This window comes from Protopterus annectens, chromosome 17.part0 (assembly GCF_019279795.1).
Source record: "Protopterus annectens isolate FY-2018-M chromosome 17.part0, PAN1.0, whole genome shotgun sequence".
Lineage (NCBI taxonomy): Eukaryota > Metazoa > Chordata > Ceratodontiformes > Protopteridae > Protopterus > Protopterus annectens.
Window position 1 is genome coordinate 428,871,372 of NC_056751.1, and position 144,179 is coordinate 429,015,550.

The window sequence follows — 144,179 nt, forward strand, 5'->3', positions numbered from 1 at the left end:
ATAGTTAAAATTGAAGTTAAGACCTAAACCATATTCAAATGTTATAAAACACAGATGGCAACAGAATATAAAGTCTTGTTAACATTAAAATGTTAATAAAAAAAATATAAAAAGTGAAGAAATGAAACAATGAAAAAAAATATGTGTATATATAAAATTAAATATAAATATATTTATCTATCATAAACATTTATATTATTTACATCAACAACCAATCTCAGAACACTAAAAGAACATGTATATATATATATAATATAAATATATACATGTTCTTTTAGCTATTAGGATCACTATTAGTATGTTATATTCATTTATCTAGATCCATTTAGGAGTACTTCATTTCAAACTCCTCTTTTTAAGTGTTGCTCTAATACTAATATATTGATTCAAGCCCGGGGCATAATGTGCTTTAAAGCGAATAATCCATTCTAATTCTATATTCTCAAGTTCATTGAATGTATCTCCCTTCCTTTTATTCAAATGGACTAGTTGTAGCATTCTGAATTTAAAACTGTGTCCTGGATAATTATTAATGTGTTTAGCTAGAGCATTCTTTTGGTCATTCTTCCTGATATCATATATATGATTATAGATCCTTTCTTTCAAGGATCTAGTCGTCATTCCTATGTAGAATGCTTCACAGTCCTGACAATTTGCTAAATATACCAGATTAGAACTAGTGCAACTAGAAGTAAAGTTCGGTTTAAAGGTAATATTCATCCTGGGATGTGTGAAATCAATCTCTTTTGTAATATGACTCCACATATTACATGTATTGCAGGGATATGTCCCTAGCTTGTTATGTACAGTCACTCTATCCATGGAATCTACTTTCGCCATATTCCTTTCATTGTCATTAATGCCATTATTCTTTTCAATACATAGCAATCTCTTTAAATTCTTGCTATTACTATATATGAATGTCGGCTTTTCTCCCACTAACTTCTTAATCTCTTCATCAGTCAGGAGAATGTGCCAATTTTTGTGTATAATGTTGGTAATAAACCTGTTATCACTGGTGTATCTAGTTTGAAAGTTTATTGGCTGTTTGCTGGGAAAATAATTCCCCTGCATTTTCTGTGTTCTAGTTCTATGTATAGCTGAAGTTTGAGATGACTGGAGAGACTGTTTCACTGAATGAATCAAATTCAGATCATATCCTCTCTCTAAAAACATTTGTTCTAGTTTAGAAATTTGCATTATTCGATCTTCACTGTCCTTACATAATTTGTTAATTCTAATGTATTGACTTTTTATAATATTGCGAAATATATGTCTGGGGTGCATGCTATTGTATTCCAAAAGTGTGTTTTTCCAACAAGGTTTTCTAAAGATAGTGTGATGTAAGAAACCATCTTCATCCTTTGTAATGGTGATGTCTAAAAAATCTATTTTAACTGTGGAATGTTCAACTGTAAACTTAAAGAAAGAGGTAGTAGATTCTAAATATTCTACAAAGTCTAAAAATTCATCTAATGTACCATTCCAGAAAATAATGACATCATCTACAAAGCGTTTATACAGTAGCATCTTTTTAAAACATTCATTGTTGAATAAGTGCATGCATTCCCAGTAGTAAACCACTAGGTTCGCGTACATATTCACACAAGGAGTGCCCATGGCTACTCCCCATTGTTGTAAGAACAGATTATTGTCATACATAAAAACATTGTTATTTAGCATAAGTTCTAAGATTGCATTAAGTAAAATCTGTTCATTATTGTTGAATCTATTGCTATCTTTAATAATATGTCTAATGGCTTCTGTGCCATAACTATTTGGTATGGATGTAAATAAATTCTTCATATCCATACTTATTAAAAGGCAGTTAATAGGAATGCCTTCATCAAAATTCTCTAGTACATCCAACAGTTGATATGTGTCTCTTAGTATAGATGTAATATCATTGACAATAGGTCTTAATTTTCTTTCTATATAGACTGACATTGTTCCTGTAACCCACCCATCTCCAACAACTATCGGACGTAAAGGTGGTGGTAATGTGCCTTTATGAATTTTTGGCAGTCCCTTTATATATGGGATTTTGGGCTGTTCTATTAAAAAATATAAGTAGAGGTCATGGTCAATCTGTCTGCACATTAAGAAGTCATATAATTCGTGATGTACTGTATAAATTAATTTGGTTAGGTCAGTATGGTCTATTTTAATATAGGTATCTGTATCTTTAAGCATAGTATGCATGGTGGTGTTGTATGCTAGGCTATCTAGAACAACTATCCCACCACCTTTGTCTGCAGGTTTAATTGTTATATTACAATTGCGTTGTAAAGAATATAATGATTCCCATTCTAAATGAGACATATAGGTATATAACCCTTTCCTTTTGTTATTAAAATAACTATAGAAGTCTTTTTCACATGCTTTCATGAAACATTCAGTCACTGCTGTTAAAGTCGGCGTAAATATACTTTTCCTTTTGAAACTGTAGCCGTTATGAATATCATTATTTACAGATTTAGTTCCATTTTTATCAAAGAAACATTTCAAAGTAATATTGTGAGTAAATAGCCTCAGGTCAATTAAAATTTCACTTATATTACTAACCTGGGCTGGTATAAATGAAAGACCTTTGTTCAGCAATGAAATATCAGTTTCTGTAAGAGTCCGTTTTGACAAGTTGAATACTAAACTCGTTATTCTCTTCTCCGGTTCCTGTTGCCGTAATTCATCTGTTCGCCAGAAAGCTTTCTCTTTGTCCTCCCTCTGCTCCTGGATCTGCTCTGAAAAGTCTTTCGGAACTTCATTGGTAAGGGTAAAAAACCCTCTAAGTTACCTTGTTTTATCTTCGGTTTCGCTCCCTGTATATTAGAGTTCTGTTGTACTAGCGCTTGTTGGTTAGGAGGGGGAGTGTCTCTAATATCCTGATTCATTGTATTCGCAGGTGTTGAAAGTGACGTTGATGCGTAAATGGTGGGAACAAGATTTCTTAAGGTGGAACTATCACTTTGTGAATAATGAATATTCACTTCATTATCAGAACGTTCTTCTGGTTGGTTAATGTTAGTATTAGGCACAGATTCAGTTGTCATTTCTCGATGCCTGGGCCAGGCAAAAACTTGGTTGTTAAGAAAATCTGTATGATCTCTATGGAGTTTACGTATTTTGGTTTGTTGTAATTTATCTCCATAGGCAGACAGTTGGCAATAGATGTTATCTAGTTTCTGTTGGAAAGGTTCTCCTTTAAAGTTGGATGTAATTTAATGTAATGTTGATATAGATGGTTTTAGATAGATACTGTTTGTTTTATTCACAATTGTGACATACAATTTGGAGAGATATATAGTTGTTTTATTTCGATAAGCAGTGTCTCTATTATTTAGCTTTGTGTTCATAGAGTGATATATATACACAATGTAGGTAGAACTTTGTAGAATGATGTTATTAACCGCGTCTGATTAAGTTGCTTTATTATGAATTTTCTATATAGAATAATGTTTTAATTTTTGTCAGAACAGTAACTTGAAAATATCTAATTTCAACAGTAATATAAACACATATATTTTTAGGGACATATGTCTCCTGAAATATGTTATGAGAGTTCCTACGTTTTTTGACTGCTACATCATTTTAAACTGTTTTTTATATCTCACAGTTACATCAGGAGCTTTGTGACTTGTGTTTTATTAATTAATTGAATAATTGATAGTAATAATCACTACTTAGATCTGATATATAAGGATGAAGGTTTTCACAATTTGTTAGATCTGAAGAAGCGTACAGTCCGTACGCGAAAGCGCTCATCCTCTCTTTTGTTTTTTTGTTTTTGTTTCAAATAAAGAAAAGATTTTGCTGCATCATCGTGGTGGTCTTCACTCTCATTTTATCTACTAATATGCAAGTCTACATATGTATAACTGTTACAAATGAATACTAAATGTGTATATATATATATATATATATATATATATATATATATATATATATATATATATATATATTATATATATATATATATATATATATATATATATGTCAGTGATGTCTGCGCATAGAAATATATATATATATATATATATATATATATATATATATATATATATATATATATATATATATATATATATATATATGTATATATATATATATATATATATATATATATATATATATATATCTATATATATATATATATATATATATATATATATATATACATATATACAGTTACATCTATAGCCATATATATAAACATCTATGAACACACTTTATGACAAAGAAGCAATCCAAAGGAATTGAAGTGTACACAAAACACATGCAGCTCTGCTATTATAACTCTTAATATTAACTTAATTCACCATAGAAGGGATGGTTGTGGAGAATGTGGAGATTGGGGTGGGGGGAGGAATGATGGGCAATGAAATCATGCATCAAGGAGAGCCTAGGTTGGATGTTCAATAAGTGAACTGGAGGGGAATACATGGAGTATGGGGGACAATATAAAAAAGAAACAAAACAAGAACCATTCTCATCCATAATACTCCCTGTCATTTACATTGCAACACTTAATTCCACAAACATATGAACATTAACATGTATCATACATATTTACACCGACTGTCACATTTGTTTTCAGTAATGAGGAATGCCCATAGTAAAATGTATATTCTAAACACCATAACATTTTTAGATATCGCAGATGCCTTAGTAGTAAAGTCAGTGACTGTGGTGTTCATGACCTGCAAGGGCTGTTAATTTATTTTGAGGGCCAGAATAAGGGCAGTCGGATGCAGGTTGATTAAAGCACTTTTAAGCAGTTGTAAGTGGTTTTGCGTGGGTTTGCGCGATGGAAAAGTGGCGCTTAAACACAGTTAAACTGATAAGCGTTTAACAGGTTTAACCTTTACTTAACATCGTGCAGACCACAGACAAACCCGATTACAACTGCTTAAATGTGCGTAATCACACTTTCCCTATGTGTGCCTGTTCTGAGAGGTAAAATAATAACCACTCCCAGGATTAGAACCCACAACCATGTACACCATCCTCAGAGTAACCTACTACTAAGCTGCCTGAGATGTACATATGCCAGTTATGTATTCAGACCAGTTAAAGCACAAAAGGGAGGACTGTGTGGAAATAGGACAAACCGCCATGAAAGGTGTATGCTAAATATATATATATATATATATATATATATATATATATATATATATATATATATATAGAGAGAGAGAGAGAGATAGATACATGTCGATATATAGAGATATACATCTATATGTAGATATATAGATAGGTTAAAAACATGTACACATCTATGGAGGTACATATAAACGTATGCAATAATATATATTATATATCTATATCTCTATACACACACACACACACACACACACACAAACATATATATATATATGTGTATATATATATATATATATATATATATATATATATATATATATATATATATATATATATATATATATATATATATATATATATATATATATATATATATATATGTATACACACACATACATACATATATGTGTGTATGTATGTATATATATATATATATATATATATATATATATATATATATATATATATATATATATATAGATATATATATATGTATACACACACATACATACATACATGTGTATATATATGTATACAACATCTGAAGTGTTCAAATCTGAGTATAACATGGACCATAGCAATCACACATTCTGCTAACCCAAACAATATGAACATAACATATGTAGAGTATATGGCAATACACTATTACAAATATGTTCTATGGACATGAGCCAAATAGGGTTAGTCATCAACACAACTACAATGACTTCAAATATCCATGACAGAAATACACAGACATCTTTCATGTAGCCAAACTTTATTACATTCCGATGTATTGCCAAAAGGATTCAAGGACTAACAATACCTGCATGCTATACAGGAAGCATTTAACAGTGCCTTAATGAATCAACCTGCAATTACCATAGTATTAGTCCACTAAGGGATAGGTGTTCACATAGGGAAAGACCCCCCCCCCACGCACATCTAGAATATGTATAAAAGCAGTTCCTACACACCTGCATCTGCTATGTACATCCACCAACATCTCCCCCACACCCAAACTAATTACAACAATACATACTGTCATACCATAACCAATTATTCACCCACTGTACGGCATCTGCTGAAACGTTAACATACCTGGACAGAGACACACTAACATGGCCCTATGTGAAACAGTTGCTGTTATACAATGGAACAGCTGCTGATGTTACAGGGTTTGTTTGAACTAATCCTGTTTCAGGGGGTTGAAAAGAAATTACACCAGGAAGTGTTACCAATTACTGATTATCAGCGCAGTGTGATACACATTTACACCAAACTAAAGATGCCTGGTGAGCACATTGTAAACCCCCTAACATTATACGCATAGTCATACAGCCGTGAGCTGGTCAAACATCCTGGCCAGACTGAAACATATGCAGAAGTATTAGGTACAGACAAACCCTGCACAAGTAGCAATGTTCAGAAATATAACAGCAGTACTCACATGTAGACCAAATCATCTTGGCATTACACACAATATATTTCTGTTTGTCTCCATACAGCTGTTGCAATAGATTTCAAACAACACTTCCAGGCTGTCTTCCTCACAAGTAAGGCAAAGGGACAATGCCCAAGTGGAGTACTCAACTATACTCCACTGTTGCATGGTAATGGCTACGGGAGTAGCTGCACAGCTGATGTGCATGTAATTAACTACTGTTGAACACCAACTGGTGTTTAGGGTAGCACATGTTACGGATCTCTAACTATAAAAGGATGCCTTGTCATACATCCAAACCATCTGTATCTACATGCAGAATAGTACAAAATACCCAACAGAAGATCAAAACACAAACCGAAAACAATTAATATACCAGTCAATAACACCTCCAATTGCTAAGAAGGTATGTATAACATTTAGTATGTCTGTGTATGTAGTACCTGTTCTGTAATAATTACAGTGTAATCAATGCATATAGTGGAAATAGCTATCTTGTGGTGATGTATTGTTGAGCAGTAGTAATGCTTGTAGTATTCTATGTGTGTACTGCTGTAGGTCACAAGGCAAACTCCTCATACACCACAAGAGAAGATATATGGGTTTGGAATTCGCCAGTTCTTTTCCAGCCACTGTCAGTGTCAGGGTTGGTCCAACAAGTATGTGCTATAACAGGGGATAGTATATGCTGATATATTGTAACAGTAGACATATGTATGGGTGTATTAGTGAGATGAACATGTCAAAGGTTGTCTTACTGTGCAAATATGATTTGCATTGTGGGATATTGTGCCAGTAACTGTAATGTACAGTATTTTAGGCAGATCTGTATTCCATTTTACATAGCATTTCTGTTATGTTATGCAAACATTAGTTATGTCTAATGGCAATTACAATACTCAGTAACAGGATACATATGACTTGTATTCATCTGACAGTATAGCAGCTTGATAGCAAAGAAAATTGGAAGAGCTAGGTAACTATCCATGCACATAAGATCATTTGCAAGCAATTACAGCTGTGCATGTGTACATGTTATGCAGATGTGTAGTGACCCTTGTTACAGGGCTGGCCCAAATGGATATGTGCACACCTACATAGAGTGGATATAGAGAGCAGAGACACACTGGTTGAACTTTCAGGTTTGTGTAGCCTAACCTCTCATTGCCAACCTAACAGCCACTTGCAAATGTTGTATGTAAGGTTGTGTACAGTACTGGTAATGAAACAGGTTGCATATCATCTGTAACTCCAGTGTAACATCTGCAGTAGGAGTGTAAGTTGTAGGAGACAGCTGCCCATGTGTAATAGCTGCTTCATAGGTGATGGCTTACACTATCTGATTATATTCTGATCATGCTGATAGTGGCAGCATAATTTAGTGATACTTGACTCTGGGGAGTGGATGTCCGTGCCCAACAGAGATCATGGTTCTGGTGGATATCTGAGTATCTACCGAGAAAAGGATACAGACCTGTTGACACTTGCATCATCTGTAATCAACTCTCAGTATGGGATGTGCTCCTCAGAGGAGGATTGCTGCTAAAGGTAGCGACTATGTTTCTATAATAGCCATGTTGTCACATCCATAACACAAATATTTACTTGTAAGCATCACTGTCTAAAACATCTTCATAAACAATAAGTAAACTAAATACAGTACTTGGTACTTGTAGTACTGAATGCACATACAGGCATGCCCACTAGTCAGCTACTGGTGTTTACTAATGTCAACTTTGTGTATGTGGCCATCCTGGGGGAATGTAATCTCTATGCCATGTACACTGCCAAACCCACCTAACACCACACCCCACATATTGTCTAGGATACAGTTACAGAGGTGAGCTGGAAGGCAGTCCAGTCTACAGCCATGACTGGACTGGATAGTCATGAGGTGTAGGTTAACACATGCATTTCATCACCACAGCCAACACATACCCTTACCAGAACACAGTAAGGGCACCCACACATACCACCAGAAATCACATACATTCACAGAAGCTTCTAAGTATCTGGCCAATCATGACACCTCCCAAGCTGGACTAGGCAGACAACAAAATACAAAACCTGTATGACATAGTTTGCATAATTGTGCCACACCTCAGAAAACGTGGCCATATGCATGCCCAACAGTACTCATTTGTGAATGCAAACTCTAGCACTATGTTACACACCAAGCTATATGAGGGCAAACATACTGTCAGCTGCCTGTCTGCCATGATTAGCCACATACTCACACACTCACATCACCTTTTGAACTATACTCATAGCTCTGGCATATTCCATGTTGCTGTGCAGGACCTGTGATGCAGTAGCCTGGACTGCATGGAAACACACATGTTGGAACTGTCAGGCCTTGTAGCCCATGCAGGTATGTCCCAAGGCCTGGGTAGCATTCTGCCATTGGCCAGAATGATACTGCAGTACAGGGACAAAAGGATTGTATTCCACAATTGTTTAATGTACTGGTGTAATTCAAAGGGTATCCAGTATCTCTTTGCCTGGGATAACATGGTTGACAGACCATGATACTTTGCCAGACAGGGCCTGCACCTGTCACCCCTGGGAATCTGGATACTGGCTAGGGCTCATGTTTCCCCTATAGTGCCTTCATCATGCAAAGTTCCAGTGAAAGTCCACTGCTGTAACAGGGACAGCCAAGCAATAAACTGTGGGTCTCGCTACTCAATGATACATTTCAGAAACTCAGTATGGACTCACTTACATCAATCCTTAACATGGAGAACATATCTGGACAGTGACTGAGATATGGTTCAACGCTCCGGAGAGCACCCCTGCATAACCATGTTATAACACATACCTCACCTCTTGTCCATGATCCTTTACTGGAACACACAGGCCACAGGTGTGTCCATATTCCTGAAGGATATGTACACCTCCACGCTAGTTGCACTTGCATAACTTCAGATGCAATATGCTGAGCAACTACCTTTGTGCCAAAGTGGAATCCAAATTGCACCTTGCAACAAATAACCCACCATGCCTCAGAATTTCCAACTGTCATATTGTGCTGTAATGGGGAAGATTAGGTTTGAGACAGAAAACCATAATAATGGCTACTCTCAACTACCCATTATGAACTGGGAAGACTCACGTACCAACACCTGTGCTCATTGCGTGTTGGCTTTCATCAACCCCAATGACCTGGATCACTATAGTCACACAAACAGGGCTAACAGTATGCTACCCATAGTCAGTCTCCAAAACCATTGTTATGCTTCTTAAGAGTGAAGTGGTGACTGTCATGGCACCCATGCAGATGGACAATGCATGTGCAAATGCTGAATCCTACACAAATGCACTTTAAACACTCACATAAGTGCAGTGATTGTGCCTTTGAAACAGAACCAAGATTCAACCAAACACAAACAGGAAGGCAAACTGGTGGTACCCTGCCTTAAACTGTACCACATAAGGTAGTAACTGTTGCAAGAGTGAACACACATGAGTGGAGGTGATCTCTGGTCAGCCTCAGTAAGATGCAGATATACCATATAAAGCCACACAAAACTACTGTGAAACTAATCAGCCACATATTATGTGGCCAGCCACAGAGCATTCTATAGCTGTGTCATGAATCGTAATGGCAACAAGACCAGACGTGCTTCACAGCACTATGGCATGAGAGGTACTGCACCTACAGAAATAGCACCTGTTCATCCAGATAGGGTCTTGGATAACCTAAACCCACACTCACCTCCCCCCTAACAGGTACACATATTTATATATCCATGAACACTACAAAGCCCCTGTAATAACAACTATGCAGGTACAAGCTGCACTCTCTAAAGCCATACATACAGCTTGCATGGGACCTGTCAACATCCCAGGGTGTATCCTACACAAATGTCAGAACAATTTGCTCTCCACATACACATCATGTTCAGTCATAGCTTCACGTCAGGCTGTGTACACACTGAATGTTGCACAGCAACAGCTATCACACTCCACAAAGAGGGAGACCCCACTGATAATGGGAAATAGTGCACTACTACCCTGCTGAGTCTGGTCTGTAAGTACAAATGTAGATGCCAGTAAGATTGATTCACACAGCATATCATGACCTTGCCAGGTCTTAGAACATCATCACCCATACTGTGTTCCAGCTACCCTCAGTAAACTAGGTGTATATTCTTATGTCACAGGAGTGGTTGGCAACTGGACTGCTGGCAGAACCAGCACTACAGAAGGTGTCTGACTAATACACGCACATCAAACCAGTGCCAGCCACAGTAATACAGGGTTCATTCATGGTACTCCCCCTCTTTGCTATCTATACCAAACAGACTAACACAGAAGATATCAGCCTACTGAAGTTTGAAAATGACTATGAACAATAGTTGACTCAATGAGTGTTGCGGGCAACATACAGAAGGGCCTTTGTGGGTCAGATGTGTGGTATGTGACATATGGCCACAATCTGATAGCTAAGTATTGCATTGTTATCCCCTATGTTAAAAACCCTGTACCCATGAACCACCACCTAGGCAGCGGTCAACATAATGGAAACTGTGTGTGTATGGGATGCAGCTGGACAGTAGTCTTTCCTTTGATAGTTACTTCACCACACCAGTCAGGTATTCATAAGTGGCACCCCTAATCATGACAGGGTGCCATCCATGAATATAGAGATAATTGTTCAGCCATACTCAACACTCAAGTGACCCATAATAGATCACATATTTACTTTAAGGGTTATTGACCATGTGCAGATGGCCTACACTGGCCTTCCCAATTCCTAGCTCCACTATGTAGCATGATGCCTACCCTGAATAAAGCCATGTCCAACACAGAGATGTTGGACATACTACACTTACACATCCTGATTCCAAATAAACACATACTTCATGGTCATTCACCTTTCTAGTGCAAGGATCACAACATGCCTGACAGATCCCTGTCCCATACACTTTACATACTCCTGCCATACTATGCATCCTTGTCCAGCAAAGCTGCACATTGCCCCTCTTTGAGACATGGTGTGATGACCACATGGCAAATATATCAGTAACCCTGTGGATCAGTTCTGTGGCACTGCTTGAACTGGCCACTGTAACTTAACTGTCTGTTGGCTACAGCTAGGTAACATTTCAGCCTAGGTTCATAAATGGCCCAGGGCATATAGCCTACTAGTTCACTATGACCATACATGGTATAGTTGATATCCAACCCTGCAAATATCATTAAGCTAGCAATTGTCCCATGTGTTTCACATGTGCAACACAGGTAATACATGGCAGGATGCTAAACTGCTGTACAGTACCATGTAGATGTATATGGCAAAACACATACATGTAAACATTTCCATGAGCAAGTCTGCAGGGTCACAGGTCATGTCTCTTAAGGCTGTGTATGACTATATATGTAAAATATGCACAGCATTAAGGTCTATTGCATTAATGTGAACACATCCAGGCATGTGCTGATAGGTAAAGACACCAGTACAGGCAAACAGACATGCCCACATCAAGACATCCACATGGAGTATGAGCAATATCACCACTTGACACACACATATATGGTGATAACATCAAATCACCAGTACGTGTCAAATGTGTGTGCTTTAAACATGTCAGTGGTGTTAGTGTCATGTAGATTTGCAAAGACATATTGGTAATATTAATAAATGTGATACACATGTATGTTTAGATGTACGTCTGTACTTCTCTGTGAGTTACTGTGACCTGTCTCCATCATTATGTCTTCCAGGTATGCTGCGTGCCAGGCTGTCACCATACACCCGCTTGGAGGATGAGGTCCTCATTCCATACCTCCTTGACAACCATGTAACACTCTTCAGCCATGTGCCACAGGATGCACAGCAGCAGGATACCCAGTGGGTGGAACTGCGCAAGAGGGTAAATTATGTTGGCGGCCACAATTGCACCTATCAGCAGGTGCGCTGACACTGTACCAACATCATTAGATGGGTGAAACAGTGTGCAAATGCAATCACCAGGGATCAAGGTGCAACAGGTGGGGGGCCACGCACCCAGCCCCCACTCACACATACCGAGGAGATATTGGCCAACCTGGGGACAACTGCAGAACTCCATCCACAAGCTTTAGCTGGTATTGTGGAGGTGGGTGTCTCACAATAACTGAGCCTGGAATTGCCTGGTAAGGCACTACTGCACATATAACACAACTATATTTCATATAGTTGCATGTGTTACTGTACAATATGCAATGTAACATCATATGCAAGGCATGTATGCACACATGCCACATACCATAGTTTGCTACTCTATGTATGCACAGATGTGCATACTCCATAGTATAGTCTATTTTACTGGCTTATGTGCTAACATGCATATTGAACCCTGTAGCTATCACACAAGTGTGGATAATGATCTTACTGCTGTGACACTCCTATTTAGGCACCTCTGGTGTTTTGCAGTGACAGCAGCCTGTTGCAGATGAGATTGTTATTATTTATCAGGCTCAATAATGAACAGATTGTATTAATTGCATGCTATCTGCCATGTGGCCATTTAACACACGTGCACATAATGTATGGTGGCCCTGTTAATATATACAGATCAGACCTGCAATGCATCACAGTAATTACCCATGCAGAATAATTGAGGACTATATAAAACATTTACACTAAACCTTACAAACTGTCATTGCCAGATGTGTGGACAGCTGTGAAAACAATGGTGGAGGTGTGGCTCACTGTAGGGACATATACTACAGATCAGCATTACACATGTGGGGAATACAAACAGTACTATACAGAGAGCATATGTGTGCACTCACTCTAAACGTTTTGGAGCTGGAGTATGACCAGCCAACAGGGTTCACCCTTGTGGATTATACCCTTGCTACGAATGTCACACAATGTCATGTGCTATCTGACATGTCCATGACATTTAGTGGGCTGACTGCAGCACTGCTTAACTATCCTACAAAACATGATAACACACATCCCAAACATACCACCCTTTGTCTGCATAACCCTGTCCTCAGTGGAGCATATGACATCTATGGGTGTATGGCATATGGGACAACACTGATATGTGAAATAGATGCCCATCACAACCATTGGACAAAACATGTTCACACATGGCCATGGAGGATGGCCAGAGACATGAAGCAACAGACACAGTAGAAGTGATGTACATTTGTGTACACCCTGTTGTACATTGGCTTGACACAATACAACTATGGCCTTTGTGTAATGGTGATATTGCAGATGTGAAACACTAAACATCATTCTTTATCATTCTTTTAAGAAAAGCGCAGTCCGGGTCTGAACTGTCTGCAAAGAACTAAAGTTAACTTTGAACCTAACACCACTCTTAAGTATTCAACTGCGGTACCACCTTTATCATTCTTATAAGAAAAGCGCTGTCCGGGTCTGAACTGTCTGCAAACAACTAAAGTTAACTTTGAGTATGTGTCTACCTGTTTGTGCCAATATTCATTTTCCCCTGGATAGCACTCTGCTTTGGCCTGTAAGCAGCCCCCCCCCCCCCACGCACACACACACACACTCATCTTCCACTTTCTCTCTTATTCCCTTGTGTTAGCAGATAGTATCCATAATCTGATCAATACTGTGTGTTTGTTAATTTAAACTGAGACCACAGTGGCCTACTGATACAAGGTTATCCTGTTTCTCCACCTGAAAATGGTTAAGAAATTACTTACAGTTTCAGAGCAGTCCTTGGTCAATTGTGATTGTTTCTCAAACACTAACTTGTCTTTGCTTTGGCTCATTAGCAGCAGTGCAAAGAACTGCCTGCTCACACCCTTGTTCTCCCCTCCCCCTTTCCTATACCAAGCTAAACCTGTCGTCTACTGTCAGATACGTAAAAAAATAAACTTTAACCCACTCACATTCATCTCATCCCTCAAAGAATGTAACTGGCATCCTCTAAAGTACCTCAGTCTTGATGATGCAGTTGAATTTTTTAGTACTACCTTCCTGAGAATTCTTAATTACCATGCCTCCATAAGACTTTCCAGAATCAAAGCACAACCCTCCCCATGGCTACAGAAAACCACTAAGTCAGAAATGAAAAACAGGGATAAAGCCTGGGAGCACTGGCACAAAACCAAGACCTCCTCAACTAGACAGAAATTCCTAGAACTACGCAATAGAGTCAAAAAGTTAATAAAACAGGACAAATTCCAATACTACCATTCTGCCCTAGACTCCTCCGAACACAGCCCAAAACAATTCTGGTCCTCCATAAACTCCATCCTCCACCCAGGTAAAGTCAGTACCCCTCCTCCTAACATCCCTCACTCCTCAGAAAATATTGCTACCTCATTCAACACACACTTCACACAAACCATACTATCACTAGCTAAACAACACAACCCCCCTCCCCTCCAACCCACACCTTCAACTACTAATCTCCCCACTGCCTTCTCTTTTTCTCCTGTACCTATCTCCAACATAAAAAACTCTTAACTAAACTTAAACCCACCAAATTAGCAGCAGACAACCTCCCAAGTGAATACCTACAAATTGCAGCTGATGCTCTGGCCTGTCCAGTATCTATCTTGATTAACCGATCTCTGTCAGAAAGTTATGTTCCCACACTGTGGAAATAATTACATATAATTCCCCTCCACAAAGGCGGACCATCCACAGAACTAACCAGTTACCACCCCATAGCTATTCTCTCTTCACTCTCCAAAATACTAGAGAGATGCATACACTCTCAGGTCTCAGACTACCTCCTTACTAACAACCTCCTTTCCAATACTCAGCATGGTTTCCGACCAAACCATAGCACCCCCACTGCCTTACTCTCCTTTACTAATGATATCCTTCAGCATAAAAACAATGGCTATCTCTACTCTGCTACTTTCCTAGACCCATCTAAAGCATTTGTCATGGTCCCACACAAACAACTTATCTCTCTCCTCAATAACCTATCCTTCTCACAATCAGTCACCAACTGGTTCAGAGTTACCTGTCTGACTGCCAACAATCCGTTGTATGGCAGAATGACATATCTCCCCAACTACCTGTCTCCATAAGGGTTTCCCAAGGATCCATCATTGGACCCCTACTCTTCTCTGTTTTCACAAATAATCTAGCCTCTGCCACCACACATGGCACACTCAAACAATACTCAGATGACTCGACCATCATCTACTCAGCCCAGTCCCTACCCAAACTGCAAAAAGTCACACAGGAAGCCTTTTCCTCTGTTGAAACTTAGTTATCCGATGCCCAATTAATACTCAACCCAAACAAAACTAAACTACTCATCTTCCCACCCACCAAACATACTCTAAATAACTCTCACTTTAACATCACAGCGAAAGACAACACCACTATATACCCAACTGAACACACCAAATTGCTAGGAGTGGAAATAGACTATAAACTAAAATTTGACATTCACATATCCATGACCATAAAAAAAGTCCACAAAAAACTAGGAGCGTTATACAGAAATAAGCATCTTCTCACCAAAGCAGCAAAGATTTCAATAGCAAATTCCCACCGTATCTCCACCCTACTTTATGCCTCTTCAGTATATATACCAACCTAAGGCAATGTGATCTAAACAAGCTAGAGACCTGATACAACAAAATTGCCACATTCGCCACAGGGGCATCCTACCGTATTCACCACTGTCTCTCACTTGCTGAAATGGGCTGGCTTGAACTCCCTCACCTCCTTCAATGGTATCAACTCTCACTCACCCACAAACTAGTAAACCATCCACTAAATGTCCCATCCCTCCAGAATCTACTCCAACCCTATCGCACCACCAGACCACTAATATCCAGCAACAAAAATCGCTTGCAGATCACTAAAGCCAATAACTTTGCTGGTGAAGCACTATTCTCTTGCACCATAGCCAAATTACAGAACTCCCTTCCACCCACAATTACCTCCGTACCATCATGCACCCACTTCAAAACTTTACTAAAAGCGCACCTAAAAACATGCTGGCTATTCCCTTGCAACTCTCACTCTAATATCACCCACCCCATCCAACCACTACCTTTCTTGCCACTCCATTAATTACCATGATTATAGAAAGCTCAGATGCTCATAAGCCTAGTACTTATACAGAAGGAACTTCTTTTTTAACATTTGTTGATGTCTATTATGTACTTCACAGATGAAGATTCTAGTTGTCTACTGATGTACTATGTTCTTCATCTGTAAATATGTTGTAAGTAATTGCTATGTAAATTGTTAATCGCTATTTAATCCAATGTAACTACTGTCTGTTTATTTTAACTGTGGAGCTTTTCTACCCGGGCCTCCGCTGAAAATGGACCTACATCCAGTCGGACACTCCCGGTCAACAAATATAAATAGATAAATAAATAAATAAATAAATAAATAAATAAATAAATAAATAAATAAAATCATACAGGCATGTGCACAGCTTCTGTAGGCATGACATCAAACCACCACATAACATGTCTTGAACATCATGAGTGAGTCACGACATGAAAGCATTCACCTATACAGTATCTAAATACATACATGTGTTGCACAACATACACATGCAACCACATCAGGCCACAGATACAGTACATTCACCTTGCTGGTGTCAGACATCACTATCATGCTTGCTCCTCGTGTGTGAGGTACACAGATGGCATGTGGAACATGGAGTACTGTTAAGTTAGCCATGACTGGGCATAGTTGCCAGGCATCAGCAATATGGTTGCAGATGTGCAAGGGTGTCATCTATATACCCTTCAGTAACCTGCATCACGCATTCCACAGTAGGGTTTAGTGTGCATACACCTCAGTAACGTGGGTCACATTCCACATTAGATATGTATTGTATCTGAACACAGTCATGGCTATGAACTGTGTCTGTAACTCACACTGTATAGCAATTGTGAAGCCACATGATGCCCTGCAATGGCTATGCACATCGGCTCAATGTGCAGTATGTCACTGTAGTGGTGTGATTTTATTTTCCTTATTAAAGAACCTGATTTCTAAGTAGAACCTGATTTCTCAAGCAGTTTATTCAGCAGTGGATCGCTCATTCTGGTTTGGTTTTCCACCTTGGATTATTTTTTATCAGTATGTCACTGTATATCTGTAGGGCAGACTGACAACATTGCGTCAGCTGAAAGTCCATGTTAGTATAACACGTCCCTGCATTGGGACACCATTACCTCACTGTACATTTGAAAGGACACCATTGTACTAAACATGTATGCATGTCATTCAACACGTCAGCAGAAGACATGTCATACTACATGTGATTGGCAAGGACATATGTCACACATTAGGCTGGTGTACAGTTAACCAGTGCTGGTCTGTGGCACCACTGCAAAGTAGGGACAGCCATGTCAAACATGTATGTACAGCCACATGCACGTTGTCTGTAGACTTGGCTCAGGGGTAAGCAGAATAATGTTGAACAGACATGCACTGCTTTGGGGGAGATATGCAAGCTAGGGCTCAGGCAAACATATTATTCACTCAACATACCCTTCTGCTCATGTCCTCCTCACACATAGGGGCAGTGGCCAACACAAAGCATCTGTGGCAGATGTACAAAGGTCAGCGATAGTCTGTTGACATGAGGGGTATGTTAAACAAAATATGGCAGTGTGGTGCAACAGTGCATAGTGCATGCATTGTGTTACAGGTTTGAGGCATAACCTACTAACACAAATGGTGCAACACAAGGATGTATTCTAACTACTACTATAATTGTGTAAGGTGCATGCCTTCTGCTATAACGCATGCATGCTATTGTGTGCTACTCAGGGATGTATGATAACTACCACTATAAATGTCTAAGCTGAATGCCTTCTGCCATATCACATGCATGTTGCATGCCGTTGGGTGTCATAGCATGTGTCTGTGTCTGTGTCTCTATGTCTGTGTCTCTGTGTGTGTGTGTGTGTGTGTGTGTGTGTGTGTGTGTGTGTGTGTGTGTGTGTGTGTGTGTGTGTGTGTGTGTGTGTGTGTGTGTGTGCATGTGTGTGTGTATGTGTGTGTTTGTGTGTGTGTACTGTGGTGTATAACTTGTAATGTACAGTTCTTGTCTGCTCCTCACAGGTGTTGATGTAGGTGCATTGCTTTCCTGTGGTCCACCTGATGTAAGTGTCCCCACAGACTCTAGCAGTGATAACAAAAGTATGATTGAGGCACAGGCAGGGTTGTCAGGGGCTGAAACTGTGCCATTGGTTGCCATTCCACCTGCATCCCTCTCATCCTCGAACACAGATCTCATGACTTCACATAGCCCATCACCAGTGGCCAAAGATGAAGGACAGTTGGCGGATGGTAGCATGGAACAGGAAAGTGTGGAGACTATGGAAGGTGTGCTTGCACACCATGATCCCAGCCAACTGACTGGTGATGCCCACACAGGCATGTGTCCAGTGCTGCTCGTAAGAGGACCTCTGGCCAACATGCTCCTGCAAGACATAGCACATCAGCTGGTGTCACCAGATGTATGTTTCAGGCTGTAATGGAGGCACAGGCATGTGCTAAATGGCACAACAGAGAAAGTCAGAGGCTTCAGAGATCTACTGTCCATTTTTTAACTGACAACATCTAGGCAATTGCAAATGCTCACCATCATCTTGCAGATGTTTTAGCTTGATAATTGGGTGACATGGTGGGAGTCCTTGACTGTGGCATGTCAGTCCTCAGGCATAGAATGTCTGTGCTTGAACATCTGGTGGGAGTGAGGCGTCGGACACATGGACGTAGGCCAGCTACATCACCTGTTGAAGGTCTATGTGAACATGTTACTTCACATGCCGGCTCCCATAGTGGTGGTAGCAGCAACAGTGCAGCTGGTGCTGTGCTGTCCACACCAGGACACAGCAGACAATGTGCATGTGGTCCTGGATGGTCCCAACAGGGACACGGTTCCAGTGAACATGTGTCATCAGACAGTACCCAATCTGGACCTCTGCCTGGTAGTACCCGTGTAACCCCTGGCAGGCGCAGGTCATGTGGTCATGCCCGGACACCATGAATTGTGAATCCTGCCCTGTACAGTCTGCAGCTGTCAATAATACCCCTGTGTAGGCCAGCCACATGCCAGACCTGTGTGCATACATATACACACACACCAGAAACAAATGTAGGGCACCTCAACAAACACACGCATAACATCCACACACACCCAATGAGATCAAAGGCCCTAACCCACACACATGATGTCATCCATTGGTGCAGACTAGGCCTCTGGCAAACATTATCACCCTGTGCATATGATGATGCCTGTGCCGCATCCCTGTCATCCACACCACCGGTGCAGGGACATGCTCATATGGTCTGATGCACAGGGTGAACATACTAGGAAAACAATTGTAGATTACAATTGTTGAGTGGTGTTGACAGGCAGCAGACATACCATGTACTACAGTTTTAGAATGCATTTTGTACTTTCGACAGTATGTATCGTGTAACAACAGTAACTGCATGTTGATCATGATGTTCTGCCTTCCTCTTTCAGGTGTAATTGTATGCGCCGGGGGATGTCAGTGTTTGTGGTTAGTGTCCCATATGTAAATATAGACTACAACACACAGGTCTGTATGACAATACCTGCATGCTCTGTGTAGCTTTCACATCACAGTTATAATCTCCCAAGTTTCAAACATGTTTACTGATCTAATGATCCAAGAGCATGATAGCTATGTAGTAAGCTACTGTGGCCAGAGCCGTCACATCCATAGTGGGTGACATCACAGATATAGTCACCTGAAGCGGGAGGAGGTAAAAGAGTGGTTTAGCAGATGACAAGGGTAAAGGTGGCTTCTCATTGGGAAGCAGTAATACCCGCTCTCATGACAGGATGAATACACATACACACACTGAGGGATTCACAGACACAGTAACACACCCACACACGCAGGGATTCACAGACCCAGTAACACACACTCTGACACACACACGCATACACACACACTCACACACACAAACACACACACACACACACACACACACACACACACACACACACACACACACACACACACTTGCCAGTGTTGGGATGAAAACCCTTGCCCATGTGCAAATAATCATTATAGTACTACGCAATTACAAGATGCACCACAGAGATTACACCTGTGCAGGTAGTCTGAATGGCCTATGATCGAGGACATCAACAGGGATACTAGATTGTGGTGAGTGTATGTGGGGAGGAGGGTTCATCAGTAGGCTATGTAACAACAAGCCTCACTCCAGGCCGTACATGTTTACAGGTGGTTAGAATGCCTTTCTAAGATTGATGACATCAACAGGGATACTAGATTGCATTGAGTGGATAGGTGGAGGGGGTCTTATCATTTCACTATGGTAAAATACAGCCTCACTCCAGGAACCAGACAGCCATACATACACACACAAACATACAATGTGGCAATCACAAAGATATACACCTATGTCACACACATACAGACACTTGACATGAGTGTGATTCAAACACCTGCCTATGTCTTGCTTTCTACACTTCACTTTGTACAGATGTCTACAACAGTGTACAGAAGAGTGAAAAACATGTGAGATGTATTCCCCACCATACGTGACATATTTGGATACACACACCCACACGTGCCAGTACTGTGAATCAAACACCTGCCTATCTCATGCCAGGTATTACAGAGCGACAACACTATCGCACATGCTACAAAGTGTACTGACTTTTTCCTTTGTCAACTGTGATGATATATGCACAATATATGCATAGGGGAGGTGTTACTGTTCCAGGTGTCAAGAGGTTTGCTTTCAGTGTCACCCTTACTGCATTCTACGTTGTGTGTCCACCCCTTCATTTAACAAAACCATAGCTTAGCAGTTACACAGGTTATTGTAGGAATGGTTGTAACACACCTGTGAGCTGTCCACAGTAATCATTCATCTGCAAAGTAGCCCCACCACTTAGTAGTTATGTCCAAACATTTGTCCATACCTAAAGTGCAGCTTACTGTACTTTGAGCATATTACCATATACAGTTGGTAATGTTGAGGCTGCATTGCAACTGCATGATGTACTAAGACAGCAGTCACCTTCAAACATCAGACACTGCACACGCATGGAATCTAAACACACATGTACACATATGCAGTCTCCATCAGTAAGTGGACTAGCAGGTCAAAAGGATGCATTCCACACCTTCCCCACACCATGTGTGAAACCTAGCTGAGCATTACACCATAATGGATGTTGTATTCATGTGCTGGAAGGAGACACAACCACCTTCACTGAGTAGCCAAGTGTACATTTATGCCAACAGCACATCAGCAAGACAGACACACAGCAATATTCCATATCATGATCCCACAAACTGTTAGTTGACAGTTCCACTCTTAAGCCAGAGCACTGTAAAGGTCAACAGAGAGCACATCATATTTGCCACATACACATCATATTTGACACACACACCTCATGATTACTTGAAGAGTGCCAGCAATATGCTCTGTTTGAGCTAGGCATTACATGTATTCAAGCATGTGCGAGGTTTGTGGCTTGTAAACATCTCACCCCAGCATGTTTTGGCTATTGTGGTGATAAGGTTAATGTCCAGACAGCACACAGCATGCATGGCTTGCAATTGTTGACATGGGGTATATGTAGGAGCTGTGGGCACACATGGCTGTACATGTCATGGACATATCACCTGTAACTACTCAGGAACATACAGAGCATAGCTGTATTCCCCTGAGTCTGTCAATACAGGCTATGTGTGTAGGTCATATGATCCTGTTATTTGGGTATGTTTGTAGGCATTGCATTAGGTGGACATGTCTAATGACATACATGCCACAAGGGTTATTGTATGATATGATAGGTGTCATGGGTGACCAGTAGAGAGGAAATATTATCTCTGTCAACATAGATATCAAACCATATGTACTGTTAGCATTCAGCAGCCATGGACCTATCTTCCATGTGCATGTGTGTAATGAATGTAGCCACCTGTATGTACAAAGGACAACAACAACAATGATATTCTCATTTATGTTGTATGAGTGTGGGATGTACATATCCAGGGCAGGTAAATCTAGGTCATATCCATCCATGAGGGTGTTGTCTACTGGTGTACAGCAACAGTCAACTGTGTTAATGCTGACAACATCCGAGGGACCATGGTATGTGTACAACTGACCTGGTTACAAACAGTGGTATTATTGCATTGCATAACACATTATGCAGCTGTGTCAGTACATGGGTACTTTTCACAGTTGATGTAGGGCTAGGTACAGTTCACCAGTCAAAGGTTATTTGGTGTTCTACCATACTATTTCATACCACATGTATGGATGTGTGCTGGTAGTCTGAGGACATGGTGGTGGATGTATATGAGGATACTACATAGAATGCAGCTTTTACCACTGTCACCTGTACCTGACACATCTGTGATGAATTATGTCAGAGTAGTGGTCTTTACTTGTGAGTAGCCTTTATGAATATGTGGACACCACCACCTGGAGTGGTCCATACCAATGTCATGGCCCACATATCTGGATTTGAATTATACGGTGGTAGTGCTATTGTGCACTACAGTGCCTTCAGCCAGGTGTTCCTCACTGCACAGATGTTAGTATTCCCTATTGTAGGGCCTACATTGAGCAAATGGATTATGAAAGTCACACATCTAGCACTGGTTAGCACAAGCATCCAGTGCAATTATCTTGTAGGTGTCAGGGTGTTACCTCTGTGTTTAGGACTTGTGCATTGGAAAGCAAGTATATGGGTAAATGCGACCTAGGTATTATCCACACTCCCTTGAATCATAGATGCATGTGCTGTGTGACAAAGGCATGTCTTCTTTCAGTCATGACATCCCGGAATGACAGACACTGGACAACATCAAAATTACAGCAGGACATTGGCTCATTGTTTTGGACAAGCAGTTGCCACTTGTACCATGACATCATTGCGAGTGGCAGCATTGTGCTTGGTATCAAATGCTACATCTAAGGTGATGGACAGCAGCAGATGTTGTGTAGATGACCAATGCCAGATATGCTTAGTGGGGTGCTCCTGCTAATAATATCAACTACTAATACAGCCGGGAGAGGTGATCCTGACACTGGCACCTCAGTACCATTAGACAATGGGGCTCACATATTATGCTTGCACATGCCACTGTTCCAAATATAATGCCACTGTCCACAACCTGATATCAGTGTATGCCTGTCAGGGCAGCAATGTGTGTGACACATGCTGTAGTTAGCATCCACCTGTGTGTCCCAGTTAACCTATTGTCTGTCACTTCCACACATGCATGATTGTGTATACTTCATATATATATAGCAGTACTTCATGTTCATGTATGCATGTGCATCACACAGCACAGACGCAGATATATCATTTACGGGCCAGATACAGGTATCTGGTAGTAAACCTGTATGATGTGCATATATGCTGACAGTTAAGATGTACATAGCTGTAAACCTGTGTGTTTACAATAGGAGTCCATAACAATGTGTTCTGTACATCTAAGTGTATGAGCATGCACACTGTGGCCTTCTGTGGTTAGAATTGGAGTACATCGCAAACAGCCCTGTGCTACTAAGTGTATGAGTGTACCCACTGCCACCTTGTGTAATTTGAGTCAGTGCATCCAAACAAGCCCTTTGTTTCTAAGTGTATGAGCATGCCCAGTATAACCTTGTGTAGTTGTAGTCATAGTGCATCCCAAACGGCCCTGTGCTACTAAGTGTATGAGCATGCTAACTGTGACCTTGTGTAATTGGAGTCAATGCATCCAAACAAGAACTGTGATTCTATGTGTATGTGCATTACCACTGTAACTTTGTATAGTGAAAGTAGTTGTCCATTCCACAGATGGACATACTCCAGTTCAGGGCTTGTTGTGCTACAAGTATACCTCTCAGGCTTACCTATGTCTTACCTGAAGATGATGTGTCTTTTTTGTGCATACGGGATGTAATGGACTCCTACTTTAAACACACAGGTCTACAGCTATGTACATCTTAACTGTCAGTATCCCTGTTGATGTCCTCACTCTTAGAAGGGCATTCTGACTGCCTTGAAATGTGTAATCTCTGTGTTGCATCTCGTAGCCGCATAGTACTGTAATAGTGATCTGTAGATAGGCAGGAGTTCTGATCACATCACTGGCATCTGTGTGTGTGTATTTGTATCTGCATCTTGTCATGACAGTGGGTTTTACTGCTTTCCAAAGAGAAACCACCTTTTGCACTGGCCTTTATCCTTGTCATCTGCTAAACCACCTTTTTCCCCCCTCCTCACTGCAAGTAATCATTCCTGTGATGTCACCCAGCTCAGAAGCAGAATCAGAGTAAGTGCAATTGTATTGGTTCTGTGGAACATACCCCAACTGCATACCACTCTACTAGTTACTTTTACATAGGCAAGACTTGTAAGCACAATACAGGCAAGTGTGTGTCTGTGTGCATGTGTGACTACCCTGTAGCCAGACATACACATGTGTTATGTCTTTTAACATGCTGCACACCATGGTAGTCATCTGTGGTGAGTGGAGTCTACAAATTATTACATAGTTAGGAATAGAAAAGAATAGACAGTCAAGAACGACTACTGTTGGGTATGTTATTTTCCTGTGCCACTGTCGAGCAGTGACACAGATGTGGTCCCCGGGGTGTATGTCCATACCCATCATTCCCTCACCAAACTCCACAATCCCCAGGGTACATTTCCTTAGCCATCATTCCCAACCCCAAACTCCATGTGCACAACAGCCATCCCTTCTCTGGTGAACTGATTAAGATTTAAATGTTATAAAACAAGAGTTGCCTCTGTTTTGTTTACACATCAATTCCTTTGAAACTCTTCTGTGTCACAAAGGGTGTTCAGACATGTTTATATATATGGCTATAGCTGTGTCTGTGTATATGTGTGTGTATATATATATATATATATATATATATATATATATATATATATATATATATATATATATATATATATATATATCTGTGTGTACACATCCCGTGCATATATGTATTTAGTATTTAGTTATAACAGTTGTACATATGTAGACTTGTCTATGTTGTTTCACAGAGTACAGTGCATTCAAGGGTACTGTACATATGTACACAAAGTGATGGTCCCATTTGTTTTCAGTACTGTGGAATACCTGCAGTAAAATGTGTATTATAAAAAACATGAAACATGTATACAACCCACATGGCTTAGTTATAAGTCCAGTGACCTTGGTGTGTATGCTCCAGGGTTCAAGACCTGCAAGGGTTGTTGATAATGTCATTTAGGATTGAATAAGACACTTTTCGGCAGTAGTAAGTGGGTCTAAATGTGTTTTTGTGATAATAAGCAGCGGGCACACACTGGTAAAAGACTTGTACAACTCACAGTACACTTGTAATGTCCTTCTTTGGCAATCCTGCTGATGTCACCCACCTAGACATACACCTCTGGGACTGCTGTAACCCAGTAATCACTGTAACTGCGTAATGCTGTAGTGTGATAAACTAGTTTGGTAGGTGTTCTAATCCCAAACTTGCCAACTGTGTGTGTGTGTGTGTGTGTGTGTGTGTGTGTGTGTGTGTGTGTGTGTGTGTGTGTGTGTGTGTGTGTGTGTGGCTGTCTGTCTGAGAAGGGAACAATGCTTTTTAGAGTATGAACACTCCTTACAATTCACCTACTCAATTTTGGCAAGGGTGCTGAAGTCACCCACCTAGAAATACACCTCTGGGACTGCCGTAACCCAGTAATTTCTGTAGTGTGTCGGGTAACTGGGTAATGCGGTAGTGTGATAAACTAGTTTGGTAGGTGTTCTAATCCCAAACTTGCTAACTGTGTGTGCCTGAGAAGGGAACAATGCTTTTTAGAGTATGCACACTCCTTACAACTTACATACTCAACTTTGGCAAAGGTGCTGATGTCACCCACCTAGAAATACACCTCTGGGACTGCTGTAACCCAGTAATCTCTGTAGCATGTTGGGTAACTGCCTACTGCTAGATTGTGATTTAGAACTGTGGTAGGGTTCCATCTACAGCCATGGCAATTATGTGTTTTCTGTGTGTTTCAATGTCTGTGTAGGGAGCAATGCATTATAGTCTACTCACTCACAGGACATTTACAATGCCCTACGCTGATGATCCTGCTGATGGTATTCCTTATCAAATACACCTCTGGGGAACAAGTTCCCTAGTAATACTTGTGGTGCGTCCTATACCATCTCCATGCAGTACTGTGATATAGATCTTGGTCATGGGTTCTATACCCACACATGTCAGTTGTGGATGTGTTGTGTGTGTCTCACTATCTGTTTTGTGAGCAATGCATTTTGGGCTACTCACTTGCAGGAAATTTGAATTGTCCTACTTTGGTAACCCTGCTGATGTCATTCCTTGTGAAATACACCTTTGGGGATGGGAGAGCCCAATAATCTCCATAGTGCATGCTACAATTGCGTAATGCTGTAGTATGATATACTAGTTAGGTAGAAGTTCTATTCCAATATATGGCAGGTGTGTGTGTTTGACAGTCAGAGCCTGTGTGGAGGTGGCTGTGAGTGTCTAACCACTGGACATGTGGAGGAGTGTTTTTTTGTAGTTTTACTATATGGTGGCCACATTATATGTCACAATGTCCACCTCACAAGGATTACAGAGTTCAATCAGCCAAGAGACTGTGTTGGCAAGTCATTCCCCTATGTCTGGCAAAAGGCCTGGTGAACAAACTAAGCACCCCTACTATTACCTAGAATACGGTATGAACCCATGTGTAATACACAAACACACTTGCCTAGAAAATCCCGCTATGTTGCTATTATCCTGCACATTCTTGACAGATAGCAGGCATGGTGTGAATGCAGTGGGCTGCAGAGGGCATGGCACCCTATCCACCAGTACAACAGGCACATAATTGTGGACACTGCACCTTTGATATGTTCCCCACTGGATGCCTGCAACATATGTGGTGCCATCGAATGTGATCCACAAAGGACATAGAATGCCTTACACACATGCCCTGTATGGACAGATGCCACTGACACCAGGAAATACCTGTATCATGCTAGCAATGCAGGTGCAGGGTCAACCTGCTGTCTATTAGCAGGTCCTGCCACACCAGGACAGGATTGGTACATCTGATGATAACAGTCTGTGTACACAACATGTGCCAGGCAAACCAGGTACACCTAAACATGTCACTGTACATTAATGTGGGACATGCACATCCCAGTCAATGTCCATGTCACTGACTATCAAACACAGACATGGCATGCATTGCAAAGCAATGGCCACACACAATGGTAACCAGGATGACAGGACAGTTAATACAATACCCATCCGTGTGGGGCACTGCAGACACTACACCCCAGAACCACACTGCAGACCATTGTCAGGTGGCCTGATACCAAGGATTACCCCTCACCCAGCCTTGTACAGCCATCTTGAACAGCCAACCACTACACACCCATGAAGCAATGCACACATGCATGTCAGTACTGGCACCTTGTGTCTGCATGTGGGATATGATGTTCCCAACCACAGTCACACCCAGTATAACTCCCATAGGCATACTGAATGATGTCAGACACGTTCACATGCACTAGCCCATAGAACCTCAGGATAACCCCTGTGGTGCATGTAATACCTGTGAATTACTGTAGTGTGGCAAACTAAGTAGTTAGGAAGTGTATATGTGAGCATGCCAAAGTGTGCCAATGTGTCTGAGTCCCTTAGAGAGTGTGGCTGTGTTGACAATGACATCTGTTCATGCGGACAGCCATGTGTGCTACACCTAATGTATGTCTACTATATCTCGGTTGCAGATGTCGCTCACCAGCACACATATATGTTCTTACAGCACACCAACATGTCAGCTATGTGGCACATGGATTAACTGCATGCACTTGTAATAGTAATGGCTAGTCAGTCAGGGTGTTGAACCCCTGTACTGGTAGGTGTGTGACAGACGATGCTTAGGTTTTAGTCTCCCAGCCCTTCTCTGATGTACTTTGCCTCTGTCTATCCCTCCCACATACTCTCTGGTGGATGTGGAGATGTACACCTGCTCAGCAGCAGCTTGTGTTTTGCAAGTGATGGTCATGATCAGGTGATGGCCTCTGCACCTGTTGCAGGCCTCCTCTAGTTGCTTGCATGTGGAAACACTGTGGTGACATTCCCATAGCCAATTGCATGGAAACAAAGTACAATATATAGGAACATCATGTTGGTGTTTGCTCATGACAGTCGCTGTGAGTGGAACCTGGATCTGGTGTTTAGTAAACAGCATCACAGATGAAATCTGGATATTCCTCAAATGACATACACAGTGGAAAATAGCCTAAAGACAGGAGGGTGATGTGCCAGACATGACTACAGCATGTGCTTCATTCAGACTACTGCCAATTTAATAAGTTGTATGTGGTAATGGCTAGTCTGCATGTTTTAATAACTGACAAGACAGTGCTCTGTTTGTGAGGGAACCCCCATCTGTAGGGTCATCTGTGGGCTGGTCAATGTGTGGATCCATTTGTTTCTTGTGTTACTTACAGAACACACATCTGTGAACTGCAGAAGCATAGTGTGAGGACTGCAGTCAGTATATTGTGACAGTGATGAGAGTTACTGCCATCGCATCCCTGATTGGACATACGTCACATGAAGCAGTGGTATGACAGTCACTGTCTGAGGTTATCACAGTGACATGCCAATAGTGGGCCACTGTTCGTAGCTGCAGTCATAGGTTCATAGGTTCATAGGTTCATACTAGGCTATCTGCCCTAGGGCATTTATAAGCCTAGCCAGAGTGTGTGTGGCTTTCACCACCCCTTAGGATGAGAATACTATACCCATTAGTTTGCTGTGCCTCTGTCCAGCAGTGATACAGAGATGATTCCCGGGGTAAACCTACGATCTCCCATCCACTCGTCAAGATTTCTCTTGAACAGAGTCAGTGAGGGGCTCTGCCTCACATGGACTGGGATTCTGTTCCATAGTGTAGGGAGTCTCTGGGTGATGAATCTGTCCCTCCAGCATGTCCTATTTATATCCGTGTTGAGGTTTAAGTCTCTTGCTCTCATGGCTCTGGTGGATTTGGATTTTTTGAGGTGGAGCATGTCCATTAATTCCGGGTTGGACATGGCCTTGTATGTCAGGCACAGATCACCTCTGAGCAGACGGTATGCGACTGAATAGAGCTGGAGTTTCTTCAGTCGGGCATCGTATGACATATGTTTGAGCCCCTTTATCCTTTTGGTGAGGAACTTTTGGGGTCTTTCCAACTGCTGCAGGTGTCGGGTAAGGTACATTCGAATGGGGCTGTACTCAATCATTGGTCTGATAAGTGAAGAGTACAGGGGTACAATGACCTCTCCTGATCTGGATGTGAATCCCTTCATGATCAGGTGGGCAATGTAGAAAGTCTTCCTAACCACTTTGGCAATGTGAGTGTCAAAAGAGAGGTTACTGTCAACTTGGGTCCCCAGGTCCCTGATAACTTCTTCCGTGTTTAATGGATTACCACCTATGTGGTAATTAGGGGTTACCTTGTTTTTCCCAAAGGGTATGACTATACATTTTTTGGCATTTAGCTTAAGGCCATGGCTCTGGCACCAGTTATCCATTTCTATGAGACCTTTCTGGAGGATGTCTGTGTCTGATGGAGTGTCAATTATGGTGCCCAGTTTGCAGCCATCTGCAAATTTTGTCAGCCACAATCCCCCTATGTTTGCTTGCACTTCAGAAAAATAAATGCCGAACAAGAGGGGGCCCAGGACTGAGCCCTGTGGGACATCACTCATGACCGGCTTAGAGTATGACATGGCACCAGCAACTCTAACCCTGTGTGTTCTGTCCTTGAGCCAGTTTGCAACCCATCTTGTGACATATGGGTTTACATCTAAGCTGGTGAGCTTTTCTATGATGCCCGAGTGGGGTACTGTGTCGAACGCTTTTGCTAGGTCAAGGTAGCCTGTGTGAACTGCCTTACCCTCATCAATGGCCTTAGTGACTGTTTCGAAAAAGTCGACCAAGTTCAAGAGGCAGGATCTGCCCTTGACAAAGCCAAATTGGGTAGGATCCAGTGTCTGTAGGTCCCCAGTGTCTTTATTTATGAGTTCCATTATGATCCTCTCCATAGCTTTGCAGACAAGGCTCGTCAAGCTTATGGGGCGGTAATTTCCAGGGTCCGTAGAAGCACCGCCTTTGTGGAGTGGGACCACAGTTGCCGTACGCCATTCTTTGGGTACGTATCCTGTAGTAAGGCTAAGATTAAACAGCAGCCTTATGTGTGGGTTTAGTTCCTCATTGAGTTCGTGTAGCACAGAAGTCATCTACGCTTTGGACAGATGTCATGCAGTATATATGCATGTGTTGTGCTCCCTCTGCAAATGTAAGACATCTGTTGTCTTCAGGGTGGCCCGTGCTATTGGACTGCCGGACTGCAGCCCCCTCAACTGTAAAATAAAGAAAAAGTAATAAAATAAAAAGATAAAAAAAAGGACTTTAGCGCATGCGCACTAGTCCGGACTGCTGCTGAGACAGTCTGGAGCATGCGCAGAGTGTCTCAGCAGTAGTCCTGAATGGGAAACATGAAGAACGGAGCTCCCAGAAGTCTATGCAGTTTTAAACTACATAGACTGTCCTGGCACATGCTGGGAAAATGCATCGGGGTCAGACTGCGACATCAGTGAGGAAGATCTTGCGACGGGCGGGGTCTGTATTTGCGCAGGTTTTCGTAGCTTAGGGATTTGGATTTATTGTGGTGTGTGTGTGTGTGTGTGTGTGTGTGTGTGTGTGTGTGTGTGTGTGTGTGTGTGTGCGTGTGTGAGAAAATGCCTCAGGTGCAATATACTGGTGGTTAGACTCATGGTGGTGTGGTAGGGAATACCTCAGGCTTGAACCCTGTACCTTGTATGCAGGTGTTAAAGACCTGAATTCCCTACCCACCACAATTTGTAAAATAATTGCAGATTTTTGCCTCATATTTGATCTGATCTGTTCCTCATAATATCTGTGGTTTGTAAATGTTGCAATACTTGATATTTGATGGTGCAATGATAGCATTGTTGCCTCACAGCTGCAGGTTCTCAGGTTTGATTCTTGGCTGGGGTGTCTTCTTTGTGGGGTCTGTATCTTCTCCCTGTGTTTGTGTGGGTTTGCTTTTGTGTCCTCCCATGTTACAAAGACATGTCTGCATTATTTCTTCCTGGGCCTCTGCTGAAAATTGTTTTTTTTGTTCCAAGTCAGACTGCCCTGATTAACAAATGTTAAATAACATTGACAGGCATTTGAATTTCAGACTTCAGGTTTCAGAATGTTTAATTCCTTACATATTTGATGGTGCAGTCATGCATTGGCAGTATTGTTGCCTCACAGCTATAGGTTTTCTGGTTTGATTCTTGGCTGGGGTGCCTTCTGTGTGGAGTCTGCATCTTATCCCTGTGTTTGTGTGGATTTGCTCTGGTGTCCTGCAATTTTACAAAGATATGTGTTGACAGTATTTCTCCCTGGGCCTCTGCTGAAAATTGTTTTTGTTCAGTCAGAAGTAAAATTGACAGGCATTTGAATTTCAGACTTCATATTCTTCAGAAAATACATAATAAAACAACTTTTTATTCTAGCAATAAATATATAGTAACACGACCTTTTATTATAGCAATTTTCTAAGTTTATAAGAAGACTATTTGAAATTTGTCCTTATTTTTGGGACTGTATTACCCTGTTATTGGCTTTGTCCAGGTTGTTTGTGCTATGGTTGACAGCTATGGCAAGAACTGAATTCACTGAATATGTTTGAGGGTTGTATTCCCTCATTACTGGGTTTGTCCAGGTGTTTTGTGCTAAGAGCTTGACAGCTATGGTGAGAACTGAATTCACTAAATGATAGCCATTTAAGTTTCAGTCTTCCTCTCTTTCACAAAGCAGATGATTTGGCATAGTGGTATGTTGCTCTGACTGCTTTGCACAGGGACCTTGGCAGTAAAATGTATGGTGGTAACACAGCATTTTTCTTTCACAAAGCAGGTGATTTGGCATAGTGGTATGTTGTTCTGACTCTTTTGCACAGGGACCTTGGCAGTAAAATGTATGGTGGTAACACAGCATTTTATTCTAGCAGCTTTCCAAGATTATACAAGCAATGTTTAATGTGTCCCTGGTTTTTGCCCTTTTGACCCACCCCAATAAATTTGACTTTTTCCAGATTTCTTGTGCTGTGAAGTTGAGATGCAGTTGAGTATTGAGTAGATTTTACAAGGAGCTGAGAGCTGCAGGGGAAGAGAAGTTTAGTGCTGATTATGCTAAGTCAGCTCACGTTGCTAATAGCACAACAGGTTGTGTACATGCTTTTGATGCAGAAGGTTGCTGGTTCCACTCCCATAAGGGGTGAATGCTGCCGTACTGAAAGTTAAGATACTAACTATGAGCCTGTTATCAGTTTGCCATCCATTTCCTATTGCAATATTACTAGCTTATTTTTAATGTAATTTAGGCAATTTATTCCTCAGGGGCGTCAGGCACTTTATTTTTCGATGAAACCATGAAATATAAAGGTGATTACTAGCAGCAACCTCTTCATTACAGATTTATTTAACGTGGAATTATTTAGATGACTGTTTTACTACTTCGGAGATTGTGCATATTTACTGATAATGGTGGACTGTTGAATTTTGCATATTTACTGATAATAGTGGACTGTAGAAGTTTGAGTAGACTTTTATGATGGAAATGTTCTGAATTGGGCAGTTTTGTCATTGGTGCATGCGTTTTGTTTCATTGTTTACTGGAAAAATGTTCAAAGCAATAGGAAGGTGTATCAAAGAACACATGTATGTGTCATATGCAAGGGGCCTATGATTTGAAAACAGCCCAGAATTAATCTTTATCTGCCACTGGTAAAACGTATTTTCTTTGAATGTGGGTTTCAATGTTGTTTCAATGAATGTGAGTTTCAATGGCAGAGACATTTTAATGCCAAGTTTGTTTAGCAGATTTCTTAGTGTTTGTGCTGTAAAATGCAAAATAAAACTTTCAAATGAAGTTCAAATCATCATAGAAGTAAATCAGTATGCACATTAGTGTTTATGGTAAATGTAGTGAAATAGCCAAGTAATGGATCACTGGAATGGTTGCAGGGGAGGCTCCATTTGACCATGGTTTTGTGAGGGGGAAGGGCGGCAAACTTAGGCAGTCCCAGCTGAACCATGCCTCCCAACTGCCCAGATTTTCAAAGAATGAATAGATTTTTTGCTTCTTATTTTTGGTTTGTTCCTCATAAAATTTGTGGTTTTCTGGCAAATCATTTAGGAATTAAGTCACTAAATAATGACACACTGAGTTTCAGACTTCATAACCTTCAGAAAAATGCATGCTAAAGTAAGACCTGTTCTATCAACTGTCTCAGTTTATACAAGAGCAATTTTTAGTACTGTTTATATGTTCCCCCAATATATTTGGCCTTGCCCAGATTTATTACATTAACAGGTTGAGAGGTACATGCAAATAAATTGCTTTATAGAATTAGGCATAGCCAAACTTCTCAACTGTCCCTGATTTTGGCTCAAAATGTTGCTCTTCCCCTAATGATCCCTCCGCAAAATAGCAATTTTGGAAGAAAACATGGAGGGTTTATAATTAAGAAATAACTGTAATAATCAGTTAGATTACTTTTATTTCAGAAATGCATGTAGATTCTTTTATTTTGTCAGCTGCTCAAGTTAGCAGTACTAATATTAAAGTGTCTCTTCTTTGACAGGTTCCCAGCTGCATTGTGTTGCTATTTTATATTTTTACATCACATTTTTGGTCCATTTTTCATAAAATTGTGTTTTTTGGCAAATTAGTGAAAAAATCAGTAAAGACTGAAGTTAGAAAATAATGACAGACATTTGAGTTTCAGATTTCATACCATTCAGAAAATTCATACTAATGCAATACCTCTATTATCTTTTTAAGTTTATAAGAGCAATATTTTAAAAATTGTCCTTATTTTTGGGCCTTTGTCCCATTTCTTTGCATGGCTTTGTCCAGATTTCTTGCTCTGAGGTTGAGAGGTATGACAAATGTGTCAGGGCCATCACAAGTCAGCCAAAGACATTTCAAACTGTGACATACTTGTTGCACCCCACTCCCCCATGTAGTGACTCTGGATTTGTCGAAGCAAGGCAAGGAGTAGTTATGCAGTGTAAATGTGCAGGGTATCCCCCCATCCAAGGTAGACACAAGTACTAGAGTGGCTTTTCATCTGTCTTTGATTTTTACAGAATGGTCTGGTTTCTGTCATATTTTTTGTACTGTCGATTTATGCTTATTACTCAAAGTGCCTGTTGCTCTGTGTTTAAGTAGCAATACTTTAATGACCATCAGGTAAGCTTGGCTGAGATTGCAAGATGCAAGTAAGCTTTAATAAGCATACCGTTAAAGAAATGCCAACACTGAAAGCCTTTCTGTTGCCATGTAGAGAATACTTAACTAGATAATGTATAAGCCTTGGGTATTGAAATGCATATGCCAGTATGTGTAATAAAGGACAGGATTACATTATTTTAAGAGTCTCGTTACACTTGGAGACTTCCAGTCATCTCCGCAGGCTTTACCCGTAAACAGAATGCCAATCGTGTGGTCCATAACCTGTACAGTAATCCTTTTAAGCAATGTATCTTGAGCTTATTTCTTGTTTGCTTTTCATTTTTTACTTTGATCATGTTTTCCCCATGAAACAAGTAGATGTCAGGCAGCAGGTCTTTTTTTGGATAAGGAACATTTTTACAAGTGGGGGCATCAAAGATTTCTACTTTCAGCATGTTACTTGGTACTTTAATAAAGCTGAATATAAATTATAATTAGAACTGCAGTGCAAGAAGTGGTTTGAGTTGAGTGCTGCTTGTTTTTCTTATACTTGATTTTGACTGGCATTCCATTAATGTATTTAAAAAAGTAATTTATTTTTTCATGCCTCACAACCTTTTTTGTTTCCATCTAGATATTAAGCTGTCATGCAGTCAATGCATTGAAATATTTTTTATTCTTCTACACTTCATTTTGTCTTGATTGTCCATAAAGGTCAAAAGTTACCATAAAGGCGTTTAAAATGGATTTTCTCTATTAAGGGGTCAATCAAAGAAGTAGGGTAACCACATTTTTGGAACAAAGTACTAAGAAAATGACATTCAGCAAGAAAGTCCCCTTCCGAAGAAGTCATCCTAGCAGCCCTAATAAGTTGACTCTTCACTATAGATCTTTTTTGCGTGCATGGGTGGGCGCTAGTAAAATGTGAAAATGAATTACAGTATGTAATTTTCCTGAAAATTTTTGAAATTAACCTTTTGTTAACCAGGTCCTTAGATAACTTGATGTCTAAGTAGTCAATAGTATCCTTACTGAAGTTAAATGTGAATTTAAAGAAGCCAGTAGTAGAATTCAGAAAGTCAACAAATGCATAAGCTTGTGTCTCATTCCCTCTAAATAAAATTAAAATATCATCCAGGAATCGAGTGCAATAAATTAAGTTCCCTTTGTATTTAGGTGAGTTGAAAATGAATGTTCTCTCCCAGTAGGCCATAAATAAATTGGCCAAACTGGCCCCACAGGGCAAGCCCATTGCTACGCCCTGCTTTTGGAGGTAAAAATCCCCATCAAGTATAAAGAAATTGTTGATAAGAATAATATCAATAAGTTCTTCATTCAAACCAATTTCTATAGATGAGGCATTCTTATTTTTAAGCATAAGGCTAATCCATTCTACAGCCTCCAGGTGTGGAATAGAAGTGTACAAGTCAACCACATCGATAGTTAAAAAGTTGTTTTCCTAGTTGAATTCAAGGTCATTAAGGTTTTGTAAAAAAGACCAAGAATCTTTACATACTTGGGTCTCAGTTTTTAAATATTTTTGTAGAATAGTATCCACTACTTTTGCACAAGGATAGGTTAAGGAAGCCCTGCCATCTATGAAGGGTCTCATAGGTGGATTAAACCTATCCTTGTGTACTTTAGGGATTCCAACATTATTGGTGTTTTAGGAAATGGAATAGACATATAATTGTAAGTTTCCTGATCAATTTTAGCCTCAATGAAAAGATCATTGAGATACCCCCTAATACGACTATGTGTGATGCTCATCTCATTTAACGATGACCTTGAGTAAGCATTACTGTCTAAAACTGACCTCATTTTGTTGTTATAATCAATAATATGAAAGACAGCAAGCCCACCCCCTTTATCAAGTTTAACTACTCTCACCCGTTGGGAACTTAAAAGTTGTAGTGCTTGGGCTTGTACATAGTTGACATTACTTTTCTTAGAAGATTCACCCCTAGAGAGTGTAAACATCTGTGCCAAATACCTAAAATCAAGTCCACACACATTTTCAAAAACACTCAGTACTGGATGAAATGGAGGGTTGAAAGCACTCGCTATTTTAAATGGCCTGTCTTTATACAGAGAGTTCCTTAAATGAAGGGATAGGTTTAACTTCCTTACAAAGTACTTTAAATCAATGATTGTTTTGGCTAAATTCATATTCTTGCTGGGGACAAAAGTGTTACCTTTGGCTAATAAATCAATCAAAGTTGGATCAATAATAACCACTAAAAAGTTATTGTATTTAAAAAATAACATTTAATGATTCAGCAAGCAGTATTTGTATGAGATGTTTAATGTAAAGCAGACTGTCATTTTTTTAAGGAGATGTAGCATATAAACTTGCATTAAAAGACTGACAGTTATATGTCATCCAGGTTTAACTTGTAAAAGTGTGAATGTTTCTCTAATTATTTGATATCATTCCAATAATAACCTTTATATATTTAAAAGCTATGCCGCGGTAGTGGTGCTGCGGTAGCGTTGTTGCCTCACAGCAAGACATTGTCCCATTCGATTCTCAGCTAGAGCGTCTTCTGTGTGGAGGCATGAGTGAATGGGCGTGCCTTCATTGAAGGTTGTGCGTCAGGCCTGGTAACTCATGACAACATACATACATATATACATATATTTTTTTAGTGTAGACATCATGTATTACATATAGAAAAATTGTTTTTAATATTCACTTATGGTTTTAGATTGAAAATATTGATTTCAAATAAATCATTTATGATAACGTGTTACAAATTCAAAAACAACGTTTTGTATTTAACAAATATTAACATAATCAAGTTTTGAATTAATTGATTGTATTACATCATTTCCTGTTTTTGTATAAAACGGGAACAAGGGAGAGTTCCCGTTTTTCTGATGAAGTTCACGTTTTACAATAAAAGTGAAAGAAAGTGCTAAGTCAGTATTCGCTTTGTGGAATCTATTTGTAGCAGCTTTGCCAACTGTTCTTCCTTTGGTGGTTTCAAGTGATCTATGTGCCCTTTCACTGCCAAGGGAAAAAGCTTCAGGCAGGTTCAAAGTTTAGGCCACCAGGTATTAAGGAATTGAATCATACTCTCTCCCTCTTCTTTTTCAGGAATCCCATAAATGCGGATGTTATTCCTTCTAGATCTGTTCTCTAATCTTGTATTTTTTTTTTTAAATAAGTTGCTTTGTTTCAGAAGAAATTCAGTGTTATTTTTATTTTCAAGCAATATTTCATCAAAATCAGACATTGCCTCTTCTATACTTGAGATTTGTGATTATCGATGTTTAAGAGATTCCCTCAGCACTTGAACTTGTTTTTATATGTCTATTTTGCTTTCTAATTTATCTGTCTTTACAGATAACTCATTAATGTTACTTAGTATAGCATGTAGGTCTTTTTTCATTGTATAGTTCTGTACACTGGCTTAGAGTGGCTCATTCTGAGCCAATTAGTTCTTTCTAGTTTTATTGACAGGAAAAAGCAATTAAAAGAGTTTCAAATGTGTTATTTTTCATAATAAATCATTCAGCAGATGTTCAATTATTAATCAGGTAGGAATATTGGAGTCATTTTACTGCCTGCTCTCTGTTTGTAATATATCTATGGCACCATGACAGGGCTGAGTGGGGGAGATGTTGAGATATGAAAGTTCTTTGAGTAGATTTTGGTGACAGTGCAGAATCTCTTGACAGGTCAAGGAAAACAAATTATACCAAATTGTCAGAATTTCACATGTGTTTTATGTTTGTGAAACTCTAAAGGGTGGTTGTGGTTGTGGTTCTACATTTGGGATAAAAATCATGTTGAGTGTTGGAGAGGATATTATTTAGATGAGGCATTTTAAGATTTGTGAATGGATATATTTTCCAGGAGTTTTGATAAGGCTGTTAAGATAGCTATAGGTATAAAGTTGGTGAATGCTGTGGATGCGCTCTCTTTGTGCAGGGGTATAACAAGAGACTTTTTCCAGATGGTTAGGACATAGATTTCTGAGACAGAATGATTATATGGATAGAGATAGGATAGGGGCGAATGTCAGCTGCTATTTTTAGATACTTAGCAGATAAACTGTATGTTGCTGAGGTGGTTAATTTCAATGTGCACACATATTTCTTTTTATATTTGCTGGTGGGATAGGTTGGAAACTAAGCTAACCTGTTTGAGTTTCAGGTTTTGTCAGATTACAGGTGGAGAGGAGGGTTATACTTGAGTAAGGAGAGAATAGTTTGTAAAAAATGGGATTTAAATTGGCAAGTAATGATGTCTTTGTTGCTGTTTTCCATGTGTGAGGGTGTGTTAGAGTAGCTAGGATAAAGGAGTTTATTAATGGAGGCCAGGAGCACTTTGGATTGCTTTGATATTTGTGCTGGATCAATTGGTATTAGGATTGCTTGTCCATCTTAATCTTTGGTTTAGTAAGGTTTACAATGTATCTGAAATTTTGATAGGAACTCTGTGTTTCATTTTTGAGCAAGTTTGTCCATGCTTTATCCATAAGCCATGAGGTTTTGATTTCTTTAATTAACCATGGGACTTTGTTTAATTTAACTCTTCTAATTGAAAGTGGTGCATGGTGATTGAGTATACTAAAAATATTGTATTGAAATTAGATATAGCATCATCAAGAGGAAAAGTCTTTAGGAATGACTAGTTACAATACCTTAGGCTATTGTTGAAAGCTTCTTAATTTAATTCTGGAAGACTGAGTATTAGTATGTAGATGACTTTTTTTTATTATTTAGCTGTCTTGATGTGAATTTGGGGAGATGATAATTGATTGTATCAGGTAAACATCTAAAGAAGCTTATATTGAGAGGCTTGAAGGTAAAAATCAATTTAATTATGGATTGTCTATTTGTAGTTTTGTTGAAGCTTGTAGATGAATTGATTAGTTGGGTGAAGTTATAAGTGGCTCCCTATTGAAATGTCAGTACTCAAAATGCTGAGTACCTACAGACTGAGGAAAAAAGGAATGAAAATCCAGAAGAGTGAAATGAAAATATCATTCTTCAAGTTTAAGCTTTTTTTTCTCATTTTTTTCCAGAGGGCAATGACCCCCGATGTGGGAGGCAGGCCACCATCAGCAGGAAAATGGCCATCACTAATGTGGTGTATATAAATCCATTCTTTCAGCCATTTAGTCTATATGTGTTTCAGGACTCACTCTAGCAGGTCCCAACATTTCAAATGGTTACTGCTATAGAGATTTATTTTGCAGTTGTGGGTTGAGTTGTATATGTGAACTGCTAATCTTTGTTAATATAACCAGGTGTTATGGTCTCAAGGTGTATGTTATGAGATTTCCAGCATAGGATATCTCTAGCTGTACTGGTATTATCTCTTGATGACATATACAGTCACAGAAATAGGTATGTTTTTATAATTATTAATTTATAGTACTGAGATGATAAGTTCTGCAATGTTAAAATTGGGGATGTTTTGAAGGTGTGCAGGAAGTAATCATTCTGGCTGTGCTCATTGCTGAAGAAAACAGAAGCTGTGAGTTAATCCACAGGTATCCGCATTAGAGATTACATCAGCCTTTAAAATGTATTTAAACAGAGAATGACACTCCTTCACAAAAATACTGTTAAAATAGTGTAGCACCACTACACTGTGTAAGTGAAATAGCCCAGTCTTTTTGTCCTGTTTATACTGCTGTGGAAATAAATTCTCCAGAGTGGAGAAAGATGTAAGAGCAAACAGTATAAGGTGCTCAGACAAGACATAACAGTTAATATGTTTACAGATTCACAGAGGTATTTAATGGCAATACTGAGCTACTGTGCCAGAATAACATCTGATAATCCAGATCTACAAAATGGAATAGAAGAGAGAAGGATGGGTGGGTACAGTGTACTTTTAACAAGATGATCAGGGCTATTACTGTTTTAGACATAAATGTCCTTTAGGGGCTTTAAGATCTTATAAAAAATGGAATAGTAACAAGCCAGAGTATAATCAGTTCTGGGGGACTTCAAGAGACATCTGACCATCTGTGTAAATTCCTGGATTACACAATTAATAGTTAAACCTGTACTGGTGTATTACATACATTTACAGTTTATATTTGGAAAGAATATGTTGCTAGGATGACTGATATACTTCTGGGCCACAAACTGTAGTTTCATATGTGATTCACAGCTTGTAGTATGAATAATTGCAGGTTAAGTATTTTGTTTTTTGAGGGATATATTCTACAAAAAGAATAGATAAATAAATAAATAACATACAGGAGAAGGGTTATAATTGCATAGTATAGTACAGAGTGATGGAGGAGAAGAATACTGTAAAAATCACATAGATAAGAAGCGGGAAGAAATGAAGTTTACTGCATAGCTCATCATGCCCACTGAAGCGCCATTGGTGTCTGTTAACAATTATACCAGGAAAACTACTTTTGGGAAGAATTGGCAAGTTTATCTACTAACTCCCATATGTTGCTCACAGAGTTGCTAGTTTAGCTTTGTATGAGCAGATTTTACCTACAAATATGTCTACACATCCATAACACAGTGTAAATATTTAAATTCTCTGACAAAGTATTCTATACACACACAACATATAGTGATATCCTAAAATCTCATTAGTTCACTAAAAGTGTTTAAAGCCTGTAATACAGTCAGCGCTGGGATTTTTATCTTCACAGCACTACAATACTGCAAAGTTATTCTGAACTTCAACCACGACTGTGGGGCACTGAAATTCTACAATTCAGCCACAACTTTCTTCTTTCTTCAATTTTTTTACCTTAGAAATCCTGTAGTAGCACTTTCCTTTCATCTTATAAACTTTGATAATGAGTTTTCTAGCTCTTGCACACTTTTCTTTTTCCTAAATAGGTTACTTACACTTCAGATGTGGCTGGAGAAGATGAAGGTCCCTTAAGATTCCTTTCCTGTTGCAAGATGCCTTGAGAGTTGAGAAATAATCTTTGAAATTAGACAAGAAAGGGAAATGACTAGGTAAGTGAAAGAACCTACTTTCTTTTGCCTTGTTTATGTTGCTAGAGGAAATAAGCTCCGCAGAGGGGAGAAAGACATAATAACACCCTGTATAAGGTGCTCAGATAAAACGTTAAACAGTTAATATTTTTTTAATTTAAAGAAGGTGATAATAGTGTAGCATGTACACTGAGCTACTATGAGAGAATAACCTTGGGCAGCCTTGATCCCTAATATGTAACACACCAGGGAGGGTCTAGAAAGTGCAGTATTTTAAACGAGATGGTCAGAAATATTAGCATTTTGGACACAAATTTCCTTCAGGGTCTTCTAGATGTTACAAAAAAGTGGGGCAGGGAAAAGACCCTGAATATAATTAGCTTTTGAGGGGTCATGTGATATCTGGTAAACTGTATTAAGTTTTGGATTACATAATTAATAGTTAAAATTGTATTTCTATTTCTACATATATTTGAAACTTCATATTTGGCAAACATGTGTCTCTAAGATGCCTGATATACTTTTGCTCTCCTAATATGGTTATGTATGCAATTCACAAACTCTGTGTGTGTGTGTGTGTGTGTGTGTGTGTGTGTGTGTGTGTGTGTGTGTGTATACACACACACACACACACACACACACACATGCGTGTGTATGCATATAGAGAACTAAACCTATTGTTTTCTTCTTGTATAAACACAGGTCAAGGAAGCAAATTAAAGATGGTAACCACACTTGTACTGCCACATGTGTATCTACCCTGAATGCCCAGCATTTTTCTTGTAAGAGAATGTAGTTTTTATAGGTTGCTATTTAAAATTATATACTGACCACATGCTCCAAAGAAAACCATCGGCGAGTGAAATGCTAACAGTAGTAAAAGTGAAAAATGATCAGGAGTAAAAGTGTTTATAGATGAAACGGACAACAAAAAAATAATTTCACCCCTGCCCATATGATTGCACTTTCTGGTTGTTTCTTGCACTCAAACAACAGAAAACCACCACTGTCTGAGGAAATAATTGGTATAACAAGTCTGGGAGTTGGGCTGGTGTTAGAAGAAAAGAAGGTAGCAAACATTAATATATTAAGCATTACTATTGTCAAAATTTAAACATTTAAGAAAATGTTCATATCTTATCTAAACACTCAATAACTAAGTCAGATTGGTGGCAAACCTAAAGAGTGTTGAATATATTAAATGTGTTTTTTTGTTGAAACATAAATGAAATGTATATTAATTGTAAGCTACGCTCTAATTTACCAAGCAGTGACAACTTAATAATTACATATTATAGTCAAAATGAAATATAAATGATATAATATATTAAACTGTATCAAATGATAGATTTAAAATGAGGTGGAAGGACTGCTGGACCCTAAACAAAATGGCCATGCGAGAACTCCTTCACTGTTGTTATGTCATTTCAAGTTCATTGAGGTGAAATTAAGTGCAAATGGGGAAGACATAGGTGTATATATTAAAATGTGATATGATTATTGAACAATGTTTCAATCAACAAAGTCAATGAAATGATTCAGTTTTATTGAACCATGGTATTACCTAAAATAATAATTATTATTCTGATGAAGTCCAAAAGAAACTGGATGAAAGCACTTTTTCTTTTTTATCACTTGTTTTATTAAATTTCAATTTTGTGGATTTTACAGGTTGATATGTTAGAATAAGATATTTAGTTACAATGCTGTTAGGAAAGTGTTTTCATTTACTCACAATCTGCATCTCTATAGTTTGATTACTGAAATCATGAAAAAGCAAGACATGCCAAACCCCATGTCAAAAGTAGGTATCAGTTAAGAAAGGAGGGTGGCATTTCATATTTGAGATAGAGAAATATATATTTAGACTTATTATCTAAATAATGAAAACCCTAACCACAAATGTTCATATCCCCAAACCAGAGTAGCAGAAACTGTCAAGAAAACTACTCTGAATGTCGAATCATTCGAAAGGCAAGAATCGGCATTCAATAATTTCTGTGCTCCTCGCCATCTGGAAAAAACATTGTTGACAAGTCATACAAATTTCTATTGATTTGCAGGGGGGCAACCCTGCACCCTCCATGTTGTGGTCTGCACCCCGCTCACCCCCTGCTTATTAAATATTCTAACTCCAATTTCACACCACAGTGAGGCAAAAAGTTATTTTCCTGATCCCCACTGTAGTGTGATCCAACTGAAAACAGCGGCACTCAAAACCTAGAATGTGAGCTACATGTCAATGTTTCAGAGTCAGCAGCATTTTTGGTTGCAATTTTGCCTTTTTGGACCAACAGTAAGGTGAGTTTCACACATTTGATTGTAAGCCTTGTATATCTATGCATGTACAGTATATATATATATATATATATATATATATATATATATATATATATATATATATACATGGTTAAAATTAGGATGAGCAAATGGTCACTTGAGCAAATACATTTTCTTGCTGTAAAAAAAATGCAAATACTGATGTGAGCAAATGTTCTTCCCAATGGAGTTTCGGACAGCAGTCTTTTGAATTGGATTGCAGTACAGCAGAGTAAGGGAATTTGCTCTTAGCTTTCTGTTGTGGGATGGTGAAGTTAGTATATATAATTAGCAGTGGGAGTATGGGGTACAGTGGGCTTGCCCATTGCAAAAAAAAAAAAAAAAAAAATAGCAAATAATATTTGTTTGTTTTTTTCAGTGTTAGCACATATGAGTATTCACTCTAAACTGATCACTGTTCAGAGGAGGTTTGGTCATATAAGTTTTTGATGTTTCATGAGGCATTTGCACACACACACACACACACACACACACACACACACACACATATATATATATATATATATATATATATATATATATATATATATAAACATTATGGCTCTATTTAAAAGAAAGGAGAAGAAATAAATAAGAAATAGTTATTGACCATTTTAAGAAATAGGGGGAGCTATATCTAGATACAGAACAGCGGTAATTATTCTGTAGCATAGCAAAAACATCACGACTATGGCCATTCTGTGGGATCAACATTGAATGCCATGCCTAGGATAACTACTGAGAGGTGTAATTGTCTGAAAGCATATTATATGCACATGTTCTGGAATGTCTCGGGATAGACATTGGTGAATACAGGCTAAAGAAACGTGTGCAAAATGATGGAGAAATAAAATTAAAATGGGATGAGTGTGTTTTGTATCATTAAGTGCAAGTGAGGTGAGCTTATGCCAAAACAGGTACAAACTAGGATAATTGTAATGAGTTTTACTAAGACTATTGTTGTAAACAATGAAAATCAAAGGCATCAGCTCTAAAGGGAAGCATTTGCAAAGATAATACACGTTATCAAGAATAATCTTACATTCATTGCAAGTGGAAGGAGTTATAAAAAGCTGCATGCCCGCAGACAAATGTAATGTTTTCTTTTTTTGGATTCATCTTTACAGACTGATGGACTTTAGTGTAAATAACATATATATATATATATATATATATATATATATATATATATATAAGGAATCATCCAAATCCACCTGGCTTATTTTATCATTTTTATATTTTATTTAGAATGAGATTTTTTGGTGTTAATATATTTTTGGTTTGTTGTTTTTTTTAGGACTTTCAGTAAAGATGATATAATTAAGTAATAACCGACGACGTGGTGTGGTATATTGAAGATTTACCCACCGTTGGTGTGATTTAATCATGAGGGCAAAGCCAGAGTGATTAAATAAAGCCAACCATGGGTAAATTTCAATATAGCACAACCACAGAGTCAGTTAGTGCTATTATACAATGACATTATTTAAGAAAAAAAACAATTACTTTTCTTAAATAATGTCTTTGTAATAATGGCGCATTACCATTCTTCTGCTGGTTGTGATACACTGCTTCTTTGTTTTGATGTACTGAGCATGCATATGGGACTTGCGTCCCATGCATACCCAGTACATCAATGATTTGAAATGGAAGCAACAGAGAAAAAAAAGTCTCTGTTGCTCCATATTTCTTTTTCTTTTTTTTTTACGTGTAAAAAAAAATGTTTTGAGCACTTTATACCAACGGAAAAAAGTTTGGGCGACCAGATCTTTTTCCGTTGGTATATTGTGGGATTTACAATGGGCACGCTGGCCAATCAGCATGCCCATTTTGGAATATTAATGGGGGGGGGGTCATTGTATAATTAAAAATGGACAGCAGCTTGTATGTTTTTTAACTGTAAGTTACCAACTTTCAGTGCTAGCAGCGGCTGGTATCTGTTCCACTGCAGGTCATTCAATGTAAGTTTACAGAAATATGACCAGTCTAAAGTTACACTAACAATTAAACATTTTGGTTTTAAGTGAATTCTGTGGGGTTTATCATCATTCAGAATCTTTATATTTTGTGCTTTTTGTTGTCTGATTAATTTTGCTTGTTCTAATGTTTTCATTTGAGGGCTACTAGATAAGCATTTTTATTTGAAAGTAAAAAAAGTGGAACTGATATAAAGATTTATTGTTTTCTATCTACATTCGTATGTAATAATGTAAGTAGTCATTTTTAATGAGGTTCTACCAGTGTATTATTGTACCTGTTAGAATGCTGCACAGGAAATCATTTTTTTTCCTTTATGACCATTTAAAAAAAAATAATTATAATTGTTTTCAACAAAATGCATGTAACATTTCACAGGTGTTAACCAACTTCTCTTAAGTGCGTGGTATTGATATTGTCAGATACGGTTGCATTTTTCCTGAACACAGGCAAAGACACAGACACACACTAACAGAGATATACACACTTGAGCACACATACACACACACACACACACACACACACACACACACACACACATGCACACATGCACACATGCACATGCGCACATGCGCACGCACACACACACACACACACACACACACACACACACACACACACACACACACACACACACACACACACATATATATATATATATATATTTTTTTTTTTTTTGGATGTGCATGGAATAGAGTGCAATTCATAAACTATTGTATTCTGAAGTTTTAAGGAATCGATTGTGCCATGAGTTGAGAAGCCACAGTTCACAAACTATGTTCTCTAATTCCACAATGCAAGATGTTTCACATAACAGATAAACCTTAGCCTTTTGGATCTCGTGTGCCCCCCCCCCCATTGTTTTACCTTAATTAGTGCGCTGTGTGAACTCTCCTTCCCATTGTTATCATATTACTGTTTCTCATTGATTGTCTGAGTATAAATTGCCTACTGAAGAGGGTTTTACATGCATATTTTAGGTTTCTGTGCACCGCCTCTCTCTTAGCAGTTCACTGGTCTAGTTCTGCAGTAAGTTTTAACTATTGCTTTAATATTGTCACTTAATATTTTTGTTTTATTTCATTAATGTATTGTATGGGGGGTTGTGTTAGGACCTGCTACTTTTACAGTTTGCAACTATCAATTGTTAAGTTACAATGTGAGCATTTACAGCTTCAAAAGATATGCAAAGTATCAGCTCTTTGGAATTTACAGTATGAGCTATTTGGTAAGGATCTGGAGTAATATTTATTGAGTTTATCTGGAGTTAAATTTGCATTATTTACATAGGATTATAGGATCATAGGATCATATGAAGTTGCTAGGCTAATGGCATGAAGTGGGGGTCTGTTCCAAAGGTGTGATAATCTGTGGGAGACAAATTTGTCCCTCCAGAAAGTTTTATTAATGTCACATACCAGGTTATAATCTTTAGAGTGAGTAACCTGTATACCATTTCACTTACACATATGCAGCATTTTCAAAAAATCAGGGTCAGAGATTGCCTTATATAAGGGAATAAGTGACAGTGACAGTAATTTCAGGTGATCCCCATAGGACAGATGCTGAAGACCTTGAATTTTCCTTGTGAGGAACCTTTGTGGTTTCTCCAATTGCTGCAGGTGCTTGGAAAGGTACATACCAAAAGGGGTGTTGTACTCAGTTATTGGCCTGATGAAGGTAGAGTACAGGGAGGTTATAATTTCTTTTTTCCTGGAGGCATAGCCCTTACTTATGAGATGAGCAATATAGAGTGCCTTTCTTACCTCTGTGGAGACATGGTGGTCAAAGGTAAGGTTGCTATCAACCTGTGTGCCCAGGTCTCTCACCACTGAGTGCATACTTAAGGTGTTGCTATTGATGTCATAGTCAGCAGGAACAACACCTTTACTGAAAGGAATGATAATGCATTTTTTGCATCAAATTCAAGGCCATGACTTTGACACCAAACATGTGTTTGTGTAAGACCCTCTTATAGGATGTCGTCATCATTTGGAGATTCTATGACTGCTCCCAGTTTTCAGTTATCAACAAACTTTGTCAGCCACAGACCTTTAGTTTTAACTTGTACTTCAGAGAAATACATTTAAACAATAGAAGTCCCAGGACTGATCCCTGTGGAACACCACTGGTTACAGGTCTGCTGTTGGAGGTGGATTCCCCTATTATGACTATATGAGTTCTATCAGTGAGTCAGCCAGTGACTGATCTAATGATATAAGGGTTTATGCCTAGTTCGGTGATTTTTTGTCAATGATGCTTGAGTGGGGGATGGTGTCAAATGCCTTGGCTAAGTCCAGGTAGGCTGTATGTACAGATTTTCCCTCATCCAGGGCCTCGGTGACTGTCTTGAAGAAGTCCACCATGTTTAACCGGCATGATCTCCCTTTGACATATCCAAACTGAGTACGGTCAAGTGTTTGGAGATGACCTATATCTTTGTTGATTGGTCCATGATGATTCACTCCATGGCCTTGCAGATAAGTCTAGTCAGACTAATAGGTCTATAGTTCCCAGGGTCAGTAGAAACACCACCTTTGTACAAGAGAATAATGGTAGCTGTTTTCTATTCAGCCGATATGAAGCTGGTGCTTAGACTAAGACTGAAAAGAGTACCCAATGGTGTTGCTAATTCATGTTGGAGCCCATGTAGGATGCAGCCTGGGATGTTATGAGGTCCCATAGATGCTGTATTTTTGGCCTTAGAGAGGGCATTTCCAACCTGCTCATTAGAGACACAAGGTAGGGGACAGATGGTATGCATGTCATGAGGTACATGTGGCAGGGACAGGGGGAGTGAAGTTTTCACAGAACCTGTCAGCCAACAGGTCAGCTATGTCCACAGGCTCAGTATATGTGGTATCATTAACTAGCAGTTCAGCACAAATCTTGGTATTTCCTTTTAAGTTACAGATGTAACTATAGAATGCCTTTTGTTTGTCCTTTGTTGAGGAAGCTAAGTTGGACTAGTAGTTTGCTTTGGAGGACTTCACAAGAAGTCTTATTTGCTTGTTTAAGCAGAGAGGTGAGTGTTTCCAGTTTAGGAGCGCTTGCTCCCTCTTACTCTTAGACAGCAATTTTTTCCTGTTATTTTAAAGCCTGTTAATGTCAGGTGCTCACCAGGCAGGTTTGCCCTTCCTTGAAGAGCTTGTTTTGGTTCTATCAGGTACAGCTGAGTCAAAGTAGTTAAACAGGTGTTTGTATAAAGCATTGGCGTAGAGCTTGGTATAGTTGTCATTTTCATTTGAGGAAGAAGGTGAAGTGAAGCTATTTATACCATCCAGTAAGAGGTTATAATCTGCTTTGGAGAAGTTTTTTAGTTTAGTTGCTACTGGGGCTGGGGGCTCAGGTATAGTAGTTACTTCAAATGAGACCAATTTGTGGTCAGATCTCACCAGAGCGGACTTCACGGTGGGAGTGCTGCAGTTTCCCCCCATATTGGTAAGCACCACATCCAGGATGTTGGCACCTCTTGTGGGTGTGTCAACCAGCTGGTACAGGGCATTGGAGTTAATGAAGTCAGGACCCTTTGGGCAAGTGAGTTTGAGCACAAGTAATTTACTTAGTCAATTGACAAGTAGTTCAAGTCAACCAAAACCATGGTGCTTGGATGTGTCTTTATAGACTCAAGTAGATCCAAATAGGCAGAGTGGGTGTCCTGAGTCATGGAAAGGGTCCTGTAGCTGGCAATGTCTTGAACAGGTGTTCTACCAAGAGTTAATTGCACCTGAAGTATCTCCAGCGAATCATACTGTTTAACTAATATGGAGGTGTATTTATCTTAATGAATATTGATACGCTGCCTCCTTTAGGTTACTATCATTAAGTGGGTGTATATAAGTTTTTTTAAAGGGAAGTAGATTTAAGGATAGTCGAATTGATTTCTTTTTTCCTGATTATTTTGAATTGCTGAATTTAAATTAGTTCAATCCAAAAGTTTGAATAGAGAATAGCATCTTGGTATTTGGTAGATGGGGTGGGCTTTCTTTAACCTCCTTGGGGGAACTGTGGTTAACTGGGTGGGATGGTGATACATGTCTGACAACATGTGTAGCATGGTGATAAGAATGTCTACAGTTTCTCCTATATACATATTGTATTACATCCTTTGTTAGTGAACACTGTCAGATATCATTGTACCATTTTTGGTAGTCTGAGGCATCTAATATATAATTGACTGAGATGGAATGCGATGTTCATCAGAATATATTTTATGATACTTAGATTTTGATGACTAAACCATTTCAGGATACTTGCTTGTTTTGCAACATTAAACTGGAATTTGTTGATTTTTGCAGAAAAGCAGATTCTGTGTTCCATATTTATATTATAGAGATTAATTATTAAACCAAGAAAAAAATATTTGCTTTATACAACTGCCTCATTGCCTGAATGGAACTCTTTAAAATGAAAGTGACTGAAGGGGTAATGTTTTTAAGAACCATTTTATGTCTTAGATTTATATCTATTTATGCACTCTGCAAACAGTAAATTGAATTAGTGCCATAGTTTCCACTGTGCTACTGAGGAAAATTGCTGATGAAAGACATATTTTAAAATATAAGGTTTAGTAGTGCAGGCATGATGCTATTAATCAACTACTGACTTTAAAAATTATACAAAAGTCAATTTAAAACCAGTACAACATAAAGTCCTGTAGTTCTGAAAGTTGTCTTGAATGACAGAAATTATACATACCTCTAAGAAAAAATAACTTGCCCTTGGTCTGTTGTTCTTTCCATGCTGCTGAAGAGATGAATTTTTAAAAATGAAATGTTTACTAGTTTTGTAACCTTGAATGTAGAGCAGTGTTTTCTTTTACTCAGCAAGAAATCCGTCTCATATTTCATCTAATGGTTTTAAAAATGAACACTCGGTGCAATGAAAACTTAGTCTGCATGTCACAGAACAGAGTTGACAAACATAAATTACAGATGTAAGTTTATTTAACTTAGTCTAATGATGCAATATATTTTTCATATTCCACAGAATCAGTGTGATATATTTTTACCACATGCAGATTAAGGAAAATATTTAATTCAATAGGTAGTTTTGACACCACGTTGATTTATTTATTTATTTATTTATTTTTCTAATACTATATATAGAAATGTTAAGTGTACCTCAAAATATTTTCTGTCATCAGATTCAACCTACATGTAACTTTGGCAGTAAACCAAATAATCCTTTAGGCAGTTCATGCTTCTGGGCTTGTCAAAGCATGAGATATCAATACGCTTGAGTTTAAGCCTGCAGGCGTGTAGCTCTTATTTCTATGTCACAGCCATTTTGGTTGTCTACTGTGTCCTCAGTGTGACAGAAAGACTACTCAATGTCTATTGAAAAGACTGTGGAAAACATGTGGACAAGACTAACAGAGAGCCTACTCTGGAGAAACCTGGTTATTAATGTCACCTACATGACTGATTGCTTGCTTTTTGCCTAGAGTGGCTCTGAATAAAGAGAAATGACAATAGCTGACATCATGCCACAAACCCATGTAAAAATGTGAAAAAAGGTTCACTAATGATGTTGATGATGGTGAAGATGATGATGATGATGATGAAGATGGTGATGACCTGCTACACACTATATACAATACAAAAAAATAACAAGTCTAACAGCAGACAACACAACACTTTCTTGATGTACATGCTTTATGTACTTAGAAATTCTGGAAAGAAAAAGAAGATGTTCTTACAGCACAAAAGGAATGCTTAGAAATCAGGCATCTTAGAATAAATTTAAAATAATTACAGATTAACACTTGTGAAAAAGTAACAGGCCAGGTTAGCTGGTAAGCATATAGACAAAAGAAAGATAACAGCAACAGTACCTGATCAAAATGTCCAAAAAAGCCATGGGTGAATATATGTTGTGAAGCATTAAATGAAAACAGTAAATACAGAGTAGCAGATGCAGTGGTTATCACTGGAAGACAGTGGAAAGTTATATATATTTATTTTTTTCTTTATCCTTTGTTGACTGGATTAGTTCCACTTGGCTATTGGCCTCTTTTCTGGGGAAACATGAGGTGATAATTAAAATACTAGGGGAAATTTTGTCAGAAACATCTGGGAACATCACTCCCTCTTTTTGATAGGTGCTTTGGGATCTTTTACATCCACTTCAGCTACCACCAACTCAATCAGATGGTACCTCCGTTTAACATCTCATTTGCAGGATGGCACTCTCAGGCATGCAGTGCCTCCCATATGCAGCACTATACTTTTTCTGCTCATTGTTCTAGACTGTCTGAAATAAGTCCTGATTTGAAGCACATTTGAAAGCAGTGGAAGTCTTGCAGGGTCTGTCTGTATCAATGTCAATTACCATCAGAAATCCAACAAAACTCTTCTGTTGTGTCCTCTAAGCAAAATACTTCTGAACCTCATCTCCCAATCTCACCCTATTTATATCATCACTCATAGATCCTACGCTTCAAGTACAGTTATCCAAAGCAGCAGTCATGTATTCACAAAGCTGGTATTAATCATAAACTCAAACAAAAATCCCTCTACCTGTACCATCATACTTCCATGTCCATAAAACTTAGTGGTGACATCCAGCCAAACCCCAGCCCAACTCAGCATATTCTGGCACCAGGCAGCATATTTCCATCAGGTCCATTATTCCCAACCCCACACCAACAGTCCCACTCTGGCCTTCATATATATCATACCAGATTATGAAATATTTATAACAAACTCACTAAAGTGAATGCATGGATAGCTCTGTACCCCCCAATCATCTTAGTTGCCACAGAAACCTTGCTTTGCCATGAAATGAAAAATGAAGAAATTGCACCATCATGCTGTAACATTATCAGGTTAGAAAGAGCCAATAAAAAGCTGGCAGCGTTGCTATGTTCTATAAAAACACACTAGATATCTCCCCTAACACATCCTGCCAACTTTCTCTAGCTTGGACATCCTACTAACCATGAAAAACTAAACACTCACAAGACAATCACTATCACAGATATATACCTACCCCCAGGTAACAACGCTAAAATACCAGAAGATATACTCTCCAGGGCCTCCTCAAAAATCCCTCATGAAACCATAATACTGGGTAATGTTACTATGTAAGTTCACTAAATTTATAATCACATCAATTAGAAATAACAAAGCTACACCCAGGCAATCAATCCACAACTGAATCCTAACATCTTCTCCAAAAAAATATCACCTCAGGGAACTCTGTCAGATAGCCAAGTGATCACTTGCTAATGTAGGCCATAAGACACCAAAGCAACACCCCCAAAACACATCATAAAAGCCTAGTAAGACAAATTACTACTTCTCATGGTGATACTTTTATTAAATCACTACATCTCCTTAACTAGAAGTCACTAAAGACTCCCCATAGATTATTCTCTCTCTCAGGTCAATAAAACCTTCATAGGTGTTCTAAATGCATTTGCCCCTCAAAAGAAAAATAATCAAATCAACCCTTGACCATTCTGCAGCAACTAAATAACTCATGAAACAAAGAGACAAAGCATGAAGGGTTTGGGCAAAAATAAAACATCTCTTATTATACTAGTCTATAGAAAACTAAGAAACATAACAATACAACTTATCACCAAAGGTAATAAAGCCTATTACTCAACCAATCGAAAGATATGCACTAATAATATAAAACTGTGCTGGGCCACAAATAATAATCTGTTAAATCCAGGGCAAGTTTCACAGACAACTTGAAACACACAGAAACAAAATGATACCATAGCCAATCAATTCAATATGCAATTTATACAGACAGTATAGTCATTAACCAGCCAGGTAACTAATCGGCCTCTTGATGTCCCTACTCAGTCAAATAACTTCTGCCAGCATTTTTCTTTCCATCTAGTTCCTACAGATGCCATCAAAATATATCTAAAAAAAATAAAGCCTACTAAAACTGCTTCAACACTTTAATTGCAGAATATCTTAAAATAGCATCTGAACCTATTACTTATCCAGTTTCAGTTTTGATAAATTGATCAATATCTGAAAATAAATCTGAGCCTATTGCATATCCAGTTTCAATTTGGATAATTTGATCCATATCTGAAAACTAAAGTCCCCTTGTTATGGAAAAAATGTTAATTATTTCACCGTACAAGGATGGAATCAATACAGATCCTTCAAAGTATAAGCCACATTTTCATTCTAATCAAAATATTAGAAAACTGTTTTTATACACAACTTCTCAACTATCTGTCTTCAACCCAACACAGGTTCCATTCTCTTCACAGAACAACTATTACTTTGCTGAATTTTATTAATACTGTCAACACCCACAGAAATGCTGGAAGCCTGGTCTCCACCATCTTCCTAAATTTATCAAATGTTTTTGATACTGTCTCCCACCAGAAACTCTTACATAAACTCTCATCCTTAGAACTCAGCAATTTAAAATAATGGTTTCATAGCTACTTCTCAAACAGAGCACAAGCTGTGAACTGGAAACAATATTTTCCCCACCTTCTTAGCTGTAACTGTTGGTGTCCCACATAGATGTATACACCAATGGCTTGACTCTAATTTGTTCTGCCAAATCTCTATAACTCCAAGAACAATCCTTCTTATTGATTGAAATGGCTAAATAATTCATGACTACTAGTAAACCTTAAAAAGAAAAAAAATATCACTGCTCTTTACTCCAAAACACATCTCTACCAAAATGACAGTATTTACTATTGTCTCTGCTAGCAATGCCATAATAGAATAAGTAAACCAAACAAAATTAATGGGCATCTCCATAGATGACTGGTTGAAATTTGACCACCATGTATTACATGCGGTTACAAAACTGGGTAAAAAATATAGAGTAGAAACTTACCACTCTCCCCATCTCTCTTCTATCCTGCCCCAATGTTCACTAACCTTTAGGTCTCAAAACAGTCCAAAATTTGGCAATGTTGTAATAAAAAAGCCAAATTTACAATACACTATACCAACAGGGCACACTACTGTCTGTCCCTCAGAGAATGAAACTGGTTAGAAGTATCACATCACCTAGCTCTTTCTCAGCTAATTACAACACACCAACTTTTATATAAGCAAAAAAAAAAAAACTACCCAGCCCTTAACAACTTAATACAGCACTATTTTGCCAATAAAATTTTATGCTCCAGAAAAAAAATCATCTAACACTGCAAGTGACTCTCTGTATTCAAATAGTGTAGCTAAACTATTGAACCACATTTCACTACCACTGAAAACCATTCAGAATGCAAACTCATTTAAAACACAACTAAAATGTCACTTATCAGATCAATTAATCTGCTCCTGTACATCTCCAGGATAAATGCCACTGTTATGTTCAGCTTGCCATATTGTCAAACCAGTTCTCTTCATTTGGAATCCTATGCCTCACAAGCAGTCTTCACCAATACCTGAACAGTTTTACTAGTATCTCCCAGCCATATACATAGTTTTATGACACTGCTCACCCCCACCTCCATATTTCTAATACAAACCTTATGACAGCCATATATAATTATCTATGAAACTGCTGTATGTACCACCTCTAAACTACAATAGCAATGTGTTCTACACTATCAAGTCCCTTCTATCACCCCCGTTTCTTTGACTTTCTAAGCACATGATGTTTCATCTTTTTGACAGCCCACTAATGCACTTATTCAGATGCTCAAAGTTCAACATATACTAATACATAAGTATCTTTTAAACTGTAATAGTTAAGCAATAACCCAAGACTGGGCATGGGTAATGCTGGATTTACCCATGGTTGGCGTAGTTTGATCATGAGGGCAATGCCCAAGTGATCAAAGACAACCATGGGTATAAAGAAAATAAGGTACAGTTCTGATTTTTTAGTTTTGTAGAACATACCTCATTTTTCTTGAATTTATTCTACCCTCTGTAGCATATATCAATAGTCAGAATTTTTTCTATTAGTGTATGCTTGATTTACAATGGACACGCTGGTTAGGCTGTTCAATCAGCATGCTGGTTTTTGAATAACTGTGGCCTATCACTGCATGATCACATTTATTTCATGTGAATGTAATCTTATTAGCAAATCAATGTAGATTTATTAATGTATATTACCTAATGTCTGTTTATGAATTTTACTGAATATTGGTTTAAAAATATATATTACTTAATGTCTGCTCATGTATTTTACTGAATGTCTGTTTAAAAATGTTTGTATTATGTTGGAGCGTTTCTGTCCAGCCCTCATCTGAAAATAGTTTTTTGACTAAACCCAGTTGGAAAATCCCAGTAAATAAGAGCAAATAAAATAAAATTTTGTTTGTCTTTTCCCGGTTAGGGGTCGCCACAGTAGAACTCCGGTCCGCTAATGATTGGCAGTAGATTTTTATGGTGCCGAGTTGCCAGCCCAACGCCCAACCTTCAGCCAAGGCAAGCCCATTCACTCAGTTTTTGGAGGCCACTTGACTGCGGGGAGGACAAGCAGACTCCACACAGAAGGCACTCCAGCAGAGAATCGAACAAGAGAACCTCTTGCTGTGAAACAACGACACTCAGAAAAAAACGATCCACATCTAGAGAAAATTGGATATGTGTACCCTTAAGGAAATAAGGGAGAGGGATAGAGGACAGGTCTTTAAAATGTATTAGTTTAAGATGATACATATCCCCAGTGCATGGAATATATGACTGCAGGACAATATAGTATAGTCTGATGACAGAGCAAATGAAAGTTGAAGAAGCATTTGTGCCACAGGTCACATAGATTACATTTAATACAGCTGCCTGACAATGAGGTGAACTAAATATTTCAACATAATTTAAAAAAATGCATAGAACAGACGGTGTTTTGTCAATGATGATAGTTGACTATGATCTACAGATTGTAATAAAGTGGCATGGCTAGGTACTCCAAATATTTATTTACATCCGTATCTGTTTCTTTCTCTCTTTTTTTTTCTCAGCCACTTTTAGCTAAGGAAAATCCATGTAAGCTGTGCTTGGACAATGCTATAAATAAAGTTTGTCCAAACCCACTTAAGACAAAAAACACAAATATGCTAATGCAGCTACTTTATTTATCAAAATCTACAAGTGCAAATGATAAAACAGTAAATATTGAAATAAGAAATATATTGCTAACATACAAATTAACATTTAACATTGCAGGCAGCATAGACAACTCACCCACAAGTGAAAAAAGGCAGTGTTACATCCTTCCACTCAGTTTTTAAACTGGCCAAAACATGAGACAGTGTACCTCATAGAATTAAAGGGGAAAGGGGAATAGAAAAAGGGTTCAACCTGAAACCCTTCTTACTCTGCCACACTTATTCCATCAAAATCAACCTCATGTAAACCTCGATTCACTAGGGATGGGATGGGAGATAGTGAATAGATTCCCACACCAGAAGAATGATCCTACCCTTTCAACACAATATGAATCCTTGGAACTCCACCCCCCCTCTAACCTCACTTCCTCTTTTCATCTTCTTCCTACCTTAACACTTTCCATCCCCCTATCTTCCCAACCTATCTAAACCTTTACTTTGTGCTTAACTCCTAAATTATAGCTATTTCATTCAATCCTACTCTACCTTCCAACCTCCCCAAAACCTCCTCCCTCCACACACTCACACAAACGCACAATGCCAGGGTGTCTTTGGGCAAATATGTCTGTTTCTAAAGTCCATTTAAAAATTATTTCTTAGTTGGTTAGTTTAATGTGCCTCTGTACCACTTAATCTGTGACACCTTCCTCATAATATGCCATATAAAATCATCCTGCAGCCACATGCACAAAAGCATGCACAACGTATTAACTTATTATTCTTACAAATTATGATCACTAACCTGAAGAACTTATTCCAAATGACTGTGTCACATTCATATTCACAGAATATTTAATGATATACCCATGTTATCTAAGTGGTTATTCAGTTCCTAGTTCTGTCATTATGTCAGAACTTTTGCAATTAAAATAGGCCCATGACTTGATCATATAGTGGAATTAAATAATTATTTCTTTCCCAAGTTATTACCATAAACGTAACATGTATATTAAGATAGAAGTGTGCACTTCCATTATCAGAAGTCTGCAGTCTATCCATTGGCAGTTCCATTCCTCCCTCCCTGTGTTGCTGACCTTAATAAGTGGTGCATTCCACTGGGTGCACTCCATTTCTTTATAAGGAAACTGTGACTTCCATCGCCAGCTCAGGATAAGCAGCAGAAGATGTGTTTTATTATATGTAGGTAACACAATTAAAAAGTGTTGCATGACAATGCAGAAACTACTGAAAAGGTATTGCATTGGTGAGCACAGGCTTCTGCTAGCACTATTCTGGGGTGCGGTTCTTCCCACTGAGAAGGATGGCTTCATTCTTTGCACAATGATGATAGTCTTACTTCTGCAGGTCACTCATAGATGTGGGTGCCACTGGGCCATGTGCTATCATGATACAGTCTACACAAGTTACAGGTAATTTATACTATCAGCCTATAGCATGATTTAAAATTCCTTAGTCATGCATACTGCAAGTTCATGCAAATGTTTTAAAACCACCTGAATACACTTTCACAAGCCTTCTGTTGCTGTTGTTGACTTTTAAACTACATAGCCAAAGATGTTTCAGAAAAGCATGCTAGTTAAGTCACCTCATTCCTTTGTATTGTCTCAGAAAAATATATTTTCATAGTTATAGAACTATGGTTAAGGAAAGATCAAAAACTGGTTAATAATGGTTAACTGGCAATTGTCTTAATTTCTGAAATAGTCATTTATATCCCATGGTCATATGTACTCCATCTCTATTAAGGAAACCATGCAACTAGATTTTTTTTTTTTTGGTTGGGGACTGCAAAATTCAAACTGCTTTGACTAGAGGTGATTGAGATGGCTCACATATCTACCATATTCCATAACTTAATGCTTTCCCTTTTTGAATACGTAATACTATGCATCATGATGTTTATACCAGTAATGATAACATGCACAGGAATGTCATACAAATACATCAGACTAAGTCACCTAAAACAATAATATATTACCCAAAATTGCAAACAAACAGACCATGTGATCTATTTAAAAAAATATCTGCTTCATTGACATTTTAATACATAATAGTATCTCAGTCAATTATACAAAATACTCTGAGATTTAATAGTAACCAGAATGTGAAAATAAATGCAAGAAGCCTTATCTCTGAATTAATTCTAGGTTACAGCTGGGGAAAGAGAAATTTAGCAAGTGTCACAAACTGTATGAAGTGTCTGTAGGCAGTGTTGCAGATATCACACTATATAACACTGTGTCTTTTTTTCAAAATACTGCATTAAAGCTTTCTTCCAGACTATTCCAACCTAAATCATAAGATAGTGCTTACAAATAAAAAAAACAATTACCTGTGTTCATGCATACTATTTAGTAATTTTTCATGTTTGTTTGTGTCTTTCGGCTTTTCCCGGTTAGGGGTCGCCACAGCAGAACTCCGGTCCGCTAATGATTGACAGTAGATTTTTACGTACTGGCTTGCCAGGCCTAATGCACAACCTTCAACGAAGGAATGCCCATTCACGCATGTCACCACACAGAAGACGCTCTAACTGAGAATCGAATGGGCAACATCTAACTACAACGCTACCGCAGCACCACCATCGCAGTGTATTAAGTCTATATTAATGAACAAAATCCAGTTCTAGAAAAACATAATAAAAAGGATTGAATTTCCAGTTTCTTTGTTGTTTCTGCCTGTTTCATTCTTGCCCATCGTATAGCTTAGTGCAGTGGAGTAAACTGTTCCTTTTTATACAGTATACAAGTAACATCTGTGAACACATGCATACGATTATATAATGAATAATCGCCATTGAGTTTGATCAAAACTAAAAACATCAGACAATCTCACTGGTAATTACATTCATCACTACTTCAAATTTAACTAAAGTGATTGCAAATGTAAACCAATGGGATACATCTGTGATCACCAAAAACAGTGCAGAATAGCTTTTACTTTCTTCCCCCACACCTCCAGAAATTAAAAATATTATCCCCAGGGCCTCACAACCACAAAGAAAAAAATCTCCTCAGTTATGTAGTGATCAGTCTCCTGATGTTTTTCCATTGCATAACTCAAGCAGATATCTCACAGACAAATTTCTCCAAAATTTCAACATGCAATAAATACATTCAGTGACAAAACATATAGCACTCATGCATACATATGTAGAGTTTCATCAGGCCATTTTTTGTTTGTGTTATAAATATTAGAAGCAAAACAATAAAGGGTGTGAGAGTCAGATTGCTTTGAAAATATCTTTACCATTATCTATATAAAAACTTACAGTGGAAGGCTGTTTCCATACTACTAACGGTACTATATCACATGCAAGTAGCCAAATAATGTTTTAATATGCATATCTAATGTTTCAATATGCTGCCTTAGTCACAGCAAATACTGTCACAGTAGCTTCTTTTGAGATAGAGCACAAGTTCCAATAGAACCCCGAAACAGCATCTCAGATATAAACAAACATGAAACTCCTCCAGGGTACCTTGTCAGACTCAATGCATAAATACACAACTATGGGTGTGTTAAATAAATCACATCATTGATTAATTCTGATGTCCTTGACTCTTCCATAAAAATCTGACACCAGACTGATGTGACCAAGGATTAGCAATTATCACTTTTTGCTCTAACAATCATTTCCTACATGCATTAAATATTAACAATGTTGGATCTATGTAAAATTCTGTTTTATACAATACATTTTTTAAACATGTGACTACATCAAAAATTGTCTTTGTAGTCTTATATTATTGTCTTGCTTGATCACTTTTCATATTATAAGAGCTATGTAATAACTTAATTTCTCTTTCATTTATGATTATACGAAATGTAAATATATACACCATATTTTCCACATACCATACTCAACAGAATAATCTAATTTTCTGTTTCCTGCATATTTCAGCTACAATAAGATTATGTCATGCACTTTTCATACTCCATGTCTCATGTTAATAGGTTCACTGGTTCATTGGGAAGTACTACTCTAGCTGCCCTTGTGGGCCATTTTAAGCCTAGCCAATTCACCTTTTTGTGCTCAAACTAACCTGTCCCATTTGCTTAAAGACTGGCCTTACCATTTCACTATCGATAATTATATATTAGTCTTAATAGGAATAACTGGGATCCTACCATAGATAATTTGAGGATACCCATATATAGGATAAAGCATTTAGGAGTTGCATCTATCCATTAGTAGTAAAGGAGACAGTCCTGAGGTAAATTGTCTGTTTCTCATCCATAGATCCAAGTTGTGCATGAAGATGGACAAGGATGAACTCTGTTTTATGTGGATGGGGAGTCTGATCCAGAGCAGCAGTGTCCACTGTGAGATATAACTGCCCCTCCAAACTGTTCTGTTGATGTTGCAAAAAATGGCTTAGATTCCAGGACTGAGTATTCCTGATGCCATTTGAGTTACTAATGTGCAGTAAATCCATCAGTATTGGGTTGAAGGAGGCCTTGTTTGTCAGATATAGGACACTTCTTAGCAGTCTGTAGGATACCAAGTACAGTGACAGAGCTTTGAGATGGTCCATTCAGTACATGTTGTTTAGGCCTTGTATCCTTTTAGGACAGTATCTCTGTGGGCATGCCAAAGGAGGCATTATATTCAATGACTGGTCTAAAGATGACCGAGTAAAGAGGGACAATGACATCCTTAGATCTAGACATGGTCCCTTGGTTTATAAGCTGTGCAGTGTAGAAAGACTTTCTTACAACAATGGACAAATGTTGGTCAAAAGTTAGGTCATTGTCTATATATGTTCCCAAATCCTGAACAACGGGTTCAGCTTTTAGAGGCATATTGTTAATGTGGTAGTTCCCTTGGATAGATGACCTTCCAAAGGATGCAATGCATTTCTTTTTGGCATTTAGTTTTAGTCCATGACTTTTGCATTCATTATTTAATTGAGACAAACCTTTCTGCAGGATGGGTCAATCATCATGTAGTGAACTAGCTCAATGCTAGAAACCTACACAAACTGTTGCACTCCTTGCAGGTACTCCTAACCCTTGAAAATATTGATGTTTGCATTATACTGAAACACAGTTTCAGAATATTGAAAACACTTTTGCAATGCAAAGCTTTTACTGCCTCCGTTCCTTCAGACTCAATACAAATTTGGACGTTGGAGCTGGTGGTGGTATATCTGACTTCCTAAGAAACCATTTCTTATCCAGACTCTTAAAGAAGTGCAGTGAATTAGAACTCTTCCACATTCTTCTTACAATAAATGAAACTCAGCCCAACATAGTAGCCAACTACTGCATCCCCTCTATGACACTGGCAGACCATGAGACATTTCATAATAACAAACTGACATCCCTTACCATAGAAACCAACACCATCCTCTGAGGTGTCTTCAACTATCCCTTCATTAACTGAAGAATCTACAGTGCCACAGACAACTATGTGCTGAGATTCCTGGATTTTACTAATGTTAACTCCATGGATGAACTTGCCCAAGTCCCAGTGAAGGGCTCAAAAATATTAGACATGGTTCTCACGAATATATTCCTCCTATGGCCAGTGCCCACAGTTACCAAACCAATGGTCAAATCTGACCATGTTGCAGTAACATTTACTCTAGGTGTCAGAACCGAGTCACCTCAACATCCCTCCATCTTCAGTGGCTGCTTCAAGGCAAATCAGCTCTAGCTGACTGATGACCAGATGAAATTCAAACACCCTCCCTAGATTATTCTGCTTTAGTTTCCACACTGAAATTTGCATGGAGAAATTCTGCACCTGTCCCCAAACTAGCACCAAGGCATCCGTCTTCATAACACATAAATGTAGTGCCAGATATAAGAATAAATACATTTGGTAGAACCCTAGTATCAACAAACTATACTATAAGAGGAAGAGACTCCTACCTCATAAAACAAACTTAACAGACCATCATCTAGAGAAAATCTGAAAATAATCAGACAACCTACAAAAAAAATCAAATCCTCCAAGAGAAATATGAATTGCAAACCATTACCCATGTTAAGAATATCCATACAGTCTGCTTTAACTGTTTCAGGAATGTTTGAAATAATACCCTTCAATACTCGGAATGAATACAAAATAAAAACAAATAATTGACCCCGGGAACATTGGCAACATATTAGCAGAGATATTCAGCATTTTACATTAACATTAACCCCCTATCTCTTCTAAAATTACTCACAGAATATTAATATGCATACACCCCCCCAAATCATCTCTAAGCAAGTGCTAAATGCTCTCTACAAGGCTAAAAAATAGTTCCATGGGCCTTAACGATGTGACAGGATGTCTTCTGGTCAGCCCCAAACACTACCTGTTTTACTTCTATTTTTATGTCTCATCAATCTCAGCCTCTCCACTGAATTCTCCAGTCATATGGAGAACTGCTGTAGTAATCCCATGTCTGTGGCTGACAAAGTCTGCTGATGACTGCAAACTAGGAGAGGTCATAGAATCTCCAAATGATGCCAGCACCCTACAAGATGGTTTTACACAAACAAATGATTTTATTCTCATCCCTTTCAGTAAGAGTGATGTTCCTGCTAACTACTGCAACAATAGCAACACTATAAGTATACACTCAGTACTGAGAGATCTGGGCACACGTTGACAGAAACCATACCTTTAATTACAATGTCTCCACAGTGGTAAGAAGGGCATTCTATATTGCTCATCTCATAAGTAAGGGCATTGCCTCCAGAAAAAAAAGAAGTTATAACCTCCCTGTACTCTTCCCTCATTAGGCCAATAATTGAGTACAATGCCCATTTTGATATGTATCTTTCCAAGCACCTACTACAATTGGAGAGACCACAACAGTTCCTCAGAAGGAAAATGCAAGGTCTTCAGCATCTGTTCTATGTGGATCATCTGAAATCACTGTCAGTTTATTCTGTTTCATACAGACTACTCAGAGGTGATCACTGCCTTGCATATAAGGTAATCTCTGACCCTGCTTTATTGGAAATGCTGCATATCCACAAGTCAAATGGTACAGGGGTTACTCACTCTAAAGACCTTAACCTAGTATGTGACATTAATAGAACCTGCTGGAGGGGCAGATTTGTCTCCCAGAGGTTACCACACCTTTGGAACAGACTCCCACTTCTTGTCAAAAAGAGCACCTCATTGGCCCTCTTCAAACGCAATCTGGACGATTGGATGGATAACCATAAATTCATCCTGGGGGTTCCACCTGTGTCCCTCTTGGACAGGGGCAATAGGTGCTAATCATGACAGTAAGTGTAGAACTTGGCTAGGCTTGTAAGGGTCCTAGGGTCATTAGCATAGTAACTTCCTATGACCCTATTCTGTCCCGGGCAGCTGTAACCCTTTGAGCTTTACCATCCTTATCTGTGAGGCAATGAAGCATATCATTATGAACCTCATAAACAAGGACATAGATAGTCTTCAGTTCCTGGGCTCTAACCAATTTGAGTTTTATAAAAGAAGAATCTGCCTCTTAAACCTGCTAAATGTTCATGAAGTAGTCATAAAGGCATTAGACTCAGGGTAAATCAGTTCAAAAGGTATATCTATATTTGGCCAAGACTTTCAATATCATTTAACACTCAGGCATCATTGACAAGCTAATTGAATTAAATGTAAACCTCTATGATATCCACTGTGTAGCAAATTGTCTGACTGGAAAAAAAATAAACAGTCTGCTAGTGTTAGCACACACAATGTCCTCTCGGCTAAGAGTAGTCTCCAGCTGTGCTCCTCGGGGATTAGATCTGGGACCGCTCATCTTTGGCATCTTCTTTGAAGCATACCTCTCAACCTCTTAGAGCAAGAAATCTGGACAGAGCCATAATAATGCTAGGACAAAGGACCAAAAATAGGGCCACTTTTTAAATATCACTCATAAACTTACAAAGCTGATAGAATAACAGGTTTTGTATTAGCATGAATTTTCTGAAGGGTATAAAGTATGAAACTCAAGTGTCTGTCATTATTTTCTAACTTCAGCCTTCAACAATCTGCCAGTGATTTGACAGAAAACAACAATTTTATGACAAGCATGCCAAAAATATGAGGCAGAAATCTGGACATTCTGTGAAAATCTGTACAATTGAGAGGTATGCTTTGAAGTCAAAGCAGACATCAAAGAACTGTGTCCGACAAACTTTGTCCATGATTGAAAACTTGGATCTTACCACGCATGATCTATGTATTCTCCAGGAGGGTCAAACTCATGCTCACAAATGGTGATTGGACCACAGCCTCAAAGTAAATGGCAGAAAAGCAACACTGTGTTTTTTGGCAAACCTAGGCACTGATGTTCCTATCACATAGAACTTCACTGGTTCATAGGTAAATACTAGGCTAACTGCCTCTGTGGGTCATTTATAGGCAAATATTCATTTTGGTGCTCAAATTAACCAAACCCATTTGGTGTTAGATTGACCTTACCCATCCCTTGGTGGATAATTATATATTGCCACCCATAAGAATAAGTGGAATCATACCATAGATAATTTAATGGGACATATGTATGGGATAAATTATGTAGGCGCTGTCTCTGCCCATTAGTGGCACAGGGTGCGGTCCTGGGGTAAATATTCTGTTTAATATCTGGAGTTAAGTTAAGTACTGGAGCATTTCTCCCCGGGCCTCCGCTGAAAACAGGATCTGTGGAACCTAGTCGGACTTTCCCGGTCAACAAATGTTAAATAAATAAAAATAAAATAAAATAAAAATATCCATAAATACAAGTTTCTCTTGAATATGGGCATGGATGAGTTTTGTTCTAAGTGGATAGGGAATCTGTTCCACAGTAGTGGTATCCTCTGCGAGATATACATGTCCCTCTAAACCATTCTGTTGATGTTGCAAAAGAAGGTTAAGATTCTTACATTGAGTGTTTCTGATGTCGTTTGACTTGCTGATGTGCGGTAAATACTTCAAAATTGAGTCAGAGAACACCTTATATTCTAGACACAGGTCACCCTCAGTGTCCTATAGACTGCTAAGAGGTGACCTGTGTCTAGCATAGACACAAGTCACCCCTTAGCAGTCTGCAGGATACTGAGTATATTGATAGGGCATTGAGGCAGTTGACATAGAACATATTGTTTAAACCTTGTATTCGCTTTGGAAGGTATCTCAGCAGGAGTTCCAGCTGTTGCATGTGTCTGGACAAATGCATGCCAAAGGGGGCATTATACTCAATGACTAGCCTAATGAGGATAGAGTAAAGAGGGACAATCATATCCCTAAATCTAGACACAATCCCTTTGTTTATAAGCTGTGCAATATAGAAGGACTTTCTTACGGCAATGTACGCATATTTGTCGAAAATTAGGTCACTGTCTTCATAAGTTTTCAAATCCCGAGCAAATAGGTCCACTCTTAAAGCATATTGTCAATGTGGAAGTTCCTCAGGGTAGATGACTTCCCAAAGGATACAGTAATGCATTTTTTTGGCATTTAGTTTTAGTCCATGTTTTTGGCACAAGTTATTTATTTGGGACAAACCTTCCTGCAAGACAGTTACGTGATTTGGGGATTCAGTGACTGCTTCTAGCTTACAGTCATCTGCAAACATAGTCAGCCAGACTCCTTTGGTATTGCCTTTACTTCAGAGAAGTAGATACCAAACAGAGAAGTCCAGCACAGAACCCTCCTACACCTTCCTAAAAATAAACTATGTCATTAGGGTCTTGGAAACCTTCACTGATGATGAACTATCCTTTGGCTACTATGTGACCACTTTAGGAAATCCTTCTACATATAAAGACTAATCACCAAGGACATATCCTCTTAATCCAAGGAAGTCATTGACCTATTCTATTCTTTCATAATTAGGCCAATAACAGAGTATAATTACATCTTTTAGAATGTACTTGGCTAAACATATGACCCAGCTCAAGAAGACCAAGGGTCCCACCCTCTGAAAAAAATCACGGATATGTCCTACTGTGCTTATGAATTGCACTTAGGCTGCCCATTATAAGTTCTATAAGGGTACGGATACATACTTTCTGCTTTCCATGTGTTCACATAATATAGTAATTGCAGTTATGTTGCTCACTTTATGCATTTTGTTAGAGTCATCTTGATATAGAAAATGCATTTAATTGAATGTTATTTCATAGAAAAAAATAGCCAAAAAATAATTTAATGATTACAAAACAACTCTATTTTTGCAGGGGGCTGAGTCACAGCACCCTTACATCTGAGATGAGACCTCCCACACTCCCAGACTTATATATACCAAAACCAAGTTTGAACAACAGTGGGATAAATACAACCTCAAGGATCATGGGAAGTTGTTTTTGCCTTTTTTTGTACCAATTAAAGCACACTCATCTAGTTGATGGGTACCCCACTATGTCATGTACTTTCCACCCTCAATGTTTCATGTAATACATTAACTGTACATATCCTACTTATTGCAAGTGAAAAATATGTCAAAATCCACATTTAAACTGCATTGTTTTCATATATTACAGCTGTTCCACCTCTATACAATGTATTCTTCCCAGTGACTGGATGCAAGAGTATACTGTGCCTCTTCACCAAGTTTTTGTCTTATGCAAGATTTCACTCACTGCATCCAGAGCTTGTACATTTAATCCACTGGATGCAAGAATATATTGTGCTGTTCACTGAATTCACATCTCATATAATAGCAGTGCTTTTCAGTTACTGCTACTTACATGTCAACAAGATGTGAGGCTGTTTTTGAAGCAATCAGTTAAGAAAATGCTATTTAACTTAACAGATAAGCAGGTGACCTTTCCTTTAACAAGTGAGCAAAGACAAACTTTAAAAGTATTACAGGCTGTTATGAACTTAAGGATCATGAAGACAGGTAAAGGAGGGGACATTTTACTGATGAATAATGCTGACAATATACTAGCTACTAATGTGCATAAGCAGGTTATTAGGTGTATCGTTAAGTTTTCTTTAGATATATTAGGATTGCCATTACTGAACTAGTGAATGACAGTTTACTAACAAATTAAATGTCTGAATAATTTTTAGTACTTCACCACAAGTTACATTACTTTTTGTATACCTAAGATTCATAAATTACTGGATTATCCACACACAACACCAGTTGCTCCTTGCTGCAAGTTTCAAAACTGAATCTTTTGTGATTGTAATATAATATAGGGTGAAAGCATGAGTGTGTGTGGGGGGGGGGGGCATAATGGTTAAGGTCTTAACCTTCTAGACACAAAGTCCAAAGATTGATTCAAACTTCAAGTTATTGGCGAGGCTTAAAATGGCTCTTCAGGACAGTTAACCTAGTGTTCACCTATAAATCCTTAATTTTAATTCTAGATCATTTGTGGTTAATTGAAAATAAACATAAGGCGCATACTGAACAAAATCCCAGAGCGACACGCTACCCTGGCCCTCTATTCTCCTGACATAGTCCTCCTCACAGAGACCGGGCTAAAATGACTAAACAATAATAATGACTTTGTTCCACTTGGTTACAATGTTCTTAGACAAGACAGAATATCCAAAAGAGGTGGAGGCATTGATCTCCTCTTCAAAAACAACCTGACCATTGAATTGTTAGCCAGTGAACAACCCAAGTTCAATAATGCCGAAACTATGTTCACTAAGGTGAAAATCAACTTAAAAAACACTTACATATAATTGGTACCTATATAACCCCCCCTCACAATAACATCAGTACAGTAGAATCCATTCTCGACTGGGCATTCCAAAAATTTCCCCAAGAGACAATCATACTAGGTGATGTTAATATCGACTGGTTCTCCTGTAACTCGCTCCACCCCACTAACCCCATTAACCTAAACGGTTCCACTCAGCTAATCAAAACCACAACATGAGTAGATAAAGCATCAAAAAAGGAGTCCATCCTAGACTGGATCCTTACTAACAGACTGTCTCAATCCTGCCTCTCAGGCTGCCTCCCAGACACCCTCAGCAACCACCTTCCCACCTTTATAATTAGACACGAAATGAATCCATTAAATTCCTCCACCCTCCAACAAATCTGGTGGTACACAAAGACTTTCAACACCCATGACTTCATATCTGCACTTAATCAATGCAACTGGAGACCACTCTCATCTCTTCCCATGGAAAGTGCCATAGACTACTTCATTAACACTTTCTTAAACATTCAAAATCATCTTGCACCTATCAAAACTGTCAGAACAAAATCCAACTATGCCCCCCTGGCTGACCAGAAATACCCATCTATTGCTAAAACAAAGAGATAAACATGGGTCTCGTGGCATCAAAATACCACTCAAACTAAAAGACAGACATACCAGAAACTGAGGAACAAAGCAAAAAAAAAACAAATTAGGACAGTCAAAAGGAGCCATTATATAGGCATTCAAACCAAGCACAAACATAACTCACACAAATTCTTGGCTGCCATTAATAAAATCCTACAACCAGGAAAGACCAGTACTCTTCCCCCTAACACTGACACCACCACCAATAATATTGCCACTCAGTTCAATGAACACTTTGCCAAATCCATCATAATGCTCATCAATAATAGTTCTCCCACTTCACTTCCAAACCTATCTTCCATATCAGCAGACCAAAACCTCTTCTCCTTACAGCCTTTCCCAACTATCACAATATATAAATACCTAAATAGGCTTAAACCCACAACCCTGGCCACTGACAAATTACCTGCAGAATATCTAAAGATTGCAGCCAAAGCCATCTCTTACCCAGTCTCCATGATCATTAACCACTTTTTATCAGAACAATGCATTCCTTCACTATGGAAAACTTCACATGTAATACCACTCCACAAAGGAGGTAACTCTGTGGAACTATCTAATTACTGTCCAATTGCCATTTTAACCCTCTTATATAAAATCCTCAAAAAATTTATACATCTCCTCACTAATAAACTGCTAAACAACACCCAGCACAGATTCCACCCCAATCACAGTACTACCACAGCCCTTATTAGCTTTACCAGCACAGTAAACCAACATCGAAACAATAGTAACCTAGTATCTGCTGTATTCCTAGATCTCTCAGAGGCATTCAATACTTTCTCCTATATTAAATCCTTTCTGCTCTCTCAAGTCTTAATCTCAGCCACTCCACACTAGCGTGGTTTCAAGACCATCTAACCAACCACCAACAAGCAGTAAAATGGCAAACTCCTTATCTCCTCTCCTTTCTGTCACCCTGGGGGGGCCACCAAGGATCCATTCTTGGGTCTCTTCTTTTCAACATATTCACCAACAAACTCCACAAAGCTACCCAGCACAATGATAAATCCACTCTAATCTGCTCCACCCCATCACTCCCTCAACTCCAGGATTGACACAAGAGTCCCTTATCGCTCTTGAAACCTGGTTAGCAAAATCCCGGCTAATACTTAACCCCAATAAAACACAGCTAATGATATTCTATCCAACTAGATCCTTAGACACCATACCACCATTAAAAATATTCTCAGCTAATAACACTCTCATCACACCTGTCCAACACACCAAACTTCTAAGGGTTATCATAGATCACAACATGAAATTTGATATGCGCATTGCACAGACAATAAAGAAAATCCATAAAACACTTGGAACCCTATATAGATGCAAAAAATATCTCACCAATGACAGTAAAGCCACCATCGAAAGAACCTTCCTATTATCCACAGTCCTCTATGCCTTCCTCATACTCATCAACATAAACAAAGCAGACTTCAACAAACTAAACACCTGCTACAATAAAATAGCTAGGTTTGCTACTGACTCACCCTTCAAACACACCACTTCATACCAATCAAGCAATTATCTTGGCTAGAATTACCCAACCTGCTCACATATATCCAGCTTACAATAGCCCACCAAATTCTATATTATCCCAATAGCATTCCTGCTCCTCAAGGTCTATTTAATATCTACTCTAACAAACACCTATTAAGATCCACCAATACAGCATTGGCTGACATAGGCAAAAGCAACAATACCCTTGGGACTACTTGTTTTCCATTTCTGTTGTAAAAGCATGGAATATCATCTCCACAGATATTAGGGCCATTGAAAACAAAAATAATATCAAAAAACTCCTCCGGTTCCATTTATATAGTTGTTGGTTATGTGATTGATCTGAGTCTGGGAAGCTTCAGTTAATTAGAGCCTATCATACTTTAATCTTTTATGAAAGCTTTCAACAACTCCTTTCTATACTCTTACACTATCAGTGTGTGTTTACTGTAATAGCCACTGATGAATGTAACCAAATGACTGAACGAAATGTCCTTTCAATACTATTATATATTGTAACACACTGTGCTCCTTATCGTATATTTAATTTTTGCTCCTTTCTTGGTCTTGCAACTATAACTTATTAACTTTTTGACTCTGTACTGTACTTTATTAACCTGTGTATTGTATTTACTGTTTTTGCTGTACTAATCTTTGTGGAGCTTTTCTCCCTAGGCCTCCTACACATCCCAAAGCAGGGAGACCGAACAGCAGCACTGGGCACTCTGCACTGCAGAGCACGCCTCCAACCCATACCTCTCCCAGCCTGGGAAAAGGGACCAACAAAATGCAAGCACCGGTGCTGCAGACTGCCTCACCAGAAAACCCCCACCCTCCTCCTCGGGCCACGAATGACTCCAACACACTCGCTGCAAAACAGACCCGAGGTGGAAACCAATACATGAGCAACCAAACAGTACATACTTCCAACTCCTCTCCCACTCCACAGGAATCTACCGTCAAAAAGGCAAACCAAACAAACTCACCTGTACAAAACTAGAACTCCACTGGCTAACAAATTACAAACCGGAAACGGAATCACACCACCGCCAATCCAAGACATCATTTATTTATCTATCCACTATCTTTTTTTTTCTTTCCCCCTTTGTTCAATAAGCAAAGCCAAAGCAGACAGTGCATGCGCCCCATTCCCACCATCACACGATGCCCTAAAACCCACAAAAGCAACCAATATGGACCAGCACCACTCGGGAACCAACAGGGCAGTAGCCAGGAGACACTCCTGCCGTGAACCCCCACCTCTCCAATGCAGGTGGAGATCCACACCGCAACACAGCGAAAACAAACCTCCGACCCTAAACCCCAGAACCAGGAGGAGTCCACCCACTGCTCCCACAAGGCCAGCAAACCAAACCAACTCAGCCCGAGTCAGCAAACAACAGACCACATCTCAGCACCCCCCTCCCAAAGGATAGCACCACCACACAGTCCCACCCAGACCACCCAAACCCCCTGCCCTCAAAATTGGCTGAAACCATGATGGAAAACAAAAAAAAACTATACATACACATACAAAGCCCCACGACCAACCCCTTCAGCGACCACCACACACCTCAGCCACACCAACCAGGACCCACCCGACCACAAACACCTCCAGGTCATCATGGACGTGGTACTTGCTGTAGCAAGTTCACACCAAAATGTGACTGTTTAACCCAACTACACTAGACTAAACCTTTTAAGCCCCTCCCCATCATTATCTCACATCCTCCCAACCATACCTGCCTCCACTTAACCCTTTCACCTCCCCAACCCACTTAACTCTCCTTAATATTAACCTAACCCCCCAATGAAGATGTCCCAGGACAACTTAGTTTGTTGCCAAACTTCATTTATTATTTTAGACTCTTTATCAGCAATACCCTGTTTGTACGGAATAATATATAATAGACATTTCTGTAAGTTTTTAAGTAGTTTGAGTACCATGACAAATATTCTGAAATTTATTGCTGATTTTTGTAAAGAACCTGTTAAATTCTTTGAAATGCTTATTTATAAAGCTTAAGAAACTAACAGACTGGTAAATTATATTTAAAGAAGAGGCTGGGGAATTCAGAAAGAATCCAGTACTGGCAGTAAGAGCTGCAATAAAAAGAGACAGTTCACATGATGTAGTGATTTGCAATTAGTTTCATAGGTTCGTAGCTGTGTACTAGGCTAATGGCCCTAGAGCCTTTACAAGCCTGGCACGTAGGATTACCCTGGCATCATGCCACCTGACCTTCCCAGTGCCTCAGTCGAGTAGAGCCACTGGAGTGATTGCCGGCATGAATTTTCTATTTCCCATCCACTCATCGAGATTTCTCTTGAAGAAGGCCCATGAGGTGCTCTGTTTGACATGTATAGGAAGTCTGTTCCATAGAATGCGCAGTCTCTGGGTTATGAACCTGTCCCTCCAGCACATTCTGTTGATTGTGGTAATGAGGTTGAGGTCTCTGGAGTGTGTGGTGCGGAGGGATTGGGATTTCTTTAGATGTAGCATTTCTAACAGAGCTGTAACAGACATGGCTTTGTAAGTCAAGCAGAGATCACCTCTAAGTAGGCGATATGAGACAGAGAATAGTTGGAGTCTTTTTGAGTCTGTCCATATAGAACAAGTGTTTAAGGCCTAGGATCCTCTTTGTGAGGTACTTTTGTAGCCTGTCCAGTTGTTGCAGGTGTCTAGTGAGGTATATGCCAAATGGTGCATTGTACTCAAGTGGCCTAATGAGAGAAGAGTAGAGGGAGACAATGACCTCTTTCTTCCTGGATGCAAAACCCTTAGTAATGAGATGTGCCACATAGAAGGACTTTCTGACTACAGTGACAATGTGGTGGTCAAAACAGAGGTTGCTGTCAGCCTGTGTTTCCAGATCTGTTATAATGCATTCTATGTTCAGTGGACTACCATCGATGTGGTAATTCATTGGAACTGGGTTTTTCCCAAAGGGGATGACGACACATTTTTTTTTGCATTGAGCTTAAGGCCATGGTTTTGACACCAGTCATTGGTCTCAGTGAGGCTTTCTCTAGGATGTCAACATCACTTGGAGAGTTAATAATGGCTCCCTACTTGCAATCATCTGTGAACTGTGTCAGCCAGAGTCCCTTCATGTTGGCCTGGACTTCTGAGAAGTAGATACCAAACAGGAGATGACCCAGGACCAATCCCTGTGGGACTCCACTCATGACTGGTCGTCAGTCTGACTTCTAGTCAGCTACTTTCACACTGTGGGTTCTATTTGTGAGCCAGTTTGCAACCCACCTAGTGATATAGGAGTTGATGCCTAGCTTAGTGAGTTTTTTTTTATTCCTGTGTGGGGAATGGTATCAAAGGTCTTGGCCATCTCAAGGTAGGCTGTATGAACCACCTTGCCTTCATCCACAGTTCTGGTGACTGACTCAAAGAAGTTGACCAAGTTAAGCAGGCATGATCTACCCATCACAAAAAGAAACTGTGTAAGATCCATAGTTTGGAGAATCCCTATATCCTTGTTTATTAGGTCCACGGTGATACATTCCATAGCTTTGCATATCAGACTTGTCAGGGGATAGTTCCCAAGGTCTGTAGTCACTCATCCTTTGTGGAGAGGGATGACTATAGCAGTGTGCCATTTGGTAGGGACAAAGCCTGAGGTGGGGCTGTGATTGAAGAGGGCACACAGGTGAGGTGCCAGTTCACTCTGTAGTTCATGTAGAACACAGCCAGGGATTCAAAGATATATTAGCTGCAAGTGAGGAAAGACTTCATTAGTGCCTAATTTGTATGTCTGTGGCTCACCCTTAACTCCCTCTAGTTCCTGTGGTAGTTAACACTGGTGGACCATGGATTGCATTGACACAGGTACCCACCATTCACTCTTCCACACACATTTATACATACACACTAGCACACCTCTTATCTGACACTGAGTTGTCAGAGTGTCTCTGATGTATCTTATATTTTGACCCTGCCTTCCCATTCAAGTATCCTTATAGTAAGTCAGTAATGCCAGACATTACAGTTTCAGTCTTCTTATTGCTCTCAAAGTCTAAACCTGTTGTTCTATTACCCTTGTAAGTGATCCCTAATACTACTTTAAAACATCTCTCTGGTGTCTGGTTTTAGCTTTGTCCCAAAGCCCTTCCCCCAACATGGATGCACCTTCATGCCGCTCAGCTGTACTTGATTTTACATATCAATCCTGTTGTTGTTTCCTATACCTGATCTGTCTCTCATAACTCATGGGCTGTTGAAATCACTGAATTACTCTACATGTTAGACTTTTATACCTCATATACAGTATGAAAACACTGCTGCTCAAACTACTGGGTTAGTGTACTAGGCTTAGGCTCTTAATAAATAGTAAGTTAAAGATTCTGTTTTTTTTTCTTCTCTTTTACTTCATTTTTAATTTTTGTTTGACATTCTTTAGTAATATTTTCAGTGTCCTTGGTGCCCAATGCCAGTGTGGAGTAATCACAGTGTGTGTTAGTGATACAGTTACAGCTTTGAATATTTGCATTTATTGCATGCTATGAATAGTATCCCTGGTGTTTACTGTCCCCTGCCTTCATGCCATGCTATGTATAGTATCCCTGATGTTTACTGCTCCCCTTGTTTTTCATATTGCAAAACTTTATTTTATTTTCTTAACTGCTTTTAAGTGTCCCCCAGACTGATGTTGTGCTATTAAGGCACAATGTAAAAGGAGAATTATCTTCTGTGTCTAATGTTAATCTCTGACCCACATTGTATTTATTTCCTCCATGTTTATTTAAAAAATTAAGGGAAAATGCAAATTAACTTAAAATGTTTATAAAATGCTCAGATAGCATAATTTTATTGAAAATAGCAGTTAGATGTGGATTGCACTGAGTTTTCTTCAAGATTAGCCTGTATTTTATTGGTAAGGCAGCAAATATTGCAAAACATGTATATTTCTAGATGTAAATATTGAGAAGTGTAAGGTGCCATATTCAGTGATGTCTGCGTTACTATTACGTGTGTACAATGGATTACTGCAGACACTGTCTCTGACAATAGAAATGCCCAGGAACACACTGCAGGCAATGTTACTGTAACTGAGGAAAGGAATACATAACAATTTAATTAATAATCACACGCTTAAAGTAAGCCCTTGTAGGGTTACATTTTGCAACAGGAAGGTTGTCTGTAGTATGGTTTCTCACTTACTACAGGAAATTACACAGACAGTAGTGCAAATCAAAGATAAATCCAGCTTCACTGTGCTTTTGCTAATTTTTAATTAAGGAATGAAATGATTGACCCAAAACTGATGAAGTCAAATAGATTAGGAAGGTGTCATTTTTACGTATATTTTCAGGTTAAAAATGTGGCGGCAGCTGGAAGCAAGACAGAGGAGAGTGAATTTCAGTCCTGAAAATAATGACATCCTCATTGATGTACTGAGAGCATGTGCAGAACATATGTTTAAGAGGTGGGTGAAAACAGAGAGAGAGAGCTAGGGCATGGATTTATATAGTGTCTGGCTGTACAGGCACAGGGTAAGAAAAGAGCTAATGCCATGGTGGGACATGTTAGGACAAAAGCTAGGCAGGATATGATTATCCATTACGGCACTGGTGGCAGTCCTTCCACAGTCCAACCTTTAACACCAGTTAAGGAGCATCTGCTGTCTATAAGGAGTGATGATCTGGATGCAGATGTGGATGGTGTTGGAATTGTTCAAGATCATGTTGACAACAGTACTTTCAGAAACCTACAACATCCACACTCAGGCTGACTTTGCTAATTTCAGGCTAGCTGTACTAGATGTACTTGGCATGGTACCTGTATACAGAAGACTCTTATCTATACCTCTCAACCTGTCAATGCAAGAAATCTGGGCAAAGGCAAAAATAATGGGGTGATAAAGGCCCACAAATAGGGACAAATTTTAAATATTGCTATTATAAACTTAGAAAGCTGTTAAAATAATATATTTTGTGTTAGAATGCTTTTTCTGAAAGATATGAAGTCTGAAACTCAAGCGTATTTCATTATTTAGTGATGTCACTTCTTAATGATTTGCCAGTAAGCCACATATTTTATGAGCAACAGACTAAAATATGAGAGAAAAATCTGGACATTCTGTGAAAATCTGAACAGTTGAGAAGTATGCTCTGACCTGCTTCTTCAGCAAATACTCCATCAGCATCAGCTGTGTCACAAACTAAATAGTGCATGGTAGGTGTGGGCATCATACTTTTAAGAAAACAGATTATATTTAATTGTCACAGGTCATATTAACTGCATCTTGGCATACTTCATCACAGATTCAACACCAGAAACGATCACATGCTATTTTGCACAACAACAGGATGATGTTAACAACAGAATGGCCTTTGAAGATGATGTCATTATTCTCATTTTCATGACACATAGTCAGGTGGTGGTACACAGTCACAAAGTATACAGGTAGGGCCCCCGGCCGCAACCCCACAACAGGTGGATAGCTCTGTAGTCAGTGATGCAAACACACACACACACACACACACACACACACACACACACACACACACACACACACACACACACACACACACACACACACACACACACACACACACACACACACACACACACACACACACACACACACACACACACACACACACACACTCAGTATATTTAGGAAATAACATTACAAGTGGGATGACAAAGGGTTTGTCACCACATAGTTCAACTCCTGTTTCCTGTGTACAGCATGGAGGGACTGTACTTTCACAGGTAGAAGAATCTACACCTACACCTTTACATGAGGATGCTAGGTGAAGAGACATTGCACAGTTAGCACTAGAAACACACACGGCCTTTTCTGCCCAACAATAGAGGTACTGTGACATAGTTTAGGCTCAGGCTATTGCCATTGAGAATCAGGGAGAGATAGTTACAGTATGGGAATGGTTAAGGCCATGGACAATGCTATGATAATCCTTGTGTGAGTAAGGGTGAATAAGGGTGCACTTACAGCATTTATGTCAGGCTAAATTTGTACACTAGTAAGGCTTACCAGATGCACACTAAGGACACAGGTGAATGTAGACATTGTAGTGTCTGCATGAATGGTGGATCAGTAGGCTGGACACCATATATGTCCCACTAAAGTGATGCAGGCATTCATGCAGATTCCCAGAAGAAGAAGGCAGTCAAGCCTTGTCAGACTTCCACAACATATGGAAGAACCTTTTTGACAAGGTTTAGGTTCCACAGTACTGTTAGGTCAATATCAAGAGGTTTCCTTGGATATGATTGAACCTGTCATCATAGCAACTCAGCATCACACTTACATACAAGCACTTGTTTACAGTCTCTGGGACCGTCACCAACACTATCTTAAGGAGACATTGTGTATGACACCTTCTGAATCTAAGTTACATTTTCACCATCAGTAACATAGAACTTACTCACCCAGGATTCACTTTGTAGACGGGGCAAATGGTGCATTTATTTCTTGCACCAGAAGAAATGGAAACAGACAAAACGAGCAAAAAAAAAAAAAACACCAGAAGTAATAACATATTTCTTTTTTGAAAACCAGCCACCTTTCTTTCTGCAGGGAAATGCAAATTCAGTAAGTAATATCACAGTTAAATACTTATATTATGGCCCTAGACATATTTTCATATTATATGATCTGATGAAGTGCCTGTTTAGAAAGGCATGAATGCATGTATCTGTGTTCTAGCTTTGCTTTTATGGTTTTAGTTTCCTTCTTTGAATAGAATCTATGATTTTATACATCAACTCCCATGGTTGACTGATTGGATTTACTTCTGTTTTATTTTTTTATTTTACCTGCTCTTCTGCATTTCAGTCATTGTCTGCCATTATAACTAGCACTTGTGCCACTGACCACTCAGCATTGTACAAATGATGATGGCTAACACCTTCTGAAAATAAACTTTTGTTTATGATATAAGGAGAAATGTCTGATGTGCAGTGTAACTTGACCATAAAACCCGCAGCATAGCCTACAAAAACAGTGCATGCATCAAGTATCATCTTTGCAACTTCACTGTTTTACACTGAATATCATGACCCATGGATTAGATGCCACTCCTTTGCCTGTGCAGCAGTGTGTTGTGCTTTGCATGAGTGCCATCCCTGTGGCCACAACATATGTCATGCTCCCCATTTAGGTGTCAAATCCTACCCCTCCTATATTCCTCACCCCAGTGTTTTAGTGCCTCTTTCAATGACCAGGACTAAGGGAAGGATGAGGTACTACCATTCTTTTGAAGTCAACATCAGCATACAGGTCCATGCTCAAAGTAAAGCCTCTTTAGATTCTCTTATATATACGTTACTAACACAAATCCGCTCTCCGTTTAGCTCCCTAATTCTTTTAACTGCTGCCAAACTCCATTCTCCTACTTCATTACAAAAGCTTAATAACCTAATGAATCACTTAACCTCCTTTATTCTGAGCAAAGAAAGTCTTATTCTTTTTGGTGACTTTAAACTCAGTCACCTTGGCCCCTCATAAAACTGAATATATATGAACTTCTCAATCTACTGAATCTCACACAACTTGTCTTTGAATCTACCAGACCCAATCCTTCCTCACTGGATCACTCACTGCTTGATCTACATAGTGTTTTTTCTTTACTACCATCTTAAATAATTTTTCTGTTGTATTGTTAACTATTTCTTTGTTGCTAGTGTGTTCTTTATTGAACTTTTTTATTTTTTCCACTTGATGTGAGCTCACATTCTGGGCTGAGACTGAAATTAGTCCAATGGGATCAGTGCTCTACTCCGGTTAACAAACTGTAAAAATATATATATAAATATAGACCGGTAAACAAAACACTCTGATAACCTTATACAGCTCTATACTTTTATCCAGCTAATTACCTCCCCAACTATATATATAATAAAGCTACAGGCAGACAATCTACTCTAGAGAGAGTTGTAGCATCTTCCCAGACTTACTTTCTGCCTCTGGCACCTTATCAGATAGCCTCAATGACCATTAACCAAGTTATGTTGTCAGAATTTCAAACACATCTCTTTAGACTGTCAAGAAAATGAACTTCTTTCAGTAAACAATCATTTATTACTCTTTCTATCTTCCTAATACAAATTTTCTCTCTTCTTAGAGGTATTTTTCCCCAAAAATCATTTCATTACACTAAGGTTCTATACTGAGACTAATGTATTCAAATAAAGTAAGCTCATTGCTGCTTGTAAAATAAACAAATTAGCTGTTCTGTAAGAACAAGTTGAGACAGGCAAGTAATGATGTAAAAATAAAGTAGAAATAGCATTTAGAACAATCCACAGGAGAAGATAAAAGAACTACTGTCCAGGACTGACAGAGAAAAGGTCATCCTGAAGGAATTACAACTCAAGCATAAATTTCTCAAAAGGCAGTTTAAATCATGTTGACATAAAAGAGATGATAGTGAGAATATGCACCTTCACTCAAATTGAAAAGCGTGTGTAGAGTATTAGAATACAAATAATAACATTTGCTAAAATAATCCTTCTCGATGTAGTACATAAATACAGAGAGCAGATCTGCAGCCTGAAGCCAACAACAATGTCATCAGGTATTCCACAGCTTGTCATAATTTGTTTTCTTTCATTTCAGTATAAAGAAGTGCAAAAAGCAGCCCATTAGTTGCTCAGCTTGGCTGCTGAGGTAAATAATTTTCATGGAGAAGCATTATCCATCTGTGGAGCAAAGGAATTGGCACTGACTGCATTTTCAAGTCTAAGGAAGCAACCCATCAAATGTAATTCTAAATGTAGTATCTTTACATGGAGTAGAACATTACAACAATCCTGGAAATACATTGAGAAGATTTATTGATCTTGAATGATGACATCCAAAGTAAAAATGAACTATGATACTGTCCAGGAAAGGTTTTAAAAGGCTTGTTACCAAAGTCTTCTACTGGTGCCCCAACTTTACTGGAAAAGTCCTAGGAGAGTGGTTGCAAAGATCAGTGTTATCTGATAAGTTGAAGAACTAAACAGACTCTGGAATTCAGAAGGGAACATAAGCTAGGTCTGTATAAAAAAGGGACTGTACTATCCACATTTCAGCTATTATTTGGTCATAGAGGAGTTGTGTTTTTATTCAGTTTTTTCTTTTATTCTGCCAACAGAGTGAAATAATTTACATACATACATGCATACATGCGAGCATACAGATATTTTAAGCATGGCCATTAATGCCCTTATAGGCTGCCAATATGTGTGTCCAGGCTGTTCTTAAAAATATCTAAACTAGTACTTGCTTTAAAATAATTTGGTAATCTGTTCTGTACAGTACCATATCCTGCTGCAATGCAAAGGATTTAAATTTAGTTATCACATGGTTCTTCAGGGTGCATTGTAGGAGGGAGGGGTCAAGGACAAGTGAGCAATAATCATATCCCTGACTAGAATGAAGTTGTATAAAATCACTGCAGGGCATTTATCAAAGCCAACTTCATATGCACAGACATTTTCTGTATGTGCTCCCACAAATATGTCAAACTCAGTAATAATGATGATATTAGACTGCAGATATATAGTGGTACAAATCAGACAATGGCTATGCAACCTAGTTTGAATTGTAAAAATGACTTTCACTGTTATTCAAAATATGTGTAGTGGGTTTCAGTGGATGTTAAGCAGAAAACATTAGACTGCCTTTGAGGAGGGATGGAGCAGTCAGGTGGACAATGTGTCAATCTGGGAGGAGAGGTGATGCAAGAATCCTTCACTCTATGCTACAGCTGTGTTAACAAAAGAAGCGTGTACCCATGTGCAAATATCAATCATCGGTCCTCTGAGGATCACAGCAAGCACTGGTTGTGGAGAATGTAAAGCATTCAATCTGTACTTGGATGAGTTGTTAGAGTATATAACAGGAGTGAAATTAACAAGAAATGGGTGACTCCAAGCTGACTGTAGGCTTTTTGTCCTTAGAAGAGAGATAAGAAGTCTATTTCCTACTGTTTAATCTCCACAGATCGTAGTTAAATTTTGTGCCACAAGTGATCAGTTACAGCACGTATATTACACATCATTTAACACTGGGATGTGCTTCTTGTTTCCCATATAACACTCTAGTTTCTTCTTGAACCCTATTACTGAAGTACAGTACTTTATTTCAACAGGCATTTTGTTTCATAATTTTAGAACTGGTTGATAATGTACATAGCCCTTTTAACAACTAGCCACCATTTTTAACCATCCCTTAAAATCTCACCACTGTTTATCACTAAAACACCTTACCTGGTTTTCAAAACCACTAGTAACCTCCAGATTTATATATCAACCAGATAAATGTACTGATCTACAATCTGTTATTAACCCTACTAACCAAATACAAAAATTCATATATGAGGGCAAGTCTTTGCTTGTTATTTTTAAATGCTATAACTTGGTAAGTATCTCACTTTTCTCAAAGTGTGTTTCAAAGGGTTAACTTCTATATCCCAAAAGCCCAAAAATCATGAAGACAACAATCCCGAGATAAAAATCGCGAAAACAGGAAACACCGAAATGGCAAAGATTAACCAGGGCAAGTAAACACTCGCTCAGAACAACACGGACACTCACCTCACCATCTAAAATCCACCTAGGTGGAGGGCTACGTCCTCCCCCCCAGACTATAAATACCAACTTCAGGACTGCAGTACAGTTGAGAAAGGGCATAATTCCCCATGTTGTGCAAGTAGGATATAGAAAGGTCCCTGTTTCAAATGCATGGAACTCTACTCCTCTCTCTCTCTCTCTCTCTCTCTCTATCTCTGGAACAAATCAGCAACCTTAACTCATTTCCTTAAATGGCTGAGAACATGGTAATGATCCTTCTCATCCCCTGGTTTAACTAACTTATCTTAACCCATCCTAAGAGTTAGAAATCATCAGTTACCTCTTTGGTCATTCTCCTACTCATCTCCTGGTTTAAATAACTTACCTTAACCAATCTTAAGAGTTAGAAATCACCAATTACCTCTTTGGTCATGCGCTTCCTCATCTCCTGGATTAACTAACTTATCTCCTAAGACTTAGGAATCACAAATTACCTCTTCCGATAAAATCCAAGGTCATATATCATGTGAATTCAACTCTCTGTTTCTTCATACCACTCTGATCCTTTCACATCTCTACTTTTTTTCACAAGACACCCTTTTAAACTCTATCATCTTTCTTTCTCTTCCTGCTCTTACCTTTCATGCTCACTGTCTCCAAGCTACATTCCCCCCAGTATGTATTTCATTTATCTTTCCTGCTTTATTTTAACTTTTCTTGCCTTTATCACTTCACATCCTCTTCCTCCAACTGTTAGCCCACCAACCTACATCTACCTGTTTTTAATAGTTAACATACTGTAATGAATATTCTTTTTTATTTTTTCATCTTATATTTTATAATCCTCGTTATTTTTCCCTGTAACTTAGTGTAAGTATAGAACCATCTCTTCAATGTTATAAGTATCACAAAATTATATCATATTGCATTGTTGTTTTAAAATATTAATGTGCAGCATAATGTAATACATCTTTCTTTTACACTTTGCACCATTATCTTTCATGACTTGGATTGTTTAAAAGCTCTCAACAAATGTAATCATTAGTTGTAAATTGTATTTTTGTACTGGACCTTTTCTCCATGGGCCTCCACAGAAAAAGTTTTTTTTTTTTTTTTTTTTTTTTTTTTTAGGCCCAGTCAGACTAACTCACTAAAGAAATACTCATACATAAATAAATAAACAAACAATTATACATCTACTAATTGTAAAGTATGGTCCTCTAGCTCTTTTAACAGGATATTGAAAAATAAGTTTAAATTGCAGTTCATCCCTTACAACCAAGTTGTTCAATATTTTATATGCCAAACATAATTTTCTCATCAAGTATCTATAAAAAGAGGTATTCAGTTTGAGATATTTTAACCAGTCAGTGTATGAAGGACTTCTAATTCCTTTAGTTCTTTCAGTAAAGTGTCTTTGTGTTCTCTCTAAAGATTGCACACTCAAATTGTATTTTACGACATGTTTAACTATTGATGTACGTCATGATCTGAAAATAATTAATTCACTAGTTTCAATACTATTATAACTTAAACCTATCAGAAGTAAAGCTTTTTTTATTTCCAATACATAAGGTTGGAAAGAAAGAGTTGAACATACAGTATCATCAAGATCTTGTACTTTCTTTACAATCTCCAGTTATTTATTACCTAATTTTATCTCAAAGAAAACAAAAGAAAAGCCAGGAGTGGAATGTCACTTAAAAATCTCTTATCATTAGTTTAGCACTTTCATCCAGGTAACAAAGACTGTGTCAGAATTGAGGACTCTGGTGAAATCTGTGTTACCTGGACAAAAGTGCTAAACTAGTGATAATAAAGTATGTTGAGTGGCATTCTGCTTCTGGCTTTTTTTTTTCTTTTGTTTTCATTTAGCTGTTTTGGTGTGGTTTTAATGTTCCTAATGGTATCTCAATGTTGACATTAAGCTCAACACTAAATAAGATTATCTTATTTTTTGATGTGTTAAAATCTAGTCCCATATGCTTAACCCAATTCTGTACTGTATTTAAATATACAATTAACACATTAATATCATTATGTTTATGTATCTCAGCTCCTATCTTAAAATCATCACTTTATTTTGACACCCAGAACTTAGATGATATTGAAAATTTTGGAATACCATATTAAGAAGAATTGGTACCAGAAAATAACATTATCACACTCCTCTATTAGTGCAGGCCAAGGTGATCTCTTATCTGAATCACAACACATTTCTCACTGTTATTTAGCCAATTATTAATCCAATTAGAAATATACAGATTTATATACATACACGTTTCCTGGTGTTGAATGCCTTAATAACATCAAGGTAAATATAGTATAACTATGGAGACAGTACATATGAATTTTCCAGAAAAATTATCTGGCCCCATGAAGCATTTTCTTTACTTTTTTTAAACTTTGTCAACAGTTTTTGAAATATGTAATTATGAGATCATTGAGCACAGTATTACATCAGTAACAATGAAGTACTTAGGATAATTTGTACAAATTAGTGTTGAGAATTCAGTAAAATGTTCACTAAGTTTGTTAGGTACTACATAATAATCTCTAATAAGTCTACCACTAAAAAGAAAGGGTCCAAAAGTTGTCTGTGCTTTCTGGGTTAGGTTGCCATTTGTAGAGAAACTCTTACTATCGTGTTTTATATGCATCAGGGACCTTTCATATTTTGATTATAGCATTTTCAGTTAATTTTTTTGTTTGTATCACACTCTCTCTTTACTTCCTTAGATGTGTTCTTAGATGTTTATCACATCAAGGTTTATTTTTATGTCCTCCTTTACTTTTTTAATTTTAGTATCTTTCAAGTATTTAATACAGGTGTTTTTGAATTCATTTTGTCATCAACTTTCATTGCCTCTTAAATGTATATTTTGCCAGTTCATGTTACTAATTTAATTTATTAAGTTAGTCTTAACAAACATACATATTGTAGCAACTAATGTATTTCTTGATTAAAACTGATGCTACAATATTTATTTATTATTTATTTTATTTTACATTTGTTAACCGGGGGTGTCTGACTGAGCCAAAAAGGCCCTTTTTCAGCAGAGGCCCAGGGAGAAAAGCTCCACAAAGAAAAATTACAGACACATTTAGTTATTTAGACATGATCAGTATACACACAAATTACAAGAGACATGTTTTTACAGTGGTATGCCGCACATAAACAGTTACAGTGGAGAGAACAAAGAAAAAAATATTAATTTTAAAAATAAAGGTAATTAATAGATTTGTGGTGTACAGATGAAATTTGGAACATAGGTAGAATACATACATAGTACACAGGTACAGTACATACATTGTACATTAGCCAGTGTTTGTGAGTAAGATTGAAAACTATTATCAGGTGCTCTAGATTTAGTATGTATATGTTATTCGCTCTCACTAGCCTGGGGAGCAATCATGTCACTGCCAACTTTGCTTGAGATGTTGCCTGATGAGGTCTTTAAAGGAGGCTTTGAATGATGTGTTTTGAATGCTAGGGGGGACAGAGGTCCATTTTTTTAGCCACTGAACTACTATATAGGGCATATCCAAAGCTATTGTAGCTGTTGGTGACTTCTAGTAGTAGTTTGCTTGATGATCTAATGATGTACATTTTTTACATTCTTAAGAAACCATCAGTGTTAATCAATATTAACTCCAATATGAGATGGTTTATCAGTCAGTTGAATAAAGTTATATGAGTTCATTATATCCATTGAAACAGATTCATAAATAGTACTAGTATAATTATTTTGCAATTTCATATTAAGATAATTAGAGTCTACTAAACCTATTGCTGGTAGTTTATTTAAAAATCCCTCAAGTGTATGTTATGCTGGCAGCTTCTTATATTAGTATGATGGTATGCCGATGTCATTTTATAATCTCCCCACTGGGTGTTATTTCATTTTATACTCAATATATATTTTATTTTACTGACTTTAGTAAGTTTGAAACACATCACAGTGACTTCAGCAAGTGTCACATCACTTAATGTAGAGACTGTAATCTCTGACTTATTCAATAATGATAAAGGTTTTATTTCAGGTGATATATGAGACTGTCCTACTATGAATATTACATTTTTGCCATTGTTTTTCTTACTGTCATCTCTGCTTTCATGACTATATTTAACAAAGCTATGTAAAGAAGTGATGGATTGTTTTGTAGTTTCTACAGTTAATATTTTTATTCTTCATAGATTTGTTCCGTGCCTCTCTTACTGTTTCCTTCCCTAATTCTCTTCTATTGCTAGTGTTTTGGTTTTGTCTTTATATGGACCTTTCGATTATATTTAGTTTTTCATGTACTGTACATTTATTCACCTTGCATTGATTAATCTTACTATGACCTTTCTCTTCATCACTATTACACTTCCTATTGCTTCTTGTCTATCCAATTTCAGATGTGTAATGGAATTCAAGTCATCTATGTATTTATGTATGTCTACTTTCTTCCTCAGCTGTGTCATCACTGTTACTAACTGAGATTCAGAAACAGTGTAGCTATGATCATTACTAGCCTTCTTCTGATTACTGTGCATGTGTGATGAAACCCAATACTCATTAACAATGAATGTGGTAAGACAAATGTGAAAGACAATTAGATCATTAAATACTCTGCCAGCTACTGCAGTATGGATTGCAGAAAGAGTGTCATGACCAAGCATCAGAGGTGCTTGGTGTCATCTAACTTGCACAGTTGCAGTGAGAAAAATAAGCTATGTGGCACCTTTACAGGGTCATGAGGCTTGTGTGCCTCATTGAAATGTTTCAGACATTGAGAATGTCATATTAAAAAGAGATGGTCCCAGAAAAGAGCCTTGAAATGCCATTATACTGAACAACAAATAATCAAAAACAAAACAAGACACTGATCTTCAATAGATCAAAAAACAAAAAAAAAATATTTTTGCAGTGGGCTAATACCCCTGCACCCTCATTTGGGGTGTCATGCCTCCACACCTCCTGCTAAATATTTTTACAAACTCTGAGATAGCTCTATAGCAAAGAAACGGACAACATTTGTACTCCTGCTGTACAACATTCTCTGTAAGGTAGACAGTACTGTTTGAGCAGCTGATTTTTCAGTCAGCTGCACCAGTTTTTCCTTACTTCAATGAATTGCCTTGTCGGTGTAATGTTGTTAACCAATACAACTGCTTAGTCAATCATATGTGGTCGATTAAACAGTTGTTGACCATACACTCTCAACATTCTGCAGGGCAACTACACACATATAATATATAAATATGGTTTACTATCAAAATTTCAGATGGCATTCAGTCAAACTGGTATAGTCGAAAGGCTATTTTCCAGTTTACAGAAGGCCAGATTGTAAATGGTCAACTCTACAACAGCAAATGCTAGTGTGCATGTGCTGTTGCGAGGTCAACATTCTGCTTGGACATTGCAGTACAGTGGGGATCGGGAAATGTACCTATTTCCTCATTGTAGTGTGATTTCTTAGTTTGTATATATATAATTAGCAGGGCTCTGGGGGGCTAGGGGCCCCCCTGTAATACATTAGTTGGAAATGGCTGGTAGACAGGGTATGCTGGGTAATGTCAAGTATGTCAAATGACAACATGTCAACATTACCGATTTCGTTCATTTGCATGAACGATGTTTTTATTTCAATCTTATTTTTCGTGCAAGTGATCTTTCAACAGAATGCATTTCAGACATATGATAGTAAACCCATAAATAAATACATATATAATGCACACACACACACACACACACACACACACACACACACACACACACACACACACACACACACACACAAGCTGAGAAGATGATTTTTGTTTTTGTATTTACTCTATGCGACTCCTGTACTACTTCTCTTTCTTTGTTCATAATGTATGTACATATATGTTTTAACTCCTCTTAATTTACATTTGTTATAACTTTAATTGAATCCTATATTAATTCTCTCTATTTTATTAATAATGTATGCATATGGAGTTTTTCTCCCCAGGCCTCCATTGAAAAAGGGCTCTTCTAGGCCCAATGAACTTTCCGGTTAACAAACTGCAAATAAATAAATAAAAATAAATAAGATAAGTTTTACGTTTTAGAATGTAGTAAAGAAATTAAGATGAAGATAGGAAGGTTAGAGTAGGTAGTAGGGACATCCAAACAAACATATAACATAGACAGGACTGCAATGGGTGGTGGTGACACATACAAACACCCTACTTTAACAATGATGTTGTTGTATACAGCCCTTATGGGAGTTTAACCAGTGACTTGTGTCATCCACAACACTTCATTTACAACTTCAGCTACAGTAATGGTGAGCTAAAGAAGTCAGGGAAAACACTATAATAGTTATTTCCCACACTTGCAGAATGAGAAAATAAAACAGACAACTCCTGAGAAGACTTTATCCCACAACCTTCATCATCAGCATTGCTCAAAGGATGTCCTTTGCAGGCTGAGCTACAGCTGCAGCCAGGGAAACACCTTTTTGGAAACACATCAGTTGAAGTGTGTTCCACATTTGCATTTTAAAAAAGATTAAAGCATACAATCCCCAAGGGATGTTAACTCACAGTCTTCATCAGCAGCATTATCTAAAACACTTACATGCTGAGCTACACATTTAAATTCATTATCCATATTCATAACTAGTGGTTTAATAGCTCACAAAGACAACTGCTCAAAACGTGATGGTCATACCCAATTTTGTCTGTGCTAACTGCTGCATAATGACACTCATCTCATTCATTTGAATGATGCCAAAAAGGGGCAATATAAGTAGTGCATGATAGCGGTCGTACATGATACTTTGAGGTGTGAAATATGGCAGTTGAGCTCTTTGCTATATGATCAGTGCCAGACCTCATCTGTTGAATATGGGAATTGACTGTGGTCTTTGAGACCCAATGAGCACAGCAAGAGCAGCAATTACATGTGATATGAAAACCTTACATGGCATGTTTTAGGCATGTTTACTGATTTTTTTTCACCAGATTAAAGGCTGGAAACAGGAATATAGAAAAGAGAGGGAAAGAAGAATGGTTGTCCATTTTTCTTGTATAAAGAGAAGGTAGGTTGGGAAAGGAAGGAAGGAAAATAAGGGATGTAAGAGGAAGGTAAGTGTCAGAGTAGGTGCCAGTGGAAGAAAGACAAGACTAACAGGGTGTGGTAACTCAACAAGGAAGACATAAACGTGAAGGAGACACTTGAGAAGCAGATTGGAGACAATGGTGAGGACAGGATTGTAGAAACATCAGGGCTGTGCACTGCCACAAATGAGAAGAAAAACTAGAATGGCCATAAGATGATATGCTGCATCTGCCACTCCTGCTGACTGTGATCCAGTTGGAGATTACTCACTACCCTGAGTACCATCCCCATTGGGCCCTGTCTCAAATGGTGGAGAAAGTGCTAGACAGGGACACAGCTTAATGAGTCACCACAAGAGGTTCTTTGTCTGGTTGATTTGGGTATCTAATTTCCAGCTGAACGTATCCCCCTCAATGTCTGCCAGCTGTCAGTGGGTGACAAAGGTGCCACATGCAATAGCACTACTACTTCCAGATACAACAGGTGTGGAAGTGACTGTGAGATTCAGATGTGTTGGGTTCTTCTGATGGTGTTGGTGTTGCTATTGTTGTCACCTGTGGGAGGTTGACAGGCCTTCTCTGAGGGATGGGTGTAGATCTTGATAGTGCTGCATAGAATAGTGAAATAAATATAGAGAAACAAAATGATAAGCAAAATAAATGTATGCAATAGAAAGTATAAAAACAAATAGGGTAGGTAAGATAGAGAGAAAAAATACAAATAAAATGAAAAAAAGTAATGCTGATATATAATTATCACATGTTTAAATTACACCTCATATACTAGACTTAACAAAAAACATGCTTCCCAGTTTGACAATGCTGTTAACACTGACAAATATGAGAGAGATCTAAACCTACAGCTATTATTACCTACAGTACATTCTAAAAGACAAAGGACTAATATCATAAGTTACCTGGACTAAGTAAATTGGGATGATAGTCAAAGACATGTAAATGGGATGTCTGAGACAGATGTACATATAAAAATTAATATTTCCATCACAGGTTATAAGAAAAGGAAACATATATTGACAAATATTGTTCATGGTACAAATGTTCACCTACATATTTCCCATGTCTAATGCTGTAGTTAGTATAATGATAGCGATAGCTCAGTGCCAAAGTTATTAGAATATACATGGAGCAATTGAACCCAAAGGCATCATCACAATGGGGAAATATGATCTAACATCTCAACTCACTTGTCCAAGTACATGAGAAGATGCACACACCCACTCGTGCATGCGTACACATGGACATGCTAATAACATTCAACAGTTATACTGCTACCACTCAACTATGGAAGTTATCCCAGTAGTGGCAGTAATTTATGAAAGGTATACTGTATGGAAATGCATCTATACTACTTTTGATATTACAAGCTGCATATTCTAAACCCAGTAGACTCTCAGATGGTCCAATGTCCTCCTCCCGTGCAGCTTTCCATCCACTGTAATGTCTTCAGCTCCTGTGGGAAAAATAGAGCACTGTATAACATCCATCGATTTCCTGCAGTAGCAAGTTATATATGTGGCTAACATACAGTCAGCTCACAGTACATAGGTGGTACCTGCTGCCTAACTTCTTCCTCTCATTTCCCTATTAGGTTAGGATTTCAGTGACTCATGTCACTGTAATGGTGCCAGCACTGCTACCCCACACATTGCAGTGACTCTTGTTACTGTAATGGTATTTGCACTGTTACCACATGCATTGCAGTGACTCGTGTCACTGTAATGGCATCAGTACTGTTACCCCATGCATTGCAGTGACTCATGTTACTGTAATGGTGTCAGCACTGTTACCCCATGCATTGCAATGACTCATGCTAGTGTAATGGTATCAGCACTGTTACCCCATGCATTGCAGTGACTCATGCTAATGTAATGGTGTCAGCACTGATACCCCATGCATGGAATGCCAGTGACACAGGAGACAGACTGGGCAGTAATATTACAGACTTCAGTTTTATACTGAGGCCTTTGACAACCCTCCTGCTGGTCCCTCTGGTTTTAATCTTTATGGAAGATGTAGAGAAAGTTTTTTCTCACTTCCACACACCACCTTTGTAACCACCTCTGTACTGTAAAAGGAGAACTACATGATCCTTCAACAGCCATGATATCTCACCTTGAAGGATCTCAGGGAGAAATGGCAGAAAATTGACACCCAAAGCAGTTTTTGTGTGTACCATCTGCTATGCACCAATGAGCATCAGTGGGCACCTCCTTTCAGCAATGTATGGGGGAGCCATTTAATATGCATGCTGTATTATATGGTTAACAATGGCATTTTAAGGTGTGAAACATGGCAGTCCTATAGTCCTGTGAATGCTGGTAAGAAAGCAAGCAGTACAGCTCCTCCTTAACAGAAGGTTATGAGTATAATTACAGATCCCCCTAGAGGCGTGGCCTGGACTGCTCATGTGCACTGCTGCTTGTAGGTATCCAGGAGTGTGCACAGAATCAAAGAGACTTGAGCGGAATGCTTACCAGGTGTATGCATCATGCAAGCTGAATGATTCAGTAACAATAATAACCTGAGGCTGAATTACCATTAACAATGCACCCAGCCAGATAACACTGCAAGATATTAGTGCAATGGCAAGCCAGACCCACATCGCACTAAGAAAGAAATTGTAGTGCAGCTACTTCCAAAACTGTCTGACACTCAGAGAAATTGTTAGGGCAAAGTAAAGCTCTGCCTGTACAGGGAAGTGCTTCTTTTTACAAATCCATTTTGTCAGCTATGTCTGCTTTTGGCTGTTGTTGAACTTGCTGATGTAATAATTTTGTCATGACTTGTACGTGTTTTTGGAAGATGTATTATGGGGGCATTTGCAAGATAAAGTGATTATTGTGCTGAAGTATTGTTAAGCATAATAGGAGATACAGCCATCAGCACAAACTCAGAGCAGTTCAACACTTTGTTTCTGTGCCTCTGATACCAGTTTCACTTATAAAATCACTGTTGTATACATTACATATATGTAATTTGCAAAACTTTTAACACTGAAAAAAAACTGTCATGTCACCACCTTCGTCAATTGAAGTGGTATATGTACTTCTTTATGGGGAATATTTGCACAGTAAACTTGTAGCCTAACATTAGTTAGAGTATGGATATCTGTTGGGCACACAAACAGAATGCTATATGGGCAAGGGGAGAGATCTGTAGTGCAAGGATTGTGCAGGGCCACTCAGGAACAAGGATGCTAATTCTACTGTTTTATATACGTACAGATATCTATAAAACAGGGAGAGTAAAAACACACTAGAGATGCTGACAAAAAGTCAAACTGTAAGCCAGAGTTCACTGACTTAGGTAAAGAGTTGCTACTTCAGGCCCACCATGTCCATGGATGAATATATATTGGCCTGCATGCAGGGTCTTCTGAGACTGTGTCTGGGAAAATGCTGTGCCAGACAGTAATGTGGTTGTTGGCCATGACTATAAATATGAGATGGTATATGATAAGGCCATTGACATCCCATGTGCCCCCAAACTAAGAGATCAACACCTGGCACTGGAAGATAGGTCAATGGGTAGGGGGTGGACCATTGACAGATCCATCTCTCCTGGAGACAGAGGTGTTCCTGGCCTCTCTCAAAGGCTGTGGCACCTCCACATAATCCCACAGTGTGATTTTGGATGTTTGGGCAGAACTGGACCAGCCAAATGAGACAATTTACTTAAGATGCCCCAGTTATGTAGATCTCTTTCTGTGTAAGGTTACTAAGTCTTGTTCACCCCTCTCTCATTGCCCATACTATTAAATCTGCCTAATTTATGGTACACAGGTATATTAGGGGTTCACACTCCATGGCCTTCTGCACAATGTGTGCAATTTAATTATTTATTGTTATAATGTTAATATTTTTAAACCTCAGTTTCATTTACACTTCCAGTACTGGGCCATACTCACCCTGGATATTTGCCTTTAAGTAGTCACAGCTGATTTTTATATCCTTCACCAGCACAGTGGAACTGCCTCTACCCAAATTTGGTGGATCTGCAACCATTGATAATTATGGCAGGAATAAGCTGGCATAGTCAGAGAGTACAGAGTGTTTGTTAGATACAGGAAATGTAATCACTGCATTCTCTACACAAATTGTGCACAAAGCCTCTATGCCTGCAAATATCCAGAGTACACACAAATTAAATGAAATACAGGTTAAGAGGTAATCAGTCATGAAAGTGTGCTGATCCCTAGTAGACACATGTCAGAATCTGTGCCTAGCATCCATGGGCAGCAAGGTAGCACATGGGGGGAGGGTAATATGTGGACTGGATAGATGGTTACTGTTCTCAACATGAGGTCAGTGTGTCATTGACTGAATCCTAGTGCAAGTGAAGGGGCATCATGGTGGCACAGACTAGTACAATCACAGCCATTGCAGAGTTATTGAGGTCATGCAGAGTGTGCATGATGACCTACATGAGTGCATGGTTTACTATCATTATTTCGACTCACACTCGGTCGACCGCAGTATGTTCAACAATGGAAAGTCGAACACAGCAATATCAAACTTTAAAAGCAAGCCTAGGAACGGGTTTTAACATGGGTCGAGATAGTGGTTCACTGCTATTGCCAAACTAGAGTCCTCACCCCTATCTCAACCCATGTTAAAACCCATTCCTAGGCTTGCTATTAAAGTTTGATATTGCTGTGTTCGACTTTCCGTTGTTGAACATACTGCGGTCGACCGAGTGTGAGTCAAAATAATGATAGTAAACCAAGTGCATGAGTGCATGTACTGTACGTATGAGTGTTTTGACAGAGTCAGTCATATACTGGAATGTGTCAGAGGACCAAAGCCATCCATGAAGCCAGTCCACTGTGGCATCCACTTATAGTAGTCATTGGGGCCATGGAGGATCTCTGCATCTGTTGTGGAGTTGTTTACACTCAGGAGAGGAAGCTCTGTGGTTGTGGTAGACTTGATCCAACCATGGCATATCTTGCAGCAGCATGCATGCCCTGGGCCTGTCCATTACATACTGAGGTCATGTCCCAGCAGACCTACAGTTACACTGCCACAGTTCCCAGTATTCACACTCACTTTCACTGACACTGGCCCTTCACATCAACTTTTACAGACAACCCCCCCCCCACCCAAAACTGACAGAGAACATACACAGAACCACACTTCAATGGCCCTCAGCAGGCACACATTTTTCTGTTAATGACATCCATGCCTGGGCTCCCCTTTGCACCTCTGCAAATGATGACGACTATGGCTTACCCCTTTTACAATGTTACTTGGTTTGCCTATGTGTGATCCACAGTTTGGCTAGCCTATGCCTGATGCTGATTCTGCAGGCATCACGTTCACTGTAGTGTATCAGCTTTTATCTTATCTCCTGTGTTCTGAAGCTATATGAAAGCTGCTGCCTCTTTGATAGGGCCATGGGATAGTACACTTTCCCCCAACTGACATGATCATCCCCTGCTGCTGACTTTTCCACTGACTCTGATCTGACTTATCCTCCAACTGCATGGTGTGCCAGGAGCTGTATCTCCTTCAGGTGACCACCCTAATGTACCTACTTCCCAAGTACATTATATCACACCACTGTCTTGTTGTTCTTGTTTAATTATTTAGTCAAGTCTGACTTTCTGACATCAAAGACTTGAGCACATTAGGCCTGTATGTCAACAACTGCCACTTTAAGTTCTCGCAAGTTCGTTCTCGTTACTTGAGTAATGATGTATATCCATCTGAACATTTTGTACTCCCTTTTTTTAGCCTTCACGCATTCCCAGCAACAGTATCTTCTCTAGTGATTCCTTTCTTCACATTATATGGCCAAGATATTTCAGTTTCATTATTATCAAACTCTCTAGAGTACAGTCTGTTTTACTTCCTTGAGTTCTGACTAATTTGATCTTCTTGCAGTCCAGGGAATTAATAAAAATCATTTTTAACACAGCAGTTCAAAATAAATTAATTTTTAACTGCATATTTCTTCTTATTGTCCAATTCTAACAACGTCATGTCTTAATGTGAAAGCCATAGCTTTGACTATGTACACATTTGTTGATAATGCAGTCTTTCTTTAAACTCTCATCCAGACTTGGCATAGTTTTCCTTCCAAGATGGAAGCATCATTTAATTTAATGGCTGCATACCATCTGCAAAAAAATATGAACACAGGAAAACATGTGTCATTGCTTCCCTGTTTTCCATCTATATGCAAAGAACTGTTAAGGCAAGATGAAATAATGTGATACTTCGCAATAAGCCGTTTTTTGACGTTTCTGCTTTCATCTTCATTAACAGTTTCTTCATGTTCTCACTTTCCGCCATCAGAGTGGTGCTACCTGCATATCTGACACAATCCTGATTCCAGCTTCTTATTCGTTTAGGCAAGCATTGGTCATGATATACTCAACATGTAAATTACATAGGGTGACAATGTATAGCCCTGTCACACTCCTTTCTCAATTTCAAACTACTCTGTTATGAAATATTTGGTTCTAACTGTTGCTTCTTGTTCTGCATATGGATACATTATAATATTTAAAGAGGTCCAACAGCAAATGTCAAAATGCAAAATGCAGTCTTAATAATGACAAAACCTACAACTATACTTCTAATGGTTTTGGGGAGCCCTAGGTAACTCTTCTAAAAAAAAAAAAAAAAAAAAAAAAACAGTCATTCTCTACTGGTGGGGGAGAAAGTGTGGTGGAGAAGGGCAAAATGAGAGAGAAAATTCAAGAGAGATGTAGCATGTATATTTTATATCATGTTTTCTGTATCAGGCAGATTGTGGTCAGCATTCATTGTCTTGTGCTCCAGTTGTGTGCAGTGGTAATCAGTGAAGAGCGGCTCTATGTTGATACGCCAAGGTAGTCATTGGATGTCATTTGTGCTGACTACATAATTGCACAAGCATGTTGATAAGCAGGCCTACTTAAGGCAAACGTGTAAAGTACTTGTAGGTAGCATTAAAGGGAAACCTATTATGTGAATAAGATGCTGTAGGAGTTGACATATTACTGTGATTCATAAACATAAATGTAAAAGTAAGTGCCTCATCTACATACAAAATGTTTAAAGGACCCCAAACGTATGTGATTAGGTTTAAAAGCACCATATTATCTTGGCATAACAAATATTACACAACAAATTACTTAGGAAACTGTGGAATTTGTAAAGTAAGAAAAATAATAGAAATATGGAAAATAAGTATGAAACAGCTCAAACTGGGGTAAGATTATTGAGTTCAGCTCAGAAAATGTTTTATTCATATGAAAGGCATTTTACAATGGCTCTGCTGAATAAGCTGTCATTTGTAAATGGGCAATCATGACAGCAGCAGTGGAAATGATTAGTGATCACTGAGAAAAATGCACTTTGGTATCTTTTAGAGACAGTGTATACATGGCAGAAAGGCGATTATTTTAATTAAGTACTGAAGTAGCAAGGATGTTTTGTGTCTTTACTAGGAGAATCCTGAGTGCCACTCACAGTAGTATGATTACAAGAATCTGGTGGGGGCAATGTGTTATCAAACTGTTTTCTTTACTGTTTTGAATATATTACTTCAGCACAACTTTACTTAGCTGGACTCTGCAGGTCTATATAGTTATGGCAGTTGGGTCACATAACGTTTTTTCTGAGGATGACAGGTATTGTGTGACTGACCATTTTGTGAAACTTTTGTGTATGACTGTGCAGTGATTGTACACAACAAGAGATCAAAGCAGAGAAAGGACAAGTAAAATCATTTTCACAGAGTTAGCAAGCATATACATGGATTGCAAAGTGGATATAATAGATGCAGCTCTGCTTTTTACAATGGATGTACAAACAGCAAAAATTTGACTATGAATCACATATAGGTGAAACAACACTTCATTAGCAGATGCCACTTTACATAATTTCTCATTCACATCTCCTCAGAGTAAATTTAATTTATTTGTGGCCATTTTGCATTAAAATAAATGGCCTCTCTGAATTGTTACCTAGCTACACCTATTTGCGGACAACGCAGGGCACATGCAACATGTTCATACAATGAGTATGATACCACCCTGCTACTCTCTGTTGAAGTGGTAACAAATGGTAACAAAGTAATTCTGAATCCCCAAATTCAGTCTGCACGCCAGACTGGGAAGTGCCCCCCCCCCCCCCGTCAACTCCCACTATTGCTCTCATATTGTTACATTCTAACACCTAAAGTGCCAACATTTGATGCTGACAAATGATTGTTTCATAGGCATTTCATTCACTGCCACTTTCAAGCTGTGTACTCCCTACTGATTAGATTAATCTCACTGCTGTTGCTATAAATGTAGACTGAATTAATTAATGATAAAGGCCATGCAGTTCTGGGCAGGCTGTTAAGAAAACCCCTCATGAATACTTTTCAAGTGGTTTAACCCAGGGGAATGTTTTTTTTAGGATCATACTTAAATTAATGCTTTATTTTGGATGCACCTCCCAATTATTTTAAATGTATACCTATCTACCAGATTGCTTTAGATTATATTTACTACTTAATACTTCTGAGTTTCACCTTCATCACCCATATTCTTTGTTTCTATCATTCATTCATTCTTCAGCAAAGAAGTTGAGATCTGTGGTTGGCAATGATTCACAGATATGAATGTTACATCCCACTTTTTCAGAAGCTAAACTTTTCCCTATCTTTACAGGTAATTGGTCAAGTAAAACTTTTCATAATTTAACAAGTAGGCCTATGAAACATTTCATTTATCACAGTTTAAAATACTGCTTAAAACTCTGGACTTTTTGAACGGCAGTTCTTTTTTTTTTCATAAAGTACATCATTTTAGCACATTTTCATTACAGTAAAGGTGCAAAATGTCATTGTAATATTGTTTATTTTTTCATTGATTTTAATTGTTGTAATACTTTACATGTTTAGCTCATGAACTGTTTAACTATCAAACTGGATACTTAAATACTTAGTTTTTCTGTAGTTTCCCTTGTGGTTAAAGTACTGTGAATACCATCTCTGATATCCTCCTTGACAATTTATCTGGAATTTCTTCTTTTATACCCTCCTTTGGCTCTGCTGTTGCTTGGGACACCTCTTTTAATATCTCATTGGATACTTTACTTAATTTCACTGTCATTTTAAAGGCAATGTGGATGTGCTCTGTTTATTTCAGCAGTCACTTTGCAACATTTTTAAACAATGCTAAATATGGTTTTATGAACACCATATCACTTTTGCTACTCTCACTTCTTCAAAACAAAATTGCCTTTGGTTGCTTCCCACCGGAACTCAGCTGAATTCTGACTTTGTCCTTTCTTACATATGCAACAAATGTTTGGTTGATGTTCTTAATAATTTCTTGTTATGACTGTTTCTTTATCAGCTTTTCTTAAAACTGTATTTGACTCTCAAGAGTCAACAACAATACAAATGTAAGAATGTTCCATTTTATTCTGTGACCTCTCATACTTCTTTTCTGTTACATTGAAATATAAATGACTGAATCTTCAACTGGATTAAGTAAACTGGTCAAAGCTTCAGCAACACAAGTCCTCTAAAACTCATCTTTACAGAGGAACAAGTCCCAATGGCTCCCAGTTTTGTGTGGTTTAGTCACTCACCCCTTATTACTTACATTTATATGACCTCAGTGGTTACATAGCCATGCAGAAAACAGAAGGTAACCCCACCCTGACATATACTCACACCCACGTAATTGCTACTGGCACACAAAAAAGCAACTGCATGCATTGAACTGCTCTGCGCCATCACTGATTTATAGAAGGGAAAATGATTAAGAAGTCCAACACTGGAGAGCTGAATATGACAAAATCAAATCTTTTCCAGTTGCAATCCATGAAGTATACTGTAATACCTACATGTAAATGAACAGATGACATATGAATGCCTTGCAGAAGTGCATTTCTGTATAGCACTACAGATAAATAACAGTCAGCCTAAAAATGACTGCTAATTTCATTTGAACTTGTTGTGAAGTTTTTGACATTCTCCATTTCCACTTCTCTTGATTTAACTACTGGATTGAACATAGTTAAGACTTGTGGTTGGGAAAAACAGTGAAACCCCTTTGTTTCAAGAATGTCCATATTTGAATATTGTAGACCAAAATGTAATATTATCATATTCAGCGTTCATTGCTTTGAAAATGTTTTTCCTAGTGCATTAATCAGATCTGTGCTCATACTGTTTTATACTTTCACTTTTCCTGGAAACTTTAAATAGTAGTCAGAACAGAGCAGATATACCTTGAAATACCCTTCTGTGATTAGAAGTGATTTAGTGACCTTCTCAGCAGACTCAGTGCACTTGTTCCAGCAGCCCATGCAGTCTTTTTCCAGTGTGGATAAACAACTCCTGATGAGCACTGTACTCACTGATCTAAACATGGTATTACGTTGATGACTATCTGCTTTTCCATCACATCTTAGAAAGCATGGTGGTCAGGGGTGACTCCATTTACCAGTTCTATAGCAATCTTTCTGACCTAACAGCATTTGTGCATGTACCTGACTCCTTCCCTGCAGCACAAGAATGTACTTTTGAGATCCTCAGTGCTGGATCCATGGCCTTTATATTTTCACTTTCCATTAATATCTTAAACAGTGATAATTCTAAAGCAATAGCACATGCAGATGAATCGGTAATAATATGATCCAGTCAGTCAGATGATTTGGTCAAAGATACTTTACACAGTGACTTCACTAGGAAGATGATCTTTAGGGAATATCATACAAAGGCATAAGGTGTTTTTGGAACTTATCAAATACTTTTAGAAAGTCATGAAAGTCACAACTCTAGATTTGGCACACTGAAGTAACATTACTGAATCTCAAACTGAATGAATTAAATATCTGACCAAATGGCATAATCAATTACTCTTTTCTTAAATGTGTAGTGCATCTACTCATGTAAGGCTTTTCTACAAGAGAACCAGTAAGCAAACCTCAGAATGCTGTATCTCCATAGCAAAGAATGTGCACTTTTCTGTTATCAGGGCAACACTTTAAACGTGGTTGCTGAGCTCTGAATTTAGTCTATTTTCATGTCTTTTAGGTGTTCATCTTAACATGTGTGTATAAAATGTAGAAGTCACATCTCTCTTTTTTAAATAGTATCCATTTAACACATGTTTGCAGTAACTCCTTAAAGACGCGAAAATACCACTGCATTCGGAGCTCAGCAACTGCACAAGGAAATTATTGAACGTTAAAATAAGATTATGTCATGTACAAGGCAACACTTTCAAGCATTCTCTCAATGTGTCAGTGGCTCAGCTTTACAGTAATAATATTTTTGGGGGTAAGTGTCCCTTATTTTCCTTCATTTTTGTATGATTCTTACTGTTATTTGCAAAACAGTCCAGCAAGATGAATGGGGGTCAGGGAGTGACAGAGGCTTGGCATAGAGGTGTTGTCTGTGATAGCCAATTGGCTCATGAGTTGTGGACTGCATGCAGGACATTTACAGTAAGACACTTTACAGGGAGATAGTTAATTTTCATTTCTGGCAGGGCAAATATAAGGATATTATGATACTCTTAAAAAAAATAAAATAAAACCCTATGTTATCCAGATTTGCTGCATTTATTTATTTCCATTTCTCTGTTGTTACTTATCGGGGCAGCACTTTCAATGCGATCATTCAGCTGAAATCCAGTAGCTTAAAACATCCGTTAACCAGGTGTGTGTAAAATTTACAAAGATACCTTCATTTTTTTTTTTTTTTTACAAATTATTATTAAGACAAATTATTTTTACACATATCTGGTTAACAGACATGTTAAGGTACTGGATTTCAGCTGAACGATCGTGTTGAAAAGTGTTGCCCCGATAACGGAAAAGTACCAAAGAATGATATGAGCCTAAGATTTTGATATGCCGCACCTCTTCTATCACTAATAGACCCCACCTGGTGAATCTGGGCATACTGGGGCAATGCAGCAATTGCCTCATGTACACAGACAACCATCTCCTCCTACCACCCAACACTACAACCTGTGAGAGATGCACTTACATAGCCAAAATGGAAGCAAAGCTCTCTCCACCCAAGATTGTGCTAGACAGTCAAGAGGAGAAGGTTAATACCCACACTACACCTCAAGCAACACATAGCCCTTCTAAACCCCCAACACCCACATATAGCAACACTAAATCCACATATGCAGAGGCCATTAACTGTAACCTGCCCAAGCAAAAAGGACCTCTGAAGCTGAAACGCAAACAAACACTAATCACAACCAAAGTGTCACATAGTTCACAACACCAGTGTTCCACCGAGCATTAGCCCCTAAGGCAAGACAATGTACCTAACACTTTAGTCATAGGTGACTCTGTAGTCCGGCACACTGATGTCCCTCTCACCAGGTTGAACAAGGAGAAAATTACAGTCAGCTGCCTGTCGGGTACCAGGATCCGCCACATAATGCATGCACTCAAGTCACTCCACAACAAGTACAAATATGACTCTGTCATTGCCCATGTTGGAGTGAATGACTTGAGACGTACCTCCCTGGACTACATGAAAAGAGACATAGAAGAGCTCTTGGATCATGTGGCCCAGGCAGGTATGACCCTAGCCCTGAGTAGCATCCTGCCTTCACCCAGAATGATACCACAATATAAGGACAAAATGATTGACTTCAACAATTGGCTAAGCTTCTGGTGTCATTCAAAGGGGATCCAGTATCTGTCTGCCTGGGACGACATGATTGACAGACCACAATGCTTTGCCAGAGATGGTCTGCACCTGTCGCCCCTGGGATTCAGGTTACTGGCTAAGGCTCTTGCCACCCCTGTAGTGCCTTTTTTAGGCAAAGTTCAAAGGACAAAACCACCACCGTAACAGGTACAAGCATGCAAAATCTGAAAGTAATGCTACTCAAGCTAGAAGTCTAAGCCTCAAAATGCACTTTCTCGAGGCACTCCTAAAAATGGAGAACATTGATATCTGTGCAGTAACTGAGACCTGGTTCAAGGCTCCAGAGAGCACCTCTGCAATATCAGGCTACAACTCTTACCACACTTTTCGGCCACCAAACCAGGACCGAAACACTAAAGGTGGAGGAGTGTTAATATTCACCAAGGATATTCACACCACCAGGCTAGTTGCCCAACACAATGTGTCTGAAATTTTCCAGGTGCAACTAATACTAGGTAAGACTGCAATCCAAATTGTAGCTTGATACAGATCCATACCCCAAGATTCTCACGACACCTTTCTAAACATACTGGAAAATATTAAGATAGAACCAAACACCTTAATACTGGGTGATTTTAACTACCCTGCCATTAACTGGGAAAACTACTCATGTACTAACACCTTTGCCCAACGGTTCTTGGAATTCATAAATTCCAATGCCCTGGATAAACTAATCCATAGTCCCACCAGGGATTCCAATATCCTAGACCTGGTCATTACCAACATGGGAAATCGATGCTTCACACCTATGGTCACCCCCTCGTTAGTCATATCTGACCATAAGCTAATCACCCTTAACATCCACATCCCACCCCTACCCCCCAGTAATGAAACCTCCATAAAAAAAACTTCACCAAAGCCAACTTAATGCTACTCAAGTCAGAAGTGACAAACTTCATGACACCCATGCAGATGGGAACTGAAAGTTCAACTGCTGAATCCTGCACTAAGGCACTGTACGAGCACATCCACTCATGCATGAATCGTGCCATCCCATATAGAACCAAGATACTCTCATCCAATAAAAGGAAGCCAATCTGGTGGTCCCCTGCCATAAACAAACTTTATAACAAAAGGAAGAAACTATTGCAGAAAAGAGGAAAATCCCAGGATGCAAAAATCTCCCTTACCAGCCTCAGTAAGAAACTGAGATCCCTCATAAAATCCTCCAAAGCTAGTTACGAAAATAAAATTGCCAAAGATTCCAAAGACAACCACAAGGCATTCTATAACTATGTCAAGAATCTAAATGGCAATGCTCAAATCTGCTCTGAGCTAAAACAGAATGGCATTAAATATACTGATCCCAAGGATATTGCCAATATCCTGGCAGATCGATTCAGTGCCAACTTCACCCCCTCTCACCCTCTAAATGGCCCATCTCAATACCGGAAGATTGCCAAAGTCTGGTAATAACAGCCACACAGGTACAAAATGCACTCTCCAAAGCTAAGAATACAGCATCCATGGGACCAGATGACATTCCAGGCTGTGTACTACATGAACTACAATTTGAACTGGCACCTCACCTAAATGTCATGTTTAATCATAGCCTCACCTCAGGTTTCATGCCCATTGAGTGGCGCAGAGCTGCAGTTATCCCACTCCACAAGGGGGGATCCACCTTGGATCCCAGAAACTACCATCCCATCAGTCTGACAAGCCTTATCTGCAAGGCCATGGAGCGTATTATCATGGAACTTATAAACAAAGACATTGGCAACCTTCAAACACTGGACCCCACCCAGTTTGGGTTCGTGAAGGGCCGATCTTGTCTCCTGAACCTGATTGACTTCTTTGAATCAGTCTCCAGAGCCATGGACAAGGGTAAGGTGGCCCACACAGCCTATCTAGACCATGCCAAGGCCTTTGACACTATCCCCCATTCTGGAATCATAGATAAACTTACTAAGCTAGGCATTAATCCCTACATCACCCAATGGGTTTCTAACTGGCTTACTGATAGAACCCACGCTGTAAAAGTAGCCGACTCCAAATCCAGCTCCAAACAAGTGACAAGTGGAGTACCTCAGGGTTCAGTCCTGGGACCGCTCTTGTTTGGCATCTACTTCTCTGAAGTACAGGCCAACACTAAGAGACTCTGGCTAACAAAGTTCGCAGATGACTGCAAACTGGGAGCCATTATTGAATCCCCAAATGATATGGATTCTCTACAAAAGGGCCTTACAGAAACAGATGCTTGGTGCCAGAGCCATGGGCTCAAGCTCAATGCCAAGAAATGTATAGTTACCCCCTTTGGGAAAAAAAATGTATCCGTGAATTACCACATAGGTGGCAGTACACTAAACACTGAAAGTGTGATAAGACACTTAGGGACACAGGTGGACAGTGGTCTCACCTTCGATAACCACATCACCACAACAGTCAGGAAATCCTTCTGTGTGGCACACCTCATCACTAAGGGATTTTCATCCAGAAAAAAGGAGGTCATTGTCCCACTGTACTCATCCCTCATTAGACCCATTATAGAATACAACGCCCTGTTTGGCATGTACCTCTCAAGACATCTGCAACAACTGGAAAGGCCGCAGAAATACCTCACTAAAAGAATCACTGGCCTAAAGCAGATGCCCTACGCTGACCACCTTAAAAAACTCCAGCTATACTCTGTCGCATATCGTCTACTCAGAGGCGATCTCTGCTTAACATACAAGGCCATGTCAAACCCAGAGCTGTTGGACATGCTACACTTAAAGAAATCCCAATCCCTCAGAGCCACATGCTCCAGGGATCTAAACCTTGTCATCACAATAAACAAAATATGCTGGAGGGATAGGTTCTTGACCCAGAGACTCCCCAGACTCTGGAATAGATTGCCCATACATGTCAAGCAAAGTGCCTCTTTGGCCATTTTCAAAAGGAACCTTGACGATTGGATGGGAGAAAGGAAATTCACCCCAGGAATCACATCAGTTGCCCTGCTAGACAGGGGTCCAGGGAAATAAATAGTGTGGGAAGAAATAGCCAGGGAATTGTTATGGCTAGGCTTGTATAGGCCCTAGGGCTGATAGCCTAGTACCAACCTATGAACCTATGAACCACATCACCTTAAATAAAACATAGAGGTCCAGATGTGCTTAAGGGCAACAGCATTATCTCAGCCTTATTCCTTTAAGATGCCAATGGCTACATGTACAAAAAAACACATCTCCTTCATTTTGAACTTTTAAGTCAATGCTGTTTAGCCCATAGTAGGCAGGGCAGAACAAGGAAATGTAGGGACATTATATGTTGCATATTTCTTTAAGGGGGTTATCAAAAAAAATAAGTAAACGCTTATGAAGAGATGCTAAGCTGGGTGTGAATTTACAGTTTCTTATCCAGTCAACCAAATTTCATTTGAATAGAATAAGAGAATACATTGCTTTATGCAGACTGGCAATTTTTTCCTTAGGAGTAGTATTCTCTATTATACATATTTATTCCTCCACACAAACAGTTCTATATGTGTTTTTGTTTTACGTCTAAATTATTGACTGCTGTTCATGACTTGGTCAAGCTAAACAGACTCTGGGTTATTCATATGCAAAATATAAGTGCTAAAAAACATATCAGGCTAGGCTTCTAATGGTCAGCACAGATCAAAGCCTAATACTTACCTATGCACCTATGCCTTATCAGTCTAAGATGTGAGATTGAACAATGTCAAATTTCAAATCATTTTCTACTGTATAACAGATCTGCACATGTGAAATCTCTGCCTTCAAATCTTATGCTAATGAAGAACATGATACATCTTTATCAAGGGTTTGCTGCCACCCACAACATTTACTGGTATGTAGTTCTTCCTTCCATCATAAACAAATGATTTATTAACACACTCATTTCATATGCTGAGCTGACTCTCCTTTCCAGGATACAGATGCATTGTAGAAGTTGATAAGATGTCCATGTTCCTTAAATTCTTCCATTCACAGTCACATATAATCACAGAAATAAACCCTTAAAAGTTGAAACCAATGGGCAATAATGCTGAGGAAGAGAGTGAAAATGATTCTGTTCTACAAATCCAGTTGTTGTCTCCAGTGTTCTGGCAAAAACTGCTACATGATTACTTTAGCATTGATTAGCTTTATGTAGCCTGCACAGACCTTCTGCACAAAATGCTCCAGGATTACAGATAAATTGTCTGAATAGTTATTTATATAATCCATCCATCAAGGGATTTATGAAGTGTGACCAAGGGACAGTTTTGCTTGGTGCTACGTACAAAGTGCTGAAAGGTAGGAAAGCAGGCAGCCATGGGGCAATAGTGCCAAATGGATCTGATATAGGCTGTAACAAAACTCACTGGACCCTGGCACAAAACAGAACTCCTTGACATCTTTAGAAGCAGACCTTACCAAAAGTTATATTGACATCAGTCTGCGGTGGCAAGCTAGCTTTATCCAACAGGTGACATTACACCCAGGTAACAGCACATGTCAAACAGTGATTTCCTATAATTATGGTCTATACTTGCATGTTGCAGGTCTCACAGATACTATCTGTACACCATGCACATTAGACACATGCCACATACTATGCAACAACTCATTAGCGGACATATTGCCTGATGGGGTTGGGGGGTTGGCATAATGGTCAAGGTGTTCACCTTACAAACAGAAGGTGCAGGGTTTGATTCTCACATGGGGTAATTGGCTAGACTTAAAATGGCCCACAGGGGCAGTTAGCCTAGTACAAACCAATGAATCGATGAATATATGTATCTCAATCTATGTCAAGATGTCTGGCCAGCGCACATACTAATAACTTACAACAGGCTGTAAAGACCTGCTGTATGGATTCCATTCAGCTATGTACTTATTAGTTCTAAGAAAGGAGAGGAAAGGGGAGTGTAGGACAGCTGGGAATGGGGGAACATAACGAGCAGAGGTACACACAGAAGAAAAGCATGAAGAAAAATGTAGGTGGGAAAAGCAGGGCAGTTTTCTTTTTCTGGGGATATGTGCCTCATTTTTTTATATGTGACGACTGAGAATGGATGATGGGCTTATACAGGAAAACTTGATTAGGGAAGGTGGAGAAGGTTAGTCTGCAGGGCCACACAGACAACCACAGAAAAGTACAGAAAAAGAGGAGGGCATGTGGACACATTAGGTTTGGGAAATGCGCTGGACAGAGTGGAGACAAATGGTAATGGTTATGAGTGGAATATATACATGGGGTGAGTTGTAGTACTACAGAGTGAGGGTTCAGTGGGCTGGTGAATATGTTGGAGTATGTGCAGCCTGTAGGCTACTGACAGACCCAGAGAGATGTCACTGGATTGCATCAGATGGCTAAGATCGGTCAAGATGGCCAGTAGAAGGAGCCATACCCCCCTCTTGTTGCTATATGGTCAACTGCAATGAATAGTCACTTGAGACTGCAGTCTACTCCAGGAGTGACATGATAGTGGCTACCCACTGGGCCATTGACTGGTCATCCTCCCTCCTCCACTATATTCTGCACTGATGGCTGGACTACAGTAGGTGGTTGAGCCTATCTACCTGCTTTGAGAGATTGGATGCTTCATAAGGCAATGTCTGCCTTCTCACCCCCAACAGCTACAACTGAGACAGGGGTGGTTGTCTGCTGGCATACCCGCATCACACTGGCATCACCATGACCTGCATGAGGAAGACACAGTGAAAAAGGTTAATTAAGTGAAGTGCACTTTCTATAGCACAAGTCATTAAGTAATAGACAAATTACTTCTCTGCACTGGATGTCTCTGCTGCCTCCTGCAGCAGCCAACATGGCTTATAACTCTGCCTTTCTGAAAGATGAAAAGGGACTAAACCATCTTCACACATTGTTGTGGGAGAATTACAGACTTAGTGCAAAGTTAAACTCCCATACGTATGTGCATGATAACAGAAGCTTGAAAATGTACTTATAGCCTCACAATTCACAGTCCCATGGGGATATGCAAGATAATGGAAGCCTGATGTGTTGCTACAGACTTACAATGAAGCCGCAGTCCCACATGTAATTTCAAGATAGCAGAAGTCTGGCAAATTACACAGAGCCTTACAACTGAAGAGCTATGTATTTTCTCACAATATGAAGCAGTTCTATTATATAAAGACAAGCAAGGCACAGCTCAGCATAGATGCAGCCCACCTTGTGTGTCTAATCTGTTAGAGTAAATAGTCTTTAACAGGAAAACATCTCTGAATGACATGAAAAAAATGACATCACAGTTTCAAAAACAGTATTTGTGGCAAACACTTACTATACGATACATGGTGTTCCTCCCTAACCTTTGCATGTCATCTTCAGTATGATGGTGCTACACATCATCGTAATGGTTCCTACATTGATCATCTGCCCTGGGATACCATTAACCTCACTCAGAAGCTCAGACAGGTCAAGCTGGATATGCAGCTTTGTAAATGGGACCCTACAGGGTCCCAGCAGCTGCTTTCTGAACACACAGTTTTGGAGAATGAACATGTGTTTGTTCTCCTTGGTATACCACGAAGGCACTCTCAGAGAGCACTAGCTGTGTCAGCCATCACCATGAAAACAAAACGAGTGGTCTGTGATTCATGTTAGAAATGTTATTTCTACATCATGAGGAATGCTGCCCACTGTCACCTCAAAGCATGATTCATATGCACCAGCAGGCTTTCTGCTACAGTCCTTGGGCATGCCATATTGGTGCCATGCAGTGTACACTACCTTCTGACATTATTGCATGAGTACTTCACTGAACTATAGCAATACACAGACATACGATATATATCTCCATTTGAATACATACTGCACAACCTAATGTATTTGAAGCTTAATTGAAGTTTCTGCAACTTTAAATGCAAACTGAGCACCAAAACTCTAGAAGTATCAGCACCAAAACAGTAGTTTGAAGGACGTTTCTAGCAGCAGAGAAGTAGAGTTTATAGTAGACACAGTCCAAAGAGGTACACAGTGTTCTGCAGTACTTTCGTAAGATGTATTTCTCAGGTACGTTGTACATGTGACCTCTTGCCTTGGAACAGAGTATAACTACTTATACTGATCCGTATTATGGTTACTTGGAACTTGTGCCTACATTTATAGTTCATATGTACTATATGTAGTTGTATATCTACACTGTAGCTCTGGATATGTAAACCAGTATGAGGACTGTCTATTTATATACTATCTTGTATCTCTTATATGGCGCACTGTGTGTGTGAATACAATGGGGACACTGTAGTGGATCTCTACATGTATAACTCATCATTATATCCCAGAAGCCCAATATCACCTGCGTCCACCTTGTCATCCCATTTGCATGCTGTCTGTGAAGCTTGCCTTCACTTATACATATTACAGATATCCTCTGTGTGACAGCCAACCCAGATGTATACATGCATATACTTAACCCAATCAATAGTTTCAGTATTCCATCAAAAACAAAATAAAGGCAGCAAACTATGTACCCATGAATGAACTACTTTAGCAATACCCACATTTATGGGGACATGATAAAATGAAGTACTTAGATGCATGGATTAAAATAAATACTCTTCTGGCAGCTATTAATATGTGAAAACAAGCTAAATAAATGATAATACAAAACTGAGAAACTGAAGGTTCCTGGTGATGAAGGTGGATGGTAAGGTACAGACAGTGACATTTTTACAGTCCCTTTAGTTTTCCAAACAGGTCAGGCATAATTTTATCAACCATAGGAAAGCTGAGAATGTAATTAATAAAGAGTTGGAGGGATTTATTTGGGAGGGGCAGAGGCAAGAGTTAAGTGAGAGAAGTTAATTGTTTCCTTAAAACAATGTGATATAGGGTTAAATGATTTGAAGGGATACATTAGAGCTATGCAGTTATGATACAAGCAGAAGCTTAGAAGTCAAAATGGAAAGGGATGATGGAGAAAAGAGGAAGACGTGTGGGTCCTTAAGGAAAATAACAACAACCGTGCGTAATATTATATTCATAAAGTGGCAGGAAATATTCAATGCACTAACCCAACATGAGAATAAAGAAAGAGATTTTACCAATGGGGATGAGTGCAAATAGTACAGAAAGTAGGCAAGTGGGAGTAGAAATTTATTTGAGAAAATTAGTGAAGAAACCAGTGGTGGACCCCCCCCCCCGGTCATCAAACTGGAATAAATAATATAATAAATAACTAGAGAGAGAGAAACGTAACAGAGTGGGATGAGGCTAAGCAGATGTTTGGACTACAGGTTAAAGACTACCTTCTCTACCAGGGATTTGTAACAGAGTATAGGCAACAAGAAAAAGACAAGGGATTGTTAAATGAAAGGCGCTCTGGTAGTGTTTTTAATGGAGTTGCAAACATATGTTGCTGTTTAACAGGGATAACTAGCTGGGTATATTAAACATTGCATGACAACTATACTAATCAATTAGCGGAAATTAGAAAAGATTGGGAAGACAGGATATAATGAAAAAGAATAGAAAGGCATTATATAAAGTAACAATGGGAAGACATCTGTTTGGATTCCAAGTCTGCAGCAACTTCAGAAGGATTAGGACTTTTGCTTGGAATTGTTTATGTAGGTATTTTCTTTTTATGCCAATCAGACTTTGGAGAATATTTCCTCGTGCAGATAGTAAATGCTAGAGATGTAATTGGAAACACACCTCTCATCATCTTAGTGTTAAAAATCTGGACAAAGCCTGACAGAATGGGGGGAACAAAAGCCCATAAACAGGGACTGATTTTAAATATTACTCTTTAAAAAAAAAAAAAAAAAAAAAAAAAAAAAGTGTTAATAATGGATTCGTTTACTAAAACCATAGTGGGTGATTACCCTAGGTTTAGTTATAGGAATTGTAATAATCTAAAACAGTTACTCTGTTTAGAGAAGACTTGCCCTTATAGTGTTGGAAGGAATACTCCACAGGGCACTTTCCCATGTGGTCGGTGTCACATGTGCCCATATATCTCTAGGAATACCAATTTTTCACACCCAGAAGGTTTCTTTACATTCACATCAAAATTTTATAGTGATTGTAATAGTGTCAATTTAATTTATTTAGCAACCTGTGATAACTGTGAAGTTTTTTTTTTTATGTAGGCTTAACTAAGAGGAGACTTCGGGATAGGATTTACAATCACTGTTACGATATTAAGAAAGGACATGAAAGTAATGCTCTAGCTAAGCACATAATTGAATATAAGACTCACACCTTTAGCTTTAAAGTCTTGGAGATAGTACCTCAAAACCCCAGAGAAGGTGACAATAATAATCAGTTGGCAATTAATGAATTGAAGTGGATCTTTATACTTAAAGCACATATTTATCCTGGCATCAATCAGTTTGTATCCATTAAACCCATTTTAAATAACAGGAAATTATAATTAAATTATTTTTTAGATTCTATATACATATGTAGGTTAGCTTAACTGAGTTCTATAGTTGATGACTCTTGTTTGATATTTAATTATTCATCATTATGTTTCTTATTATGATTTTTTATTAGACAAGTTACATAGTACTCTTATAATATACATGAATACTTTAGTTTATATGCATACAAATGAAGTAAATGTATCTGTTTTGCACAACTTATTATGACCTATTTGAATTCACATATATTCAGTAGTCCTCATATACATTTTTTGTATCAAAATGAACTTGATAGGGCCTTTTATGTTTTTACTTAATATATTATAATGAACTTTATATAGTTTCTTCATTCATAAGATATATAGATATTTATTATATTTATGTTTTTTAAATAAATTATTAAAATTATAAATTTTAACATTTAGCTAAAAATGAAAGAAACATATACACTATTAAAATGAACTTGGTAATACCTTTGGGTCACAAATATGCATATATATATTTATCATATTTTTATTTCTCAAAATAATATATTTTTTAATAAAAGTTTTTTATTTAGTTATAAAATTAATTATGGTTATTTATTTATTTTTCATGTAATTTATCTGTAATTTTATTGTTAGTACACAATGACTGGGATTATAATGGATACCTTGGCCAGTAGTATGTTTTAGTATATTACAATAACCTACGGAATTTTTTTCGCATTGGTAATTTTTGTTTTTTGTTTCTTGAAAGTCATGCTCCAGATATTTTATAGCAACTTAGCTCGAGTAGTTCATCTATTGTACCACTTGGATGATTATTACTGCAGCATTTTGCTGAATTTGAATTTTGTCGTCACATTGGAATTTTAACGTTTTTTAACATTGCCATTATCATGAACTATAGAATGCATTCATACTGTTTTTAATATACAGTTTTCACTATACTTTAGATGGTTGCAAGCTTAAATAGTTTGAGCTACTCTCATGTTACAATAATGAATTGTATGTATATTTATCTTTACTATTAATATGACTTTTAAACTGAGCATTTGCTTGTACATTGAATTATTTCCGTATATGCGCAGAATGGGATATCTTCAATGTTTAACGCTAAATTATTGTGGAAATCCTTTGAATTAAGTAACACGTAGCTTTTGTCGAAGTGTTTCTGAAGGATTTATGAGATATATATAGATCAATCGACTTACAAGTTACACATAGGAGTATATATCCTGGTTATATCTAAATACGCTGATTGAACCTATTGATAAGTTAACATCAGTTCTGGAATTATCATGATGGTATAGGCTCTATAGAAGCTTGAGCGCTGTTTACCTCAAGGTAATACTAAGAAAAGTTTATTTTCTTACAGGAAGTTTTTTATGGGTTGCTTTCTTAAACCAACGGTTTAAATGTGTCTTTGCAACTTGAATATAAATTGAGGGATGTAGACCTTCAGCGTAATATGTAATACATTCCATATTACATATTGTATTTAGTTCGACAAAAAGCCTAGCTTTATTGGAGAGAAACGGTCAGTACAATAGTTTTTGAAAACTGAATAGTTTCTATGATAGCTATTTTAATGACAGGTTCTGTTACGGAACTTTTTAAATGCACATTACAAGATTTTACATAAATGTGACATTTTATTTTTGAATTTTATATTACTGTTGCATTTGATTCTTGAGTTTGGATATGTTTATATATTTTAAATGTCTCTTGAGTTGAAACCTTACAATGGTTACGAGTTTTATAAAATGCTATTTGAAGTGATTTAGCAACAATGGTGAAATCTTTTATTCACTGAGCATTCATTATGCTTTGCTGTGCCTTTATGACTCTTGATAAGATAGAGCAATTAACTAATTAGGCAGTGTTGTCAGTTTAGTTTTAATTGAATTATTCTTTGGCTTGCGCGCCAAAATGTTTTATAAAATAACTGTGGATTTAGTTTCAAATTACATCTGAAGAAGCGTAGTCAGCTACGCGAAAGCGCTTGTGTTTTTATGTTCAAATAAAGAAAACTATCTTTGAGATAATCCATCTCCTGTGGTGATTCCATCTGGATCTTCAATTATTATTGCACTTATAAACTTAGAAAGCTACTAAAATAACAATATTTGTCTTAGCATGCATTTTTCTGATGGGTATGAAGTCTGTAACACAAATGTATATCATTATTTAGTGACTTCAATCCTCAGATCATTCTAGTAATTTGCCAGAAAATCATACATTTTATGAGGAACAGACCAAAAATTCGAGGCAAAACTCTGGACAGTTGAAATATATGATTGGAAATAGACAGGTGACTGGGAATATGTTTTTTTTTTGGGGGGGGGGTGCTAGGAGATGATGGATTCTCAAAGCTCCCTTCAAAATATTTTGTCAAAAATATTGGGGGAGCAAACTTCTGCAACTAAGGCAATGTCTTTTTCTGAGCTGGGATATATAATCTGAATTACTCAGACATATTAAGGCCTAACTAAGTTTAATGCTATTGGCTGCCAAAAAAAACTAAATGGAAATCAGAATCTAAACTAACTGTAAATGAAGTACTGAATATTCTTAAGAAGATACAAAAACTGCAAGGGAGATCTTTAGAAAAAGGAAGGAGCACATCATATAGAAATAAATGGTATTTGTGGGAGCAATACTTGCAGAATAGTATCCAGGAAGAGAAGTGAATGGTAGTTTGCATATTTACTAGTAATAATATTATGTAGCATGCAGCATACTGTGAACATATTGAAGGCTGCGGCAGGGAGAACTGCAGTGCTCCCCCCTGAAGTATCTATTACTGAGCCTTCAGCATGCAGGCATACACTCCATCATATTTCTGACTTGCATGTGGGTAGTGTTGTACTCTGTGACTATGCTGTGAGAGTTCCATATGGGCATCCTCAGCTAAGGCTCAAGTGGGTATCTTTCCTTACCTGTGACACAGTGGCAGCATATGGGAGGGGAGACGTGCACACATTGTCTTTGGATCTATATATATCACTTTGCCATACTGCCTGTTCTTTCCAACTAGGTGACCCTGTGAAATTTCAAAATTCAAGATTCTGTGAAACAGGTAACTCATATACCAGATGTGGAACTCATAGGCACTAACAACAGTTATCAACTGCCATGGGTTGCACACTACTTGGTATCTGACAGAATGGTAGTCCTTCCTACTGGCATAACACAGCCCACAGATCACAGATGGGAATCAACACTGCCACAAGTATGCAATCAGTAATGCCTAGGTCTTCAGAGATGCAGATGACATTACTGAAGCCACTCGTGGTTTGTGATGGTGGCAGTCTTCGCTGATGTGTTGTGGAAACAGATATCCACACCTAAAGATAGCATATCAAGAAACATACTGAGTATTCTGTAGGCCAACACTTGTGGCATGTCCATTGTATACCTTTTATGTGTTTGAAATGTCCCTGTAACTACCACAATATCTGCTACACATACATTAGTGTCCATCAGTATTGAAAGTCTAAGCATTTAATCTCAATCCTGTATGTTTGCCAGCACTCCTATAGTATCACTGGCTACTAAAAACTGGTGTCTCAACAGCTGGTCATTCATTTACTTATTTGTGCCATTGACTGCTGTGTCATGCAACCAGGTATGACGTAGTGGCACATATAGAAAATAAATGCTACAGCACAAATGCTTGTAATGCTGTTTCTAGCATCTTTGCTTATAACTTTACAAGTTCCCACATGCTTTTTTAGCCTTATAATGACATAAACTTGCAGAATCACAACTGGAAACTATATCTATGAATTGTGATTTCAGAGTTGCACATTTGCACCCCATTATGCAATCATTAGGTTCTGCACCTTCATTTGATTTATATTACATAATTCCTTGCCTAGTCCTATTCCTGTATGGTTTGCTGCAGTTCACACTAATACTGTGAATCATGACAAGCCTGCAGGAGTCCACTTCATATCCACCACACCACTCTATACTTTGCATGTTGTTATGAATAAATGCCCCCATTTCTCTTTTATTCATTTTTATTTTGTAATTTTAGGTGCTCGCAATAACAATGTAAATATGTCACTTGTCTTTAGTAATAGCTTATATATTTCCTTGAGAAAAATATGAAATGTGCAATGAGCAAAATGATGCTACAAAACCCTGCATTTCTAAAAATGTGTTCCTCTTTAAAGAATAAGCATTCAATGACAGACAAAATAGATGTGGGGAATATTAAGTAAAAATATTTAACAAAGTTTACCTTTCTAGTTTCAGTTTCACTAGTAATGTAAAAAAAATCAAATATGGTCCAGGAACACAACCTTTGAAACAATGCTAACTTATATACCTCTTAGTTTGCCAAAATGAACAACAGTTATATCCTATTAATTCTAAGTTGGATCACATGGCTGTATATTATTAGATGTCACTAGTATTATAGAGGTTTCAAAGTATCAAGTTCTGGACCTCAAAGAAATATAAACCTAGATATTTATCATATGATGAGTTATATAACATGGCCTTCATGTTTTTAGAACTGCAACAGTAAGATAATTAGAAAGACAAATATTTTCACTTTTCCAATGAAAGGGCTAATTAGACTGCCATATTTTAAATGCATTTAAAATACAAGTTGCAAAAAAAAATAATATAAATTTTTACTTTCTTCTTGGAAGTGTTGGCAAATCACCAGATGGAGTTAAGGAAATTATGGGTAATTTTCCTTTATAATTAAGCTTCCACAAACTACCTTCACTGATGAATGTAAATTGAGGCAGATCTTACAAAGCGATCAACCTTTCTGAGTATGAATATAAAATATACTGTGGTCTAAGCTTAGTTGTAAAAGTGTTTTATCATGTTATGCCTTCTTGCCACAGATATTACTACTAGACATTCTGTTTATGCAGGGTCTTCGTTGCCACTGTTTATTTATATTTTTCTTACACTTATGCTCAATAACTTCATAGTCATAGACCACTATCATCATGTTATGGATAGGGAAAAGTTGTGTGAAAGGTGAATTTAATGCTTTAGAACATTAATTATTTACATTACATATTTAATAGTAGAAAAGTGCAGCACATTAGACAAAGTTTATGTCTGATGAGTTACAAATAGTCACAATAAAGTCAACATGCACTTCAAATAAAAACTAGATACAGGTTGTTTTTGTCAATACTATATAATCACAGAACTGCACATTGATATTTGTATCTCTTTGCTTATATTTTCAGAAACCTTGTGACCTTACTGCACCCTTGTATGTCCTTCTTCAGAAAAAAATTGTCTCTTCCTCAACAACCAGCTGTATTGAAACATCTTTATTCTAAAAGAGGATTTTCATGTCAGCAGCAAACAAACAAACAAAAAAAAAAGAGTGAGATTAACAAAGGCTAAGTTTATATCAAAGTATGTAGCACAAACACCATCCACTGGGATTCAAGAAGCTCAGCGCAAGGACAGTTTTAGCCTTGCGCCGAGCGTCCTCACTACAGATGGTGCAGCAGCGCCATATGAATATGTATGATGGCATGCCGCACCCTCGAATTGAAAAGGAAATGTGTTCGAGTGCAGGGGATGTGTACAAGTGCTCTACAAAGGCGTAAACATGCCCCGACAGTTGCATAACCTACTATGCCTAGTAGAGCCTGCCTCTAATAGTAAGTCAGTAATTCAGTGTCCGTGGATACCGAAATGTATGCTAAGCATAACAGAGTGTACACGAACAGTGAAATAAAATCGAAGTAGTAAACACACAAGTACGTAGTGGAATGTTGAGCCCTGTCCCTAGAACTTTCACAATTGGATTCCCCATCTCCCTATTATACATTTGAATTGCTGCAATATCGAAAGTGTAAGCAAAGCGCAGTGTGTTTGCGTGTCGCTGCCCTCGACCGAGCATAGTTTACACATCAAATTCATTCAAATACAGAAAAACATGTGGAATCAATGTAAATGTCAATAGTCTAGTGTTTAGCGCATTCGCCTAATGAACAGGCATTCACGGTTTGAGCCCAACAATAGCAAATATCATGTGGAATGAATATTGTTTTGCTGTAAAACCGACATAAGAGTATCACATGAGATATTTAACTTAAATGTTACTCAATCAAAGAGGCACTGTCATAATGAATAAAGCACTAGTAAGCAGCTGTAAGCACAAATAAGCAGCAGTAAACATATATACGTACCAGTAAGCAAGTCTGAGTGCACTTGCGCGGGTCTAAGCAGTGCCCAGCATAGGAAATGTATATAAGTGTATACAGATATATAATATATATATATATATATATATATATATATATATATTTATATATATATGAAGAAAGAACGATGTAACAATAAAGCATACAAAAGGAATGAGAAGGAAATCAACAGCAACCCCTTTATTATATAGTGCTATCAGTGTATATCATATCAGGCTGGGCAGCAGTGAGCCAAGCACTGCTACTCACACCACAGGCAGGATATTACCAGTGGGAGTACCATTGTTGATCTGCTAAGTCTACTTTACACACAGAGGGTAGCCTCTGGTGGGACTACCCAAAATTTGATAGGCTATTTGGCCATCCGACCATTACACAAACAAGGGCAGGTATGTTCAAGGACTAAATGGTGGGAGAGCCTGAGAATACATGGGTTGGACAACATACGTGTAGGGCCCCTAACGCTTGGGAGAGGGCAATGTGTGGAGGTGTGTCATGGCTGCGATAGCAATTGGACAATGGATGGTATGCGTGTATGTTGAACTCGGGTGGGGTGGAGGAACAATGGGTAGGAAATTATGGAGCCAGGCGTGCCAGGGTTGGATGGGCTGGTTCTAATTGGGCCACCCCATGGAGGTCAGCGAGTCCGTTATAAGTATATATGCATACACACATGCAGACATCTATATTTAGAAGTACATTCTCTTTAACACATTCATTCTATTTGCAGACATAAATAACATGAATGTGCCCTTACAAACTTCAACAGTAGATAGAATAATAGGTTGTGCATAAGAGGGAAGGGACAAAACTGCTAAAACGCAGAAGTGTGTGCAATGTCCGAAGTCAGTGCTGTGCTTTAAAAAATCAAATGTGAGTACTTTCCCACACATGGAATCATTCCTGTGATCTGCCTGCTACGGCAATGCCAATTACTAAACCGGTCCATTTGTAAAAGAAATATGCCTCACATGTACATAATTAGGCTCTCATGTGTAAGATGTGCATTACCACATAGTCATACTTATTAATTTATTGTAGTGTCATGTTAATGGGAGTAAGGATGTAATGAAGTATAGAGTCTAATCTTGACATAAAGACATGCGTGTCCCATGTGGGACAACCCAAAAATTGCGGATAGTGTCCTTTTGGTCACTCATGTCACCAATGTGTGCGGACTAAAAGTTTGGGAGTTCTGAGGATATGCGGAATGAGGCAACCGATGGGATGGGTCTACAGGAGTAGGGAGTGGCCAATGTGTAATGGTGTGGATACACAGCGAATCCAACTGGAGAATGGATGACTGCAGTGTTAGGGAGGCATTGGGGTGGGTGTTTGGGAACCAGGAGCTATGGGTATATGGGTATATATGCAAAGGAAGCAGCACAGCAATAGTGTATTGATTAGAGCAACTGCCTAATGAACAGACATTCCCATTCCGAATCCCACTGCATCACATATCATTTACCATGGGTAATCTGTACATGAACATATTGCGACATATGTCCACTTTATAACTTGCAAAATAACAATTAAAAGTGAACTGGAGCGAAGTGTCAGTGTCATAATGAATAAGGCACTAGTAAGCAGGTTTAAGCATATATATAAACACCAGTAAGTGTGTGTAAGTATGTTTGCATGAGGTATGCATTGCTTTACAGACACACCTGTGCATATGTTGTGCATATATTAGCACAGTTGACATAGGAAAGGGTCAGTAAGCTTTGTAGCGAATGCAATAGTGCTGTACTTCTGTAATATCTATCATGAGATAGGCAGGTGTTTGATTCACAGTACTGGCACGTGTGGGTGTGTTTGTATCCATATATGTCACGTATAGTTGGGAATACATCCCACATGTTTTCACTCTCCTGAACACTGTTGTTGACACCAGTACAGAGTGAAGTGTAGAAAGAAAGGCATAGGCAGGTGGTTGAACCTCACACATGTAAAGTGTCTGTATGTTTGTGACACAGGTGTATAGCATTGTGAATACCACAGTGTGTGTGTGTGTGTGTGTGTGTGTGTGTGTGTGTGTGTGCGCGCGTGTGTGCGCGTGTGTATATGCCTGTCCAGTACCTGGAGTGAGGCTGCATTTTACCATAGTGAAATGTTAATGCCCCCACTCCCCATCCACTCAATGCAATCTAGCATCCCTGTTGATATCATCAATCGTAGATGGGCATTCTAACTGCCTGTTAATATGTACACCCTGGGGTGTGACCTGTTGTTACATAACCTACTGATGAACCCCACTCCCCGCATACACTCACTGCACTGTAGCATCCCTGTCGATGTCCTCGATCTTACGCCATTCCAACTACCTGTACATGTGTAATCTCTGTGGCGCATCTTGTAATTGCGTAGTACTGTAATGATGATATGCACATAGGCAGGGGTTCTCATCTGAACACTGGCAACTGTTTGTGTGTGTCAGAGTGTGTGTTACTGTGTCTGTGAATTCCTGAGTGTGTCGGTGTGTCTGTGTTTGCATGCTGTCATTGCAGTGGGTATTACTGCTTCCCAATGAGAAGCCACTGTTTCCACTGGCCTTTACCCTTGTCATCCGCCATACCACTCTTTTACCTCCTCCCCGCTCCAAGTAACTATACCTGTGATGTCACCCACTATGGATGTGACGGCTCTGAGCCCAGTAGCTTACTACACAGCTATCATGCTCTGGGATCATTAGAACAGTAAACATCATTGAAACATGGGAAAATATAACTGTGATGTGGAAGCTACAAAGTGCATGTAGGTATTGTCATACTGACCTGTGGGTAGTCAACATGTACATATGGAACACTAACTGCAAACACCGACATTCCCTGGCACATGCAACTACACCTGAAAGAGGAAGGCAGAACATCAAGATCAATATACTGTTAGTGTTGTTACATATGATACATATTGTCAAACGTACAAAATCCATTCTAAAACTGCAATACATGGTATGTCTGCTGCCTGTCAACACTACTCAACAATATTAATTTACAATTGTCTACCTAGTATGTTCACCCTGTGCATCAGACCATATGAGCATGTCCTTGCACCGATGGTGTGGATGACAGGGATGCGGCACAGGCATCATCATATGCACAGAGTGATAATGTTGGACAGAGGCCTAGGCTGCACCATTGGATGACATCATGTGTGTGTGTTAGGGCCTGTGATATCATTGGGCGTGTGTGGATGTTATGCGTGTGTGTGCTGACGTGCCCTACATTTGTTTCCGGTGTGTGTGTGTGTGTGTGTGTGTGTGTGTGTGTGTGTGTGTGTGTATGCATGCACACAGGTCTGGCATGTGGCTGGCCCACACAGGGGTATTATTGACAGCTGCAGACTCTACAAGGCAGGTTTCACAGTTCACGGTATCCGGTCATGACCATGTGACCTGTGCCCGCCAGTGGTTGCTTGGGCACTACCAGGCAGAGGTCCAGATTGGGTACTGTCTGATGACACATGTCCACTGGAATTATGTCCCTGTTGGAACCATCCAGGACCACGTGCACGTGGCCTGCTGTGTCCTGGTGTGGACTGCACAGCACCAGCTGCACTGCTGCTGCTACCGCCACATTGGGAGTGAGCTTGTGCAGTAGCATTTTCATGTAGACCTTCAACAGGTGATGTAGCTGACTTACATCCATGTGCGCAACGCCTCACTCCCACCATATGTTCCAGCACAGACATCCCACACTTGAGGATTGACATGCCACGGTCACGGACTCCCACCATGTCACCCAATTGTCTATCCCAAACATCTGCAAGATGATGGTGAGCATTTGCAAGTGCCTGGATGTTGTCAGTTAATGAATGGACAGCAGCCTTCTGAAGCCTCAGACCTTCTCTGTTGTGAATTCAGCACATGCCTGTGCATCCATTACAGCCTGAAACATGCATCTGATGACTCCAGCTGATGTGCTTTTTCTCACAGGGGCATGTTGGCCAGTGGTCCTCCTACGAGCAGTGCTGGGCACATGCCTGTGTGGGACATCACCAGTCAGTTGACTGGGATCATGGTGTGCAGGCACACCATCCATAGTCTCCACACTTCCCTGTTCCATGCTACCACCCACCAACTGTCCTTCCTCTATGGCCATTGGTGATGGGTTATGTGTAGGCAGGCAAACTGTGTGCAAGGGTGAGGGGGAGAGAGGTGGAATGGCAACCAATGGCACAGATTCAGCCCCCGACAATCCTGCCTGTGCCTCAATCATATTATCATCATCACTGCTAGAGTCTGTGGGGACACTAACATCAGGTGGACCGCAGGAGGGCAATGCACCTACATCAATACCTGTGAGAGGAAGACAAGAACTGTACATTATATGTTATACCAGACACACACACACACAGACAGAGATGCACACACACACACACACACAGACAGACAGAGACACACACACACACAGACAGAGACACACAAGCACACACAGACAGAGATACACAGCCACACACACACAGACAGACAGAGACACACAGACACACAGAAACACACAGACACACACAGACACACACGCTACATGCAGGTGATAGGGCAGATGGCATTCAGCTTAGACAATTATAGTTTCAGCTTAGACAATTATAGTGGTAGTTATCATACATCCCTGAGCTGCACACAACAGCATGGATGTGTTATAGCAGACGGCATGCACCTTACACAATTATAGTGGTGGTTAGCATACATACCTGTATTGCACCATTTGTGTTAGTAGCCTATGCCCCATACCCACAACACAATGCATGCACTTTGCACCATTGCACCACACTGCCATAGTGTGTGCAACATACACCACATGTTAACAGTCCATCGCTGACCTTTGTACATCTGCCAATGATGCTTTGTGTTGGTCACCACCCCTATGTGTGAGGACATGAGCAGTAGGGTATGTCGACTGCATACTATGTTTGCCTAAGCCCTAGCTTGCATATCTCCCCCAAGGCAGTGCATGTCTGTTCAACATTATTTCGCCTACCCCTGAGCTGAGTCTAGACATTGTGCATGTGGCTGTATGGGTCTACTTAATTTGCCCTAACTTCCAATTGACTGACACCCCCCTATCTATATATTCTAACTCTAGGGTCACACTACAGTGGGGAAGGGAACATATTCCATTTACTTGCCAATAATACTTGTCAGTCAAAAGAAGTGTCGGGAAAATGAAGTGTCGTTCAAATGAAATTTCAGTCATTTGGTCTCAGGCAAATGGGTGTCAGTTAATTGGAAGTTAGGGCAAATGAAGTAGACCCGGCTGTACACACATGTTTGACATGGCTGTCCGTACTTTGCTATGGTGCCACAGACCAGCACAGGTTTACAGTACACCGGCCTGCTGTGTGGTGTATGAACTTGCCAATCACATGTAGTATGACATGTCTTTTGCTGACATGTTGAATGACATGCATACATGTGTAACACAATGGTGTCCTTTCCAATCTACAGTACGGTAATGGTGTCCCAATGCAGGGATGTGTTATAGTAACATGGGCCTTCAGCTGATGCAATGTTGTCTGTCCGCCCTAGAAATATGCAGTGACATACTGCACATTGAGCTGATGTGCATAGCCATTGCAGGACATCATGTGGCTTCATAATTGCTATACAGTGTGAGCTACTGACACAGTTCGTAGCCATAGCTATGTTCACATACAATGCATATCTAATGTGGAATGTGACCCACATTACTGAGGTGTATACACCCTAAACCCTAATGTGGAATGTGTGACACAGGTAACAGAAGGGTATATGGATGACACCCCTGCACATCTGCAACCATATTACTGATGCCTGGCAACTACGCCCACACATGGCTAACTTAACAGTACTCTATGTCCACATGCCCTCTGTGTACCTCACACACAAGGAGCAGACATGACAGTGATGTCTGACACCAGCAAGGTGAATGCACTGTATCTGTGGCCTGATGTGGTTGTATGTGTATGTTGTGCAACACATGCATGTATTTGGATACTGTATATGTGAATGCTTTCATGTCATGACACACTCAAGATGTTCAAGACATGCTATGTGGTGGTTTCATGTTATGCCTACACAAGCTGTGCACAGGCCTGTATGATGTTTAATGTTTCACATCTGCAATATCACCATTACACAAAGGCCATAGTTGTATTGTGTCGAGTCAATGTACAACAGGGTGTACACACAAGTACATCACTTCTATTGTGTGTGTTGCTTCATGTCTCTGGCCATCCTCCATGGCCATGTGTACACATGTTCTGTCCAACGGTTGTGATGGCCATCTTATTTCACATGTCAGTGTTATCCCATATGACATACACCCATAGATGTCATATGCTCCATTGAGGCCGAGGTTATGCAGACAAAGGATGGCATATATGGGATGTGAGACATGTTTTGCAGGATAGTTGAGCAGTGTTTCAGTCAGGCCACTACATGTCATTGACATATCAGATAGCACATGACATTGTGTGACATTCATAGCAAGGGTATAATCCACAAGGGTGTATCCTGTGGGCCAGTCATACTCCAGCTCCAACACATTTAGAGTGTGTGCACACATATGCTCTCTGTACAGTAATGTTCATATTCCCAGCATGTGTAATGCTGATATGTAGTACCTGTCCCTACAGTGAAACACACCTCCACCATTGTATTCACTGTTGTCCACACATCTGGCAATGACAGTTTGGAAGGTTTAGTGTAGGTGTTTCATATTGTCTTCAATTGTTTCACATGGGTAACCACTGTGATGCATTGCAGGTCTGTCCGGTGTCTATTAACAGGACCACCATACATTATGTGTACTTGTGTTATGGCAGATAGCATGCAATTAATATGTTCCGTGCATTATCAAGCCTGGTAAATAATAACAATCTCACCTGACACAGGCTGTTGTCGCTGCAAAATGCCAGAGGTATCTAAACAGGAGTGTCATAGCAGTAAGATCATTATCCACACCTGTGCGATAGCTACAGGGTGTAATGTCCGTGTTAGCACATAAGCCAGTACAATAGACTATACTATGGAGTATGCACATCTGTGCATATATAGAGTAGCAGACTATAGTATGTGGCATGTATGCATACATGCCTTGCATATGATGTTACATTACATATTGCACAGTAACACATGCAACTATGTGAAATATAGTTGTGTTATATGTGCAGTAGTGACTTACCAGGCAACTCCAGGCTCGGTGGTTGAGAGACACCCACCTCCACAATACCAGCTAAAGCTGCAGATGGAGGTCTGCAGGTGTCCCCAGGTTGGCCAGTAGCTCCTCGGTACATGTGAGGGGGGCTGGGTGAGTGAACCCCCACCTCTTGCACCTTGTTCCCTGGCAATTGCATTAGCACACTGTTTTTCCCATCTTATGAGGTCAGTGCAGTGTCGGTGCACCTGCTGATAAGTGCAATTGTGACCACCAACATCATTTACCCTCCTGCAAAGTTCCTCCCACAAGGCATCCCACTGCTGTGCATCCAGTGGCACATGGCTGAAGAGTGTTGTATGGTTGTCGAGAAGGTATGGGATGAGGACCTCATCCTACAAGCGGCTGTATGCCGGCAGCCTGCTACGTGGCATACCTGGAAGACATAATAATGGAGACAGGTCACAGTAACTCACAGAGAAGTACAGAAGTACAGCTGAACATACATGAGTATCACATTTATTAAGATTACAAATACATCTTTGCAAATCTACATGACACTAACACCACTGACATGTATAAGTCACACCCCATTGACACTTACTTGTGATGTGATCTTATCGCCATATATGTGTGTGTCATGTGACGACATTGCTCATACACCATGTGGATGTTGTCTTGACGTGGGCATGTCTGTTTGCCTGTACTGATGTCTTTACCTATCAGCACATGCCTGGATGTGTTCACATTAATGCAATCGACCTTAATGCTGTGTATATGTCACATATATAGTCATACATAGCTATTAGGAACATGACCTGTGACCCTGCAGACTTGCAAGCATGTATGTTTTTTGCCATATACATCTACATGGCACTGCACAGCTGGGTAGCATCTTGCCATGTATTGCCTGTGTTGCACATGTGTAACACATGGGACAATAGCTAGCCTGATGGTATTTGCAGGGTTGGATATCAACTATAGCATGTATGGTCATAGTGATCTAGTAGGCTATATGCCCTGGGCCATTTATGAGCCTAGGCAGACAAGTTACCTAGCTGTAGGCAACAGACAGGTAAGTTTCAGTGGCCAGTTCAAGCAGTGCCACAGAACTGATCCACAGGGTTACTGATATATTTGGCATGCGGTCATCACACCATGTCTCAGAGAGGGGCGATGTGCAGCTTCACTGGAAAGGGATGCATAGTATGGCAAGAGTATGTTAAGTGTATGGGACAGAGATCTGTCAGGCATGTTGTGATCCTTGTACTAGAAAGGTGGATGTCCATGAAGTATGTGTTTATTTGGGATCAGGATGTAAGTGTAGCACGTCCAACACCTCTGGGTTGGACATGGCTTCAGGGTAGGCTGCATGCTACATAGTACAGCTAGGGATTGGGAAGGGCAGTGTAGGCCATCTACACATGGGCAATAACCCTTAAAAGTAATATGTGATCTATTATGGGTCACATGAGTGTTGAGTATGGCTGAGCAATTATCTCTATATTCCTGGATGGCACATTGTCATAATTAGGGGTGCCACATACAACTACCTGTCTGGTGTGATGAAGTAACTATCAAAGGAAACAGTACTGTCCAGCTGCATCCCATACACACAGTTGCCATTATGTTGACCGCTGCCTAGGTGGTAGTTCATGGGTACAGGGTTTGTAACATAGGGGATGACAATGCAATACTTAGCTGATTGTGGCCATACGTCACACACCACACATCTGACACACTAAGGCCCTTCTGTATGTTGAATGCAGCACACATTGAGTCAACTATTGCTCCTAGTTCATAGCCATTTGCAAACATCAATAGGCTGATGTCTCCTGTGTTAGTCTGTGTGGTATAGATAAAGAGGGGGAGTACCAGGCATGAACCGTGTATTACTGTGGCTGGCACTGGTTTGATGTGCGTGTATTAGTCAGACACCTTCTGTAGTGTTGGTTCTGCCAGCAGTCTAGTTGCCAACCACTCCTGTGACATAGGAATATACACCTAGTTTACTGAGTGTAGCTGGAACACAGCATAGGTGATGGTGTCCTATGACCTAATGATATGCAGTGTGAATCAAGCCTACTGTCATCTACATCTGTACTGAGTACATCAAATACATTGATCATGGTTTATGGCCTTACAGACCAGACTCAGCAGGGTAGTTGTGCACTACTTCCCATTATCAATGGTGTCTCCCCCTTTCTAGGGTGTGATAACTGTTGCTGTGCACCATTCAGTGTGTACACAGCCTGACATGGAGCTATGATTGAACATGATGTGCATTTGGATAGCTGATTATTTTTACATTTGTGTAGGATACACCCTGGGATGTTGACAGGTCCCATGAAAGCTGCATGTATGGCTTTAGAGAGTGCAGCTTGTAGCTGCATAGTCGTTATTACAGGGGCCTTGTAGTGTACATGGATATATTACTAAGTGTACCTGTTCTGGGGGGTGAGAGTAGGTTTAGGTTCTCCAAGACCCTATCTGGATGAACATGTGCTATTTCTGTAGGTGCAGTACTTCCCATGCCATAGTGCTGAGCAGCACGGCAGGTCCTGTCGTTGCCATTATGATTAATGACACAGCTATAGAATGCTCTGCGTTTGGCATTGTAATATGTGGCTGATTAGTTTCACAGTAGCTTTGTGTGGTTTTATATGGTGTATCTGCATCTCACTCTGGCTGACCAGGGATCACCTACACTCATGTGTGTTCACTCTTGCAACAGTTACTACCTCCTTTGGTACAGTTTAAAGCATGGTACCACCAGTTTGCCTTCTTGTTTGTGATAGGTTGAATCCTGGCTCTGTTTCAATGGCATAGTCACTGCACATATGTGACGGCTTAAGGTTCATTTATATAGGATTCAGCATTTGCTCATGCATTGTCCATCAGCATGGGTGCCATGACAGTCATCACTTGGCTCTTAGGAAACATAACATTGGTATTGGAGACTATGTGTAGCATACTGTTAGCTCGGTTTGTGTGACTACTGTGATCCAGGTCATTGGGGTCGATGGAATCCAACATGCATTGAGCGCAGGTGTTGGTGCATGAGGAGTCTTCCCAGTTCATAATGGAATAGTTGAAAGTAGCCATTATTATGGTTCTGTCTCAGACCTAATCTTCCCCATTACAGCACATTATGACAGTTGGGAAATCCGTGGCCTGATGGGTGATCTGTCACAAGGTGCAATTTGAATTCCATTTTGGCACAAAGGTATTTGCTCAGCATAATGCATCTGAAGTTATGCAAATGCAACTAGTGTGGGGGTGTACATATCCTTCAGGAATATGGACACATCTGTGGCCCGTGTGTTCCAATAAAGGATAATGGGCAAGAGGTGAGGTATGTGTTATAACATGGTCATGCAGGTGTGCTCTCTGGAGTATTGAAACATGTCTCAGCCACTGTACAGATGTGTTCTCCATGTTAGGGATTGACATATGTGTGTCCATATAGTGTTTCTGACATGTATCATTGTGTAGCAGGACCCGCAGTTTATTGCTTGTCTGTGCCTGTAACAACAGTGGACCTTCACTTGAACTGTGCATGATGAAGGCACTATAGGGGAAGCATGAGCCCTAGGCAGTATACAGATTCCCAGGGGTGACAGGTGCAGGCCCTGTCTGGCAAAGCATCATGGTCTGTCAACCATGTTATCACAGGCAGACAGATACTGGATACCCTTTGACTTGCACCACTACACTAGACAATTGTGGAATACAATCCTTTTGTCTATGTACTGCAGTATCATTCTGGCTAATGGCAGAATGCTACCCAGGTCTTGGGACATACCTGCATGGGCTACAAGACCTGACAGTTCCTACATGTGTTTCCATGCAGTCCAGGCTACTGCATCACAGGTCCTGCACAACAACATGGAATATGCCAGAGCCATGTGTATAGTTCAAAAGGCGGTCTGAGTGTATGGGTATGTGACTAATCATGGCAGACAGGCAGCTGACAGTATGTATGCCCTCGTATTAGGTTGGTGTATAACATAGTGCTAGAGTTTGCATTCACAAATGAGTATTGTTGGGCATGTTTCCAGCCACATGTTCTGAGGTGTGACACAATTATGCAAACTATGTCATACAGTTTGTGTATTTTGGTGTCTGTCTCTACCAGCTTCGGGGGGTCACTTGTTTGGCCAGATACTTAGAAGCATCTGTGAATGTGTGTGATTTCTGTTAGTGTGTGTGGGTGTCCTTATTGTGTTCTGGTAAGGGTATGTGTTGATGAGATGCATGTGTTAACCTAGACCTCATGACTGTTCAGTTCATTCATGGCTGTAGACTGGGCTGCCTTCCAGCTTAATCCTGTAGCTGCATCCCAAACAATGTGTGGGGCATGATGTTAGGTGGGTTTGGCAGTGTACATGGCATAGAGATTGCATTCCCCCAGGATGTCCACATACACAAAGCTGACATTAGTAAACACCAGTAGCTGACTAGTGGACATGCCTGTATGAGCATTCAGTACTATGAGTACCAAGTAGTGTATTTAATTTACGTATTGCTTATGAAGATGTTTTAGACAGTGATGCTCACATGTAAATATTTGTGTTATGAACGTGACAACACTGGCTATTACGGAAACAATGTAGCTACCTTTAGCAGCAATCCTCCTCTGAGGAGCACATCACATCCTGTTAATTGATTACAGATGATGCAAGTGTCTACAGGTCTGTTTCCTTCTCTGGGTATATACTCACATATCCACCAGGTCCATGAGCTCTGTTGGGCACAGACACCCACTCTCCAAACAGAATCATGTATCAATAGACTCTGATGCCAGTATCAACATGATCAGGATATAATCAGATAGTGTATTCCATCACCTATGAAGCGGCTATTACACATGGGCAGCTGTCTCCTACATCCTACACTCCTACTGCAGATGTTACACTGGAGTTAAACATGATATGCAACCTGTTTCATTACCAGTGCTGTGCACTACCTTACATACAGTATGTACAAGCGGCTGCTAGATTGGCAATGAGAGGTTGGGCTACACAAACCTGGTAGTTCAACCAGTGCGTCTCTACTCTCAATATCCACTCTATGTAGGTGTGCACATAGGCATTTGGCCCAGTCCTGTAACAAGGGTCACTACACATTTGCATAACATGTACACATGCACAACTGTTATTGCTTGCAAATGATACTAGAGAGGTCCAGCCCTGTAACAAGGGTCACTACACATTTGCATAACATGTACACATGCACAGCTGTTATTGCTTGCAAATGATACTAGAGAGGTCCAGCCCTGTAACAAGGGTCACTACACATTTGCATAACATGTACACATGCACAGCTGTTATTACTTGCAAACAATAGTAGAGAGGTCCAGCCCTGTAACAAGGGTCACTACACATTTGCATAACATGTACACATGCACAGCTGTTATTGCTTGCAAACAATACTAGAGAGGACCAGCCCTGTAACAAGGGTCACTACACATTTGCATAACATGTACAGATGTACAGCTGTTATTGCTTGCAAACGATACTAGAGAGGTGGATATTAAATGTGTTATGTGCATGGATACTTACCTGGCTCTTCCAATTATCTTTGTTATCATGCTGCTAAACTGTCAGATTAATACAAATGATATGTATCCTGTTATTGAGTATTGTAATTGCCAATAGACATAACTACTGTTTGCATAACATAACAGAGCTGCTATGTAGAATAGAATACAGATCTGCCTAATATACTGTACATTACACAGTTATTGGCACAATATCCCACAATGCACATCATATTTGCATGGTAAGCCCACCTTTAACATGTTCATCTTACTTATACACCCATACATATGTCGACTGTTACAATATATCGACATATACTATCCCCTGTTATAGCACATACTTGTTGGGCCAGTCCTGACACTGACAGTGGCTGGAAGCGAATTGGTGGGTTCCAAGCCCATATCATCCCTTGTGGTGCATGCAGAGTTTGCCTTGTGACCTACAGCAGTACACATATAGAATACTATAAGCATTACTACTGCTCAACAATACATTGCTACAAGATAGCTGTATCCACTATTTGCATTGATTACACTGTAATTCTTACAGAATAGGCACTACATACACATAAATACTACATGTTATACATACCTTCTTAGTAATTGGATGTGTTATTGACTAGTATAATACTTGTTTTCGGTTCATCTTTCAGTGTTTTGTACTGTTCTACAGGTAGATACAGATGGTTTGAATGTGTGACAAGGCAACCTTTTATAGTTACAGATCAGTAACATGTGCTATCCCGATAACCAATTGGTGTTCCTAAGTAGCTAATTACATGCACATCAGCTGCGCTGCTACTGCCTTAGCCAATACCATGGCTACAGTGGAGTATAATTGTGTACTGCACTCAGGCATGGTCCCTTTGCCTTACTTGTGAGGAAGACAGTGTGGAAGTGTTGTTTGGAATCTATTGCAACAGCTGTATGGAGACGAACAGTAATATATTGTGTGTAATGCCTAGAGGATTTGGTCTAAATGTGAGTACTGCTGTTATATTTCTGAACATTGCTACTTGTGCAGGGTTTGTCTGTACCTAATACTTCTGCATATGTTTCAGTCTGGCCAGGTTGTTTGACCAGCTCAAGGCTGCATAGCTATGCACATAATGTTACGGGGTTTACAGTGTGCTTAACAGACATATTTAGCTTGGTGTTACTGTGTATCATACTGTGCTGATAATCAGTACTCGGTAACACTTCCTGGTTTATGAACCTTTCAACCCTCTGAAATGGGATTAGTTCATACAAACCCTGTTACATCAGCAGCTGTTCAATTGTATAACAGCAACTATTTCACATAGGGCCATGTTAGTGTGTCTGTGTCCAGGTATGTTAAGGTTTCAGCAGATATTGTACAGTTGTTGAATAATTGGTTATGGTATGACAGTGGGCCGGATTCACGAAACCTCCATGTAAGACTTAATATGTCTTACTCGGAGGCTGCAGTTGAATGGTATGATGTCAGTGTGCCATGAATATTCATGAGGGCACACTGACAAATCCGTAACTCTTACACGGACTGAGTAGGCAAGCAGGGGGCATGTCTGACTGCAGAGCAGTCTAAAAGTCCACGCCCCTGCAAGGTTTTAAAAAGCATAATGTCAACAGACAAGAGCGAGTCTGCTCAAATGTACTTCCACCCAACACCACACTCCCTGACACTGTAAACCCCCATCAAAGTTATAAAACGGAAAATATTATTTTTTTTTAAATCCACGATATAGCTGCCCGTATTTGCGCTTGTTTGCGCGGGTGTGCCCATTGCTTAACCACAGTTAGCAATTGTGACATTGAAGAGCATATAAGAACTACTTATGCAAATTAATCCAAATAGTAATAGTGTAATGGTAGAGAGTATGCACAAAGAGAAGGCATTCACGGTTCGAGTCCCACCAGTCCCCTTCTTATTTATGTTTTAAATCAGTATTTGAAATAATACCAGACAAACATGATTAAAATTTTATTAAAAGCAGTGACATGGCCAATCTATTAGCGAACAAAATATATATTTTGAAAAGACCCAGATATATAATAGCATGCCGTTAAGCAATGTTCTACACAGCTAAACACAGGTGCCCATAATTTAATAGTGCTATACCCATCTAAACAGAGGTGCCCATAGTTTAATAGCGCTTCACCCAGTTAAACAGAGTTGCCCATAGTGGAATAGTGCTTTACCCAGCGCAATAGAGTTGCCCAACGTTTAAAAACGCTTTACCCAGTGCAATGTGTTTGCACGGACGTGCGCGCCGCACCAACCAAGGAACCGTAGGGCACCGTAGGGCACAGGGGAGCAACATAGAGCTAAGTTGATTAAACGCAGCCACACCCCCTAGCCTGTCTAGACAGTATTAAAATAAAAGAATGACAAGGTTTGAACCCAGGACTCTTTGCATCATAATCAAAGTACAGAACCACTAAGCCATGACAACATAGGGGAAACAGCCACTATTAACATTCATAAACTTAGGAATGGTAGTTTAACCATTACTAAGCAGGTCTGCAATCAGCCAAGAATTGTACAAAACGGCCAATCACAAAAAAGTGCGGGAAATGCGGCATATTTAAGCCCCACAGGCGGGAATACATGCCATAACTGATTGTAGCTCACATCTGCGGTCAGAATGTCTGGTGTTGGAGAGGGAGTGCACTTCCGAGCGCAGAGATGGGGCACCGAGGAGTCCAAATACATGGTTTGGCTCCTAGTCCACCATCACGAGGCAAGACTCCTGCAAGGCCAGTTCCAAGGGACAGAGTACAAGGCAGAGGCTTGGAACCAGTTAGCTCATGACCTCACCAGTGCCACAGGCGTTCCCCGGACTGGTGAGCAGGTCCGTCACCACCATGCGGACCTGAAGAGACGAAAGGAGGACCACCTGGACCAGTGGATACAGGAGGCCCGTGGGATGCGGGATGCCCCACAACTGAGTATGTAGCCATGGAATGCAGTATGTAAAGATTTAAAATGGAGTATACATAACGGATAGGAATGTCTCAATATCCCTTCATTTACTTTACAGCTGCAGGTGACCGTGTTATGAATCAGCAAGCCTATGCTGATAGGCTGCTAAGGCTGCACTGCCAGGCAGGTTAGTGATTATTCTGCATGTATTGTTATATAAAATATGGGAGAGAGCATGAAAGAAAGTGTTGTAGTCCAATAATACAGCCATAAAATGGACTGAATAAGTCATCTGCATGTACTGTCAGATAAAAACGTTAGAGAGGCAGAAAAAGAGTGTAGTAACCCATTAAGAAAGGTAACAAATGTCTGGAATAATATCTCTGCAGGCACAGTCATATAAAATAATATGTGCGTGAGCCTGAAAAAAGAGTGTGCTAACCTATTAATAAAGGTATAATATGTCGTGAACATGTCTGCCATATATACTGTTAAAACAAATAAAGAAGTGAGCCTGTGGAAAAGTGTGTAATATCATTAATAAAGGTCTAAAACCCAGAGTGTGTCTGTTTCACTTAGTATGAAATGTTGTTGTACCCTTGCATTATACAAATAGTAATGTGTTAGAAAGTGCTGGCAACCCAGAGTTCGGCAGTCCCATCTAAAGTGGGTGATGGAAGTGCTAGTAGCTGTGAAGTAAATATACAGTCCTCAACAGTCAGTTACTGGCTGGCATGCATAAGTAAATCTGGCACACGAGTAGCATGCTAATATGTTCTCCAGAAATGTAAGTGTGCTTCAATAAATGCAGGGTTCTGTACAATTTGAAGTGAAGATGTCATGTGAAAACATCCAGATATGTAGATAAAGAAATATAAATGCAACCATGAAATATGTAGCAGTAACATCTGCATCCTGGACAGTTAGTATGTGAGATATAGGTCAAGTATAGATTGAACTAGCCAAACTCACTACACAACCTAATGCATGGTGGCAAGTGTAATAATACATGTAGGGAATATACACCTGCAGTCACTAGGAATGTAGTGTAGAGTAAAAGTGTTTATAAGATGTTAACTGAGGTTTCTTCTACACCCTACTGTTTGTGCATAAACCATGCAATTCCACACCTCAATGGGTATGTGTAATCTTAAATATTTGTCGGGATATATGTCCTATGGTTCTATAAATATTTGCACTCATGTTGATGCATGTGCCCTGTTCAAACACCACGTTCATGGTGGCCTGTTGCTACCAATCATCCCTGCATGCGGTTGGAATAACCACTGTTGTTCAATATATGCATGTGTTATGTTTGCTGTTCAACTGTTGGAACTGTGGTGTGTTGGGTTAATGGGAATATTACTGCATGCTGTTACAGCTAATCTGGAATGCTGTTGTTTATGTTGTAATGAAACACACCTAATCACAGAATGTATGGGAAGGCCGGTCCCAGCGGACCCACCTGTCCCTCCTCAGTTGGCGAGTGCACCTGGCACCAGTGGCTCTGGTGCCCAGCCCGGACTCCCCTCCTCCGTTGGTCCTGTGCCACCTTCGGGTGGAAGTGCTGCAGGGGATGGGGCTCATCCCCCCATGCAAGCGTGGGTGGAGAAGGGCCACCCGTCACCCTTCCAAGGGTCCGGGCTGTGGTGCGTAGGGAGATCCAGCGTTCAGTCGCTGATCCCCTATGCCAGCTTGAGGCGAGAGTGGCACGTCTCACAGGTGAGCCTGCCCATCCTACTCAGCCCCCAGCTCAGCCACCCCCAGGGCTGTGAAGGTGCAGTGGTGACTGCCCATGGGTGGGGATCTCAGTTCCACTGTTACCATCTGTGGGCTCATGGGCTTGCGATTTCCAAACAACCTTCCCTGTCAATTGTGTTCACCCACCCCATGTGTCAAATTCCGCCTCTGTATGCGTCTTGTTTGTCTTGTCTGTTTACCTCCCCAACCTACCTCCCCAAATATACCTACTTCCCCTACCTCACTTACTACTCTCACCTGAAAAAAAAAAAAAAAAAAGGGCAATCTGTACCCGAAAAAAAATTACTCCCCATACATAGCTTCCCATTTTGCACACATGTCCATAGGACATGTACACCGATAATTATAATTGGCAGTGCAACAAACTATGTTGTCCTCACCCCTCTCTCAGAGGTGGAAGGTCTCAAAACTCACTCCAAATGTTCAACATATGCACAGCTGTTGCTGTGAAAGAAATGGGCAGCTATGGGCCTTCCCTACACCCTTCCTGCACATCCCAATCTTGTTTTCCTACTGTCTTTCCCTCTCTGTGCCCCCTTTTTCACCACTTTCCTATCTCCCCATTTTCTTTTCTTTAAAAGAAATTAGTGCAGGGATTAGCTGGAGTAAGCACTTTTAAGCAGTAGTTAGCAGGGTGCGCGAGTGTGAGCTTGTGTGCGCTTAGCTAAGCATCGCTAAGCATCGCGCAAACCCGCTTACAACTGCTTAAAAGTGCCTTAGTCACTCTGTATGACAAGGCCCTTGTACTGCTCAGCAGCAAAATAAAAAACCTTGTCATTCTCAAACCCGGCACCTTGGACTCACCAGTCTGCATGAAGTACCACTACACCACAGCAGATATACAATAACTTAGTGCTGAAAGCAATTTATCATGCATTACCATGAGTGAATGTAATGGGAAAATAGGAATGGCATAACACAAATCCTGTTCTGTGGGTCTTAACCAGCAGGTGTTTTTGAATTGCATGACATGACTGTGAAAAGAGAATCAGCCATGCTAGTAGGGAATAAGGTTACAGTAGCAGCTTACAAACCCCACACAGTATCAGGGCAGGATAAACACTGGCATATTTGCATAGGTCACAGGCCAGACCTCCCAACAGTGACTGCTCTACAGTGATGACCCTGATTTGTAAACAAATGTTAGCTGCGCCCCTCTGACTCCCTGTGAAATGTACTAACAGTAGGCAGAAATGTGTTGAATCTCACTTAATAACAAATGTCAATAAGTGAGAGTAGACACCACTTGCATGTCAGAAAAGGTGTAGTAATAGAAATGCTCTGAATCACCCAAAGTCTGAACTGCAAAATGTCTGAACTATATGACAGGTGTATCCCAGTTATATGTACCTTTCCCTGAGGCTGTTCAAATATATACGTGAGAGCATCTGAGGCCTGGAAGAGTCAGAAACACACAGGCATATCAGATTGTCTGCTGTTACACACTCTGCAAATAGCTGTAGAATTAATCCCACAAGCATGCCCTTATGTAGAAGTACAACACAGAAATAGCAAAGGATGTAGCCATGTACTGCTAGCAACCACCTGTGACAATGCCATTGTTCAGGTGCTGAAAAGACTGCTGTGGTGCACAGTCAAAGAATACTAGGCTGACCTCTGTCTACCATCTGGATATGTCCACAGGTGGGAGCTACTCAGACAGACTACAAGCCTTCATAGACTTACAGGTACACAGCAACTCTGCATGTTTAGTAAGATAAACATCACACAATAATAAATAATGCACACTGCAGCTCTGCACCCCTACCCAAAGGTACTATATACCCGTGTAGTCAGGCACAACCAAGGGTGTAGGTAGGCATACACAGTACAGAAATATATCCAATCATCCTGAGCAGACTGTGCTAATGCCAACACAAACCACAAACTGTTCAGATGTGAGTAACATACTAATGACAGTATAGCAGTTCACAAACAGTGCATGTGGCTGATATTCATAATTGGTAGTACAACATACTTAGATGTCCTCACCACTCTCTCAGGGGTGGAAGGTTTCACATGTCCCACCTAATGTATTGCATATGCACAGCTGTTGCTGGTAAAGAAATGGGCAGCTATGGACCTTCTCCACACCCATCGTGTACATCCCAAGCTAGTTTCCCTACTGTCTTCCCCTCTTTGAGCACCCTTTATCACCACATTCCTATCTCCCCATTTACTTTTCTGTCAAAGATATGAGCACGGGGGTTAGCGGGAGTGAGCACTTGTAAACAGTAGTAAGCGGGTTTGCACCAGTGTGTGCATGTGTGTGCCTAGCTTAGCATTGCTAAGATATGATAAGCTATGCCAAGCTTAGCTTAGTATTGCTAACATAAAATAAGCTGAGCTAAGCTTAGCTTAGTATTGCTAAAATACAATAAGCTAAACTAAGCATTGCTTAGCATCGCTAAGCGTCGCGCAAACCCACTCAAACCCGCTTACAACTGCTTAAAAGTGCCTTTGTCACTCTGTATGACAAGGCCCTTGTATTGCTCAGCAGCAAAATAAAATACCCTTGTCAGTCTCAAACCCCACACCTTGGACTCACCAGTCTGCATGATGTACCACTAAGCCACAGCAGATATACAATAACGTGGTGCTGAAAGAAATATAACATGCATTACAAGGAGTGAATGTAAAGGGAAAATAGGAAAGCCATAGGAATACATTGCAATAAAGAAATATGACATGCATTACAAGGAGTGCATGTAAAGGGAAAATAGGAAAGCCATAGGAATACATTGCAATAAAGAAATATGACATGCATTACAAGGAGTGAATGTAAAGGAAAATAGGAAAGCCATAGGAATACATTGCAATAAAGAAATATGACATGCATTACAAGGAGTGAATGTAAAGGGAAAATAGGAAAGCCATAGGAATACATTGCAATAAAGAAATATAACATGCATTACAAGGAGTGAATGTAAAGGGAAAATAGGAAAGCCATAGGAATACATTGCAATAACTACTGTTGTATGCCAGTTAATTCCCTATTTCCAAAAGAAAGTACATACTCCCATGTATCCAGTGTTAGCATTAGGAGGTGTGAGTAAACTTACACACTGAGAAGAGTGTACTGGAAGAAGCAACAGTCAGGTTTCAGTACAACATGCATTTCACTGGCTACAACCCAGCTTCAGACAGGAGACATATACCAACCTTCTGATTGACACAACAGTGTCCACAGCAGACAAGCATGGTCCCCACCTTGCAAAACTGAAAGGCCTACACCTACCTAACCTATCATTTTATAGCAGTGTCCTGAAATCACAATGAGAACTGCAATTACCACACAGCAGGCTGCATGCAATTATAAATGGTGGGCACCAATTGGTGCAGAGGCCATCACATGTACATGTGCAGATACCTACAAAAGCAGCCTGTACTTGCTGTCCACACATGCAATAATATCATTGCAGCAACTGGAGAGAGAGAGAGCGAGCGAGAGAGACACACAAACAAACAAACAAACAAACAGGCAGTTGGAGACCAACCCAATAAATAACAACAAACAGAGGCAGTTGGAGACACCAACCAAAAAAAAAAACAGAGGCAGTTGGAGACACCAACCAAAACAAAAGAAAAACAACAAACAGAGGCAGTTAGAGACACTAACCAACCAAAACAATAAAAAAAAAAACAAACAGAGGCAGTGGAAGACACCAACCTAAACAAATAAAAAAAACCATCAACAGGTACAACAGAATGAGGTGAGAAATACAAAGGTAATGTATGTAACACAGATATATTTGCTGGCATCTGAAAGATGTGTCTGAAGGGTACTCTACATTCTGTGAACACTCCTTATGTGGTAGCAGTCCGTATCTATATGTATATGCAGTTGTGCATAGGGCAAGGGACATACTGCAACTGTTAGTGAAAGCTGGACATATATATATATATTTGAAAGTTGCTATGTGCACATATCTATGTAGGTTGTAGTGTGTGGCATTGAAAACAGCAAGCAGTGCAGGTATATGTCATGTGGTGGTTAAATGCTGTGGGACTGAGTTACAGCCAGTGAGGTCTGCTATAGCTATTCGGCCTGAGGACAGCGAAATGCATTCTGCACAACACTGTGCAATATTATTACATATTTGTATGTCTCACAACAGTTCCATAATTGATATTCCCACCATGAAAGGTGGGCAGTATATGTTCATATATGTGCATGTATATGTACAGCAGTGGCTGTTTACAAGTATGTGTATATATATATATATATATATATATATATATATATATATATATATATATATATATATATATATATATATATATATACACACACACATATATATATATATATATATATGTATGTGTATACACACACACACACACACACACATATATATATATATATATATATATATATATATATATATATATATATATATATATATATATATATATATATATATATATATATATATATATATATATATATATATATATATATATATATATATATATATATATATATATATATATATATATATATATATATATAGATATAGATATATGTATATATATATACATATATAGATATATATAGATATATAGACATGTAGATATATAGATATATACACATATAGATATATATAGATATATAGATATATACATATATAGATATATTATATATATATATAAATAGATATATACAGATATATATGGATATCCATGGATATCTATATATATATATATATATATATATAGAGAGAGAGAGAGAGAGTGATATATAAATATATATATATATATATATATATATATATATATATATATATATATATATATATATATATATATATATATATATATATAGTGAGAGAGGGAGACACAGGGTCAGACGTATTGCAACAGGTGCCTGATGACCAAGGCATGGACTGAACACCAGTATTGATACTGCAGTGCCATACCCCATTCCAAAACACTTTACCCACTAACTACCAGATAGGTGGTTGCCTGACTAACACTGAAGGTGTCAGAAGGCATCATGGGACACAGGTGGACAGTAGCCTCCCCTTTGATATTCACAGTGCCACACTAGTCTTGTAATCTATCTACGTGGTACGTGTCATCACAAACGATGTGTCATGTACGTAAATATAGGTCAGTGTTCCCCTGTACTCATCACAGTGCCCCATGTGGTATGTACCTCACATGACAACTACAGCAAGTGGAAAGGCCACAGACATACCTCACAAAGGGTAATACTGCCCTGAAACACATACCCTATGCAGACTGACTCACATAACCACAGCTACAGAGCGTTGTATACCGGCCACCCAGAGGTTACCTCTGCTGAACATACAGAGGTATGCCACACCCATAGCAGTCAGATAGCCACCATGTCAACACCTCACAATCCCACCGGGCTACATGGCCTATGTCCCTAATCCCTGCAACCTCACTAAGCAGCACATGCTGGAGGGATAGGCTCCTATTGGCAAATATGCCATACTCTGGAGTAAACCACCCAGCATGAACAAACAAGGCTCCTCAGTAGCAGATGTCAGACATACCCCTGATGATTGTCTGGGGAATAGGTAACATGCCCTGGAAATCACCTCTGTGTATCCGGTTGACAGGAGGAAGTGAAATCTAATTACATGTGTGTCAAAGGCCAGGGTAGCATATGGCTAGGCTGCTGTAGGCCCCAGGGACAATAGTGTATTACCTACTTATGACACAATACACACAGACATGTACACAGTGCAATACCTGCTATGTGAGGTGGAATGAGTGTGACAATGAATGTGTGCAAGGTCTGTAACGGTGTGATAGCTAAGTGTGAGGTTGTTTCTGTCATGGTCATTTGTGTCCTAAGTGTGAGGCCAGAGAAAGATGTGTCAGTTATTGGGATGCAGACATAGTAGGATGGTATATGTTGTGACATAGTTCCTTGTGTAATACTGTGGTGTCCCATCATAGGCTGAAGCAATGCATGTATGCTCAGTAAGTGGTACTGCTGGTGATTCCAGCCAACATTTGAACTGTTGTACCACCTGAAGCTGTAGGCCTAAACAGCACAGTATGGTGTATGTTCACATTCCCTGGTAACACTGTCTTGTGTGTTTCCTGTAGTCTGCACAGATTACATTCCTCAGGCATAGGTATCTGTAAGTAGGGGCACACAGTACTGTAAGGTACACAGGAAATGCTCATCTGTGTCAGCATACATTTGTGTGTTGTACGAATGTCTGATGTGTGTGTAATGATGCCTGTACCATGTCCGCAATCACATGTGTGATGCAGGGTTTGCGTGTGTACCTTGCAACATGTATACTCTGTTACAGCAGTATGCCAGCTATATTAACAACTGTGCACATATGTTAGGTAGGGGTATGGCATCAATGACTAGGGTGGGTTACTGGTTATACTGTAACTGTACTTCACATTCATTGCAAAGGATGACATATTTCTGCATGCATTAGCTTGATATGTACCCCCCTGGCAAGGCTGTGCATTGGATCCCAAACAGTGAGCCGAGTACTGGTGTATACTGGTGTGTCATATGGAGTGTGGCAGGCACTGTCAGCAAGTCGTGGGCTGAGCACTGATATGTGGTATTGAATGTGTGTATCCTCTGGCAGATGAACAGATCCTATATATGGCAGTTAACTGATATCTGTACTGTATAATGTTCAGTGTGCCACATGACTTGCTCACACATATTGTTTACTTGTCTTTCAGGCTTATGGCTCATCACAGGAATCCCTGCTACACAGCCGCAGAGGAACAGGAAATCCACCACAGGCTGGTTCAGCACTATACCCTGCTGTTTTCCAGGACCAGCCAGCACCAGCAGGAGCGTACTGCACTGTGGCAAGAACTTGTTCGTCGGGTAAATGACATAGGCATGCATAACCGGACATATGAGTAGGTACACCATCACTGCAGTGATTTAATTAGACACGTCCAGAGGCATGCATCTGATATCCACAGACAACAGCTTGCCACAGGTGGTGGGGTGGTCATACATCCCCCCCTCACCAGAGTGGAGGAACTGCTGCTAAGTGTGGTGGCTCCTGGCCTATAGCAGCAACAACATCACACATGTGTCGTCATGGAGGCCGGAGCCACCCAGCATGGTGACATGGAGCGTGCAGGTAACATTCCCTAGCTGTAAACTACTGTTACCTGTATTGTTAGATTATGCATGTGTAAGATGTGTACTGTGTTTAGCAGTTGTGCTGCCTATTGTGTGCAATACTGATAATTTGAATAGTATCTGTACACCTATGCCTGTTCTACTGTAGTTTAGCACACTCACAGTAGCAATGCCACAGTTGTGGCCACTGACAAACTGTGTCATATTCTTGCAGGTCCCTCTGGTGTGACAGCAGGGCAGCCGTTACATGCTGGTGAGTGTGTTAACACTTTAAACTTGGTATTGAACTGTGCATGTCATAGGTGAGGTGTAGGCCATGTACACATAACACACCTACGCATAATGCATGCTGTGCATGTTTGTTGTGAGACGTGAAACATCTCAGTAATGTCAGTAGCTGCCTCAATCACATGCAATGCACAGAGCATCAGACACAAATGTGGCAACACTGTACTGCACATTGGATAGGCATAGTTGACACACATGTACACAACATAACATTTTTGTCATACGCAGTACACCTCAACATGCTACACATAGTGTAACAGGACACCCGCTGCCAGTTCACACTTCAGTATCCCACATGTCATCCACACACCACACATAATATACCTGAGGGGTAGGGGCCTAGCATGGGGCTGTGCAACACTCCTCAACACATAACACAGTCATGTTAGGCAATGCTCCCTATTGGGCACCTCACACACCCTTGTGCAACATGGCTGTGTAATTGTGAACTTAGCCACGGCACTGCGGTTCAGGTACAGCATGCTGGGCGGTGGTCCAGCAAACTTTAGTGGCCTTGAGTAACCACATGATGCATGATGATGATGGCTAATGGTACTACACCCCATACTGTTACAATGGCCTTGTCCAGGATTGGTATCCTATCACATATACATGCACCACTCATCCCGTGTGTGTACAAAGCATGCATGTGCTGCACCTGTGTCCACAATTATCTGCTACAGACACAGACACTGCAGTGAGACATGGAAATCCATTTGACACACAGATAACACATGCAGCCATGGTATGTATACCTGTGTGTGATGGTGCACAGGACATTGCAGAACTTATAATACTTGCACAGAAATGTTGTATCCTTGTACACATTGTGTTCCAGGGTGTAGGCAATCACTGAACATGTACACACATGCACCACAGCCATGTACACTGTCATTAACTATGGCTGTCTACACTCACACTGCATGGACTTGATCAACACTTATTCTGCATGCTGACACGTGTGATATGACCGTTTGCCTTGTGATACTGTCACCCACCTTCAGTATTGAGTATGATTTGAATTCCTGTTGTGTGTGTGTGTCTGCTGTAGTGAGGAGTGTGCATGTGTTCCTGTGTTCCTATGTGCATGTGTTCCTGTGTGCATGTATGCATGTGTTCCTGTGTGCCTGTGTTCCTGTGTGCCTGTGTGCATGTGTTCATGTGTGCATGTGTGCATGTGTGCATGTGCAGACCATAATGTGTGTTTCCTGTCTTCCTCTCACAGGTGCTGAGGTAGGGGTTGGCGAAAGCAGGAGGCGACCTGAAGCCACTGCCATAGATAGTGGTGATGATGACACATGTATTTTGGCACAGGGAGATTTGACAGGGTCTGTCGCTGGTCCGCCAATCGAAAGTACACAGCGTTCAACCCCATCTATGTGCACACTCATACTGCCATTACATCCCTCACCACCAATGGCCATAGGGGAGGGACTGCATACAGTTGGCAGTGACCAGGAGAGTGTGGTACTCATGGCACATGCATCCCCTCACAGCAGCCATAGCCATAGACCCGGAATGGTACCACATAGACAGAGGTCCAGGGGTTCTCAGGGGAGCACCACTGGATGTATTGCCCCTGGCAGGCATGCCTTCACAGGTCTTACGATGATCACTATGTTCTGGGCTGTAATGCAGGCTCAGGCATGTATGGAACAGTACACCAGGCAGGGGCTTAGGGCGCAGAGGGCACATTACACCGCTATCAATGACAGCATCCGTGACCTTGCCAGTGCCATCCGGACGTACACCAAGGTCATTGATAGATGCTGGGGGGAGACAATAGATGCCCTCCACAACATGTCTTCCTCAAGCCAGGACCGTTTGGGAC